At 39.0% G+C, this 120,250-nt stretch overlaps 3 protein-coding genes across 3 annotated transcripts; 1 reads left to right on the top strand and 2 right to left on the bottom strand.

The window, feature by feature from the left end:
- Positions 1-9,199: 9,199 nt before the first annotated feature.
- F8 (coagulation factor VIII) lies at positions 9,200-118,054 on the top strand. Its single transcript, XM_045538788.1, has 25 exons — positions 9,200-9,315; positions 12,097-12,219; positions 15,024-15,236; positions 17,014-17,082; positions 18,655-18,771; positions 28,439-28,660; positions 31,468-31,729; positions 32,012-32,183; positions 38,534-38,627; positions 42,873-43,087; positions 44,877-45,027; positions 56,584-56,793; positions 61,686-64,788; positions 77,118-77,271; positions 78,715-78,927; positions 79,217-79,439; positions 79,651-79,833; positions 81,224-81,340; positions 81,936-82,007; positions 83,422-83,507; positions 88,241-88,396; positions 101,649-101,793; positions 102,204-102,352; positions 103,140-103,316; positions 117,134-118,054. The coding sequence occupies exons 1-25, from the start codon at positions 9,240-9,242 to the stop codon at positions 117,287-117,289; spliced, it is 6,858 nt and encodes a 2,285-aa protein (XP_045394744.1). The 5' UTR covers positions 9,200-9,239; the 3' UTR covers positions 117,290-118,054.
- On the bottom strand, positions 92,838-95,093 carry F8A1 (coagulation factor VIII associated 1). The gene has a single exon (XM_045538789.1). The coding sequence runs from the start codon at positions 95,071-95,073 to the stop codon at positions 93,958-93,960; it is 1,116 nt and encodes a 371-aa protein (XP_045394745.1). The 5' UTR covers positions 95,074-95,093; the 3' UTR covers positions 92,838-93,957.
- On the bottom strand, positions 96,695-97,079 carry LOC123628802 (histone H2A-Bbd type 2/3). Its single transcript, XM_045538767.1, has one exon. It carries the CDS (start codon positions 97,077-97,079, stop codon positions 96,738-96,740), a length of 342 nt encoding a protein of 113 aa, XP_045394723.1. The 3' UTR covers positions 96,695-96,737.
- Positions 118,055-120,250: the final 2,196 nt, after the last annotated feature.

Raw genomic sequence — 120,250 nt, 5'->3', positions numbered from 1 at the left:
CTGCTCTTAACATTCATGTATAAGTCTTTGTGAGGACATATGTTTTTATTTCTCTTAGGTATATACCTAGGAGTAGAATAGCAAGGTCATGTGGTAAGTCTATGTTTAACTTTTAGAGGAACTGCCAAACTTTTTCAAAGCTGCTGCGCCATTTTACATTCCCACTGGCAGTGTATGAGGATTCCAATTTCTTCACATTCTCATCAACATTTGTTACTCTCTTTTTTATTATAGCCATCCTAGTGGTACGAAGTGGTATCTCATCACGGTTTGGATTTGCATTTCCCTGATGACTATTGATGTTGAATGTGTTTTCATGTGCTTATTGACCATTTGTATATCTTCTTTGGAGAAATGTCTATTCAAATCCTTTGCCTATTTTTAAATTGTGTCATTTGTCTTTTATTATTGAGTTGTAAAATTTCTTTATATATTCTCGATATTATAACCTTATCAGATCTATGATATGCAAATATTTTTCCATTCTGTGAGTAGTTATTTCACTTTCCTAATGGTATCCTTTGAAGCACAAAGTTTTTCATTTTGGTGTGGTCCAATCTATCTATTTTTTCCTCTTTGGTTGCTTATACTTTTGATGTCATATCTAAAAACCATTGCCAAATCCAAGATCACAAAGATTTATACATATTTTTTATGAGTTTTATAGATTTAGTTCTTAAATTGAGGACTTTGAGCAGTGTTAATGACCTTGAAGTAGAGGCCCAGATTGTCAGTTGCCTGGTACCTAATTGAACAGTTACTTCTCTGTTAATGTTGGCCTTGCTAACAATTAATATCGAGATAGTACTTAATACACTGTACTTTCTATTGTAATCTCCATCTAGCATGCAGCCTGAGGCACAGTGAATAACAGTTTGAGTGTAAAATTGAATTAAATAGAGTAAATCATTCATTTATTAGCTATCTTTATGTTGTTGTGTAGGCAGTCACATGTTATTTACCAGGAAAAAGGTTGATAGAATTTTTATTTTTATGATACCATTTTATAATCTAGATTATTTTGATACTGATTAACAGGATAAGCTGACTCTGGACACATCCTGAGAGCCTCTGCCAAGGATTGAAATAAACAGCTGGGAAAATTCAGTTTTATATTATCTGTTCCTGCAGCTGCTCAGCTTCTTCTAAGCAAAGGTCAGAGAATATAATAGGTTTTCCGATTGGTTTTAGATAAAATGTGAAAGAACAGTTCATGTCAAGGACAATCGTTGCCAAATGTATTTAGCAGGATTTATATATCCAATCCCAAAGGAAATACACAAACAAAAATCTTACAAAAGTTAGGAAGAAGCAAAATCCATGAACCTTGGAACATTTTGTCACTTACTGTGCAGATTACCCTGAAACTGACACAGGGAAATAAATCACATGTTTCTGCTGCAATGGAAAATATTCACTCGAATGGAGAAGGTCTCAGGCTGGGAAGATATATATTGTCCTGTATAGGCTCATCTCAGAACTGAACCACACACTTGGGTGGTGCTGATGCTCTTAGTTAGGAATGTCGTCTAGTAGGTCCCTTGAATAGCAAGTCCTGCCCTGAACCACATCCTGCTTGACATAGGACCTAGGCCTTCTGTTTTTCTGTCTCACAATTTTGTTTGCCTGTCTTCTCTTTTTTTCACTCTTCCCTCAGAAGGGGAAAAAGTGTTTCTGTGTGCTCTTGATCCAGTTCCCTCTCTGCACTTCCAATATCTTGCTCTAGAAGATATTTTCTGTGTCTTGCATCTTCATTTTAGTCAGAAATATTTAAAGTGAAAGCACTGTTCTAGCTTATGTCAAAATGCCTATTCCTGGACATGGATCTGAGTCTTATTAGAAACCAATATGGAAACTTTGGAGAAAGTGGGTAGGGTAGACTCAGCAGATCCAAGGATATAAAACAGAAAGATAACAAACTGGAGATGGGTTGATGAGGAAGAGAATAAGTCTCAGAGTGGCCAGGGGATGAGACAAATGGACTGAAGGAAGGAGCACACTCAGGCTCACACACAGGCATGAAATAACATTGTTAAATGAGTAGAAGCCACATAGGCCTATGCCAAGACTAGTGCTATGGGAATTTAGAGGTGGATGACATTAGAGTACATTCAAATATGAATTAATGTCACAGGTTGTGTTCCCTAGAAGCAGACTCTGAGATGGAGATTAATGTGCAGGAATTTTATTTGAAGTGTTCTTGGGATTAACATCTAGGGAAGCAGGGGTGGACAGAGGGAGAAGTGGGCTGCACGAAAAGCTGTGGGACAGCCTCTGCCAACCCTAGGGGACCTCTGGAGCTGCAATGACCAACATGGCCAGGCCTCTATATCCCTGCACTGATTAGTCATTACGTGCTGTCCATCCTAGGGGGCTGTGGTTTGCCCTGGGTGAGTGATGTGTCCTTCTGGGGCAGCTGAGGCAGACTCTTTACACTTCTGCTGTGGGGACCTCTTAAACTGCCTGGCCCAGCGTTCCAGGGACAGGACGCAGACTCCCTAGGTGGGTCACTAGGAGTGGTGGTAAGCAGAGTTTCCTTTGCTGCCACCCTTTGGTTCCTAAATCCATCTTCTTACCAGGGACACAGAATCATCTCTGAATTGATGCATATACAGCACCTTGGAGGCTGGCCCTCCATCTTCACAGAGACCTGCCTCCAAACTGGAGCTTCACCTGTGCGTTTAAAAGCTTCTGGGTGGGGTGGCATGTGATACCTGGTTTCTGTTGCTGGCAGACTGGACTTTGGTGGCAAAAGTATCAATAGCTAGATCAGCCTTAATCAGTGGGAACCCACACTTTTGGGTCCATGTATAAATTTTCTCACTGCCACCATCACCACTTAGCTCACATCTTGCCAGCAATGCAGAGGCTGGCTGATGTTAAATGCCAGTCATTTTATCTATGTTGCTGTTTTGTGCTTCTTTCATGGCAGATGCTTTCTGGTGGCATTAATTTGTGACACGGAGGTCCTTCTAGTTTGTGTCCTCTTACTAATATTCCTCTACCGTAGACATCCTTGTCCCTGATCTTCCAGTTGTTTTCCTTCTAGGCCCCTGACCAGACAGTCAAGCCATCTGCTGCCATTCGTTAGTCTGTATATATTTGAACTCTGGGCCATTTCCCTTTTTACACAAAGTGGAAAACCAGCAACACTGGCCAAAGTTTGGCCCATTTGGAGAGATTTTCTTTCACCACTGTCTATCAAAGACACCCCTGAGTCGGGCTGTGACATAGGAACAGTCAATTTTTTGGCTTGCACCTGCATATCAAGCTGACCCATCTGTAATTCAAGCTCAGGCTTTTTTCTCCAGCAACTGGTCATCAACTGGTCATCAAGGATCCCCCACATGGCCATGGGTGTGATCTAAGGTAGAAGTGGCAGTGTTGCAGGTATGGAAGAGATAGGCCTCCGGCAACCTGCTTACACAGCCTATTTGCGTTCCCTGTCCCATGCAGAGCCCCCTTGATTCCTCTGTAAATCAGCTCTTTTTACTGGAACAGCATCCTTATCAGTATGCCGGCCCCTGGCCCTCAGCCAGTACAGAAAGTCATTTGTCGTGGCCTTCACTTGGCAGAACTGCTCCCACAGCTACGTGCTTTCTTGGGTGTCCTGGAAATCCTGGAATGGAGTGAACTGCAGCACTATGTGGGAGAAGAGGGAGGTGGGAATCCAGTCGGCCCCACCTTCGCCCCACTCAGTCACTCAGTCTCCTTGAGAGAGGTCTGCTCAGCACAATGCAGAGTTGCAAGGACCCTTTGCAGCCACTCTGCTGCTACATCCCACAAAGGGGCATTAAGGTCTTCCTCTGTGACCACAGTTACCAGTTTCTCCTTGTGCTTGTGCTCCCAACAGTTTTTACTTGATGTGAATTGAGGCTAAACCGCTAGGTTTACACCGCTCACCATTTTGGCGCTCTCTTCTGGACTGTCCGTTTCTTAAGAGGAAATCTCCCTCATTTCCTCAGTTAATCCCCTCTGCCTTGACTGTAATGTCGTCTGGGACTCACAGAGCCTCCTGTGAGCAGCCCTCTTGTGTGTCTGTCTCTGTCTGTCCCTCCCCTTTCCACCATTGCCCGCAGTTCCTGTTGTGTGTGGCTCCCGTGCACACAAGTGGTGGAGTGCGCTGTGTCTGCAGGCTGGTGCATTTGCAGTTTTCACTAAAATGCATAGTTTAAACATAAAGTCTCTGGGCCACACTCCTGTCAGAGCTCCAGGGGCACAACTGCGGGGACCTGCTGAACGGTTCCACCCTGACCTGTGCCCACCTGTGTTTTCCCTCAGTTACCACAGCGTTTCTGTGGGGTTGGTGGCTGGAGAGGGACCGTGTCCCTTGCCAAGGAGGTCTTACAGCCTTGCGGCTACGCTTTTCATGCAGAGCACCTTGGTGCATTTTAAGTTGTATTTCTAAGCAGTTTCCTGCCAATCTTGAGTGCTAAGATCACGTGGCAGTGTTTCCACAATTTGTAGCTGGCAGTGAATTGTTTGAAGGCAAAGCAGACAAAAAAAAATGTTTTTGACCAATGTTATTCAAATGGTGCTTCCTTGGGCTTTTAAACACATAAATAAGAAAAATTATTGTCTGCTTTGTTCTTCTCTCTCTCTCTCTCCCTCTCTACGTATCTCCGTCTCCCTTTCCCTCTCCCTTGTTCTCTCTCTCTCTCTCTCCCCCTCCCTCTCTCTCTCCCTCTCTCTCTCTCTCTCTCCCTCTCTCTTTTTCACACAGGAAGTTTATTGGGGGACAATCCTCTGCATCAACACCTGTGGGAGAATGAAGGAAGCAGGACTGGAGAGAGGGAGAAGTTGAGCTGATGCAGTCTGAGCCATGCCAATCCCACACAGAGCTCAAGCTATATAACATGGCTCTGAACAGATGTGCCCTATTGCAGCAAGTTGGCCAGACATATATACCCCCACAGTGACCAGGAAAGGGGCATGACTTTGGGTGAGGTGGCTGACTTCAGCCTAAGTAAGTTCCCAGAATGGGACTTGCCAGCATTCCTAGCAGCTTGGGGAATTCATCTTTTAGTTCCAAAGGGGGTAATCTGGGCAGCACAGCACAGTTTCCACTATAGTCCAGCCCTTCTGCTGCTCAGATCCATTTGCTTCATAAGTTCTGGAACGGTTATTTCAGGACTTCTTTTCTCAGAAAAACAAGACGAAGGTCTGGGACACACTACACAACTCCTGCTGCCTTAGCTTGTCTTGAGTCTGCAGCTGGTACTCATCACCTCCCTCCTCTGCTACTCATTATGGACTCTTCCCCTCATCCTCTCAATTTGTACTTCTGCTTGTCCAAATGGGTTACTGAATGAAGTACCTGGTCATCATTCCCTTCTCAGGCCATAACTGCACTTGTCCATTTATCATCAAAATTGGGCAAGAGAGTACCAAGAGATACCCAAACAGATGATCTCAGTGCCAAATATATTCTTCTCTGTCCCTTTCCTCCTGATTATCAGAGTCAGTTACTCCTGCCAAGACACCTTTAAAGTGAGATTCTTGGTCTTATGCAATATTATGGAAGATCTCATGCCAATGGACCAAATATTCTGTAAGGCCTTGAATAGTGGTGCTTACGAGGCTCACCAAGTGGCTGGATAGTTTCCTTGAGGAATGATGACATATCAGTGGCTAAGCTTTGGTTTCTGTTGCTGACAGTTTGGAAATTCACACATTAGTAGTTAGATCAACCTTGGTGAGTTCATGATGTTGGGACTACACATGGCCTCTGCTGTGGCTCCTCCATTTTGCCAGAATTGGGGTGCCAAAAACAGAGGCTGGTGAGCCATCAAATGGTTAAGTCATCCAGTGTACTTTGTTGTAGTGCCTTTTCTATGGTCAATATTCTCTCTGCTTACTCATTCTCTGATACTGTCCTTTCTTTACGTAGATCTGAGTTTCTGACCTATATCAATTTCCTTCTCTCTGATGAACTTCTTTGAATATTTCTTACAAGGCAGGTCTACTGGCAACAAATACCTTCAATTTTTGTTTATCTGAGAAAGTCTTTATGTCTTCTTCATTTTTGAAAGATACTTTAATAGGGTACAGCATTCTAGCTGGTTGTTTTTTTCTCTCAACTCTAAATATTTCACTCCAGTCTCTTCTTCCTTGAATGGTTTCTGAGGCAAAGTTGGATTTAATTACTACCTTTGATCCTCTATAAGTAAAGTGTTTTCTCCCCTCTGGTTTGTTACAAGATTTTTTTCTGTATCTTTGATTTTCTGAAGTTTGAATACAATATGCCTAGTTTGCAATTATCATCCTTATTGGTACTCTTCTGAGCTTCCAGATCTGTGGTTTGGTGTCTGACATTAATTTAGGAAAATTCTCAGTCATTATTGGTTCAAAAATTTGCTTCTGTTCCTTTCTACATTCTTCTTTCTGGTATTTCAGTTACATATATGTTACACCTCTTGTAGTTGCCCCACAGTTCTTAGATATTCTGTTCTGGTTTTTTGTTTGTTGGTTGGTTGGTTTGTTTTGGTCATTTTTCTCTTTGCTTTTCAGTTTTGTCAGTTTCTATTGCTATTCAAACTCAGACATTCTTCGTTTCTGTTACAGTGTTTTTGATCTCTAGCATTTCCTTTTGATTCTTTCTTAGAATTCCCATCTCTCCTCTTATAGTATATATCTATTACCGAATGTTGTCTACTTTTTCTATTAAGTCCCTTAGCACTGTTGTCCCCAACCAGGCCACAGAGCTCCACCCCCAACCCCCATGGAAAAACTGACTTCCATGAAACTTAGGAAGGGAGGGTGGGGGGAGGCTGCACAGCAAAACTTCATCTGTATTTACAGCCAGTCCCCATGGCTGGCATCACTGCCTGAGCTCCGCACTCCTGCCCCCACCCAGCCTCCGTGGAAAACTTGTCTTCCGTGAAACTGATCCCTGGTGCCAAAAAAGTTGGGGACTCCTGCCTTAGCATATTAATCATAGCTTTAAAAAATTTCTGATCTGATAATTACAACATTCCTGCTATATCTAAATCTGGTTCTGATGCTTGTTCGATCTCTTCGAATTGTGTTTTTTGCCCTTTATTATGCCTTGTAATTTTTTTGTAGGAAGGTGGACATTTGAAATGGTAGACTGAGCAAAGAAGATCACCCTCATCAATGTGGGGGTGGGCATCATCCAATCCATTGAGGGCCTGAATAGAACAAAAAGGCAGAAGGGTAAATTCACTCTCCCTATTTGAAATGGGATAACCATCTTCTCTTGTCCTTGGACATCACAATTCATGGTTCCGGGGCCTTCTGAGTTGGACTTGAGCTTATACCATTGTTCCCCCCATGTATATATACCTAATTACAAGACTATAAAATGCTTCCCTTCCATCCACACCTACCACTACATTACTAAAGGCCTATTTTCCACAGTTCCTCATAACCAGCCATTTTCGCATCTACTTATATGTCTTTAAAAACCTCTCCTTTTCCATATTTATTTCTGATGTGTGTCTTGTGATGGTACAACTGGCATGTAGTATATAGTTTATAAGTGAACGAAAGTACATCTGTGGCAGGTGAATGCTCAATTTGTTTTTTTAGCTGATTGAGGTTTGGAGACCAGGATCTACACATGAAAGTTTCTGATTCAGTAGCTGATCCATTAATAAATGGATAATTGGGAGTATCTGACTGGAGATGAGAATGAGCATTAATTCCCAGGTTGCTCTTGTGAAAAAAAAAAAAACAATTCTTCTGTGATATTCCTGGTATCCCTAAGGAGGGAAGTATAATTTTAGGCACATACTGACAAAATCTGAATACAATATACTTAGGTGAAAGTTATAGTTTGTTTCAGAGATGAAACTGAAGGATACAGTAGCCATTGCTTTGACAGAATTTTTTGGCTAATGCAGTGTACAGGTATTGATTTTATGATTTATCTTATCATATGGCATCTAACATATCAGTTGACTTGTGAACACAGTGTTTTGGTTTGATGGATGTTAGAAATTCATATATTTAGGATGGTGCAAAAGTAATAGCAGTTTTGGACAGTAAAATTTAAATCATTATAACTAGGCTCAAACACATCTTTATTAATCAAAATAGGAACCATTACAATCAACACATTTTTGCCAACGAGAAATAAGTTTTTTTATTCCTGTAGTGTAAAAATATGTGCTTCAGGATTTGACGAACTCTTGGAAAGCATTTTCTCCATCCTGCTGGTTGTGGAAGTGTTTTCCCTTCAAAAAATTGTCGAGGTGCTTGAAGAAGTGGTAGTTTTTTGGCGAGAGGTCAGGTGAATGTGGCAGATGAGACAAAACTTTGTAGCCCAATTCGTCCAACTTTTGAAGCGTTGGTTGTGCCACGTGAGGTCGGACCTTGTCATGGAGGAGAACTGGGCCCTCTCTGTTGACCAATGCCAGCTGCAGGCATTGCAGTTTGAGGTGTATCTCATGGATCTGCTGAACATATTTCTCAGATGTAATGGTTTCACTGGGATTCAGAAAGCTATAATGGATCAGACTGGCAGCAGACCACCAAACAGTGACCATGACCTTTTTCTGATGCAATTTGACTTTGGGAAGTGCTTTGGAGCTTCTTCTTGGTCCAACCACTGAGCTGGTCATCGCCAGTTGTTGGTTGTCATAAAAAACCCACTTTTCTTCGCACCTCATAATCCGATTGAGAAATGGTTCATTGTTGTTGTGTACAATAAGAGAAGATGACACTTCATAAAGGACGATTTTTTGATTTTTGGTCAGCTCATGAGGCACCCACATATCAAGCTTTCTCACCTTTCCAATTTGCTTCAAATGCTGAACAACCATAGAATGGTCGACGTTGAGTTCTTCGGCAGCTTCTCGCGTAGTTGGAAGAGGATCAGCTTTCAAAATCGCTTGAATTTGCTTTTTGTCTAACATCATTTCCATAGTCTAAAATAAATATAAAATAAACATCAAGTAATAAGTCATTAGCAAAAAAACAGGAAGCAAGAAATGTGCATTAAAATGATGTATAACATAACCACATTTATTTAAGAATGTATTCCAATATCAAACGGCAAATTTCAACAATGCTAAAACTGCAATTACTTTTGCACCAACTTAACACAAATTCCAATTGCCTTTTTAACAGTAGAGGAGAGTGGGATGGAAGCATTACTTATAGCTGCTTTATGAAGTGGGTTCAAAGAAGAGTCTACCAAAATGAATGATTTTTTCCTTTCTTCACACAGATTTCCTCCTACAGGGCCAAGATCTTTTCCATTCAACACCTCAGTCATGTACAAAAAGACTGTGTTTGTAGAGTTCACGGATCACCTTTTCAACATTGCCAAGCCCAAGCCACCCTGGATGGGTAATGAAAACAATGTTAAATGCTAATTATGAAACTGAGTATCTTATTTCATAGCAAGGATTCCCCAGTCTTGAGGCTGAAATTAAAGAGGGCAGCTGCCAAAGAGAAATACACTGGATTTTCTCAGTCTTTTTGCTGGGCCCTCCTCCTTCTGCTTGGCCTCTAGATGTTAGAGAGCCCCAGGGCTTGGTCCTGGGTTCATTTTCTGTTCTCTCTATCTTTAATCCCTAGGTTATCTTATCCAGTCTCATAGCTTTAAAATACCATCTATATGCCAATAACTCTCAAATTTATATCTTCAGTTCAGACCTATCCCTGAATGCCAACTGTTTACTTCCACTTAGATGTGAAGTATGTAACAAGATGTTAACATAGTATATTTCCTGTCTTAGAATTGTTGCTGAGAATTATAGGCGACAAGTATCCCCCTATTCTAAAGAGAGGTATCAGCCCATTTATTCAGGACTTGTTCAGATAGTGGTCCCAAATTGATTCTGCAACCCTTAGCCCATGACTTCCCTCTACCCTGTACAAAAGAAGGCTAAGCGCTTAGGAAAGAGTTTAGATTTTTATATTTCTTTGGAGAGCATTTTTGGTGTTATATATGTCCCCTACACCACAAGGTGAGGGAGGCCTCTCACTCATGTTAAGATACGTTGAGAATCCCTCAGAAGACTAGATGTAGGACCTCTGTATATTGAGAGACACTGACTAGTACCTGGTTTTTATCTGGAAAAACTTTCAGGGCCAGAGGCTAGGGGGAAATTCTGCTGGCATAGCAAGGAAAGTGGGCTACAGTGGAAGCTAACCTCACTGCGGCTGTTAGGTAGGAGGCCAGGAAGGTCACATGACATGACTTGTCTTAAGAAGACTCTCTCTGAGAGGTCTTCCTGCTGGGGTTAGGTAATCCCCAAAGAAAATGTATATGTGGATTGTACTGCCAGAGGCAAAAACTGAGATGAGAGATACAAGTGATCAGCTGGAGAAGGCATATCCCTTGCCCAGGACAGGTGCTGTGGGGTGTCTCCATATCTGGAGGGAGATGGTCTCCAAAGAACTCATGTAAGTTCCTTAAGAAAGAAAGAGCCACAATTTTGGCATCTGACACAACCAGAGAGTACTAATGTCACGTTACCACTGCTTCTTCCAAGAAAGACTGTCATTGTGCCTCCTATTCCACCCTCACCTTCTTCCTACTTGCTCCTACTTTAGAGGGTGCAGAGGCAGTGAGTCAGGGAGGAAGATTAGGAGAAGCAGGTGGGAAAGCAGTGTTATAACTTAGCTGGAGGAGGGAGGGAACTTTAAATTTCAGAGGACATCAAACATTTGATATTAGATCGGACTGGGCTTGTTAGAATGTAAAAATGATACTATTTGTTAATACCTGAAGGTTATTGGAAAAGATTTGGGATTGGCCAAAGTACAAGAAAGGGAGATTTCACAAAATTCAATTAAAAACAGTGGTCTGGCCAGGCACAGTGGCTCAAACCTGTAATCCTAGCACTTTGGGAGGCTTAGGCAGGAGGATCACTTGAGGTCAGAAGTTCAAGACCAGCCTGAGCAACATAGTGAGACCTCGTCTCTACAAAAATAATAATTAAAAAAAATAGCTGGGCATGGTGGCATGCACCTGTAGTCCCAGCTACTGGGGAGGCTGAGGCAGGAGGATCACTTGAGCTCAGGAGTTTGAGGTTGCAGTGAGCTAATGATGACACCACTACACTTTAGTCCGGGCAACAGAGCAAGACCCTGACTCAAAAACAAACAAAGAAACAAAAACAGTAGTCTAAGAAAAATAAAGCTATTTCATGTTTTCATCCCACAGTATCCAGTTCATTCAATAAACTGTTTACAGTCATCTTATACTTAATATATCCACAAAACAGAGCTGTTAATTTTCCTCTTGTTTTCTGTGTCATGGCCCAACTAACAACCACCCACTTTCATAAGCCAAAATCATAGGAGACATGTTTGACTTCTTTCTCTTTTTTTTCCTGTCTCCAACATCCAATCTATCAGCAAGTCCTGTTGATTGTTCCTCCAAAACAAGTTCCAAATCTTCTTTCACTTCTTGTAAAATCCAAATTCATCCAAACTCCTGTGGCCTACATGGTCTTACATGTTATGCTCCCTGCCTAATAACAAAAAATAACTTTATTTTCCATTATTCTCCTTCTCATTCACTTTGCTTCAGCCACATTTTACTCAACTATGTCAAGCTTATTCATGCCTCAGGTCTTTTGCTTTTGTTTTATCTGCTCTGGATGCTCTTCCACTAAATCTTTGCAAATCTTGCTTCTTTTCCATTAGTCAGATCTCTGCTTAATCGGTACCTCCTCAGAGAGGGCTTTCCTGACCCCTATATTTAAAGTATCCCCTACCTCCTGCGTCATCATTTTCTAGCACAGCACCATCTTTTATAGCATTTATAGCAACTTGAAATTTTCTTATTTATTTCTTTATGTGCTTAATGTCTCTAGAATGTGATCTCCATGATCTGTTTTGCTTGCTATGGTATTTCCAGTGCATAGGAGAGTTCTTAGATTATAGTAAAAACTCAGATAGGAACTCAAATATTAGTTAATGAATGCATTCATTGAATGAATTGCCACAAATCTTTCCTTAGAACAACCATGAGGCTGAGCTGGTGTTGGCAGCAAGCATATACAACTTTTTATCAATACTCACAGGGGCATGCTTCTCTTTTACCTTCACTTTTGTAACAATAGGTTTTCTGGGGTACTATCCAAGTGACCTTTGGGGGACATCTCATTCTTGCAGGTCTACTGGGTCCTACCATCCAGGCTGAGGTTCATGACACAGTGGTCATAACACTTAAGAACATGGCTTCTCATCCTGTCAGTCTTCATGCTATTGGTGTATCCTACTGGAAAGCGTCTGAGGGTGAGTCAAGTTCCCTCCTGTTGTCCTGTTATCCTAGGGAATAGAACACTGAGATGTGTGTGCTTGGTGATGGTGGCACATCTGGTATTGGATCCATTATCTTAAATATAAACTTACTGAAAGATAATAATAATGATAACAATAATGATGACTAACATGTATAGAGTTCAAGGTCATACAACTAGTAAGTAGTGGGATAAGGACTCATACCTAGTCCCCTCTAACTCCAGAACTTGTGCTCTGAATCACTGTGCTACAGTGTGAGGATTCATATAAATAATGTTTAATTTCACTCATGTAACTGAAAAGTTTCATGGAGTTCATCAAAGTATGGCTGGATCCAAGGATTTAAATGATGCCCTCAGCATTGATAGAGTAGGTCAAATAAAATACATTATTAAAATTATTTCACCTGTTTCTTTTTGCTTTTATTACTGTGACTACTAGAAAATTTGAAATTATACATGAGGCTCACATTATATTTTTATTGGACAGCACTCATCTGTACACTTCCAGTGAAATGTTGTTTGGCATATATTGAGGCTGCTGCTTCTGATAGAGTGGCTCATCTCAGATTTGGCTAGCCAAGTTCTTCTGCCCGAGGAAAACCCAGCCCATTCCTGGAAAACCTCCAACAACCCACCCACCGCCTTAGTCTTAGGAAAAAGGGTGTTCTTTTCCTAATGAAATATTTCAAACAAAGAAAGGTACAGAATATAATATAGCAATCAAACATGGACCTATCACTTCACTTTGTCAAATCTTACCAATTTGTCAAATTGCTTAATTTATTTTAATAAATTAAACAATATACATACAGTTGAAGCTCCTTCTGTACCCCTCCACAATCACCTCCCTCCCTATCAAAAAGTATTCACTATCCAGAATTTGATACTAACCCACAGTCACACAGACACCCTAACCACATACTCCATCCTCAAGTTCCAATACTATTCCCCACTTAAAAGAACCAGGGCTTCTTGGAGAAATGGCTAATTCTAGTTCTGAGACAGGGAAATTATAAGATGATCTGGAAAAAAAAACTGTTGAGTTAGAAAATGAGAAAGTGTTCCAAGAGTGATTGGGGACAAGGCAGAAGGACACGGTAACTTGTACAAAAGGCTCTCATTGGCCAATTTCAGAGCAATTGAGCATTGAAAAAATAATGATCACATTTTTAAAGAATTGTTGTATTATAGAGATACATATTGAAATATTCACAAATAAAATGATTGGCGAATGGTTAATGTGAAATTGGACATTTGTAAAGTGCAAAAATAACATCCCAGAGATTTTTTTCTGATTGAAGGTGGAAAATTTTAACTTTACAATGGAGGTATCAGGCTAATCCAGGCATCAATTTTAGTGTCACTAACGATGGGATGGCCGAATATTACCTACCCCTGATATGGCACAATATGAGGTACTCAGCATCACCTTTGACATATTTTAGCCAAAAAATTGTTTAACTTGAATCTAATAAGGACTTAGGTCTAAATTCCAGTTTCTGGGATATATACAGGATAGAGGAACAAGCTAAATGACTCCACAAGGAAGCAATCATTCAAATAAATAATGTGGGATATTCTACAGGACTAAAAGCCAAATTTCTTTCAGCAATGAATGTCATAAAAAAGGGACTACTCCAGACTAAAAGAGATTGCGGGCCTAAACAACTAGATGTAATGTGCAGTCCCAGGTTGGACTCTGGTTTGGACGAATTAGCTATAAAGGATGCCTTTCAGACAATTAAGAAAATTTGAATATTGTACTGATATTAGGTGATATGAAGAAATTGTTAATTTTATTAGGTGTGCTAGTGTCATTTTGTTTATGTAGTAAAATATTTTTATTTTTGAAAGATGAGTTCTGAAGTATATAGGAGTACACTATCAGGAAGTTTGTAATGCACATTAAAACATATCATCAAAAAAATATCGAAAGAAAAAAGTGAAAGTACCAGTGCAATCCCAGGAATAATTTTCTAACATACATATAACAAAAAATGTTACATCCCTCAGACTAATTGGGGCTGGTAAAAAAAAAAAAAAGAGAAAAAATGTGAAATTCTTTATATTAAGCACACAAAAAAAGAATATACAAATATACCTATCTTTTAAGATTCATCCCAAATCCCACCTCCTTCATCAAGCATTACTGAAGAGTAGGAGGCTTGTTTACTATTTTTTTTACCTACTGGACTGTTTGCTCCATGAGCATAGGGACTTCTGCCTTCATCTTTATATTTATTTTCAGCTTGTAGCTGAACCTGGTAAAGAATAAGAATGCAGTAAATATTTGTTGAAAATGGGTGAATGTTTCTGCATTGTATTATAATTATACCTTTGCAAGTCTGTGTGCCCTATCAAATATAGTGTTGGTACTCCAGGGAAAAATCAAGTTTAAAAAAAGCTTTTTAAATCTCTGTATCATACCCCTCCTTGACCCTCACCAGTGCCTATCAAAGAGTCTGTGATGAAGTTCATACCCAATGCATATTTGTCATTGAATTGACTTGAATTAGGCAAAAAGATGCAATAATGGAGGCAATGTTATTGGTTAACAGAATCTGGAGATCTCAACAAGAACTTAGTTTTTATCACTCATACTAGGATAAGTGGTGTTGAGCTCCTCAGGAATATATGAGGCTTCTCCCCATTTATAGCTTCTGCTTGTTAGTCTTTCAAATTAAGATGCAGAGAATCTGTTTCTTATATAGAATCTATTGGTGACAATAAACTTGATATGTTTCTTTAAGTAGATGATGGGCATAGGAAGTACAATTTTATCCTTTCTCGCTTTAGGAGCTGAATATGATGACCACACCAGCCAAAGGGAGAAAGAAGATGACAAAGTCTTTCCTGGTGGGAGCCATACCTATGTCTGGCAGGTCCTGAAAGAGAATGGTCCAATGGCTTCTGACCCACCATGCCTCACTTACTCATATCTGTCTCATGTGGACCTGGTGAAAGACCTGAATTCAGGCCTCATTGGAGCCCTTCTGGTATGTAGAGAAGGTAAGTGTAAGAAAGAGTAGGATTGAGTTGAAATAAGCAGAGAAGTACAAACAACTGTATCTATCCATAACAGTTAGAATTTGTATTCTTTCATCTTAAAGAGGCTCCTTTCCCCTAGCAATATGCTCATGGAAAGGAGAATAATCCAGTTTCTGAAGCAAGCAGATATCCATTCTATATAACCACAACAAACTCTAAGCTGGGATCAAGAGCAGCTGAGTTCCAGAATTAGGACTCTCTTCTCAAAGCATTGCTATTTTCCACTTCAAATCCATAGGCTGTCTCAGTTGTGATTTCTACCATCCTCTGCCTTTTGCAAATTTTGAGCTAGGTTCCTTGAAAACTCCATGGGGGTGAACACATGCAAGTGTGTGATCAGTGGCACATAGATTGGTTCAGGTGGTTAGTTTGTCATCTGTAAGCCAAAAATATGTACAAATCTGAGAAAAGTAAGCATATATTTATATTATTTATAACTTATTCTAAAATATTCTTAATTTTAATCAAACCTGTTTTTAATTTATAGCTTACTAGCATAAACTAAATTAGGGAAGTAAATTTTGCATGATTTCTTTTTAACCCTATCTTTTATGGTGAAATTGGCTTCACTGGACCTTTTTCTCTTTCTATTTATCTATTACTCCATAACTCCACAATTTAGTGACTTAAAACAACAATCATTTATTATCTCTTCTGGGTTTTTGGGGTCTCATGGAATCTGGAAGTGTCTTGACTTGGCAGTCTGTTTCAGGATGTCTCATGAAGTTGTAGTCAAACAGTGGTCAGAGCTGAAATAATCCCAAAGGTGACTTTATTCACATGTCTGGCACCTGGGCTTGAAAGACTCAAATAGCTGGGGCTCTCAACCACATGGTCTCTCCAGCATGGGTGCTACAGGGTAGCCAGACATTTCATATGGTCGCAACAGAGAGCCCATTGGAAGCTGTATCACGTTTTCTAATTGAACCTCAGAAATCACACAGCATTCATTCTTTCTGTTAGAATGCATCACAGGGCCAGTCCTTAGAGGAGACTCCACATTTTGATGGGGAATAGGCAAAGAATGTTTGAACATGAACCATCATACCCTTTCTGAATGATGACAATGAATGTGATTTTTAAAAAAGGAGGGGGAGGTGGAAAAGACCAGAAGGGTTTGTAGTTTGGAATAGTTTCAGTTGGAAGTATTATCTCTCATATATTGAATACAGTTTCATAGCCACAATTAATGACAAAGGACATTTGTTCTTACCTTCAAGTAGTTGATGAAGAAATGTCTCCTCCTAGTGGCAATTTCCTATTATGGGCTTTTATTTTATTTTACCTTTATTTTTTATATTTTATTATTTTTATTTCAGAATATTATGGGGGTGCAAATGCTTTGGTTACCTATATTGCCTTTGCACCACTCGAGTCAGAGCTACAAGCGTGCCAAACCCCTAGACATCGTGCACCATACCCATTAGGTGTGAATTTACCCATCCCCACCACCCCACTCCCATCTGCCCGATACCCTGTGAATGTAACTTCCATATGTGCACATTAGTGTTGATCAATTAGTACCAATTTAATGGTGAGTACATGCGGTGCTTGTCTTTCCATTCTTGTGATACTTCACTTAGGTGAACGGGCTCCAGCTCCATCCAGGATAATACAAGAGGTGCTAGATCACCATTTTTCTTAATGGCTGAGTAGTATTCCATGGTATACATATACCACATTTTATTACTCCACTGGTATTTTAAATAAAAGATAAATGCTCTCACTTCTTTTTCAGGGAGTCTGGCCAAGGAAAGGACACAGACCTTGCCCGAATTTGTACTACTTTTTGCTGTATTTGATGAAGGTTAGTGAGTTTCAATCTGAATTTTGGACTCCTGAAAGGAATCCTCTGCTAATGTTCACAGGAGGTAATTATAGAAAGATCTAAACTATTCAGAAATGAAGGAGATGGGGTTGAAAATGAACTTCCTGCCCCCCAAAATGTAACCTAAGTTCCATTGGAAGCTATGAGGTAAGAAGACAGCGAAGTTGGTAGCAGGTTGGCCTCATTCCCCTCATCAAATCCATGAACAAAGACTTTTGGCTGTACTTTCTAAATACTTTCTCTTATCTTTATCTCTTACTAAGTATGCAACCTTTGGCAAGTTACTTAACCTCTCTGTGTCTCAGTTTCCTCAAATCTAAAATTGAAATAATAGTACTTTCTTCATAGGATTGTTGTGAGGATTAAGTGATTTCACTTAAGTAGCTTAGTACTTCTGCCTCCTAATCCTATATAACCATATATAATCAATAATGATAACATCATAACTGTCTTCTCTTCCGTCTTATCCATCTACATTGCCATCTTCTTAATTGAGGCCCCCATTATCTCTCTCCTGACTAGCCTCCTTTTCCTTTAAGTCTGACTGACTTCAGCTCTCCCTCTCCTTAATGCACACTACTTAATTTCTTCTCTCAGGATGACCTCCAGCCCATGTTAGATGCTTGCTTTATATATTTACACAGCACCTTGACCTTACTCCTTATCACACTATGTCATTTATCGTCTACTCTATTTATTTAATGTTTATCATCTTTGACTGCATGTCCTTTTCCCTTCAAGCAAAGTGAAGTTCCTTCTCCTCTCTGCTCCTATAGCATTCTGTTATTATCTTTATTCTATCACTCTTCACTCTTTATTATAATTGTCAGCTTATCTGCCTATTCAAGCTAGAGTGTAAGCACCTTGAAGACAGAGGCTGTTCTTCTTCTCCACAATTACTGTCTACACTCAGTAGTGCTCAGTAAATGTGTTTGAATGAATGAATGGGTAAATGAACTTCTAAGAATTTTCTAAATGCTGAGTTTCAGAAAGTTTTAGCATTAGCTGTCAGTCCATCACACAAAGGGGCAACTTCAACAAGCCACTGTCCATTAGTATCTCTTGTACTTTAGCTCTTATTAACTTCAGAGAGGAGGCTGGGAAGTTTTCAGGTTCCTGGAGTTTCATAACTACTAGCATAGATGAAGCAATCATGACAGAGACGGGCACTGACAAACAGCCCTATGGGTGATTTTCATATGTTTTCTTTTAAATAAATTACCTAACAAATAATTAAATCTTCATGGCTCAAAGTAACCAATATTCTCTCTTCTACTAGTTATCATTTGTCATTATCCCTTCTTATCTATTGTCATAGACAAATATTGGGAGAGATAATCGGTTTGAGCAAGAAATGTCTGCCTTTTAGTAATTGTCTTTTCTCTCCCTCTCACTGACTTTGAGAAGATAGGTCATCTGTGCCTACTTTGCTGACAAAAGTGCTTCCAGTTTGAGCAATCTTTGCCCTAAGGGAGGAAGGGAAGGAGAAAGGGAGGGTCATTCATGAGACAGATGATTAGCTGGCTCTATCTTTGCCTCCTCTCTCATCAGGGAAAAGTTGGCACTCAGAAACAAAGAATCCTTTGATGCAAGATACAGATACTGCATCCGCTGGGGCCTGGCCTAAAATTCACTCGGTCAATGGCTATATAAACAGATCTCTGCCAGGTATGTACACACCTGCTCAGCAATCCTCAGGGTTTTCTGAATTCAGCACCAGAACTCTCTTCTTTAGTTCTCAAGCAGATCTGCATCCCAGAGGAAAGTCCACTGAATTCTGGCTGCTGGAGATCTTAAAGTATAGTGGCTGATTTCTCTTTCATTCTCCTGAAAATGAAGGCCTGCCCATATACATAGAGCTCACAGTCAGATTTCTCTTTCCTTTTGCTTAAATATAAGCGGGCAACCAAGGATTAACTGACATTTAAGAAGAGCCTGATATATACAAGGGATAAGCAAAGATAAACAAAGAAAATAATAATCACAGAAGAAAATACATAATACTCAGAACAGAACTTGTCAAAAGCTTTAATTAGTATTTTCATAAACATTCAAGAAGATACTGCATTAATAAAGTAACAAAGGATTCCATGAAAAAGAAACAATCAGAGCAAGAACATCCTCATAAAAATTAGAAATATGGTTTTCGAAATACAAACTCAATAGGAGGTAGGAAGAATACAGAAAATCTCCTACAAAGCTAAAGCAAAAAGGGAAAAGAGATTGAGAATACAGTTGACCCTTGAACAGTTTGGAGGTTAGGAATGCTGAACCCCTGCACAGTAAAGAAATCTGTGTATAACTTTGACTGCCCCAAAACTCAACTACTGATAGCCTACTGTTGACTGGGAGCCTTATTGATAAAATAAATAGTTGAGTAATACGTATTTTATAGGTTATATGTATTATATATTGTATTCTTATAATAAATTAAGCTAGAGAAAAGAAAATGTTATTAAGAAAATCATAAGGAAGAGAAAATACATTTACAGTACTGTACTGTATTTGTCAATACTGTGAGTTTATGTCGTCTATTTATAAGATGAATCATCTGTCTAAAATTGAGGATACCTGCAACTGCAGACCTTAATCTATGGTAGATATCAATCAATTCAACTTTTTCTTGTAATGTCATGACTTTGCTTTACTTCTTGGGTGCAACTCCAGCATCACTAGTGGCACTTCATATGGGTTATTCAAGGCTCATGGTATTGCACAAAACACAATGAAAAATATGCAAGAATTGTGAGAGATCACTTTTTGCTGTGATACTCAATTTAATGGAGAGATGAAATGCTCATGCAGAGATGATTAGCATCACATGGCATTTTAAGTGGAGGCATGCAACACTTGAGCTCACTGCAATAGCAACAGCAGGTGGCTACAAAATTATTACAGTAGTATAGTATATACTACAGTATATGTTATGCACTTATAACTTGATACTGCATCTTTACATTTGTTTACATTTCTCTCAACTGGGAATGGCACCATCTACAGTCTGTAAAGGTTTTTGTGCTTGAGTTTTGATACATTTTAACCTTTATAATAGATTTGTGTATATTTTATGATACTATGTAATAAAATAGCCTAGTATCTACATATAGAGTTTGCATTCATGAAATACCTTTTTCTTAATTTTTTCAATATTTCTAGACTACAGAGTTTGTCTGAGTTTTTTCAAATTGTTGCAAATCTCCAAAATTTTTTCCAATATATTTATTGGAAAAAATATGAATATAAATGGACCAATGCAGTTCAAATCTGTGTTGTTCAAGGGTGAACTATATGTTTTAAGACAGATTTAAAAATCAAAGAAACGATAGAAGAAAATGTTAATAATTAAAAGATATAAGTATTCATATTAAAATTGCCCTTCTGGAGCTTGCAAATACCTGAACACATGGAGGTTCCTGGAGGGTGATGCACCCAGAGAGGTCATGGAAGCCCTGAACCCCTTCCCACATACTTCTCCCTATGCATCTTTTCCATTTAGTGTTCATCAAAAAAGGTTGCTGACCCCTAAATTATAGGGACACTGTGTTCTACTGGACAAAACTTGAGGAGAGGGGCTGTGGATTCTGTTGTCTTCTTTCTAGCCCTCCATTTCCAGATGTCTAATTTAAATAGTGTATGATGGGTGGACCAAGATGGCAGAATAGGACTCTTCAACAATCATCTCCCCTTAGAAACATCAAATTGAACTATCCATGCATGAAATTACCTTCACGAGAGCTAAGAAAACCTGAACACACTAGTGAGACTGTGAAGCCCTTTTGGACCATGAAGGTGAGTTAAAACTTGTATGGTAAGGGGATTGGTTCTTTGTGACTGAGGTCCTTCCCCTCAAGCCATTACAGTACCAAATGTGGAAAATCCCCCTGGATTCGTGATTTCTACACTGGAAAAACATGATCTGGAGGCAGACATTTGGCTTCACCACCATACCAGGTCCCTCCATAGGAAATACACTTCTGCATCAGTCCGTGGGGAGGACTACAAGTAGCAACTGGGTTGAACCACTCAAGGCCAGCTACGGACAAAGAGAGGGGGTGGGACTAGTGGCTGCCAACATGTGGAACTTGGTGGTGGCTCACCATTTCTGCCAGAGGAGATGCTGCACCAAGGAGGCTTTTTATGGGCACCATGATGTGGGAAGCATGGTTCACAGATCCTCCAGACTTGAGGGCCTGGCTGGCTCTCCCACATGGCCTGTGTGCCATCTGTGGATCTCCCACAGGCCCATCCAAGTTGGACACTGCATTAGCAGCAGAACCATCATGAGACTTGCATCTAACCTGGCCTTAGGGTGCCCTCTTGTGCTGAAATGGAATACAACAGCCAGTCCACTCAATTTCTAAAGAAGCCCTCTGAAATAGAGCAATCACAAACAAAGCCAGACTGCAAAGACTGGGAAAAATACCCAATTCTTCAATGTGTAGCCAGAGGTGCACATTTACAAAGAATAAGAATATCCTAGGATAGATGACCTCACCAAATGAACAAAACAAGGTACCAGTAACTAATCCTAAAGACATGCAGATGAATGATCTGGCAGACAAAGAATGCAAAATAGCTGTTTTAAGAAAACTCAGTGAACTTTGAGAAAACACAGAGAAACAATTCAGACATTTATCAGAGAAATTTAACAGAGAAATTGAAATATAAAAAATTAAACAGAAATCCTGGAACTGAAAAGGATAATAAACAAAATGAAAAATGCATCAGCAGCAGAGATGGTCAAGCAGAAGAAAGAATCAGCAAGCTTGAAGACAGTTTATACAAAAATATACAGTCAGAGAAGAAAAAAGAAACAATGAGAAATAATGAAGAAAACTTATGGGATATATGGGACACCATCTAAAGAGTAAATCTATATGTTGTTGACATTCAAGAGGGGCTAGAGAATGCTTATTCAGAGCTTTCTTTCTATAATAGCAGAAAGCTTTCCAAATCTGGAGAAGATACAAATATCCAGATACAGTAAGGTCAAAGATCACCAATCATATTCAACCCAAAAGACAACCTCAAAACATATAATCAAGCTCTCAAAGGTTAAAGACAAAGAAAGGATCCTGAAACAGGCAAGAGAAAAGAAGCAAATAATATATAAGGGAATTCTAACATGCTTGGCAACAGACTTCTCAGCAGAAACCCTACAGAGCAGGAGAGAGTAGGATAATATATTCAAAGTGTGGAAGGGGGAAAAAAATATCTTTCAATCAAGAATACTGTGCCCAGCAATGCTATTCTTAAAAAATGAAGGAGAGATAAAGACATTCCCAGACAAACAAAAGCTGAGGGAATTCATTACAACCAGACTTGTTTTACTGGAAACGCTAAAGGGAGTTCTTCAATTGAAAGAAAAGGATCCTATTGAGTAACACAAAAACATCCAAAGGTATAAAACCAACAGGTAAAAGTAAGTATCCAGACAAAGTCAGAATACTCTAACATGATAATTGTGGGACATAAACTTCTTATATCTTTAGTAGGAAGATTAAAAGACAAAAGTGAATAAAAACAATAAAAAGCTACAATAATTTGTAAAAGGATAAGCAATATAAAAAATATAAATCATGACATAAAACATAAAATGTGGAAGAGTAATGGAGTTAAAGTGGAACTTTTTTTTTCTTTTTCTTGTGATCAAAATTAAGTTGTTATTAGCTCAGAATAACCTGTTGTAACCATAAGATGTTTTGGGTAAGCCTCATGGTAACCACAAAGCAAAAACCTTTAATAGATACACTAAAAATAAAAAAAAAAACAAGGAATAAAAGCATACTGATAGAGAAAATCACTTAACCATAAAGCAAGACAGTAAGAGTGGAAGAAACAAAGGATCTATAAAAATAACTACAAAACAAGTAAAAATATAGCAGTACTAAGTTATTACCTATCAATAATTAACTTGAATATAAATGCATTAAATTCTCCAACTAAAAAATAGAGAGTAGCTGTATGGATAAAATAACAAATTCAAACTATATGTTTCCTAACAGATATTCTTTCACCTGTAAGGAAAAACATAGACTGAAAGTGAGTGGATGAAAAAAGATATTCTATATACAAATGGAACCCAAGAGAAAGCAGAAGTAGCTATACTTATATCGGATAAAATATACTTTAAGTCAAAAACTATAACAAGAGACAAATGAGGCCATTATATAATGATGAAGAAGTTGATACAAGAGGACATAACAATCATATATATTATATATATGTATATATACACACACACCCCAAACATTGAGACTCCTAAATATATAAAGCAAACATTAATATATCTAAAGGGAGAGATAGGCAGCAATAAAATATTAGTAGGGACTTCAATATCTCCCTTTCACCAACGGACAGATCATCCAGACAGAAAATAACAAAGAAACATCAGATATGAACTGCACTTCAGACATTTACAGAACATTCCACCCAAAAGCTGCAGAATTCACATTCTTCTCAACTGCGCATGGAACATTCTCTAGGATAAATCATATGTTAGGTGACAGAACAAGTCTTAAATAATTCAGAAAAACTGAAGTATCTTTTTTGACGACCATGGAATAAAACTAGAAATCAACAATAGGAGGAACTTTGGAAGCTGTACAAATACATGGAAATTAAACAACATACTCTTAAACAACCAATGGGTCGGTGAAGAAATTTAAAAATTTCTTGAGGCAAATGAAAATAGAAACACAACATACGAAAATTTATGGGATATAACAAAAGCAGTCCTTAGAGAAAAGTTTATACCAAAAAAAGCCTGTATCACAAAAAAGGAGAAAGAACTTAAATAAACAACCGAATGAGGGCGCCACGGTGGCTCACACCTGTAATCCCAGCACTATGGGAGGCCTAGGCGGGCAGATCGCTCGCGGTCAGGAGTTCAAGACCAGCCTGAGCAAGAGCGAGACCCTGTCTCTACTAAAAATAGAAAGAAATGATTTGGACAGCTAAAAATATATATAGAAAAAATTAGCCGGGCATGGTGGCTCATGCCTGTAGTCCCAGCTACTCAGGAGGCTGAGGCAGGAGGATTGCTTAAGCCCAGGAGTTTGAGGTCGCTGTGAGCAAGGCTGACGCCACGGCACTCACTCTAGCCTGGACAACAGAGTGAGACTCTGTCTCAAAAAAAAAAAAAAAAACAAAAAGGCCAGGCGCGGTGGCTCATGCCTGTAATCCTAGCACTCTGGGAGGCTGAGGCGGGTGGATCGCTCGAGGTCAGGAGTTCGAGACCAGCCTGAGCAAGACCCCATCTCTACTAAAAATAGAAATAAAAATTATCCTGACAACTAAAAATATATATAGAAAAAATTAGCCGGGCATGGTGGCACATGCCTGTAGTCCCAGCTACTTGGGAGTCTGAGGCAGTAGGATCGCTTAAGCTCAGGAGTTTGAGGTTGCTGTGAGCTAGGCTGATGCCAGGGCACTCACTCTAGCCCGGGCAACAAAGTGACACTCTGTCAAAAAAAAAAAAAAAAAACCTAATGATGCATCTCATAGAACTAGAAAAACAAGAACAAATGAAACCCAAAATTAGTATAAGGAAAGAAATAATAAAGATCAGAGGAAAAATAATTAAAATAGAGAATGAAAAAATACAAAAGACCAAATAATGAAGTTATTATTATATCAGATAAAAAGACTTTAAATCAACAACATTAAAAAGACAAAGATTGTCATTATATAATGATAATGGTATCAATTCAACAGGAAGATATAGTAATCACACACACACACACACACACACACGCACACACACACACACACACCCCTAACACTGGAGCCCTTAGATTTATAAAACAAACACTACTAGACCCAATAGAATAAATAAACAGCAACACAATAATTGTAGGAAACTTCAACACTCCTCATACAGTGTTGGTGGGAATGAAAATTAGTACATACACTATGGAAAAGAACATGAAGATTCCTCAAAAAACTACAAATAGAACTACCACATGATCCAGTAATCCCACTACTGGGTATATATATCCAAAGGAAATGAAATCAGTATGTCCAAGAGGTATCTGCACTCCTTTGTTTGTTGCAGCACTACTCACAATAGCCAAGATATAGAATCAACCTAAATGTCCATCAATGGATGAATGGATAAAAAAAATGGAATATTATTCATCCATAAAAAAGATGAAATCCTGTCATTTGAGACATGGATGAGCTTGAAAGACATTATATTAAGTGAAATAAGACAGACAAAGATAAATATTGCATGATTTCATTCATAAGTGGAATCTAAAAAATTTGACCTCATAGAAGTTGAGAATAGAATAGTGGTTACCAGAGACTGGGGAAAATGGGGGTGGGAGGTGATGGGGAGAGGGTGGTCAATGGGTACAATGTTACATTTAGATGGGAAGAATAAGTTCTGGTGCTCTATCGCACATCAGGGTGACTGTAGTAGACAATAATGCATAACATATCTCAAATAGCTAGAAGAGAGGATTTTGAATGTTCTCACAACAAAGAAATGATAAATGTTTAAGGTGATGGATATGCTAGTTACCCTGATTTGGTCATTAAACAGTATATACATGTATTGAAACATTGTATTTTACCCCATAACTATGTACAATTATTATGTGTCAATAAAAACGTTTTAAAAAATAAAATTGCCCATCAAGATAAACAAAGAAGACACCCATCCCCCATTTATCATAGTGGCATTGCAGAGCACATTGAGAAGATATTTAAAGCTTCTCCTTGGAGAAACAGGTCAGAATGCAAAAGAATTGGAATTAGAATTACAATATAATGGAGCAAAATATCTTAAAAGATCTAAGGGAAAAGTTATTTTGAACCTAGAATGTATAATCAGTTTTATAGGATGAAAAAAGACATTTTCAGAAATGGAAGGCCTTAGAAGCCACAGTAAAAGTAGAGAGTAATTTAAAGAAGAATTTGGGAGATTCTTCAACCCAAGAAAATAATGAAGGAAGAAGAGGGATATTTTCTGTCTTAATTCTTTTCTGTATTTTCCAATAATTCCATAATGAATATGCATAATTTTGGAATTACAAAAGAAATTAAATTTAAAAACATGCAAGTCCCTGCTCTCATGTAGCATATAGTAGAGAGAGACAGCAATCAAATAATCATAATAATAAATGCAAATTTACAAGCTGAGCATTGTTCTGAAGGAAAACTACATAATTCTAAGTGAAACATATAATAAAGCAGTCTGACCTAGACTGGGGAATCAGAGGAGGATTCCCTGAGGACATCCCAACTTGAACTGAACTTTGAAACAGGATCAAGAATAGGGAAATGGATGGAGGTATGACTACATGGTGAGTGCCAGGTGCACTGTCTGGGGAATAGACACGCTTGAGGCTCTGACTCAGGGGGATGGGCGGGACATGGGCAATGTATATAACCTGAGCTTTTGTACCCCCATGATGAACTGAAATAAAATTAAAAAAAAAAAAAACAGGCCGGGTGCGGTGGCTCACACCTGTAATCCTAGCCCTCTGGGAGGCCGAGGCGGGTGGATCACTCGAGGTCAGGAGTACGAGAACAGCCTCAGCAAGAGCGAGACCCTGTCTCTACTAAAAAAAATGGAAAGAAATTATCTGGCCAACTAAAATATATACAGAAAAAATTAGCTGGATATGGTGGCGCATGCCTGTAGTCCCAGCTACTCGGGAGGCTGAGGCAGGAGGATCGCTTAAGCCCAGGAGTTTGAGGTTGCTGTGAGCTAGGCTGATGCCACGGCACTCACTCGAGCCCGGGCAACAAAGTGACACTCTGTCTCAAAAATAATAATAATAATAATAAAATAAAATAAAAATAAAAATAAAAACTAAAAGAATAGGGAAATGAGACAATGTGAGATGAGATTGGAGAGATACCAGGAATTAAACCAATTAGGGCCTTCTAGTCCTTAGTAGAGAGTTTGGACTTTATTCTATGTGGAATGACAGCCACTGAAGGGTTTTAGGTTAGAGGATCTGAATTGTAAAAATATTACATCAGTTTCCTTATGGGTGAAAAGGTTAGAGGAGAATATGACCAAATGTGGAGAGACTTGTAAAGAAGTTATATCAGTGGTTCAGATAAGAGATAATGATATCTTGGATTAAGATTACAGTAGTAGTAATGATGGAGAAAAATAGATATATTTGAAAGCTTTAAGAACCAAACTAGGAGATAGCTGTGCCCTCATAGTTGACAGTGTGGGATCAGAATATATGGCTGCTTGGGTTCAAATCCTGAGCCAGTTAATTAACCTCTCTGGGCATCAGTTTCCTCTCCTATAAGAGAGGGATGATAATAGTAGTTTCTACACTCATAGAGCTGTTATGAAGAATGAATGAGTTAAAAATTGTAAAATCTTTGGACAGTGCTTGACATAAAACAAATGCTCAATAAATGTTAGCTGTTATTAATTATATTGCCATGGTTGAAGTCAGGTTGGCTATTGGAGGTGAGAATGGTGATAACGATAACTCTCACTTTCATGATTGAATGCAGGATGGTGCCATTCACTGAGATGAGGAACTCTGAAAGCGCATGAGGTGATGAAGATTGTAAATTTGGTTTGGGACATGTAGGTTTTATGAAATATCCATGTAGAGATATTGAGAAGGTGATGGGATGCATGAGTCTGGAGTTCCAGGAGAGGTCATGAAAGGAAACAGAAGAAGGAGCAATCTGAACAGTAGGGGAACAAAACAGAGAGGTGCTGGCACAGAAGCCAGGGGAGGAGAGAGTTTCAAAAAGGAATGAACAGGGCTGGGCGCAGTGACTCACGCCTGTAATCCTAGCACTCTGGGAGGCCAAGGTGGGTGGATCGCTCAAGGTCAGGAGTTTGAGACCAGCCTCAGCAAGAGCAAGACCCTGTCTCTACTAAAAATAGAAAGAAATTATTTGGACAGCTAAAAATATATATAGAAAAAAATTAGCCGGGCATGGTGGCACATGCCTGTAGTCCCAGCTACTTGGGAGGCTGAGGCAGAAGGATCGCTTAAGCCCAGGAGTCTGAGGTTGCTGTGAGCTAGGCTGATGCCACGGCACTCTAGCCCAGGCAAAAGAGTGAGACTCTCTCTCAAAAAAAAAAAAAAGAAGGAATGAATAGTCAACAGGTGCAGATGAAGACTGAAAAATGTCCATTGGATTTAGCAGCATGGTGGTGATTGGTGATCTCAGCAAGAGCTGTTAGTTTGATAGTACCCCAATGTCCTTGGTAAGTTTGTTTACAAGTCAAGGTAATGATAAAATGTTTAAGTCAATTTGTCCTTCCTGTCCTAGCAAGTGTTTTCCATTTCAAATTCTCTACTTCTTAGCCCATAGCTATCTTATTCCTGCTTTACAGGTCTGATTGGATGCCACAGGAAATCAGTCTATTGGCATGTGATTGGAATGGGCACCACTCCTGAAGTTCACTCAATATTCCTCGAGGGTCACACATTTCTTGTGAGGAACCATCGCCAGGCCTCCTTGGAAATCTCACCAATAACTTTCCTTACTGCTCAGACACTCCTGATGGACCTTGGACAGTTTCTACTATTTTGCCATATCTCTTCCCACAAACATGGTAATATCTTGGATCTTAAAAATGAGTATTACAAATATCAAGTTCTACTTTTAGTGGAATTTAGTGAACAGTGTATATGAATATGGTGGGTTGCAGAGGGTGGCATACAGTTACCATGTTAGACCTCAATTGAGAGCCCCTAGTTGCTACCTTCCAGAGTAAAGATTTTACCTTGAGTATAAGAGGGCTTGAGTATTAGTAGTACTGGTGGATTTTTAGTTAAATGCCTGTGATAGAAGGAGAAGAGGTGGTTCAGGGATGAATGAGGTAGGGAAAACGGGGAAGACAGAATGTCATTGATTTCCCAGCTTGATCTCATTAACTAGGCTTCAATACTATGGAGACGGGGACTGAAGGTTGTACCTGAAGAGGTGTTTTATGAAGAGAAATCTAGTGAAATGGAAAAAAGATCACTCCCTCAGTTGTAACCATAAGGACTCCAGTATATAAGTAGTGATGCCCAGAGCAGTAAATGCAAATATGAGAGGATACTGTAGTGCTAAACATGAGGTACCAGACAGCTGGAGGAGAGACACCTGGGAAACTTGGGGCACGTCAAGAGGTAGTAGACTTTAGGAGAAGCAACATGGGAGTGGAAGCTGGTTAGGATATGTGAGGCATCACATGAAGTTTTCAAGGACTACCTGATGGGGACTTTGCAAAGGGTCAAAAGTCCTGTGTAAGCAAGTAGGGACAATGATACCTAGTTTCAATTTATTGTTAATGTGACTTCATTTGTAACTACCAGTTGGGCAAATTCAGATTGCATCATTATTTTATCCCCATTTTTCTTCTTGTGTATTTACTCTGCAAACTCTTACTTATATTAAACTAATAACCCTCTTTACTCCTCTATTGTGGCCATTGAGGACTGTCTTAATCAGTTTGTGCTGCTATAACAGAATTCCACACACTGAGTAATTTTTTTTTTTTTTTGAGACAGAGTCTCGCTGTGTTGCCCAGGCTAGAGCGAGTGCCGTGGCGTCAGCCTAGCTCACAGCAACCGCAAACTCCTGGGCTCAAGTGATCCTACTGCCTCAGCTTCCCGAGTAGCTGGGGCTACAGGCATGCGCCACCATGCCCGGCTAATTTTTTCTAGATATATTTTTAGCTGTCCAAATCATTTCTTTCTATTTTTTTAGTAGAGATGAGGTCTCACTCTTGCTCAGGCTGCTGAGTAATTTTTAATGGACAGAAATTTATTGGCTCACAATTCTGGAGGCTGGGAAGTTCAATATCAAGGTGCCAGCATCTAAGGCCTTCTTGCTGCAGGCAGAAGGCATCACATGGCGAAAGGGCAAAGACAGGGTGAGAGAGAGAGCAGGAGGGGGCAAGCCCACTCCCACAGTAAAGAACCCACTCCCGTGAACCCACTGCCATGATAACAGCATTAGTCCATTCATGAGGGCGAAACCCTCATGACCTAAACATCTCCTAAATGTTCACCTCTCAATACTGTCACAATGGAAATTAAATTTCAGCATGACTTTTGGAGGGAACAAACAAACATTCAAACCATAGAAAGGTTGTTGGATAAAAATGTTAGGGAGACCCTAATCTGTCGTGTTTATCAGCACTTCTTTGTTCCTATTGCTCTCATATTAACCTTCTCTTCAGGTTTCTCATTTGCTTTAGAAAAAACATTTGATCTTGCATGGCAAGATCCACCATTTTTCCCCTTATGTTATATCAGTGACCTTGTTTATAGTCCTCTGTAGTGATTAAGAATAGAAACCTCTTTTTACAGTATGTTACATAATATTTATGGGATTTTGACAAGACATTAGGGGACAAGAGTCATATCGGGGGAGTAACAGGAAGTTGATGCACAAACAAAATTCTGCAGACACAGAGGAATAGGTCATTTCCTTGAATACAGATTGATCATTACCCAATTTGAGCCTGACTCATTTTAAGAGGAGTTTATTTTTTGTTTTGTTTTATTTTGTTCTGTCCTTTTGACAGGTTCTCACCACTGATTTTCATCCTCATTTTTCAGAAAAATCTTTTACCTTATTAGACCTCAAACAAAACCTTTTATCTTGAGATGTCCCGTTCCCCATAATCTAGTAAACAGGTCTCCCTTCTTAGAAGTATTTGATATTCAAAATAGCCCTATGGTGTAAATAGGTAGGGATTATTAATATCCATATTTTATAAAGCATAAAGATGAGACTAAGAATTTTAAACAGACTTGCCACAGGGTTTACAACTAGTCACAGGCAGATATGCTCCTAAAATACATATCTCCTTTAAGTTGTATCTTTTCATGTTTTCATAAACTTAGAATATATCTTAAAATTTACATCTATGCTGACATTTTTCCTGTTAAGCTATTGTTAAATAAATGATCTGTATTATAATCCGATTGAGTAAATATAGAAATTGTCAGGTCACTGTGGGAATGGGGAGCTGCTCTGGCTGAAACTACGCAGTTCCTCAAGTCCCCTTTTTTATAATTTGGGTGTGGGTGAGTGATAGGCTCAAAGCCAGTTCCATAAGGGAAATATTCATATGTATTATAAGAGCAAAAGAGTAAGTTTTGAAAAAGGAGTAAAACTTATGCGGAGGAGAGTCAGGAAGAAGGGTAATGGTGAGTGCAAAGACCAAAGGAAGAAACTAGCAAGTATCAGGTAATCCATAAAGGAATAAATACATAACGAAGAGTTCCAAGAAAGGATATTGGTGTGGAGTGGGGGTCGCTTAGGAGAGAGCACTGAAGGCCTAATAAAAGAGAAAAAAGTCATAGAAGTTAAGGCAGGAAATTCTTGTGAGAGTCTGATATTGTTTGGTTTGTCTGACCCCAGATGGCATGGAAGCTTATGTCAAAGTAGATAGCTGCCCAGAAGAACCCCAACTACGGATGAAAAACAATGAAGAAGACGAAGATTATGATAATGATCTTGCTGACTCTGAAATGGATGTGTTCAAGTTTGATGATGACAACTCTCCTTCCTTTATTCAAATTCGCTCAGTTGCCAAGAAGCATCCTAAAACCTGGGTACATTACATTTCTGCTGAAGAAGTGGATTGGGACTATGCTCCCTCAGTCCTCACCCCTGATGATAGGTAAGCACCTTTTGATTTTGGCAATATCTCTTCCCCATACTCAAAAGGTTCTTTCCAGTTATTCAAACCAACAAAGCTTTAAGCCATATTTAGGGTTAGGTACAGGTATGGAATCAAATGGCAAGGATGTTAACATATTTGGAGACTAACAGCTAACCATCAGAGATGCTTGTATTTTCCTTGCTCCTTACCTGGATTAATCATATCAGCTATTTTAGAGTTGGATTTGAGCCTATCAATAATTTTCCACTCCAACCTCTCATCTTTTTGTCTTTCATACAGAAGTTATAAAAGTCAATATTTGAACAATGGTCCTCAGCGGATTGGTAGGAAGTACAAAAAAGTTCGATTTATGGCATACACAGATGAAACCTTTAAGACTCGTGAAGCTATTCAGTATGAATCAGGAATTCTGGGACCTTTACTTTATGGGGAAGTTGGAGACACACTGTTGGTAAGTTGTGGAAAAGATTTAAGGTCAGGTAAGAAGAAGAAGTCTGGAGGGTTTTGAGTTTCCAAAATACTTCATAATTCAGCCTCGTCTCCAATGGATATGATCTTTTAAAAATGATAAATGTTATACAAATAAATCCTGAGTATATATTCTTTTTTTTAAATCCAATTCAGCAATCTTTGTCTTTTAATTTAGAGCATTTCAGAGATGCCAATTTTATGGGGCTTTTTGTTTGTTTGTTTGTTTTATGTCAGCTTATTATGGGGGTACAAAAGTTCAGGTTATATATATTGCCCATGTCCCACCCATCCCCCCAAGTCAGAGCTTCAAGCGTGTCCATTCCCCAGACGGTGCGCATTGCACTCATCATGTAGCTATACCCCCATCCCTTCCCCCCACCCTCATCCCCCCGAGTCAGCACATTCAAGCGTGACCATTCCCCAGACGGTGCGCAACGCACTCATCATGTAGGTATACACCCATCCCCTCTCCCCACCCCCCACCTCAGTCTGATATCCAATTGGTGTCATTCCCAAATGTGCATTTAGGTGATGATCAGGGAAACCAATTTGCTGGTGAGTACATGTGGTGCTTGTTTTTCCATTCTTGGGATACTTCACTTAATAGAATGGGTTCCAACTCTCTCCAGGAGAACAAAAGGGATTCTATATCACCGTTATTTCTTATAGTTGAGTAATACTCCATGGTATACATATTCTTAAAGTATGAGTATGTAGCATAAAAATTTGATGTCACTCATTAAACTTGCCACTCCTTTGAAATACTCACTGCTTAGACTTTGACACATATCCTTCCAGAATTTTTTCCACTAATTTTATAGTGTAGGAGTTACCAGAAAATGGCTTGTGACCCAAATTTGGCTTGTGGCCTGCTTTTGGACAGTCTGTGAGTTTAGAAGGGATTTTACATTTTTAAAAGGTTGCAAAGAAAAGAACAAAGAGGAGGAGGAGGAGGGAGACAGGGGAAGGGGAAGGAAAATATGTGACAGAGACTAGATAGGACTCACAGAGCTTATTTACTATCCAGCCCTTTCTTGAGCAGCTGAATTGATGCAACCAACTATCTCCAAAATTCTTGCAATGAAAATAAACCCCTATTTATTTAAACCATTGTTCATTGAGGATTCTATTACTTGCAGCTTCAGCATTACCCCTGATGTAGGATATTAAGAATGCTGAAGCTGCAAGTAACAGAATCTTCAACGAACAATGGTTTAAATAACTGACTTTCAGCAATTCTGAACCAATTTACACCCCTTACCAAAAGTATATGAGTATTCCTTTCCCCACACCATTGTCAACAGCATACATTATAAACCTTCAGAAAATTTTCCAATTTGATGAGCAAAATATTTATACGTTGTCTTCATTTGCATTTCCCTGGTGGTAGTGACATTGTATATTGTTTCATGTTTGTTGGTTATTTGTATGACTCTGTCTGTGAATTGCCTGATGGTAAATTTTGTCCAGTTTTCTATTTGGACAGCTGTATTTGCTTATGCATTTGTAAAGGGCCTTTACACATTATTGACACATTGCTATTTATCTTTCAAATATTTTTCTTGCTTTTCACTTGTATTTGAACTCCTTTATGATATCTTTTGTCCTACAAATATTTTTGATCTTTATATAGTCAAAATCTCTTATCTTTTTTTAAAAAAATAATCTTTTTTCTATTTTTTTTTTTTTTTAGAGACAGGGTCTTGCTGTGTTGCCCAGGCTAGTCTCAAACTCCTGGCCTCAAGCGATCTCCCTGCCCAAAATGTTGGGATTACAGGTGTGAGCCATCATGCCTAAAATCTCTTATCTTTTTTCAGTCTTTTCATTGATATTTCTCTGGGTTTTTTTGCATTCATGTTTTCTGCCTAGGAATGTCTTCACCACACCCAAGAGATTATAAAAACAGTCTTGTATATTTTTATTCTTTTACTTTTATAGTTTTATTTTTACAATAAGCATTTTAATTACTCTGGAAGTTACTTTTGGGTTTAGTGCATAGTGTCAAGTAAAAACTTTCCCGAATGGCAGCCAATTGGCCCAATCAATCCTTTGTTCACCAATGTGAAAATGCATTCTTTATCATATATGAAATTGCTAAAATCTGGGATTTTTAATTCTCTTTAATTAATCTATCACCACACTGTTTTAATGGCTGTAACCTTGTAATCAGTCTTCTCTCATTGTACTTATTCAAAATTTTAATTAGCTATTCTTATACAATTTTTCTTCATAAATTTTATTTTTTCTTTCTTTTTCCATTTTCTGAAGATTGTATGGTTTTATTTTTTATTAATTTAAAAAGTTCATAATTGTATAAATATGTATGTATTTATGGGGTACTTTTGTTTACCTATTTTTGAATTAGCTAGTAAAAATAATTCAAAATACAAGAAAGAGTATACAATAAAAAGCAAATTTTCTTCTCTCCCAGACTTTCAGTCCCATATTCTGACAGGCGATCATTGCTATAGGTTTGTATATCCCCTCCAAAAACAATGTATACATATACAAGTGTGTGGGGGGTGTATTTCAACACAAAAACTGAAGCACTATGTAAATTGTTTCATACTTTGATTTTTAAAAATGTAAAAACATAGCTTGGATACCATTTCATATCAACACATATAGATCTACTTCATTCTTTGATTTATGTAAGTTATGCTCTGGACACCTTGTTAAATCCTACACCATACATAAACATTAACTCAGAATGGATCAAAGGCATAAATTCAAGAGCTAAAACTATAGAACTCTTAGAAGAAAATATAGGAATAAATTTTTGTGACCTTGGGTTAGACAATGGTTTCTTAGATATAACACCAAGCAACAAAAGAAAAAAAACCAGATAATTGGACTTCATCACAATTACAAACTTTGTGTCTTAAGGGGCACTAACAAGAAGGTGAAAAGACAACCCATGGAATAGGATAAAATGTTTGCAAATCATATATCTGATAAGGATCTAGTATCCAAAATATATAAAAGGCACTTACAACTCAATAATAAAAAGGCAAATGACCCAACTGAAAAATGAGCAGAAGATTTGTATAGACATTTCTCAAAAGATGATATGCAAAGTGGCCAATAAATACTTGAAAAGATGCTGGACATCAGAGAAATGCAAATACAAACCACAGTGAGATACCACTTCACACCTACTAGAATGACTATAATGAAGAAGATAGATAATTAGTGTTGGTAAGGACATGAAGAAATTGTAACCCTCATAAATTTCTGGTGGGAATGCAAAATAGTGATGCCACTTTGGAAAACTGGACATTCCTCAAAATGTTCAAAATGGAGTTACCGTGTGACCCAGCAATTCTACTTTTAGATGTATATCCAGGAGAAATGGAAACATAGTTCCACACAAAGACTTGTTATGCAAATGTTCATAGCAGTACTAGTCATAATAGCCCCACACTGAAAACCCTTCACATGTTCACTGATTGGTGGATAAACAAAATGTGATATATTCATATAATTGGGACACTATTCAGCAATTAAAAGAAATGAACTACTCATACATGAGACAACATGGATGAAACTGAAAACATATAAGAAGTCAGACAATAAAAACTTACATATTATATGATTTAACTTATATGAAAAATCTAGAAAAGGCTGATTTATAGAGCAGACAGCTCTTTATTGATTGCCAGGGGATGGGGATGGGAGCAGGAATTGACTGCAACCCAATGTGAAGAATCTTTTTGGAGTGATAGAAATATTCTAATTCTGGATTATGGTGATGATTGCACAACTCTATAAATTTACTAAAAATCACTGAAATGTATACTTATAATGGGTGAATTTTGTGGTATATGAATTATATCTCAATAAACATATTTCTAAATGGACAAAGAAATCAGACAGAAAAAGATTATATTCAAAGGAATATAATTAAACTGCTATGGTTACTAATGCTGTGTACCTAATTACCTGCAAACTTAGTGGTTGAAACAACAGCTGTTTTATTATTCTCACAGATTGTGTGTGTCAGGAGTTCAGGCAGGGCTCAGTTGGGCAATTCTTAATTTCTTTGGCATTGACCAAGGTCAGTTGGTGTTGATTAGTTGATCTAGAAGGACCAAGACAGCTTCACTCACGTGTCTGGCACCTGAATGGTGATGACTTAAAGATTAAAACTGCCAACCAGAGCACCTACACATGGCCTGTCTATGTGGTTTGGCTTCTTCACACTACAATGGCCTCAGAGCAGTGGGACTTCTTAGATGATGGCTCAGGGCTCCAACTGTATGTGTTCTAGCAAGCAAGTCAGAAAGTGAGTCACCTTTTATGATCAGCATCAGAAGTCCACACAATACTTTATGCTATAATCTGTTAGTTAAAAGCAGCCAAAGCCCATCTTGAATCAAAGAGGGGGAAAATTTGGCCTCCTTCTTGATGGGAGAAGTGTCAAAGAACTGGGGAGCATGTTTTAAAACTGCCACATAGACTAACAGCTTATTCTTTAGAGCAACAAAGGAATCTAGAAGATAATGAAATCATATCTTTCCTGTGTTGAAATAGAATTGCTATCAACCTAGAAGAATCGCCATGTTATTAACAATTTATATAAAGAAATAAACAATTTTATATTAAAATTTAAAACGTAAAGTACAAGAAAAAAGGAAAGGCCCATCAATTCTTTTTTATTAGGCTAGCATAACATTGGTTGTAAACCTGACCAGCACAGTGTGAGAAAAGAAAATTTAAATTATAGGCCAATTGCATTACAAACATGAGTTCAAAAATCTTCAACAAAATTTTATGAACTCAATACAGCAATATATGAAAAATATAATGCATTTTGACCAAATTGATTTATCCCAGGAGTAGTAGGTTAGTTTAACATTAGAAAATCAAATGTGATAACCTACAATATTAACACATAAAAGGGAAAATGTCATTTGATAATTTCAATAGATTCTGAAAAAAACATTTGTCAAAATTTAACATCCATTCATAATACAAAGTCACAGAAAATTGGAATTAAAAGGGAATCATTGTCATTATCCTAATAAAGATCTGCAAAAAACTTATAGTAACTATCACATGTGGTGGTGAAACTCAGAAATCCTTCTGTTTAAGATCAGGACAAGACACAGTTGACAGGTATCATCACTTCTATTTAATATTATATTGGAAACCCTAGCCAGTGTTCTTAGGAGAAAAAAGAAAAATTTAATATTGGAAAGGAATAAACAAAACTGTTATTATTTGAAGCATCATTTTGCTGCTTAGGTATAGGTAAGGAATAGGCTATTTAGTGGTTTTACCAAATGACTGGGTTTTAGCAAAAGAACACAAGTGGAAGTTAGATTTTTATCCTCATACCACACAATCTCAGATACAGAGGTGGAATTGATGTCTCCAAGATTCTTCACTGCTTCCATGTTATTGCTCTTCCTTTCTTTTTTTCTTTTAAAGCTCATGAAGTCAGATGATACCACCTGCTACCCTTGCTTGATGCCATAATCAACTGTCCTCCTCTCCTGGTCATGCCTGCTCATTCAGTGAAAATTTTATCACCTGGAGCACTGTCTCCCTCTGCAGTGTTGGGGAATTTAGTGCCCAAATTATGGAGAAGGCTGAGGGGAACAGCGTCCTTGGCAGATATCCAAATGTCAATTAGTTTTAGGAGGTGAAGGGAATGCTTTCTGAAGCAACTGAAATAATTTTTAAAGACATGGAAAGGGGTTGGTCCAAGTGCAGTGGTATTTACAACTAATTGATCCCAACCAGTTACAGATTGCTTTCTTCCTTCTCCACTCCCACTGCTTCACTTGACCAGCCTTAAAAAAAAAAGACAGAAATGGAAAGGGACCTTTAGCAAGAAACCTAAGTACGCCCTCCATATCCATGGGTTCTGCATCTTCAGATTCAAACAAGTGCAAATGGAAAATACTCCAGGGAAAAAAAAACACACAACAATTAAAAAATACAACAATAAAGATTAAATAGAAAATACTACAACTATTTACATAGCATTACGTTGTGTTAGGTATTATAAGTAATCTAGATGATTTAAAGGAAAAAGGAGGATGTTTATGGGTTACATGCAAGTACTATGCCATTTTATATCAGGATTCAAACCTTGCAGATTTTGGGGGGGTCCTGTAATCAGTCCCCAGTGGGTACTGAGGGACAACCATAGCTGTCCGTGCAATTTCATGAGAAGACCAAATATTTTGAGCTCTACCATAGGCTTAAAATCCTATAATATGGATACAGGTTGCTTTTGTTTATCTGGAGTCAAGCCACAGTTTTCTTATTGCTCCTAATTGTTGTTTTAAGACTTATCTTACATCTCATTTATACTTTCAGATTATATTTAAGAATCAAGCAAGCCGACCATATAACATCTACCCTCATGGAATCACTGATGTCAGTCCTTTGCACTTAGGGAGATTGCCAAAAGGTAAGTGTTAGCTTCATTTATAGGTATTTCTTATCTGTAGATACAACTAAAATTATGCTGGTTGGTTCTTTCCCCAGCTGTTAACATAGGACCTCAAGCCCCAATCTAAAGTTATTCCAGATCAATTCTAGGAATCCTTAGGTGATATCTCATGTAAGTTAGTGAAGAGTCACCTGATGTGCTTTTGCTATTACTTACTGGTAATGTTGAACTATTGCACAGCCAATTACTGCAACCACTACTAGTGCCCTAAAATCTTGAAGCTGGTTCTTCTGGTTTTTAAGATGATATTTTTTTCTCTGAGTATAGTTTGGGGCTATATTCCATACTTTTTATAACTAGTAATCTCTTTACTTTTCATTTCTGAATAGTTTACAGCTCAAGTTTTTATTTACTATATTGTTTGTTGTTTAAAGATTCATGACATTGGCTGGGCGCGGTGGCTCACGCCTGTAATCCTAGCCCTCTGGGAGGCCGAGGCGGGTGGATCGCTGGAGGTCAGGAGTTCGAGACCAGCCTGAGTGAGACCCCGTCTCTACTAAAAATAGAAAGAAATTATCTGGACAACTAAAAATATATATAGAAAAAAAAATTAGCCGGGCATGGTGGTGCATGCCTGTAGTCCCAGCTACTCGGGAGGCTGAGGCAGGAGGATCACTTAAGCCCAGGAGTTTGAGGTTGCTGTGAGCTAGGCTGATGCCACGGCACTCACTCTAGCCCGGGCAACACAGCGAGACTCTGTCTCAAAAAAAAAAAAAAAAAAAAAAAGATTCATGACATTATCTATCTCATGAATTGTTGCTTTTATAAATAAAAATGTCCTTCTTGATTCTCCGTTTTGCTCCTTAACTTCAATTCTATTTCACTAATTTTAGTATTACCATGTATGCTTAGCTAATTTATCTTTTCCGCAATGTTAGTTTCCCATATTTTTGTTTATTTTATGTTTAGCCTAGTCACATTTATGTTACTACTGATTTGTTTGTGTTTATTCTGGTAATATTATATTTTAATTACAATTATTTAGCCTTTTGTTTCTTTTGTCAGTTTTATTATTTATTTTTCCTTTTAGTAGATTGGATGTTATACATATATTCTTTCTATTCTTTCATTTTTTATGAATATTCTACATGTCTAAAAAATTACTTACACTGCTAATTGTTTTTCAACTTTTACTTTATTTTGTGTTAAGTAAGGATTTAGCTCCACTCCAGTTTCACAGTTCCATCAGTGTTTTTATTTCCTCAATTGGCTGTCATTAGAACTATAAAAATATACTAAACATACACTTTTTAATCTTCATGATTAGATAATATCTCTGGACTCCCCTTTTCCTCTCCGCTACCCTTCCTTTTCTCAGTGGCTGCCAGCCATACCTTTACTTTTATAAAACTAAAGCTGATAACATTTACATTTTGTATTGAAATTTTAAATAAATCTATCTTCTTTGCTTTGTCTACATATTTATTACAAAATTTAACAATCCAAAAAAACAGCATTTATATTATTTTATTGTATAAGTTCCTTTCTATAAATGTTTACTGCAGAACTGAGTCATATGCTGTGATTGTTCCCTTGTCTGCAGTTCACATGATTTTACTGATTAAGATAAAATAATATGGGGAAGATAAAAAAGTTGATATCATAGAAGTAGAGAATAGAATAGTGACAACTGGAGGCTGGGAAGGGTGGAGAGGAGGAGGGAGTGGGAGAGGTTGCTTAACACTGCGGTCCCCAAGCCCTGGGCAGAGGCCCGGTACTGTCTGTGGCCTGTTAGGAACGAGGGGGGGCATCACCACCTGAGCTCCGCCTCCAGCCCCCGCCCCGAGCCCCCTCCCTCCCCGCCAGCTGTCCGTGAAAAAATTGTCTTCTATAAAACTGGTCCTGGTGCCAAAAAGGTTGGGGACCGCTGGAAATTATACTTAGATAGGAAGAATAAGTTCTAGTGTTCAATAGCACAGTAGGGTGACTACAGTTAATTATATAGTTAACAATAATTTATTATATATTTTCAAATAGCTAGAAGAGAGGTTTTAGAATGTTCCCAGCACAAAGAAATGATAAATGTTTGAAGTGATGGATATGTACTAATTACCCTGATTTGATCATTACACATTATATACATGTATGGAAATATCACACCATACCCCATAAATATATACGATTATTATGTCAGTTAAAAATAACAACAGTAAAAAAGGTCAAATAGATTCTCCTTTCTTATTCTCTATCAGTAGTTCAAAATCATGCAAAATTTTAATTTTCTTTCTATTAGGACCATGCTATCATAATTTTTGTGTTTGTATCCTGAAGTAAGACTTTCTCTTCTTTTGTTAGGAAAAAAAATGTATGCTTGTTTACCATACCTCTAAAGCCTTTCACCTTCTTAATCACTCCATTTATTGCTTGGTATCCAAATCTTTTTTCTTTTTTTTTTCTTTTATCTTTATTAAATCAGGAGAGAGGTACAACTTTCAAGGAGAGTGTGAGTCAATGCTAAGAAGTGAAGACTTTATTATTATTTATTTATTTATCTTTCTATCTTGGAGACAGGGTCTTGCTCTGTTGCCCAGGTAACCTCGAACTCTTGGGCTCAAGTGAGCCTCCTGCCTCAGCGTCCCAAGTAGCCAGAACTATAGGAATGTGCCACCACGCCCGGCTAATTTTTTAATTTAATTTAATTTAATTTTTTTTTTTTTTAACGGTTCTCAGCTAGAGACAGAATTTTTTTTTGGTAGGTTTCACTAATGTTGCTCAGGCTGGTCTCAAACTCCTGGCCTCAAGCAATCTTTCCACTTTGGCCTCCCAAAATGCTAGGATTACAGGTGTGAACCACTATGCCCAGCCTCTTTTTTCATCTTAAAGACATTCTTGTAGTTCACCAATTTATTGCTTTAATTTGGATTATATGCTTTCTAGGCCTGTTTCAAAGCTGGCATCTTTAGATTTTTTTCATTTGGACTTGTGGGTTTGTGACATTACCTCCCTTATCTTGTACATTTCTGTTTTTTCATTTCTTCTTTTGCTTTTCTGGAAGTATAACCTCAGGTAACTTCTAAATACACAGTACATAGAGAGTCAACTTTCTGAGTCCTTCTGCATCACATGATGTATAGACAGGATGGTTATAAATAATTTGCCATCCACTCTTTTCTAATATTCATTGTTGCTGATGAGAATTCTAACGCCAGTTTGATTTGCATTCCTTTATGGAAGAAGGGCATTGTGACAGAGTTCTGGGGAAATTTTGAATGTGTACCCTAAAATTTGGAAGCATACATAACACAGTTACTGGTAACCTGCTTTTTATGTGGAGAATTCTGAAAGCCCATATACTTCTAATCCCCACCCACCCATACTCCCAGCCCCTGTAAGAGGGAAGAGAAGAAAGCTGAGAAATACTGAAAAGACATACCATAAGTCAGACATAACTTAATGGGATGAAGGAGAGCTTAGAATGGAAATGAAATTAAAATTTTGATTTAGATTGGATCTTTAGTTATTAAACATACCGAAAAGTGAGGTTTAATTACTAAAATCAGACATTTCTTGTACCAAAGACCTATTAACCTGAGGGCAGGTCTCAGTTCTTGCTGAACTGTCCTAACAGGGGTCAGATATCACATTTCTTTTTTTTTGAGACAGAGTCTCGCTGTGTTGCCCGGCTAGAGTGAGTGCCGTGGCATCAGCCTAGCTCACAGCAACCTCAAACTCCTGGGTTTAAGCGATCCTCCTGCCTCAGCCTCCTGGGTAGCTGGGACTACAGGCATGCGCCACCATGCCCGGCTAATTTTTTCTATATATATTTTAGTTGGCCAGACAATTTCTTTCTGTTTTTTTAGTAGAGACAGGGTCTCGCTCTTGCTCAGGCTGGTCTCGAACTCCTGACCTCGAGCGATCCACCGGCCTCGGCCTCCCAGAGTGCTAGGATTACAGGTGTGAGCCACCGCGCCCAGCCTCACATTTCTTAATACCTTATGTGAGTTTAAACTTCAGTGCCCAGTCCTTTGGCATATATTCAGGCCTGAAATTCTCAGTCAGCTGAATAATCAACTATAGCTTTTGATTGTAAAAAAAAAAATTGTGTGAATCTTAAACTTCTAATAGAGGCAATTTTAGTTTCCATTTACTGAGAAACTTAATATGTGCATATAGATTTGTAGAACCCTTGGAATAACAACATGATTACCAGTATGTGACTTGCTATACTCTAATCAAGTTATTTCTGGGTTTGGGTGTGGGTAGGTATAAAACATTTGAAAGATTTGCCAATTCTGCCAGGAGAAATATTCAAGTATAAATGGACAGTGACTCTAGAAGATGGGCCAACGAAATCGGATCCTCGATGCTTGACCCGTTATTACTCTAGTTTCATTAATCGGGAGAAAGATCTAGCTTCAGGACTCATTGGCCCTCTCCTCATCTGCTACAAAGAATCTGTAGATCAAAGAGGAAACCAGGTGAGTTCTTCCCTTTCTAAGTACTGGATTTGAAACTAAAAACGGAATGAGATGCATATGAACTGTCTGTGTATGTCCCTCTATAGTTTGCAGAGACTATAGTAATCTGCAATATTGGCCAATGAAAGAAATGAGATGGGTTCTGCTTAGCTTTTACTGAGTTTGAGTTTCGTGTAATAACCTTGACTGCTGGATAGATAGGCCATAGAATCTGGGCCCTAGAGTCTTTCTGTAATACTCATTCCAAGTCTGGGATTTAACTCTCTCTAGGTGGTCTTACCTATTTTTACATGTCCAATTACCACCTATTTTCAGATGACCCACAAATTTATATCTACAGCCTAGACTTCTCTCCTGGACATCTCATTATGGGTGACTCGAAAGTACCTCAAAATTAACATATCTGCAGCATGTAGGAAACTGCATGGCATTTAGTAAGAGCTTGATAAATATTTGTTAAGCAAAATACAGGGGAAAATATAAAATATTTCAGATTACGGTTAGAATTTGAACCACTTCTCCTACTTTAAAAAATAAAGCTAACAGCCAGGTGCGGTGCCTCATGCCAGTAATCCTAGCATTTTGGCAGGCTGAGGCAGAGGGATCACTTGAGCTCAGGAGTTTGAGACCTGGGAAATAGTGAGACCTTGTCTCTACAAAAAAATTTTAAAAAATTAGCTGGGTGTGGTGGCATGCACCTGGTGGTCCCAGCTACTTGGGAGGCTGAGGAGGGAGGATCTCTTGAGCCCAGGAGTTTGAGGCTGCAGTGAGCTCTGATGGCACCACTGCACTCTAGCCTGGGTGACAGAGTAAGATCCTGTCTCAAAAAAGAAAAAAAGCTAAATTTTCAGAAAAAAGAAAGCTTAGTTCTTCACAATAACTCATTGCTTGGTTCCAGAATAACTCATTGCCATATTGCTGAGGCTTGACTACATGTTCATGTGGTTATTTATGATACATAAGATTCCTACTAGTCCCATAGAATCACAAATTTGGCTAAGTACCTGTCCTGACAAATTTCTCCTAATTGTAGTTTTTCTATCATTTTTTGGAAGAGGACTGAAATATACCTCTATATTTTCCAGTTTCCTCCCCTCAGCATTTTGGTTTCCATAGCTATTCGTTATGCAAAATGAAATTTATAGTATTAGTGAGGTTTACATATTAAATCTTAGCAGATTCAATTAGCAAGGGACCAACTCATAAATTTTATTCACATACAAACTGCTCTTCTGAAAAAAATTTTATTTTTTAAACAGAAAAGGTAAGGTATTAGTGTTCAACATTTTTGTGGTTTGCTTTATCTTTGCTATTTGATTTCTGTTTATCTATTTTTACTTTTTTATAGATGGGTAGCCATGTGGAAGGGCAGTTACTAGATGGCAGTTTAGGAAAGGTGTTACTCTTATTTGACTTAACTAACTTGTTTAAGAAAGACAATGAAAATCTTCTAATCTGAACATGGAAAGAATGAGACTACAGACTGTACCAAAAAAAAAAAAAAAACAGTCAGCATAGGGTCCTGGGTCCAGAAGAAACCAAGTTTAGTGGATCCAGTCATCCTCTTGCCCTGAGTACACATTTGCTCTAAGCAAATACTCACTGCTGGAAGCACCACCCTCATTCCCAGGCCTGGTATATGCCATAATAGTGACCCTAAGAGAAAATGGAATTGAATCGAAGGATTAGATATATCACATGCATGCCATTGCTTCCATCACTGACTGCTAGTCCTATCTGATGATATCAATAGCATTTCTTTACCTCTTTCAATACATGTAATTAACAGATGATGTCAGACAAAAGAAATGTTATCCTGTTTTCTGTATTTGATGAGAACCAGAGCTGGTACCTCACAGAGAATATGCAACGCTTCCTCCCCAATGCAGCTGGAGTACGGCCCCAGGATCCAGAATTCCAAGCCTCCAACATCATGCACAGTGAGTAAAGCAGAACTTGAGTCCAGTGGGTATAGGATAAAGGGAAATTGATGTGACCAAACTTATGTCCAGATAATGAATGGATTATATATGCAGATAAATTTAACAATTATTACCCATAAATATATAATTTTGCAGATACCATGCATAAATGGGATCATATTAATGTATATTTAAAATATCCAGTCACCACTTTTTCCTTTCAAAATTACTTGGTTGCCCTGTCCCTTTTATTTCCCCATCTCCTTCTATATTACACCTTTCCACCAACCATTCTATGCCCAGATAACCTATTTAAAACATATCTTCTCCATGATTATATGATCATATAGAAAACACACATATATTGTATTAATCTTCTGGGGCTGCTATAACAAAGTACCACAGACTGAGTGGCTTGATCAGTAGAGGTCTACTTTTCAGAGTTCTGGAGGATAGAAGTCTGAGATCAAGGTGTTGGCAGGGTTGCTTTCTTCTGAGGCTTCTCTCCTTGGCTTGCAGATGGTTGGCTTCTCCCTGTGTCCTCACATGGTTTCCTCTCTGTTTGTCTATCTGTGTCCTAATCTCTTCTTTTTATAAGGATACCAGTAATATTGGGATATGGTCCACCCTGGTGACCTCATTTTAACTTATTTCCTATTTAAAGTCATTATCTCTAAATACAGACACATTCTGAGGTACTGGAGGTTAGTATTTCAACTTATAAGTTTTGTGGGGAGGCACAATTCAGCCAATCACATACATACATGTGTGAGTGTTTATATATACACACAAATCTGAATAATCAAAAACATGAAAAAAATTTTAATTGCACTACCTCACAGGGAAATACAAAATAGAATACCAATGAGAGAGCACTTTATACCTATCAGACTGGCAAAAAAAAAAAAAAAAAGCCACCACCTCTCCTAACCCTGTGTGTGCCCCAAACCCAGAGATGGAGCCAACCAACGAGTACCCACACTCCAGACCTGGCTATGTGGCTGCATTGGGCCTGCCCAGGTCTCAGACTCCAAAACCATTGCTATAGTAAGCTAGTTCACTGCCCGGACCCAAGAGCCAAGCTCTCACTGAGTATGACCCTGCTCTGGGCAGTGGCTCAGCCACCATAGAGAGCTAAGCCCTGCCCCAACCCTGCAGCCACTGTGACTCTGTGCATACCTGTGCTTCCATTCTCAGCTTCTTGGCTACTTCACAAGCATCCACACCTCACAAACTGTTACCAACACAGCTGTGGGGGTGCCTGTGCCCTGGGCACCAGCTCAGCTGCCATAACGAGCTAGGCCCTGACCTGAACCCAAAGTTGCTGTAACTCTGTGAATGCCTGAGCTCCCATTATCGGATCCCCTGGCTGCTTCACAGGTATCTACACCTTGCATACTGTTACCAAAGCAGCAGCAGGGGTGACTACACATCAGGCACCAGTGCCCTTAATCACCCTAGATCCCAGAGCTGTAGTCCCTCCAAACATTTGTGCCTTAGGCCTCAGCTTCATGGCAACTCCATGGACACACTCATCAGAAATCAGTGCCACTGCCACTGTGAATGGAACCACAAGCTATACCCAGTGCCAAGAGGGATCCCCTCAGCCACAACTTCCCCAGTGGGAGAAAACAGAGATTGGGAAGACCTTAGCAGCCATCACCACTAAAGACACCAACAACCCTCACCACCACTCTGCACATACACAGCATTGGTGGCTGAGGATCCCTGCAATCTTCATCAACACTGACCTCAATTGACATAGATGTACAGAGACCACACACCTGCCCGATCACTGGTGCCAGAACCACTGCACCCCACCCAACAAGCACACTTACATCCCCCCACAGGGGAAAGTCTTTCCACAGTAAAACTAGCCCATAAAGTCTGGAAGAAATGACTGCTCAACCAAATATGCAGACATAGATATAAAGTGATAAGAAACATGAAAAACCAAAGAGATATAACACCACCAAAATAACACAGTAATTTCCCAGTAGCTGATCTCAAAGAGATGGAGATATACAAACTGATTGACAAAGAATTCAAAATAATTGGTTTAAGGAGGCTCAGTGAACTTCAATAAAATACAGAGAAACAGTTCAACAAAATCAGAGAAACAATAAATGACCAAAATTAGAAATTTAATAGAGACATTGAAACTATTTTTAAAAATTAAAGAGAAATTATGGGGCTGAAAAATACAATGAATGAAATTAAAAATACAACAGAGAGCACCAACAGCAAAACTGAACAAGCAGGAGAAAGAATCTGTGAACATGAAGACAGGTTATTTGAAAATGTACAGTAACATGAGAAAAAAAGAATGAAAAAGAATGAAAAAAGCTTTATGGGACTTATGGGACAGCATCAATGGAGCAAATATTCTAATTGTAGTAGTTCAAGAAGGAGAAGAGAGAGACAAAAGGGAATAAAGCTTATTTAAAGAAATAATAGCAGAAAACTTTCCAAGTCTGGGGAAAGATATAAATATCCAGGTATAGGAAACTCAAAGGTATCTAGTTAGATTTGATTCAAACAAGGCTACATCAAGACATATTATGGATATCCTATATCTGGATATTTATATCTTTCCCCAGACTTGGAAATTTTTCTGCTATTATTTAATATGTTGAAATAAAAAAGAAAAAAAAGACATATTATGGCCAGGTGTGGTGGTTCATGCCTATAATCCTAGCACTCTGGGAGGCTGAGGCGGGAGGATCGCTCGAGGTCAAGAGTTTGAGACCAGCCTGAGTAAGAGCGAGATCCCATCTCTACTAAAAATAGAAAGAAATTAGCCAGACAACTAAAAATATATTAAAAAAATTAGCCAGGCACGGTGGTGCATGCCTGTAGTCCCAGCTACTCAGGAAGCTGAGGCAGAAGGATCACTTGAGCCCAGGAGTTTGAGGTTGTTGTGAGTTAGACTAATGCCATGGAACTCTAGCCTGGGCAAAAGAGTGAGACTCTGTCTCAAAAAAACAAAAAACAAAAAAAACACAACAAAAAAAGACATATTATGATTAAACTGTCAAATATCAAAGACAATGAGAGAATCCTGAAAGCAACAAAAGAAAAGAAGCAAATCACACATAAGGAAGTTCCAGTAGGGCTAGTTGTAGATTTCTCAATAGAAACCTTATAAGCCAAAAGTGAGTGAGTTGATATATTCAAAGTGCTGAAAGAAAAAAAAAAAAAAAACCTGCCAACCAAGAATAAGCCTTACCCCAAAAATTTGTCCTTCCGAAATGAAAGAGAGATAAAGACTTTCTTGGACAAACAAAAGCTGAGGGAGTTCATCACCACTAGACCTGTCTTACAAAAAAATGCTAAAGGGAGTTTTTGATGATGAAATAAAAGGACACTAATTAGTAACATGAAAACACACGAAAATATAAAACTCACTAGTAAAGTAAATACATAGTCAAATTCAGAATATGCCGGTGCTGTAATAGAGATGTGTAAATTACTTATATTTTTATAATAAAGGTTAAAAAATACATCTTTCAAAAATAATAGCTGTACTAATTTGTTAAGAGATATACAGTATAAAAAGATGTAAATTGTAACATCAAGAACATACAGGCCGGGCGCAGTGGCTCACGCCTGTAATCCTAGCACTCTGGGAGGCCAAGGCGGGTGGATCGTTTGAGCTCAGGAGTTCAAGACCAGCCTGAGCAAGAGCGAGACCCCATCTCTACTAAAAATAGAAAGAAATTATATGGGCAGCTAAAAATATATACTGAAAAAAATAGCCAGGCATGGTGGTGCATGTCTGTAGTCCCAGCTACTCGGGAGGCTGAGGCAGGAGGATCACTTGAGCCCAGGAGTTTGAGGTTGCTGTGAGCTAGGCTGACGCCACGGCACTCTAGCCTGGGCAACAGAGTGAGACTCTGTCTCAAAAAAAAAAAAAAAAAAAAAAAAAAAAAGAACATACAATGTGTGGGGTATAAAAATATAGATTTTTTTATGCTATCAGAGTTAAGTTGTTATCAGCTTAAAATAGCCTGTTATAAGATAATGTGTGTAAGCCTCAAAGTAACCACAAAGCAAAAACCTATAGTAGATATACAAAAGATAAAAAGTAAGGAATCAAAGCATACCACTTGAAAGAATTATCTAACTACAAAAGATACAAAAGACAGCAAGAAGGAATTTCCCTCTTGCTGTCTTTTGTATCTTTTGTAGTTAGATAATTCTTTCAAGTGTCTTCCTTTGTAGTTAGATAATTCTTTCAAGTGGTATGCTTTGATTCCTTACTTTTTATCTTTTGTATATCTACTATAGGTTTTTGCTTTGTGGTTACTTTGAGGCTTACACACATTATCTTATAACAGGCTATTTTAAGCTGATAACAACTAAGTAACAGTAAACAAAATGGCAGTAGTAAGTTCTCAGTATCAGTAGTTATCTTGAATATAAATGGCTTAAATTCTCCAATCAAGATACATACAGTGACGGAATGGATAAGAAAAATAAGACCCAGCTATAAGCTACTTACAAGAAACTCACTTCACACTTAAGGACACACATAGATTGAAAGTGAAAGCATGGAAAAAAATATTCCATGCCAATGGAAATGGAAAGAGAACAGGGGTAGTTATACTTAGATAAAATAGACTTTAAGTCAAAAACTGTAAAACAAAACAAAGAAGGTCATTATATAATGATAAAAGGATTAATTCATCTATAAAACAATTATAAATATGTACATACAACATTGGAGAACCTAAATATATAAAGCAAATATTAATAGGTCTGAAGAAGGAGATAGATTGCAATAAAATAATATTTTAGTAGGGGACTGCAGTATGACACTTTCAACAATGCACAGATCATCCAGACAGAAAAGCAATAAGAAAGCATTAGACTTGAAGTATGCTATAGACCAAGTGAACCTAATAATCATAATACAGAACGTTCCATCCAACAGCAGCAGAATACACATTCTTCTCAAGCACACATGGGACAATCTCCAGGATAAATTATATATTAGGCCACAAAACAAGTCTTAACAAATTAAGGACATTGAAATCATGCCAAGTATCTTTGCCAACCACAATGGTATGAAACCAGAAATCAATATTAGGAGGAATTTTGGAAAAGTCACAAATATGTGGAAATTAAATAACATGTTCCTAAACAACCAATGAGTCAAAGAAGAAATTAAAAGGAAAATTTTTAAAAAATCTTGAGACAAACCAAAATGGAAACACAACATACCATACAACTTACAAGTTGTAGCAAAAGAACTTCTACTAGGGAACTTTATGGCAATAAACATGTACATTCAAAAAAGAAGAACGAACCCAAATAAACAACCTAATGTAATACCTAAAGGAACTAGAAAAAGAACAAACTAAGCCCAAAGTTAGTAGAAGAAAGGAAATAAAAATCAGAGCAAAACTAAATGAAATAGAGACTAGAAAAACAATATAAAGATCAATGAAACTAAGAGTTGGTGTTTTGAAAAGATAAACAAAATGAACTAACCTTTAGCTAGATTAAGAAAGAATGAGAGAAGACTCAAATAAATGAAATCAGAAATAAAAGTGTAACATTATAACTGATACCAGAGAAATACAAAGAATCATATGAGATTACTTTGAACAATTATATGGCAACAAATTGGATAGCCTAGAAGAAATGAACAAATTCCTAGACATATATAACTTAAATCATGAAGAAATCATGAATAGAGGCTGGACAGGCCAATAATGAGTAAGGAGATTGAATCAGTAATAAAGTCTTCCATTAAAAAAATGCTCAGGACCTGATGGCTTCATTGCTGAATTCTACCAAACATTTAAAGAACTAATACCAGACCTTTCCAAACTCGTCCAAAAAATTGAAGATGAGGGAATACTTACAAACTCTTTTTACAAGGCCAGCATTACCCTGATACTAAAGCCAGACAAGGACACTACAAGAAAGGAAAATTACAAGCCCATATTTCTAATGGACATAGATGCAAAACTCTTAAACAAATTCAACAGTACTTTAAAAGGATCATTCACATATCAAGTGGGATTTATCCCAGGATGCAAGGATGAAAATTATTAATTGTGATATACTACAGAATGTAGGACAAAATCCATATGATCATCTCAGTAGATGGAGAAAAGGCCTTTGACAAAATTCAATATCCTTTCATGATAAAAAGTCTCAAAAAATTAGGTATAGAAGGAGTGAACCTCAACACAATAAAGGTTATATGTGACAAGCCCATAGCTGACGTCATACTCAATGGAAAAAAGTTAGAAAAACTTTTCCTCTAAGATCATGAACAAGACAAGGATGCCCACTCTCACCACTTCTATTTAACATAGTACTGGAAATCCTAGCCAAAGCAATTAGTAAAAAGAAAGAAAGAAATGTCATCCAAATCAGAAAGGAAGAAGTTAAATTTTCTCTGTTGGCCAGGCACAGTGGCTCATGCCTGTAATCCTAACACTTTGGGAGTCCAAGGAAGGAAGATCACTTGAGGCCAGGAGTTCAAGACCAGCCTGGGCACCATAGCTAGACCCCATCTCTAAAAAAAATTTACATTAGCTAGGCATGGCAGCAGGCATCTGTAGTCCTAACTTCTTCGGAGGCTGAGGCAGGAAAATTACTTGAGCCCAGGAGTTTGAAGTTTCAATGAGTTATAATTGGGCCACTGAACTCCAGCCAGGTGACAAAGAAAAACCTTGTCTCTCAGAAAAAAAAAAGTTTCTGCTTTCAGATGACATGGTTCCCCATGTAGAAAATCCTAAAGACTCCACTAAAAATATGTTAGAATCAATAAATGAATTTAGTAAAGTTGTAAGATAGAAAATCAGTGCACAAAAATCAGTACCATTTCTATACACTAACAACAAACCACCCCCCTAAATCAAGAAAACAATCCCATTTAAAATGGCTACAAAAAATAAAATACTTAGGAATATACTTAACTAAGGAGCTAAAAGATTTATATACTGAGAAGTATGAAATATTGATGAAAGAAGTTGAAGACACAGATAAATGGAAATATATTCTGTGTTGATGGATTGAAAGAATTAATATTATAAAAATGGCCACACTACCCAAAGTGATCTACAAATTCAATGCAATCCCTATCAAAATTCCAATGTCATTCTTCAAAGAAATAGAAAAAATAATCCTAAAATTTGTATAAAATCAAAAAAGACTCCAAAATAGGCAAAGCAATCTTGAGCAAAAAGAACAAAGCTGGAGACATGACATTGCCTGACTTCAAAATCTACTACAAAGCTGTAGTAACAAAAACAGTATGGTACTGGCATAAAAACAAATAGACCAATGAAACAGAATAGAGAACTCAGAAATAAATCTATGCATTCATTTACAGTCAATTGATTTCCAACAAAAATGTAAAGAACACACAATGCGGAAAGGACAATCCCTCAATACATGGTGCTAGGAAAACTGGATATTCAAAAAAATGAAATTATACCCTCATCTCATACCATATACAAAAATCAACCCAAAATTAATTAAAGACTTAAACCTAAGACCCAAAACTGTAAAGCTACTAGAGTAAACCACAGGCAAAAAGCTCCATAACATTGGTCTGGGCAAAGATTTTTTGGATATGACATCAAAAGCAAAGGCAACAAAAGCAAAAATAGACAACTGGCATTACATCAAACTAAAAAGCTGTACAGCAAAGGAAATAATCAACAGAGTAAAGAGACAACCTGTATAATGGGAGAACATGTTTGCAAACCATACATCTAATAAGGGGTTAATATCTAAAATATATAAGAAACTCAACCCAATAGCAAAAAAATAAATATTCCAATTTAAAAATGAGCAAGGGCTCTAAATAGACATTTTTCAAAAGAATACATACAAACGGCCAATAGGTATATAAAAAACTGCTCAACATCACTAACCATCAGAGAAAATGCCAATTTAAACCACAATGAGATATCACCTCATATCTGTTAAAATGGCTATTATCAAAAAGACAAAAGGTAACAAGTGTTGGAGAGGATGGGGAGAAAAGGGAACCCTTGTATACTGTTGGTGAAAATATAAATTAGTATAGCCATATGGAAAACAGTATGGAGATGCCTCAAAAAATTAAAAATAGAACTACCGTATGATCCAGTAATCCCACTATTGTGGACATATCCAAAAGATATGAAATAAGTATGTCAAAGAGATATCTGTATTCCCATGTTCAATGCAGCACTATTCACAATAGCTAAGATGTGAAATCAACTTATGTGTCCATCAATGGATGAATAAATAAAGAAAATGTGGTATAGATACACAATGGAATACTATTCAGCCTTAAAAACAAAAAAGAAAATTCTGTCATTTGCAACAATATGGGTGAACCTGGATGACATTATGTTAAGTGAAATAAACCAGGTACAGAAAGACAAATACAACTTGATATCACTTATATGTGGAATCTTAAAAAGTAGAGTCCATAGAGAATAAAATGGTGGTTACCAGAGACTGGGGGAGGGGCATCGGGGAGATGTTAGTTAAAGGACACACAATTCCAGTTAGACAAGAGGAATTAATTCAAGAGGTCTGTTGTACACCATGGAGACTACAGTTAATAATAATCTACTGTATAGTTGAAAATTGTTATAAGAGTAGATTTCAAGTGTTCTCACCACAAAAAAATGCTAAGTATGTGAGGTAATGCATATGTTAAATAGCTTGATTTAGCCATTCCATATATGTATACACACATATCAAAACATCATTATGTATACCATAAATATATATTATTTTTCCTGTCAATTAAAAGATAAATTTAGGCACTCTGGGAGGCTGAGGCAGGAGGATCGCTCGAGGTCAGGAGCTCGAGACCAGTCTGAGCAAGAGCGAGACCCTATCTCTACTAAAAATAGAGAGAAATTAGCTGGACAACTAAAAATATATAGAAAAAATTAGCCGGGCATGGTGGCACATGTCTGTAGTCCCAGCTGCTCAGGAGGCTGAGGCAGGAGGATCGCTTGAGCCCAGGAATTTGAGGTTGCTGTGAGCTAGGCGGATGCCATGGCACTCCAGCCCGTGCAACAGAGCGAGACTCTGTCTCCAAAAAATAAAAGATAAAAATAAATAAATAAATAGATTTAAAGAAAGATTGGAGAAGAATCGGCCATTCTAGTAATTGAGTGTGATGGAGGTTACATTCCAGTGAATTAACTAATATGTAAGTTATTGAATAAACCAAATAGTATGAGATTTAAAAAAAAACAATGAGATACTACTATATACACTAGAATGGCTAAAATTAAAAATACTGACCATACCAAGTGTTGGTAAGATGTGGAAGAACCAGAACTCTCATACATTTCTACTCAGGATGGAAATTTATGAAAGTACTTTGGGAAAATATTTGGCAGTATCTAAGGCTGAAGATATGCATACCCTATTGTGACTCAGGAAATCCACCCCTAGTTATATACCAGTTATAGGTTGAATAATGTCCTCCACCTTCCATTCATATGTTGAAGCCCTAACCCTAGTACCTCAGAATGCGACTACATTTGGAGAATAGGATCTTTAAAGGAGTTATTAAGTTGAAATCAGGTTGTGAGAATGAGTCCTAATCTAATCTGACTAGTGGCCTTATAAGAGGAGGAAATTTGTATACAGTGACACACCAGGGATGCATGTTTAAAGAGTAAAGACCATGTGAAGACACAGAGAGAAGGCAGCCATTGTGAGACAAAGAGAGGCCTGAGAAGCAACCAAACCTGCCAACATCTTCAGAACTGTGAGAAAACATACTTCTGTCGTTTAAGCCACCCAGTCTGTGGTACTTTGTTATGACAGCCCTATCAGACTAATACAGTACCCAAAAGAAGTGTGTATATATTTTACAAAAAGCATATAATTATTTAATCCATGTGGAGTGTCAAAAGGCAAAATTACAACAAATTTAAAGATCTTAGTTGGCTTTTATTCACGGTTCTAGAATCAGGCAGCCCTCAGAACCAGAATAGGTTTAAAGAACACCGGCCAGCAATGTGGTCAGGCAGCATTTATGGAAAGAAAATGGAAGTGAGGTATAGAGACAACTTAATTGATTACAGCTTGGTGCTTTGCCTTATTTGAATCTGTTAGCCACCTGCGATAGACTGAAGCTCGGCTTCTATAATCAGCTGAAACTCAGCTGTTTGTTAAAAAAGTATACTACTAAGTTAAGCTTTCAGTTAATGAACTAAGGCTGCAGTTCATTATATAAGAACTCAAGTAAAAAGCCTCCTCAGGCTAAATTTAGATTAATTTAACAGGAGTGTACTTTTGTTAGTGATGTGAAAGGGAGTGGAATCTATTTTTCCAAATGGATAGTCATATTTTCCATCATCATTTACCAAATAGCTCATTCTTTCCCCTACTGATTTGAGATGCTGTCTTTATCATATATTAAATTTCCACTTATATCTGTATCAGTTTCTGTACTCTATATTGCTTAATATATTTGTCTATTCCTGTATTATGGTCACACTTTTAATTACAGTAGGTAAAAATGCTTTATAATATCTCTTAATACCCTGCAGAAAAAAAAAACTTTGATTCTTAATTAGTTGCACTAAACCAGTGTCTGATCATTGCTTAGTGGATTTGTGGGCCACGACCTTGCACAGTACCTAGTAACAGAGTCGACAAATGTTTATTGAATGGATAAATGGATGGATGGAAGAGGCTTTCAAAAACAATTCCCTTTATAGACAAAGGCTGGTGTTATTAATACTTTTGCTTAGCTCTTTAGTTTGAAATAATTTAAAATTTACACAAAATTTACAAGAATAGTACAGAGGACTTGCATGTATCCTTTACCCAGATTCACCAATTTTTAACATTTTGCTGTATTTGATTTGTCATTTTCTCTTTTCTTTATATACATACTTTTATTACTTGTTTTCTATTTGAAAATAGATTGCAGATATCATGCCACTTTACCTTTTAATACTTCATTGTGTATTTCTTACAAATAAAGACATTCTCTTACCTAACCAGAATGACTTTATAAAATTCTGGACATTTCACATTAATACAATACATTTTTGTAATTGGCAGCCAGTATTTCAATGGCATCAACCAATACTATCATTTACACCATTTCCTCCCTGCAGTACAGGGATCTAGTACAAGCATCTAATTCTTCTGCTTATTTCCGTTCCTTGAATCTGGGACACTACCATTTGTTAAGTTTAATCACCCTGTCAAGATTTTTTTCTGGTTTATCCTCTGTTTAGTTACTATTTTTTCCCTTGAAACTAATAAACAGTTTCAGGGTGTATACTTTGAGATCATGTAAACACCCTACTCCTTATCTAACTGCTTGCCCACCCCATGCAGCATCCAAATCTATCTTTACCATGATGGTCTATGAATCTCTCCTTACTTTGTTATTGGGGCCCAGCTGATTAAGTATTAACAATCTACTTTTTGGGAAAGAATAATTCTATCTCTTCTTAGAAGTAAGGTAATGGACATAACATATAATAATTCCTAATTATATAATGACAATCACAATTCAAAATAATAAATCCAAGATACTTCTAAACTTCTTGTTGCCCCATTGTTTTGCAGGCATCAATGGCTATGTTTTCGATAGTTTGCAGTTGTCAGTTTGTTTGCATGAGGTGGCATACTGGTATATTCTAAGCATTGGAGCACAGACTGACTTCCTTTCTGTCTTCTTCTCTGGATATACCTTCAAACACAAAATGGTTTATGAAGACACACTTACCCTCTTCCCATTCTCAGGAGAAACTGTCTTCATGTCAATGGAAAACCCAGGTTAGTTATTTATATTCTTTTACTAACAGTGGCAATTGCTTCACTAGCTAGTCATATATTCTTTTGCCCACTAGCTCATATTTGGGCAGATATTAAATAGTTCAAGTGATTTTGGTGAGAGATTTTGGTAACTGCAAGGTATCTGAATGACAGCACCAACTCAAGCATTTAACCTAAAAGTCTTTGCTCTAAAATGTGTCTTTACTTGCCAAGGGCCAATTTTTTTTCTTTTATTTTTTAGGTATTTTTAATTTCAAAATATTAAGGGGGTACAAATGTCTTTGTTACACGGATACCTTTTACAATGCTTAAGTCAGGGCTTTTAGTGTTCCTATCACCTGAATACTGTTCATTGTACCCAATACAATACTCCCCTCTTCTTGATTTCCAACAACCTTTATATCTCTTTGTGCCTGTGTGTGTGGTGTGTGTGTATATATATGTATATACATATACACATATATACATACATACCATGGAGTACTACTCAGCCATAAAAATGAATGAAATAATGTCTTTTGCAGCAATTTGGATGGGACTGGAGACCATTATCCTAAGCAAAGTATCTCAGGAATGGAAAAACAAACAATACATCTACTCTCTAATTAAAGAGCCAAATTTTTAAGTATGTTTGCTAAATTGTAGTGGTGAACATATATTTAGACATGCAGTGAATATGTGGGAGCCAAATATGTTTCTGTGTATCTTGTGAACATTTGTATTTCTGGATAAATACCACCTAGAAGCCTTTGGGAAATGCATGGTAATCTTCCTTTGCACACATACCTCTAAACCACTATGAGGCTCTCAGAACAAATATGGCTGTTAAAATCTCATCCTCCCTCTGTCTCAATAACCACTGCAAGGCTTTTGAGCCCTAAACAGAGCACAGACTGTTCTACATTCATACTAACAAGTGCTTGTTTCCTGGTCTGTCCTATCCCCATCATCTGCGGAGAGAAGAACATAAAACTACCCGCAGATTATAGTTGTTCTCTTGTTCTTATGGCTTTCCTGCAGATAAATCCTCATGGGGAAATTTCTGGGGAATAAAAACTAATGTCATCATACATGAACACACATTTACCTTCATATCTAGAAATTTATATTACTTCAAATGATGTATTTTTATGGGAAGTGAAAAAGAACCTAGCAGGACCACAATAACATCTCTGAAAGTATCTTGCTTATTTATTTTTATGTGCTTATGCCTCTGTCTCCCAACTAAGTTGTAAACTCTCTGAGGGCAGAGACCTTGCCTATCTTGTTAATCATTATATCCCCAATGTTTACAGTGCCTGGCATAAATCTTTAATAAATATTTTTAAATGAATGAATGAATATGTGCAAAAAGATTATATAGAAGGATGTATGTGGCAGCATTATTTATAAAGGTACTAGTAAATTTGGGGACAAAATATAAATGTCTAACAATCGAGGATAAGTGTGGCTCATTCATATTTTGGGAATCTTATGCAGCCATTAAAAATAATGGAATGGAAGAATATCTAATGACATTGAAAATATTCACAATTAGGTGGAAAAATATATAATGTTATATTATATATACTATAAAACAGTATGTATAATATGGTTATAATTGAATATATATGTGTGTACATGTGTAGGCACAGAAAAATATTAAAAATATCAATATTTTGAGAAAATTTTAAGCTACTTTGGTGATCACTTAAATTCTAAAGACAAATTAGATTTTGCTTTATATGGCTTGAGGGAAAAATTTTAATATAGTGTCGTTGATTACAAAGCTCAATCTAAACGAAGCTCTTAGAGAAGATTTCCCGTGTTCAATATGGTAAAGTCTGATCCCATTTATTTGTTCATTTGTTTGAGGCAAAATTCACATGACATAAAACTCACTGTTTTAATTATTTAAAAGAGTACAATTAAGTGACTTCCAGTACACTCACAATGTTGTTCAACCATCACTACTATTTAATTCCAGAGTATTTCATCACCCCAAAAAGAAATCCTATATCCATTAAGATGTCACTCCCTATTCCCTCCTTTCCCCAGCCCCTGGCAACCACTTATCTACTTTCTGTCTGTATAGAAATCATATAAGATTTGCCCTCCATATCTGGTTTATTTCACTCAGCATATTTTCCAGGTTCATCCATTTTGCAGCATGTTGGTCAGTACATCATTCTTTTTATGTTTGAATAATAGTCCATTGTATAGATAGATCACTATTTTGTTTATCCACTCATCTGTTGATGTATATTTGGGTGGTTTCTGTTTCCATCTTTTGGTTATTTTAAATAGTGCTCTTATGAAAAGTCATGTACAAATATTTGTCATAAGTAGGTATTTCCTCTGAGTTTCATGACTTCTGTTTCCTTCTCCTTGTTCTGCAGTATTTTTATAGATTATATGTTGTTGTTTTCTCTTGTCCTCAAACAAGGCATAAATATGTCCTGATCAAAGTTTGTTAACAGAGAGGATGAATGGTTTGCTTTAGTCTACCTTTCTGTCTACTTTCCCTTCTCCACTCAACAGCTGGAAGAATGGTTAAGGTAAACTAATCGCAATCCAATTTCTAGTTTCTACTGAGCTTTTGTCTCTCTTCTACTATGGTGGACTCTCTCCTCTTACTGCCTGTGCAGGCTTGTGATCAGCTGGGCTCTCTTTCTGTGTTACTTTGATAATAACTAGTTCCAAGGTTGGGTAATGGCTTACAGAAGTAATAAGTTCACTGAAAGTCCTGGTTAGATCACAGAAGCAGGAGGCCGATCTGTATATTTGCAGTGCTGACCAAGTCCAAAACTTAGCTAAGTAGTTTGTGCCTATGTCAGAAGTTAGGGAAGAGATTGGCAGCTGAGGCATCTCCAAGGGAATTACAATTCTTTTCATTTTCTTTGTAATCTGTAATTATATATCCTTTCTTATTTCAAAATTTATATATGAGAAATTTCTTAATTTTTATTTGGTTATCTATTTTATTGACTTTTTCATCAAAGAACCAACTCTTCTTTAAGCTCTTGGACTAAGATTTATGAATTAATTATAATGTTTTAAATTTATTTTTAGCCACATATGTAATACAAGAAGATGCTCTCATTACAAAAATTCAACCAATACAAATGTAACTAAAGTCCCTCTTGATCATCATTTCCAATCCCAGGCCCCTCTCAGAGTTAAGCCACGTTATTACTTTGGTGTATGTTATTCCAGACCTGTTTATTGAGGTATTTCCCTTTTTCTTACCCAATTACTGTCCTCCTCAGGAAGAAAAAAATGGATTTGTTTGGTCTCAGTTATAACAGTGGAATTTTAGGAATCTAAAACCTTATTTAAATTATTCATTTAGCTCCAATTCTGGTCTACCCTGACTCACCATGGTTTTACACCATCAAAAATATGCTTCAAATATCAGAAATTGGACTCCCAATCCCCAAATTTATCATATAGTTATGTCCCTGTTTTTAGTACAATCGCATTATTATGCCTATGTAAATGTTTACTGTGGAAGCAAAGAGTATTACATTTCCATTTTCATAACTAGTTTAACTGTAACTTCTAATTATTTTCCTGTTCTCATAACGTCTGCCCTTTAGTCTCCCCTTTTTTCAAGAGTTCTATCTGGTAACGTATCCTTTTTGCTCAGAAACTGATCTTCTGGAGCCATGCATTCTCTTGCTCCAGTCTGGGCTGGTTCTCTCTAGGCCTGAGGCTCAGTTGTCAGCTTGGGACTTTTCTTCACCCTCCCTCAGGATAGGTACCTGGTTTCTGGATCCCATGTCTTACTCTTTTTAGATATCCTCCTTTATTTTGGTGGTGAACATTCTATAATCACTTCCTGGAAATGGCTACTTTAGAGGTAAATTTTTGGAGTCCTTGCATATTAGAAAATGTTTTTATTTTCCTTTCCCATTTGATTGGTAATTTGGCTGGACATAGAATGCAATGTGAAGTGATTCCAAAATGTATTTGATCGTAGAAAGCTTTTTCGTGGACATCCCATTATCACACAGGGCTCTATGGAACATACTTTTGAGAAAAGGTTTCCCTTTGAGGGGAAGCTGGATGCAGTTAAGATCTTGCCTGCAAAGATGTGTGAGATGACAAAGCTGTTTAGGTACCTGCTGTGTAGATTGGTAAGGGTGGATTTTGTCCCTTATGCTTATGCATCTAATTTACCAGCATGGAATTGGCCTATTATAATTTATTGTATTCTTTCACTCAGCTAATCCTGTTCTTAGGTGAAATTAATATTGCTAGCACCATGGTAGGATTTTATATTAGGTGGATCCTAGACCAAAGTGCTACTCCCTTGTGCTTATTTATTTTGCAAATGGTAACAGTGGATGCTAGGAATTCTTGTGTGATTTCAGTGCATTACATGATGGGGTAGATACTATTAGACTCATTTGCAAATTAGAAAACAAGCTCAGAGAGCTTAAGTGACTTGCTCAAAGTAACACAGCTGGTAAATGGTAGAACTAGGATTTCAACCCAGGAAAGCTGACTCTAGAACCTGTGCCACTATGTTATACAGCAATAACACCTAGCTGTTATAAAAACTGTCCTGAATTAAGTCACTGTCATCATGAGAGTTCTGTGTGACTATTAAGACTCTCCACTATTGTATATATTAATCACATTTCTCAATTTTTATCCCAATATCTGTTCATTTTTAATTGCAGCCCTTTCATGTGATCACAAACAGGCATAGCACAACAGCAGCAATGCAAAAACCACTTTTACCGCCATCGTTGGACTGTTACATGTGGCAGGGATTTAACTCTGTGATATAATGGTACTGAGTAGTATTTTTTTCATTTATCTGAGAACAGGAGAGAACCTCTAAAAAAAACTTTCTTAAAACCTGGGTTATGAGTAACCAGAGTCTTATTCTTCATCATCTCCAGGTCTGTGGGTTCTGGGGTGCCACAACTCAGACTTTCGGAACAGAGGCATGACAGCCTTACTGAAGGTTTCTAGTTGTGACGGGAACACTGGTGATTATTATGAGGATACATATGAAGATATTTCAACATACTTGCTGAGTGAAAACAACGTTATTCAACCCAGAAGCTTCTCCGAGAATTCAAAGCACCCTAGCATTAGGCAAAAGCAATTCAAAGCCACCACAATTCCAGAAAATGACATACAGAAGATTGACCCTCGGTTTGGAGAGAGAAAACAGATGTTTAAAGTACAAAATGTCTCCTCTAGTGATTTGTTGATGATCTTAGGACAGAGTCCTACTCCACATGGGTTATCCTTATCTGATCTCCAAGAAGCCACAGATAAGGCTATTCCTGACGATCATTCACCTGCAGCAATAGACAATAAGGAGGGCCCATCTGAAGTGGCACAAGTCAGGCCAGAGCTCCATCACAGTGGGGACATAGTATTTACTCCTGAACCAGGCCTCCAATTAAGATTCAATGAGAATCTGGGGACAACTATAGCAGTAGAGTTGAAAAAACTTGATTTAGAAGTTTCTAGTTCATCAGATAATCTAATGACTTCACCAACAATTCCATCAGACAATTTAGCAGCAGGTAATGAAAAGATAGGTTCCTCAGGACCCCCAAATATGCCAGTTCACTTTGATAGTAAATTAGACACCACTGTATTTGGCAAAAATTTATTTCCCCTTATTGGATCTGGTGTTCCTCTGAGCTTGAGTGAAGGGAATAACGTTGATGAGTTGTTAGAAGCAGCTTTAAAAAACAGTCAAGAAAGTTCACTGGGAAAAAATTTATCATCAATGGAGAGTGACAGATTATTTAAAGAGAAAAGAGCTCACGGTACTGCTTCATTGATCAAAGATAATGCTTTATTCAAAGTTAATATCACCTTGGTAAAGACAAACAAGGCATCCAGTAATTCAACAACTAGCAGAAAGACTCACATTGATGGCCCAACATTATTAAATGAGAACACTACCTCAGTCTGGCAAGAAAGTGATCCTGAGTTTCAAGAAGTGGTATCTTTGATTCATGATAAAATGTTTACGGACAAAAATACTATGGCTTTGAGGCCAAATCGTGTATCAAATAAAACTACTTCATCAAAAAATGTGGAAATGGTCCACCAAACACAAGATGGCTCTGTGTCACCACATGCAGAAAATCCAGAAATGTCATTCTTCAAGATGCTGTTCTTTCCAGAATCAGCAAATTGGATAAAAAGAACCCATGGAAAGAATTCCCTGAACTCTGGGCAAGGCCCCAGTCCAAAGCAATTAATATCTTCAGGATCAGAAAAATCCATGAAAGATCAGAATTTCTTGTCAGAGAAGAATAAAGTGGTAGTAGGAGAGGATGAATTTGCAAAGGACACAGGACTCAAAGAGATGGCTTTTCCAAGCAGCAGGAGCGTATTTCTTACTAAGTTGGCTAATGTACATGAAAATGATACAAGCAATCAAGAAAAAAAATTTCAGGAAGAAATAGAAAAGAAGGAAAAATTAATCCAAGAGAATGTAGTTTTGCCTCAGGGATATACAGTGACTAGCATTAAGAATTTCATGAAGAACCTTTTCTTACAGAGCACTAGACAAAATGTACAAGGTTTAGATGAGGGGGCATATGCTTTAGTACTTCAAGACAACAGGTCATCAAATGATTTACCAAATAGAACAGAGATTCACATGGCCAATTTCTCAAAAACAAGGGAGGAAGAAAACTTAGAAGGCTTGAGAAATCAAACCAAGCAAATGGTAGAGAAGTATCCAGGCACCAAAAGGATGTCTCCTAATCCAAGCCAGCAGAATGTTATCACTCAACGTGGTAAGCGGGCTTTGAAACAATTCAGACTCCCACTAGAAGAAATAGAGCTTAAAAAGGAGATAATTGTGGATGACACCTCAATCCAGTGGTCCAAAACCAGCAAATATTTAACCCAGGGTACCCTCACACACATAGACTATGATAACAAGGAGAAAAAGGTCATTACTCAGTCTCCTTTATTAGATTGTCTTATTAGGAGTCATGGCATCACTCAAAAGAATAGCTCTGCATTACCCATTGCAAAGGTATCGGTATTTCAATCTATTGGACTTACAGATCTGACCAGGATACCATCCCAAGACAACTCTTCTCATCTTCTAGCATCAGCCTGTAGGAAGAAAAGTTCTGGAGTCCAAGAAAGCAGTCATTTTTTACAAGGAGCCAAAAGAAATAACCTTTCTTTATCCATGCTAACCTTGGAGACGATTAGTGATCAAGGAAAAGTTGGCTCCATGGAGACAAGTGCCACAAATTCAGTTACATACAAGAAACTTGAGAATACTGTTCCCTTGCAACTAGGCTTGCCTGAAGCATCTGGGAAAGTTGAATTGCTTCTAAAAGTTCGCATTCATCAGGAGGACCTTTTCCCTATAGAAACTAGTAATGGGTCTTCTGGCTATGTGGATCTCATGAAAAATATTTTTCCTCGGAAAACACAGAGAGCTATTAAATGGAATAAAGCAAATAGACCTGGAAAAGTCCCCTTTTTGAAAGGGACAACAGAAAGCTCTGAAAAGACTCCCTCCAAGCTGCTGGGTCCTTTTGCTTGGAATAACCAATATGCTGCTCAGATGCCAAAAAAAGAGTGGAAATCCCAAGAGAAGTCACCAAAAAACATAGCTTTAAAGACAAAGGACACCATTTTGCCCCTGAACCTATGTGAAAGCAATCATGTAATAGCAGCAATAAATGAGGGACAAGATGGACCCCAAAGAGAAGCCACTTGGGCAAAACAAGGAAAGACTGGAAGGTTATGCTCTCAAAACCCACTTGTCTTAAAACGCCATCAAAGGGAAATAACCCTTACTACTCTTCAGTCAGATCAAGAAGAAATTGACTATGATGATACCATCTCAACTGAAATGAAAAGGGAAGATTTTGACATCTATGATGAGGATGAAAATCAGAACCCCCGCAGCTTTCAAAAGAAAACACGACACTATTTTATTGCTGCAGTGGAGCGGCTCTGGGATTATGGGATGAGTGGATCCCCCTATGCTCTAAGAAACAGGTATGAATTTACTGGTTATTCCTTTGTCCTTCTATTGTGACTTTTTACTTTCCCAGGTGCTGAAATGGTAGGAAAGGCACACCTTATCTGCAGCAGTGAAACTCCAGATATTGCTTTATAGAGGAACCCTGAGAACCATCTGGCAAAGTCTAGATGAAGCTTAAGAGTAAATGGAAGGTTAGATGATGACACCAATAATGAGAATTAGAGGATGATGTAGGGAGGCAAAAAGCAGGTCTTTTGTGTAGGTCCAAACTGCAGGAAATGCCAATTATATGGGATTGTGTAACATAGCATCCATGAGCAAGAATAGAGGAAGGGAAACCAGTTAAGAGGCAGCTGCAGTCGTACAGATAAGAAGAAACAGTTATTTAGACCTGTGTGGTGGTGATGGAAATGGAAATAAATGCAAGGATATGGGGCGTAATTTGAAGAGAAGCATACATGGCTGGCTGTTGATTATGAAGAGAATGAGGGGATTATATTCAAAGCAGATTTTTAATTTTTGTCCTGAACAAGTAGGTGAATGATGGTGTAATTTACTGAGATGTGGAAGGCTTAAGGTAGAACAGATTTATTTGAGGAAATACTCAAGGGTCTGTTTTTTACATATTAAACTTGAGATTCCCAATAGACATCCAAATTGAGGTGTTGAATAGGCAGTTTGATATATGAAATCTAGAGTCGAAGGAAGAGGTCTATGCTAAAGATATAAAGTTGGGAGTCATAAGCATGTAGATAGCACTTAAATAACACTTGATGAGATAACCAAGGAAACAAAAGTAGATATAAACCATCCCACTTTAAGCTGGGCCCCCAAAGAGCAACATCCTCAAGGTAATAGTGAATCAGTTAACTTTCACTCTGTTAAGTTATAGCCCAGTTTTCTGTCATCTGTGTTGTCCATGAAACCTCTATTCCTGATCATAATTTAAGCCAGTTTCGGATTGGCAGTGCTCCCAGGCATCTGGCAGAAGAAAATGTAAAACCTCTCCAGAGAAGAAACCAACATCCTGGGCCTCAAATTATTTTCACAAATATTTCAGATACAATACCCAGAATGCAAAGATACTGGGTATAAAAGGAAACAAAAAAAAATAAGCAAGATGCAACAGAAACAATAGAGAACCTAAACAAACTCATAGGCCTAAGATCTTAGAATAATTAGATATAATTATTAAAATAATTAAGCATCATGTAAAAAGAATTGGTGAACTTGTAGGTAAGTAAAAAAGAAATACTATGTAATGCAGCATGTAGAGTTTTTTAAAAATGGAAAATACAAAAGAAATAATGAGAGACTCTGGCCAACTATATTTTCGCAGAATAGACGTGCTACATACTCTTGTGTAATGTGACCTTGCTATTCTTTAATTCCTCTCTCCTTGATCTGGACTGGCATTATCTCATTTGTGACAAATTCTATTGGATCTAGTTTCATTTTTCTGCATGTGGCTCTCCAATTTTTTCAGCACCATTTATTGAATAGGGCATCCTTTCCAATAGATGTGGTGGAAGTGATATTGTGTGATCCTAAGGCTAGGCCGGGGATCATCTGTATATATACAGCTTACATCTGATTCTCCTGGGATTTTTTCTCTGGAACAATGGATCCACCATGTAAGAAGTTTGACTACCCTGGTGTCACCATTCTGGAAAGGTCACATGTAGATCCTATAGTCAATAATCCTAGCTGAGTCCAGCTTTGCAGCATTCTCTACCAAGTCACTAGACATGTGAATGAAGCCATTTTGGGCCCTCCATACTGGTCCAGATGCCAACAGTATAATAAAATGGTTGCTGTTTTAAGCCACTGAAGTTTTGAGGTAGTTTGTGATAAAACAATAGATAACCAGAAGAGAGACAAAGGATAGAAGGAGTAGTACTAACCAATGTTTAATTGAAATCCCAGAAGGAAAGGAACTAGGGATTAGAGGAGAAGCAATATTTGAAGAGGCAATGGCTAAATATTTTCCAGAATTTAAAAAAGACATCAATGCACAAATTCAGGGGGCTCAACAAATCCCAACCAGGATAAATAAAAAAATAAACACCAATGCACATTTCATCAGAATGAAACTGCAGAAAACCCAAGAGAAAACTCTTAAAATCAGCCAAAGAAAAAATACAATACACTTTCAAATGAGATACAGAGAGGTGACTTTTCAATAGTACTAATTAAAGATAGACCATGGAAGAATAGAGGCTCCTGACTCCCCCTCCACCCGTGGATGCACCAAATAAACATCTATTCACAGATCATTTTCCTCTGAGAGAAAGTCAGAAACCAGTTGAGAGACCTACTCACTAGATAATTGAGTAAACATCCACATCAAATATTTAAGAAAAGCTGAGGCATGCTGAGGCATGGACACTGTCCAAGGCACTGTGCCATACAATTGGGAAAGCACCCAGCTTCTGTCTGTGGATAGGAGAGCTTGGACATCACATACAGTGTCCTAACTCTAAAGCTCCCCATGGTTTGGCTTTTAATTCTCTAACTCTGGGAGCAGAGGGGATTAGGCATATGCAAGTCTCTCTATACCACAGTACCACAGGAAAAATTGGGGGGCTTCATACCCAGGGAGAAGTGTGGAGAAGGGGCTTAAAAAGCAAACACAGATTCCTGTTTCTCCCTGGGAGGGGTTTATGACACACTCTTCCAGTAGCTACTTGGCTGCCTGGCTTCTAAATAACTTGAATCTGAGAGTTAATGGGACAAACGGTAGCCTGCTGGCAGCCTGAGAAACAGATAAGCACTTCCTGAGCCTTCTCCCAAGGCTTGCTCCATTGATAACTCCAGGTCTATTAATTACAACTAAAAAGAGTTTGTCCATATATCCAGTGCCCCAAATTTTACAGCTTCCACCTGAGGGACTGCATCCTAAGCCTCCTAGCTCTGACAGCAGAAGAGACTAGGCAAACACAAATCTCTCAAGACACAAAAAAGCATCAGTTATATATGGGTACACAAGCATTTACAGGGGGTTCATCTCCCAGGATCAGTGCAGAAAAGGGGCTTTAAAAATGCAGCATATTTACATTGAGCATCCCAGCTTCACTGTGAGGGTAGAAAAAACTGGAACGCATACCCAACACACCAGCCTTTCCAACTATACCTAAACAGCCTGGCTTCTAGGGGTACTAGTCTTGGGTACTGATAGGGTCTCGGTATTGGTCTTGGGGTACTGATAAGACATGGCACATTATGATCTCCAGGGGACCACCAAAACCAGAGACAGCACTTTGGATGAACACAAAGATTTAAGGGATACCTTAAAATATCTGACTGAACTGATTGATGAGATCCTTCCCCTATACAAGGCAAGTCTAGCAAGACTGGGAGAGGCAGTTATCTTATCTAACGTGCAGAAACCAACACAGAAAGTCAAGGAAAATGAAGAAACAAGGACATACATTCCAAACAAAAGAACAAGATAAATCTCCAGAAACCTACCCAAAAATGAAGTGGAAATATGTAATTTATCCAAAATAAAATTTTAAATAATGGTCATAAAGATGCTCACTAAGGTCAGGAGAGTAATGCAAGAACAAACTGAGAATTTCAACAAAGAGTACAAAAAAGTACCAAACAGAAATCATTGAAACAATATTATAATTGAACTGAAAAATTCAGTAGAGGAGTTGAAAGCAAACTAGATCAAGTAGAAGAAAGGTTCACTGAACCCAAAGACAGGTCACTGGAAATCATCCAATCTGATGAGCAAAAGAAAAAAGAATTTAAAAGAGTGAAGATGAGTTAAGAAACAAATGGGACACCATCAAGCAAAACAAGATATCCATTATCAGTATATAAGATGAAAGGATATCTTTATCTTATAAAGATAAAGGGACAGAGAACATATTCAAAGAAAAAAGAACAACCTGGTCAATCCATTACAGCAGATGTCTACTGAAGCCAATTGGACAAAACGATGAGGATGCTTGCAATTAAGCAGTCAAGATTTGTCAATAGAGACAGGCCAATCCTCTTGCAAGACAACGCTCGACCACATGTTGCAAAAACAACATCATTCAAACTACAGAGGCTGGACTTGGAAACTCTTTGTCATCCACCATATTCATCAGACCTTACACCAACTGACTACCACTTCTTCCAGGCTTTGTACCACTTCTTACAAGGAAAAATATTCAATTCTGAACAAACTGTGGAAAATTCCTTTGGTGATTTCATGGCCACTCACTCTCCAGGCTTCTTTGCTGCTGGCATAAGTAAGCTACTGTTAAGATGGCAAACCTGTGTCAATAGTTTAGGTACATACTTTGATTAATTATACTACATCTTGTTTGAGATATAATAAGCTACACTTTTGACTCAAAATCGGACATTTCATATTTAATTACTTAATATATATGCACCCAACATCAGAACACCTAAATATATAAAACAAACATTAAGAGATCTGAAGGGAGCCATAGACTCCAAGCATAGTAATAGTATTGAATTTCAGTATCCCACTTCCAACAATAGACAGATCAGACATTAAATCAATAAAGAAACATTGGACATGAACTACACTTTAGACCAAAAGGAACTAAGAAATACATACAGAGCATTCCACTCAACAGCAACAGAATGCACATTCTTTTCAAGTGCTCATGGAACACCCTCTAGGATAGATCATATATTAGGCCACAAACAAGCCTTAATGCATTTAAGAAGATCAAAATAATATCAAGTGTCTTTTTGACCACAATAGTATAAAACTAGAAATCAATAACAGGAGTAATTATGGAAAATTTACAAATATATGTAAATTAAACAATATGATTCTGAGCAATTACTGGGTCAAAGAAGAAATTAAAAGAGAAATTTAAAAATATCTTGAAACAAATGAAAATGGAAACACAACATACCAAAACTTATGGGGGCCGGGCGCGGTGGCTCACGCCTGTAATCCTAGCTCTGGGAGGCCGAGGCGGGTGGATCGCTCGAGGTCAGGAGTTCGAGACCAGCCTGAGCAAGAGTGAGACCCCGTCTCTACTAAAAAATAGAAAGAAATTATCTGGCCAACTAAAAATATATATACAAAAAAAAAAAAAAAATTAGCCGGGCATGGTGGCTCATGCCTGTAGTCCCAGCTACTCGGGAGGCTGAGGCAGTAGGATCGCTTAAGCCCAGGAGTCTGAGGTTGCTGTGAGCTAGGCTGATGCCACGGCACTCACTCTAGCCCAGGCAACAAAGTGAGACTCTGTCTCAAAAAAATAAAATAAAAAAAAAAAAAAAAAAAAAAAAAAACAAAAACAAAACTTATGGGATGCAGCAAAAGCAGTTTTAAAAGGGAAATTTATAGTGATAAATTCCTACACAAAAAAGAAAGATCTCAAATAAACAAACTAATGTTACACCTTATGGAATTAGAAAAACAAGAAGAAACTAAACCCAAAGTTAGCAGAAGGAAGCAAATAATAAAGATTAGAATAGAAATAAATGAAATAGAAACTAGAAAAACAATAGAAAAGATCAATGAAACTAAGAGTTGGTTTTTTGAAAAGCTGAACAAAACTAATAAAGATAGAATATGGGGAAATGATATCTAAAAGGCATTGAAATAAATAACTGCAAACCTAGGATTCCATAGCCGTTAAATATATGATTCAGAAATGAAGGTGAAATAAGTATATTTTCAGACAAGCATAAACAGGAAACTTCACCACTAGCAAAAACTCACTAAAAATATTCCTATGTTATACTTAAGACAATGTAAAAGTGATACCAAATGACAGGTGTGAGAAGCAAGAAAGAATAAAGAGCAAAAAAGCATAAATATGTGGATAACTATAAATATTATTTGTATAAACAATGATAAAGTGTTTTATGAGCTTTAAGATATATAGAGTTGCTTTTTTTCACAATGAGTTTGCTGTCAGAACACAGGTGTCATGAAAACCACTGCTAAATCTAAGCCAAAATTGGGAAAGGAAAAGATTCACATCAACATCATTGTCATTGGACATGTATATTCCTGGCCAACGCTCCTGGCCATCTGATGTATAAATGTGTGTTCAACAAAAGAACCATCGAAAAATTTGAGAAAGAGGCTGCTGAGATGGGAAAAGGCTCATTCAAGTATGCCTGGGTTTTGGATAAACTGAAAGCTGAACATGAATATGGTATTATCATTGATATATCCCTAAAGAAACTTGAGACCAGCAAGTATCATGTGACCATCATTGATGTTCCAGTACACATGGGCTCTGTCAAAAACATGGTTAGAGTGATGTCACTAAAATGGCAGAATAGAAGCAATCTGAAAGTGAAGAGATGGAAAAAGATATTCCATGCAAGTGGAAATCAAAAAAGAACAGGAGTAAGTAGTTATACTTATATCAGATAAAACAGGTTTCAATTCAAAAACTATTAAAAGAGACAAAGAAGGTCATCATATAATGATAAAGTTATCAACTCAGCAAGAAGATATAACAATCATAATATATATTTACCTAACACTGGAATGCCTATATAAAGCAAATATTAATAGACCTAAATAAAGAGATAGTGAGTTATCTCACTTGATTGTTCACGGTCAGTTACAGATTGAACTCCTTGTTCTACTACTTTCCCCTCCCCTTTGTTGTAGGATAGAAAATCAACATAAAAAATCAGTAGCATTTCTATACATGAACAAGAAACAATCTTAAAGATCAAGAAAGTAATTCCATCTACGATAGCTACAATAAAAATAAATGAAATATATAGGACTAAACTTATGCAAAGAAGTGAAAGATCTTTACAATGAAAACTATAAAATGCTGATGAAAGAAATTGAAGAGAACACAAATAGAATGACCTCCCATGCTCATGGATCAGAATAATTAATATTGTTAAAATAACACTACTCAAAGTAATCTACAGATTCAATGCAATCCCTATCAAAATACTAATGATATTCTTCACAGAAGTAGAAAAAAATAATCCTAAAATATGTATAGAACCACAAAGACCTTGAATAGCCAAAGCAATCCTGAGCAAAAAGTACAAATCTGGAGGCAGCACACTACCTGACTTCAAAATATACTACAAAGCTATAATAGCCAAAACATCATGTTGCTGGCATAAAAATAGACACATAGACCAATGGAACAGAATAGAGAAACCATAAATAAATCCACTCATTTACAGCCAACTCATTTTCAAAAAAGTCACCAAGAACATAATTTGGGGAAAGAACAATTTCTTTAATAAATAGTGCTGGGGAAACTGGATATCCACATGCAGAAGAATGAAACTTAATCTCTCACCGTATACAAAAATTAAATCAAAATGTATTATAGACTTAAATGTAAGACCCGAAACTATGAAAGTGTTAGAAGAAAATATTGAGGAAATGCTTCAGGACATTGGTCTGGGCAAAGGTTTTTTGGATAATACCTCAATAGTACAGGCAACAAAAACAAAAAATAGACAAATGGGATTTTATCAAGCTAAAAAACCTTCTGCACAGCAAAGAAAACAGTCAGTGGGAGTGGAGAGACAACCTACAGAATAGGAGAAAATATTTGCAAACTGTCTATCCAACACGGGATTAATAACCAGAATATATACATCAGACAACTCAGTAGGAAAAAACCCCAAATAATCCAATTTAAAAATGGACAAAAGATCTTAATACATATTTCTCAAAAGAAGACATACAAACAGCCAACAGGTATATGAAAATATGCTCAACAGCACTAGTGATCAGGGAAATGCAAATCAAAACATTAATGATATATCACCTCACCCTTGTTAAAATGGTTATTATAAAAAAAAAAACAAATGCTGGTGAGGATGCAGAGAAAAAGTAACTCTTGTCCACTCTTTTTGGGAACATAAATTAGGACAGACATTATGGAAAACGGTATGGAGATTCCTCAGAAAACTATTAACAAAAATAGAACTACCATATGATCCAGCGATCCCACTACTGGTTATGTATCCAAAAGAAAGGAAATCAGTGTGCTGAAGAGTTATCTGCACCCCCATGTTTAACACAGCACTATTCACAATAGCCAAGATATGGAATCAACCTAAGTTTCCATCAACAGATTAACAGAAAAAGAAATTGTGGTACATGTATACAGTGGAATATTATTTAGCCATAAAATAATGAAATCCTGTCATTTTCAACAACAGAGATGAGCCTGGAGGTCATTATGTTAAGTGAAATAATCCAGGGGCAGAAAGACAAATATCACATATTCTCACTCATATATGGGAGCTAAAAAGTGGATTTCATGGAGGTAGAGATTAGAATGGTAGTTACCAGAGGTAGTGAAGGGTAGGGGGTTAAGGAGAATGAAGAAAGTTTGGTTAATGGGCACAAAAATACAGTGAAATAGAAAGAATAACTTCTAGTGTTCGATAGCACAGTAGGATGAGTATAGTTCATGATAATTTATTGTTTTTTCCAAAATAGCTAGAAGATTGGGAATGTTCCAAATACAAATAGATGACAAATGGTTAAGGTGATGGATATCCCAATTACCTTGATTTGATCATTACACATTGTATGTGTGTATCAAAATATCACATGTACTCTATACATATGTCCAATTATTATGTATCAATTTTAAAAACGTGAATACAGACACCTCTCAGGCTAACTGTGCTGCCCTGATTTTTGCTGGTGGTATTAATAAATTTGAAAGTGGTATCTTCAAGAGTGGACAGATCTATAAGCATTATAGTGAGTGGGAAACAACTAACTTTGATGTTAACAAAATAAATTCCACCGAGCCACACTATAGCCAGCAGAGATATGAAGAAATAGTTAAGGAATACAGCCTTACATTAAGAAAATTGGCTAGGCCGGGTGCGGTGGCTCATGCCTGTAATCCTAGCACTCTGGGAGGCCGAGGCGGGAGGATTGCTCGAGGTCAGGAGTTCAAGACCAGCCTGAGCAAGAGCGAGACCCCCGTCTCTACTAAAAATAGAAAGAAATGATTTGGACAGCTAAAAATATATATAGAAAAAAAATTAGCCGGGCATGGTGGCACATGCCTGTAGTCCCAGCTACTCGGGAGGCTGAGGCAGAAGGATTGCTTAAGCCTAGGAGTTTGAGGTTGCTGTGAGCTAGGCTGATGCCACGGCACTCTAGCCTGGGCAACAGAGCGAGACTCTGTCTCAAAAAAAAAAAAAAAAAAAGAAAGAAAGAAAGAAAGAAAAGAAAATTGGCTACAACCCAGACACAGTAGCATTCATGCCAATTTCTGGTTGGAATGGTGACAACATGCTGGAGTGAAGTGCTAAACATGCCTTGGTTCAAGGAATGGAAAGTCACCCATAAAGACAGCAATGCCAGTGGAACCATGCTGCTTGGAGCTCTGGATTGTATCCTGCCACCAATTTGTCCAACTGACAAGCCCTTGAATCTGCCCCTCCAGGATGTCTACAAAATTGGTACTGTTGGTACTGTCCATGAGGGCTGAATAGAGACTGGTATTGTCAAACCCAGCATGGTGGTCCCCTTTGTTCCAGGTAACATTACAACTGAATTGCACCATGAAGCTTTGAGTGAAGCTCTTCCTGGGAACGACACAGCCTTCAATGTTAAGAATGTGCCTGTCAAAGATGTTCATAGTGGCAACATGGCCTGTGATAGCAAAAATAACTCACCAGTGGGAGCAGCTGGCTTCATTGCTCAGGTGATTATCTTCAACCATCCAGGACAAGCCAGTGCTGGTTATGCCCCTGTACTGGATTGACACACACCTCACAGTGCTTGCAAGTTTGCTGAGCTGAAGAATACTGATTCTAGTAAGAAGCTGGATTGTGATTTTTATTTTTATGGTTTCTTTCTAATTTGGTCTTGAGGTTTCTCTCTTGAGAGTGGTCATAAGTCAAGATGGCCACTTTCTAGGAGAGCCATGACCAGAGAAAAGTTAGTTTGAGTGTGTTGGTTACGTGAGACACAAAGAGGAGTGAAAGTAAATGCATAATAGAATAAAATAGTAACAAGTATCTAGAAATAAGTATAACTAATTTTTTCAAGATCTCTATGAGAAAAAAACTATGAAAATATGATGTACATAGATTAGAAAACACAATATTTGAAAATGTAGATTATTCTCACACTGATCTGTAGATTCAGTATAACATAAATGAAAATCCCCAAAAGTCTTTTCTTATGTAGAACTTAACAAGCTGGTTCTGAAATTAATATGAAAATGCAAAGGTCCAAGAGTAGCCAAGACCCTCTTGAAGAAGAAGAACAAGATGAGATGAATTTCTGTATAACATATTGAGACTTATTTTAAAGCTATAGTAATTAAAAGTGTGATAATTGGTATAGGGATAAATAGGTAAATGAAACAGAGTAGAAAATCTAAAGCTAGATTCATACATATATAAACACTTGATTTATGACAAAGGTATCACAGAAAGGCAGACTTCAATTGGGAAATTTTTGTATCCATATGTACAAAGCATTAAATTGGATCTCTAACTCACACCATACACACAAATCCACTCACATTGGGCTACAAGTCTAAATGTGAAAGATAAAACCACAAATATCTTAGAAAAATGGAAGAATATTTTAAGATCTGCAGGGTAGGGAAAGAAAGAGATTTGACATCAAGACACAAAAATCACTAGCCATGAAATATTTTGGGACAAATTCCACTACATTAAAATTATGAAATTTTATGCTCATCAAAGATAACATAAAGAGCATGAAAAGATTAGCCACAAAATGGGAGATGTCCATATACATAGCACAAAGGACCTATATCAGGACATTGCAGAGTAATCCTTTGAATCAATAAGAAAAAAGCAGATTCTTCAGTAGAAAAATTGGCAAAAATAACTTGGACAGGTGCTCCACAAAAGAGGAAATCCAAATGGCTACTACTCACAAGAAAAAAATGCTCAACCGTATTAATCAGGGAAATGCAAAATATGACCACAGTGAGACACTGCTATGCAACCACCAGAATGTCCAAAAATGTAAAAATACAGTCAGTACCACGTTTGTGAGGATTTGGGGAAAATGAATTTCATACGTTGTTGATGAAAATGGAAAATGGTGCAGCTACTTTGGAAAACAGTGTAGCAGTACCCACCAAAGCTGAATATATGTATACCCAGCAATTCCACTCCTAGATATGTGCTCAACAGAAATGCATGTATGTGTTCACCAAAAGATATGCAGACTAGAAGGTTCTATCAGGCCTATTTGTGAGTACCAAAAATTAGAACTAAAATGTTCATGATTGGGGTATATTCATATAATGGAATACTATATACAACAATGGGAATGAACAAGCTATAGCCACACAAAACAATGTAGATGAATCTCACAACCATAATGTTGAGTGAAAGAAGAAACAAAAGAAGTATACAATATGTTTCCAATTACATAGTTCAAAACCAGGCAAAACTAGACTATATTTTTAAGGATGTGTACATAAGTGGTAAAATTATGAAGAAAAGCCAAGAAATGATTATCATAAACATCAGAATCATGGTTACCTTTAGTGGAGAGGGAGAGAGTGTGATTGAAAAGGGACATACAGTGAATCTTGTGAGTTGCTGGCAATGTTCTTGATCTGGGTGATGGTTGCATTTTTGTACCAAAGGCATTTATGTTTTATGCACTTCATTATATATGTTTTAGTTCACAATTTTAAAAGGTTTTTAGAAAGTAAAGAAAAGAGCTCCAAGGACTGGACCCTGGGGCTATCTTATATTTGGAGTATGTTTACACATTCTACATTGATTCAACATTCAACAGATATTTTTTGAGCACCTACTTTGTGGTCAGGCACCATTCCAGCTGCTTAGAAATACAGCACTGGACGAAACAGACAAAACCCCTGCTTTCATGGAACTTACATAGTAGTGAAGCCTGGGACAGAGTATTTCAAGGAGGATGGAGTGGTTAACTATCCAAAATGCTTCTTAGGATGTCCAGTAAAATGAGAACATAAGAAATTGACTTTGGTAAGTGACTCACATGACTTGGATACCATCTAAATATAGATTATCTTCCTCTAGACCTCTTTTGTGAACTCCTGACCTCTGTGTATTTGCCAATTTAATTCACATAGATGTCCCATATGTCTATAAGCATATACCCCAACCTACTCCTTCTCTAGGGTTCTCCATTTCAGTGAATTGCATCATCATCCACCCATTTGCCCAAAACAGAAACCTGAAAGTTATCTTTAATCCCTCTTTCTCTCCTCCCTGCCCCATTACACTTACAATCCATCATTAATTCTACTAAATTTTTCTCAAATACAGGGAAGGCAAGGATGTGAGGCATTTCTACCCAGTTGGTCCAACAGGATACTGCTTTTCTTCTGCTTTTTTTTTTCTCCAGGGCTCAAAGTGGCAGGGTCCCTCAGTTCAAGAAGGTGGTTTTCCAGGAATTTACTGATGGCTCCTTTACTAAGCCCTTGTACCGTGGAGAACTAAATGAACACTTAGGACTCTTGGGGCCATATATAAGAGCAGAAGTTGAAGACAATATCATGGTGAGTTAAGGACAGTGGAATTACAAGTAAATTACTCTTATATATTTATTTTGTTTCTGATTATAAAATAATGTATGCTCACCTTTGGAAATTTTTAAAGTATAGAAAAATAAAGAAGTTGAAAGATAATCCCATAATTATCATTTTAGTATGTATTCTTAACTTTCTCCTACGTGTTTTTCTCTTTATATATTCAAAATTATGCCATATATCATTCTGCTTCTTGTTTTCTAACTCAATATCATGTCATAAACATTTCTTATATCATTAAAAACACTTCCTAAGTATCTTTTTAAATGACTGCATAATAGTCTATTTATATGAACTTATTTATGGAACCACAGTTTACTTAACCATTTACACTAAACAACATTTTAGACAGTTTCTTTTTTTCACTATATAAATAATGCTGTAATCACAACTCTTTTCCTGTGATAAAATTTTAGAAGTGCAATGTACATGAACATTTTAAGACTTTCTCTTATGCATTATCTGTTAATGTCCTTTGCACATTTGTCTTTTTGTGAGGGGGTGCTTTTCTTATTAATTATATCACCTTGTAGATTAGATATTAACCATTGACCATTTTAGTGAAAGGCATTTTTTCAAATTTGTTGTCTCTTAATTTTATATATGATGGTTTGTGAAATAAAACAGGTTTGAATTTTTAGGTAGCAACCCATCAGTCTTTCCTTTTTGACACTTTTATTGCTTTTATGTTTATAAAATTCCCTCTATATCCAGAGATTATTTTTAAATCACCTATACTTTATTCAACTTTCTTTTACAGTTTAATTTTTTACATTTGACTTTTTAATCCATCAGTAATTCTTACAGACTAAAAGTTAGTTATTTTGATGCATTGTGTGAGCCAAAGATCGAAGTAATTTTATTTTTTCCAAAAATACCTATCTATTGTCCCAATTGTTTATATAAAGAATATAGAAAGATCTAAAATTATGAAATTGTGGGTGAATTTTTCCACCTTGAATTTTATTTTACTTTCAATATGTTCGTTGATAAATGTGTACTCTTTTAAATCTGAAAAACAAGTATTTTTTAAAGATAATATGTATTCATCCTGGAATTTGTCACGAAAACCATTAAGTATCAACTCCTGGGGTTGTGTATGGTCTCTTATAAACTCTGCGGTGACATTTTCTCTTTTATTTTGGAATTGTTTTTAAGTGTTTAGGAATTTCCTCCTTTGCAACCTTGAGTTCATGCCTTAAATTTAGAATAGAAAAATTCCTCACAATATCCTCCATATGTCTTAAGCGTGGGTTCTAACATCCATCCTCTGTAACACTTACTCCTGAGTAGTAAAAACTTGGATAAAGACCAAAAGATGAGCACCCCTGTTAGGGATGTAAACCCTAAGCTAAGGACTTTCAGATCCTAAAAGATGATTCTTGTTTTGTTTTTTATTTTTTTCCTCTGCAGGTAACTTTCAAAAATCAGGCCTCCCGTGCCTATTCCTTCTATTCTAGCCTTATTTCCTATGAGGAAGATCAGAGACAAGGACCAGAACCTCGAAAAAACTTTGCCAAGCCTAATGAAACCAAAACTTACTTTTGGAAAGTGCAACATCATATGGCACCCACTGATGATGAGTTTGACTGCAAAGCCTGGGCTTATTTTTCTGATGTTGATCTGGTAAGCAGGTCTCTATTGTGCTGGCTACTTTCTGGTTTAAAATACATGATCTTTGTGTTGTTTGCTACACTTTTGGTAGTTATCCTATGCACAATGAGAATCTTTAAATAAGGGAGGTGACATCATATTTGTATTTTAGAAATATTACTCTGGAATCTACTGAAAAGGATACACTGTACCATGGGAAGATGGGGGACAGGTTGGAATGGCATAAAAATTCATAAGAAATCCACTCTCGTTCATAGATGAGAGAGCTTATACTCATAGGATTCATGTCTTCTCTCCATAGGAAAAAGATATGCACTCAGGCTTGATTGGACCCCTTCTGATCTGCCGCACTAACACATTGAACCCTGCCCACGGGAGACAAGTGACAGTACAGGAATTTGCTCTGTTTTTCACTATCTTTGATGAGACCAAGAGCTGGTACTTCACTGAAAACATTGAAAGGAACTGCAGGGCTCCTTGCAATATGGAAGACCCCATTTTTAAAGAGAATTATCGCTTCCATGGTAATATATCCCACACTCAAATATCACTCACTGTGAAATGCAGCATGCACTCTGACAAATGAGCCTTGAACCAGAGACTTGAACATTGTATTAATTTAGTTTATATGTGTGGGAGTAGAATCTTCGTAAGTATCAGTATTTTTGGTGGAATGAAGGGAAAGAAACTTGTACATTAGATTTTAACAGCCTTCTCTGTGTTCTCCTTCTCTAGCAATCAATGGCTATGTGATGGATACACTACCAGGCTTAGTAATGGCTCAGGATCAAAGGATCCGATGGTATCTGCTCAGCATGGGTAGCAATGAAAACATCCATTCCATTCATTTTAGTGGACATGTGTTTACTGTACGGAAAAAAGAGGAGTATAAAATGGCAGCATACAACCTCTATCCAGGTATGAGCTAGTTTGTGCTCTTTCTTCTACCTATTGTAATTATTGAGCACTTACTTTAAATGATCTAGACACCAGGGATACGGTGAACAAAGCAGACAAGCTCCTTGCTCTCACATAACTTACTTTTTCAAACCTACAGATAGATAAATAAATTAGCAAATGAACAAGATCATTTCAGATACAGAAAAATTGCTATAAAGGAAATAGAACAGAATAGATAATGTCACAGCAATTTCCTAGGAAAAAGGAATTTATTCCTTTTTCATTTACCATCTCAACTCCGACAGGGAACCAATAGTTATCCAAAGAGTAATTTGTTTATGTATGCAACCAGTATATTGATTAAGTACTACTGACAACATTGATCAAAGCACAATTTTATTTTGGTTCTCCACTGTCCCTTTAAACCAGGTTTCATAGTGGGGGTAAACTTCCCCTATTTCTTCCTAAAAATTCTGATAAGCCCTAAAATTTTTCGCTCACTCTTAAGGAATAAACAGACCTCCAGTCACTTTGTATCACAAATACCGTTCAAGTCAAATTACAATGTCCATTCCAAGATATTAATCAAAATTTTGGACTTGATTTAATGTCAATCTTCCCTCCCCCAATTTGAGCCTGCATCACGCTGAAAGTCTGTGTGGGGAAAGGGAGGCATGGTTGAATTTCTGTCCCTCGTACTTATCATGCCTCCCCACAAGCCCTTGCGAGCTGCTGTTTTAAACTCAAGCATAGATAGGTTAAAGGGAAGGGGATAGGACAGTTCTTATCTACTTACAACCGGGACCATTATTGTAAGCTAGCCTCACACTGTCAGCGCTTGGCAGATACTTAACGCTGACTCTTTCTCTTGCAGGGCACTTACAAGGGACACTTTAAAGACTCCCTTATGGGACCCTCTATCATGAAATCCCCTTGACTTGGTTGGTTCCACCTTTATTCTGGGTGGTCACTTGTGACACATTTCTCAGCCCCTTGGCATCCACATCCAGCTTCTTGCTGCTGGGGAAACTTTACTCCTCTCGACAGCCCTAGTTGACTCGATCCAATAGGACCTAACCCTGACTTCTGCTCTCCCACAGACCTCACATATGGTCAATGAGAAATACACTTTTTGCTCTGAAAAACCCTGGGAGTGCAGGCCAATCCTAACACAGTAGCTTTCTCCTGTCCACACCAACAAAGCATTCACTCTGTCTCTCATTTCCTGGGGGAGTGATCAGTGCCTCCAGCTGTAGGGGCCACACAGCAAGAACTTTGGGTCTGAGGAGTCCAAGAGTGGTAGAACTGAATTTGGTAGATCTCCTTTGATAGTGTGCATAGGCCAATATAGCTCATGCTCATTTTTTTAGTGAAAAGAAATAACTTTTTTCCTTTTGGTTTTGATAAGGTGTTTTTGAGACAGTGGAAATGCTACCATCCAAAGCTGGTATTTGGCGGGTACAATGCCTTATTGGCGAGCACCTAAATGCTGGGATGAGCACCCTTTTTCTGGTGTACAGCAAGCGTGAGTAGCACTGTGGGCAGAGGCTCCCTGCCTACCCAGCCTACCTCTATAGAGCTTTCCTTCTTCCTGTAATGGTTGCCTGTGTCAGGAAATAAATATAAGCTCACATTATTATCAAATTTAAAATTAATGTTGCTGGTAGAAATCATTAGAGTTCTCAGAGAAGAGCAGATATGCTTGAAGCTTTGAAAAAAAAATCTCCTCATTTTCACAACTTGATGAAGTGCCAAGATTTCCAATAGCAGATTTTGGAACTTAATTTTCATTTGATTACCAGAGATAACTTACATATATCACTTAGAAGAGTTTGGGAATTTAACTATAAACAAATAAGAGAACCACTGGCATATTTCGAAACTGAGGAAACTGGGTATGGACCCTAGTTTCCTCAGCTGCAAAATATGAATCATTCTAGCACTTGTTAGGATGAATTAAATGAGATAATACAATAAAACATTTAGGACAGTTCTTGGCACATAATAAATACTATAAAATATTAGCATTTGTTGATGTTCTCCCATTTTCATTGACTTACATTTGAGAAGCTGAAATTTGTGCACTTCTAGCTACTGTGTTTCCCCCTGTTTGATTTCAGAGTGTCAGACTCCACTGGGAATGGCTTCTGGACACATTAGAGATTTTCAGATTACAGCTTCAGGACAATATGGTAAATACTATTATTTTTTTCTCCAAGAATCTGAGCTGGTTATATCTTTTTTTATTTCTGCTGGAGAGTTTCAGATAACCAACCCATCTCCATGCTTCTATTAGTGCTATTCCATAGATGTCTCCTGAATCCATCTCCTCTTCTCCGTTTCCTACTGTGACCATTTTAATTCAGGCCACTATCATTTCTCACCTGGGCAATGACACTGCCTCCTTAAATATTCTTCCTACCTTTTGTATTGCTCCCCTTGAGTCTGATCTAGAGAGTTCTCAAATGTTGTTTTAGAGCAAGGGTTGACAAACTACTGCCCACAGGCCAAATCCAGCCCACCATCTGTTTTTGTATGACATGCAAGCTAAGAATAGATTTTCCACTTTTAAATAATTGAAAAAATAAGAATAAAAATTCATGACATGTGAGAATTACAAAATTCAAATTTCTGCATCCCTAATAGTCTTATATTGGAACACAGCCATGCCTATTCATTTACATATCATCTATGGCTACAGCAGCAGTTGTGTAGTTACAACAGAGAACATATAATCTGCAAAGCCTAAATTATTTTTTTTTTTTTTTTTTTTTTTTTTTTGAGACAGAGTCTCTCTCTGTTGCCTGGGGTAGAGTGAGTGCCATGGCGTCAGCCTAGCTCACAGCAACCTCAAACTCCTGGGCTTCAGCGATCCTCCTGCCTCAGCCTCCCAAGTAGCTGGGACTACAGACATGCGCCACCATGCCCGGCTAATTTTTTCTATATATATATTTTAGTTGGCCAGATAATTTCTTTCTATTTTTTTTTTAGTAGAGACGGTGTCTCGCTCTTGCTCAGGCTTGTCTCGAACTCCTGACCTTGAGCGATCCACCCGCCTCGGCCTCCCAGAGTGCTAGGATTACAGGCGTGAGCCACCGCGCCCGGCCCAAAGCCTAAATTATTAAGTATCTGGCCCTTTATAGAAAAAAGTTTGCCAACCCTTATTTTCAAGAGAAAAAAATCCCCTTGAAAAAGAAGCTGGACAGTTATATAGCAAAATAGTAATATTTTTCCCAGAGTGGAAGGATTATGCTTTTAAATTTCTTTAATATTTACTTTTACTTACTTTTATTTTCCTTTACCATATTCTGATTTTCTACAATGAGCATACATTGTATAATAAGGAAAGAATATTATTTGGTAATTCTGGTAACAAATTAACTAGAGGTGCTAACAATCAATAAAATTATTAAATTTTTTTAGAAAATAGAATGGACAAGGACAAGCACAATCTCTACATAGCAATCAATACTGCTATCAAGTCTTTATGCTTCTCTCTGTCTTCTCCACAGCTAGGATTAACCTTTCTCAAGAGAATAATTTTATTCCCAAGTGTCTAGGACCAACCCAGCTGAATTTAATCTCTCTTCCCTTTCTTGGGCAAAGGACAGTGGGCCCCAAAGCTGGCCAGACTTCATTATTCTGGATCAATCAATGCCTGGAGCACCAAGGAGCCCTTTTCCTGGATCAAGGTTAGCAAATTTCATCAATTAGAACATCTGAATACTTCCTATAATATTGAACTCATCATCTCTCAAGACTGTGTGTGCTATCATTAGATGCTTCCAACTGCCTAGGTGTCTTTGAGTCCTCCGGTGCCCTTTATGTTAATATAAAAACAAATGGTTCAATCCCCCATCCCACAAGCAAAGAAAATAACTTCTAAAACTGAATCTGTCTTTCTTCTTGAATTCGACACCTCTGAGTTATAGGAAACATCTACTTAGTTCAGTCTGGTAAACGAAGTTGGAATCAATAACCAAAATAGTGTTTTTAAGTTGGTTAACTCAATTTCTTTTAAAGGACTGAGTCTTTCAGATTTTTCTCCCCTTCCCGTTTCCCCTAGAGCAGTGCTGTCCAATAGAAATATGCGAGCCACAAATGCAAACCACATGTGCAATTTTACATTTCCTAGTAGATAATTCTTTTGTTTTTTTTTGAGACAGAGTCTCAGTCTGTTGCCCTCGCTAGAGTGCTGTGGTGTCACCCTCGCTCACAGCAACCTCAAACTCCTGGGCTTAAGCTATCCTCCTGCCTCAGCCTCCCGAGTAGCTGGGACTACAGGCATGTGCCACCATGCCCGGCTCATTTTTTTCTATATAGTTTTGGCTGTGCAGATAATTTCTTTCTATTTTTAGTAGAGACAAGGTCTCACTCTTGCTCAGGCCAGTCTCAAACTCCTGAGCTCAAACGATCCACCTGCCTCAGCCTCCCAGAGTGCTAGGATTACAGGTGTGAGCCACCGCATCGGCCTAGTAGCCAATTTTTAAGACATGTGAAATTCATTTTAATAATACATTTTATTTAACTCAACATATCTGAAAATATGGAAAAATGGAGGAAACTCTTTTGCTTCCAGCTTTGCTCTCAACCTACCTAACAGGCCTCCCAACCCTGGTACTCGAAGCCTGGAGAGGGACTAATGTACACACGTTTGACCACCTTCTTCCCCCACCTCCATCCTCTTCTTGTAGTGTACCAGTCTTCTTCCTCTTCCTAGTTGGCAGAGGACATTCCCTATATGTTTTCCTTTTTTGCAAGACCGCATCTGCTCTTATATATTTTTTGAGGTTAAAATAGTAAATAGGGGCCAGAGAAAAATAAACTGGCTTACCAGTAAGCAGACACCAAGAGCATGTCTGTTAATGCCACAGCAACTCATCTTTTTGTTATGTTTTGTAGACACTGCCAATTTTGACTCAATTCGAGCTGCCATTAACTAATCTTTAAGTATTTTTCTTTGTTTGTGCTTCTATCAAACCACATGTTCTTCATCTTGAATGTCTATGGTTAGCATTTTCAACCTTCCACATATCCCTATATAGTGGACATTTTTTATCTAGTTGGATGCTTTGCATCTGTTATATTCTTATTTCTGTTTGTGGAATTATATCTTCCTCACTGGATACAATCTGATGAGACTAGTAAACAGAGTGTCTTATCCATGCCTAGCCAAAGAACCCTGAGTGACACAGCCTGTTAAGTTTCACCTTATTAGATTTGCCCCATTGTCTCAGCTTGCCAAGCTTCAGTCTCCCAAAGTATTTCCTAGTCTTCCAAGTTTCACATCATTTACTGATTTGATCAGTAAACTTGCTAATATTCCAGCAAAGTCGTGATCAAAATATTGAAGTAGACAGGGTTTCCTTAGTATGTACTCAACACAAATCAACCTACTAAATCCTTATCACAACCTTATGAGGCAGATGTTACTATCATTCTCATTTCAGATAAGGAAACTTAAAAATACAGAAGTTAGGCCGGGCGCGGTGGCTCACGCCTGTAATCCTAGCACTCTGGGAGGCCGAGGCGGGTGGATCGCTCAAGGTCAGGAGTTCGAGACCAGCCTGAGCGAGACCCCGTCTCTACTAAAAATAGAAATAAACTATCTGGACAACTAAAAATATATATAGAAAAAATTAGCCGGGCATGGTGGCACATGCCTGTAGTCCCAGCTACTTGGGAGGCTGAGGCAGTAGGATCGCTTAAGCCCAGGAGTTTGAGGTTGCTGTGAGCGAGGCTGACGCCACGGCACTCACTCTAGCCCGGGCAACAAAGTGACACTCTGTCTCAAAAAAAAAAAAAAAAAATACAGAAGTTAGATATTGTGCCCCAAGTCACACAGCCAATAAGCGGCTGATTGTTGGATAGTTGGGCTCCAGAGGCCTAATTCATAACGGTTATACTATCCTGTTTCTAGAATGCTCCCTTTAAGTTGATAATCATCTATTAACTATTACTGTTTGTTTATGGTAATTAAACCAGTTACAAATACACCTAATTGTATTATCATCCAACCCCTATTAAATCACCTCATCCTCAAGGTGGTTTTTGCCATCTTTCCTACTTAGGTCCAGCTAGACATGTTCTTGATCTAGTAACTTTATTTTTTATTTTATTTTATTTTTATTTTTTTTGAGAGAGTCTTGCTTTGTTACCTGGGCTAGAGTGCCATGGCATTAGCCTAGCTCACTGCAGTCTCCAACTCCTGGGCTCAAGCAATCCTTCTGCCTCAGCCTCCCGAGTAGCTGGGGCTATAGGCACATGCCACCATGCCTCACTAATTTTTCTATTTTTAGTAGGGACAGAGTATCGCTCTTACTCAGGCTGGTCTCGAACCCCTGACCTCGAGCGATCCTCCTGCCTCAGCTTCCCAGAGGGCTAGGATTACAGGCATGAGCCACCATGCCCAGCCTTGATATGGTAACTTTATAAAATAAAGAAATGGTTTCAGGGAGCCAGCAGGCATGGAGATGGAGTTGATAGGGGTGCTAACAAGGAAGGGAGTTGGGGTAGGCATCTATTCTGGCGAGAAGACCTGAAGAGTGTACAACAGCCTGGCCCCCAGGCACAAGAGCCCTGAGCTGGTTGAGGGGCACTGGGTGACCAAGACCAGGCACATACGGCAGCGGGAAGTTGGTAGGCCCCATGGAGATATGCAGCTGCAATGTTTATACTTTCATACCACGAAACTCATTACTACCTTGCTCACTTCCTAGTAGAGAGATGTGTCTTGCAGTTACGTTGAAATACCTGGCTGGATACATAAGTGAAGCTATTGAATCTGTAATTTCCAAACTGCTCCCAGGTGCCAATTAGAATGTAGAAGAGGCACAAGAAGATGAAGTAGATAAGCTTGGCACTTTGCCAAGCATTCCTCAGTTACAAAATGTAAATTGGCCTGGCAAGTCTTTATTAAAACTGCTAGAAGACACAATAATCAGTGGTACAATAAAGAACTCTTATACTCTAGCTACATAAAGAAACAATACAAGTCAATTAAATAAAAATCATGATTTTTGCAACTGGTGCTTTCAGTTCTTTATGCCACAACACCCAGATGAAAAATAAACTGCCTTCAATTGGGAATAACATCTAATCTGGGAAAAGACAATGCTGTAGCTTCTGAAGACCTTGACACACTCTGTCCTGTTACACGGCTTCTTTTCTCCTGCACCTATCACTACTTGATGCTGTAAACAAATAAAAACATATAAATGATATAGAGTCTGTTTCTCCTACTCAAATGTAAGTTCCATGAGGGCAGGGTTCTATTTCTTGTTTACTACTCTATTCCCAGTACCTAAAACAGTGCTTGGCACAAACCAAGTGCTAAAAAACATTCTTTGAATGAGTGTATGTGTGGAACTTACAGTCAACTGAAGGACACTGTTATTAAGCACAAGAGTCATGACTAGTCCAATCTGGACATGCCAGGCTTCTGTAAGAACACGTTAAGTTTGTCTTGCTTGTTAGGGCAGAAACTGATACCTCTTATAATGCTGCATGGTCCATGATCTCTTCTTTAAGAACCAACCATTCCTTACCACTGTGCCATATTCACTCACTCATTCCAAAGCATTTGCTATGCATCAGTATTATACCAGATACCATGTTAGGTGCTGGGGCTAGAGAGAATATAAAAACTAACATTTATGGAGTGTTTGGTATGTGCTAGGCACTGAACTCACCACATTACATGTATTAACTCTTTGATCCTTATGGTAACCCTTTGAGACAAACACTAATATTATCTCCACTTTACAGATAAACAAATTGAGACACAGAAATGTTAGGTAACTCAAACAGGTTTACTGCCCTAAGGATCTTGGTCTAATAAGGAAGGCAGAAAAGCAAAGAAGCCTTTATAATATGGTGCAACAATTTGCTATAATGAAGTCATGTATAAAGTGAAGTGGAAGCATAGAAGAAGCAGCACTAAATCTGTCTGGGTGAATCAGAGAAGGCTAATCAGGAGAAATACTTTCTGAATAACGCTTCAAGGAGGCGTAGCAGTTTATCATTGATAGTGATGTTGGGATGGGGCTGGTCTGGGGAGTGGGAAGGAAATTGGCTTTGGCTAGGCTGAGGCTGAGTGTGGGCAAAGCATTAGATTATGTGGGTCCACATAGGCAGCATAAAGGATGTGTATGCAGAGGCACTGGGGACTCAATGATTTGGAAATAGTCTAGTTTGCCAGAAAGCAGGCTGAGAACTCAATAGGCACTTTCCTACTCATTCCCACTGTTTATCCCACAGTTTCACACACGTGTCCAAATTTCAACATTGGTGTCTGCTTCACCTGCACATCTAAGGTAATGCTGGGCACATCCGTACCAATGTAGATTCTTCCTCAGCCAATAATTAATTTCAGGAGGTAGTACACACATTTAAAAACAAGTTAAAGTGTTGTTTTAATTGGTAGGTGGATCTGTTGGAACCAATGATTATTCACGGCATCAAGACCCAGGGTGCCCGTCAGAAGCTCTCCAGCCTCTACATCTCTCAGTTTATCATCATGTATAGTCTTGATGGGAAGAAGTGGCAGACTTATCGAGGAAATTCCACTGGGACCTTAATGGTATGTAATTAGTCCTTTCAATAGATTGCATGAATTCTTCTTTAAAGAGTTCTTGACAGATTTCAGATATTGGACAGACGCTCCTAGCTTCTGCAAACTTAACTCCAAAAAAGAATTTTTCACCTTCGGGCATTAGGAGTGATTGTGGAAATATAAACAAAAATGTAGTAGTGTCAAGGTTCTCACAGATGCTAGAAATGAAAAGATGCTCTATTGACAGAAATATGTGCTTCAGGACTGAGTGCATTGATAAGATTGTGAGTTTGCTTATGGATGTCCTAGCTTTGAGGTGATGATAGGGCAATCAGGTTGAAATGTCCAGTGGGGAGTACGTGAAATACTTGAGTTTACAGGGTAAAACCATGAATGGAGAAAAAAATTTGTGTCTTCCACATGAATGGATGGGTGAAACCTTGAAAATCGATGAATTTTTAAGGATGGGCTCAAGACCTTTATTTAAAAAGGTTTAAAGCCTTAGCATTTTTGCCTACTCTTCCCTCATTTTTATCCCCCCTGATGAATTGATCCATGAATCTGGTCAATTCTCCCTTTGCCTCTCACATCACTTCCTTATTTCCACTCATACTGCTCTTACCAAGGCCCCATCACCTCACACTTGATCTATTATGTTACGCTTCTAACTAGTCTTCCCTTGTTTCTCGTCTCCAGTAAAAGCTGCACATCATTTTCAGAATAATCATCTTATCAATCTCCTGCCTAAAAGCTCTCAATGTCTTCTTCTTGTCTTCAGAATAAAGTTCAAAGTCCACAGATGGCCCTGCACAAGATAACTTTTGTTTGCCCCTTTACATCCATTTTCCTGCTTCTCTGCCCTGCTTCTTGTTCTGTGATGCAAGCCTGTATAGAATACAACAGGCTACCTCGTCCTCTAACTTTTCGTTGGGTTTCACCAACAGGGAGCACTGGCAAAAGATTAGAGGAAAGAAGGAGAGTAAGGTTGGCACGTTTATTATCCTGACTTCCTCCTTGTGACTGTATCTGTCCACTGAAGGTCACTGCTCCCCTCAGAGGGGCTTTCTCTACCTGTACCAGTTACTATTGCTGTGCACCAAACCACTCCAAAATTTGATGTCATAAGAACAAACATTTTGTTTTGTTCATGGATTCTGTAGGTCAGGACGCTGGACAGGGCACAGTGGGGATGGGCAGTGTCTGCTCCACATCTGGGACCTCAGCCAAGGATATTTAACAGCTTGGTACTGGAATCATGTGGAAGTATCTTTATTTGCATTTCTGGTGGCTGGTAATGGCTTTCAGCTAGGACAGAATCTGCAGTTGTTGACTGAAGTAACTTTACGTGGCTTTACCCTGAGGCCTGGGCTTTCTCACAGCATGTCAGTATCAAGGTAGTCGGACTTCTTACATGTCATCTTAGGGCCTCCAAGTTAAGTTTTCCAGCTAACAAGGTGGAGACTACATCAGCTTTTCTGACCTAGTCTTCTATGTTACGCAGCATCACTTTCAATACATCCTGTTGGTTATAATCAAATCACACATCCACCCAGATTCAAGGGGAAGGGAAACAGACCCTAATTCTCAACGGGAGGAATGTCAAAGAATTTGTGGTCATTCTTTAAGCCACTAAAACAATCTACCCAATTCTCTCCTTATCCTTTCAGGTCTAGAGATGGTAATACCCTGTCCCCCCACCTTCTGAACTAGTACCTTTATTAAATCTTCCTCAAATTATCCTCATTTGTGTGTTCCATGTTCTTTGTTGGAACCCTATTTCATACAGTAATTGGTGCTGACAGTACCTGGGAAACAGGAAATAGCAATCACCCTAAATGTTTTTGTGATTGAGATACATACATACACACAGACACACAACTGCACCAACCAATAAGCCTATCTCGTTCCTGACTTTAATGGGAATGTATCCCATGTTTACTATTTAATGTATTGTTCACCCAGTTTCAAACAAATACTTTAAAATCATGTTTAAAAAGTTTCCTTCTATTCCTACTTTATTTGGAATGGCAGCTGAATTTTGTCAAATGTTTTTCTGGCATCTTTGACATGATCACATTCCCTCTCTTTCCTGTTATCAAGTTACTCTTAACATTCAATAGTGTGCTGGCAAGTGATAAACAACCAACTCAGGGGCAAAGTGACGAGAGGTTAGGGAGAAAAGCCCTTGGTTTGTAGAATTTGCTGATTTCCATGATATAAATACTACTCCCATCATGCCTGACTTCAAGCTACAGATGTGATATCATTGAATGCAGAGTTGGGAAGAGATGTACACAATTGGCTTTCACAAGCCAGTGCAAGAGGGCTTCAGTACACAACTGTGCTAACTCCTAGGAAAACTTTGCTCAGTCATAGTGTATAATCACTTAAAATTTAGCTGGATCCAATTTGCCAACATTTTATTTTTAGAACTTCTCTATATTCACGAATAAAATTGGTTTACCTTTGCCAGGGGCTCTACTTATCAGGATTTGGCATGAGAGTTACATCAAACTTGAAAATAAATTGGAAAAGCTTCCATTTTTTCCCATGAAACTATTGTTCTAGAATAGTTTAATTAATGTAGGCATTTTGTAGATGAAAAAGCCACTTGAGCATTGTTCCTTATTTAGAGACAGATACTTGACTGCCTTTTCCAATCCTTTCATGGTTATTGGTACTCTCATTTGTGTTGCCTTGAGTAAACTGCTGTAAATATGTATGGTAGAGTCTTATCTCCCTTCCCGTGCCACGTATCTGTATCTGTAAACACACATATATGTCTTTCTCCCTCTTTATCAGAGTTGGCAAATGGTTCTCTATTGTATTGGTTTCTCAAAGAATCAACTCTTGGTTTTAAAATCAAACATGATTTTGAAAGAGCTGTTTCTAATTGATTAATTTCTGTTCAAACCTTTAAAAATTCTCCTTTACTTTCCTTTGGTTGGTTGGTTTGTTTCCTAGACTCTAGAGTTGAATGCCTAGTTCATTTATTTTCGAACTTTGTCTTTCAGTGATAAGGATAACTTACTTATCATTTATCAACCACTCTCATGAGGTTTATTCCTTTAGCAAACAGTCATTGAGTTCTAACACAGGAAGGGGCAAAATATAGCCCACGAATTTGGCCTGCAGTCTGCTTTTATGTGGACTGAGTTATGAATGGTTGTTACACGTTTAAAGGATTACAAAAACAAACTAAGAAGAGTTGGCGACAGAAACCACCTGTGGCCTGTAAAGACTGACATATTTCTACCTCTCTGGCCCTTTATACAAAAACTGTGGACTGCACTGCTGGTCTACTCTAATAACAGTAGAGATGCCTAGACAGTTAACATTAACCCTTAGTACCAGAACCCTCTGGATCCCAGAGCTTGCCTAAACTTACTAATTTCAGTCTTGATCATCTTCCTCCAACGTCATGGTTCTCGAATGCCTTTGTACCATCGACATATAAAACACTCTTTCATAAGCAATATTTCTCATTGTAGGAGCACCTCATAATGGGGAGAAGGGGAACCCCAACACCCTTCAAGGATCACTGCCACCATGTTCAATAGTTTAAAATATTTTGAATGTGAATTTGGAATCATCCATGAACATTTCAATGATAAGGACCTTTCCCCTCAGTTTTCAAGTTAAAAAGCAAACTAATCATGTCCTTGAAAGATATTTGTCTTTGGCATGTTAGAAATCAGCGTTAATGTTGGTATTAGAGGGACAAATTACAAGAGAACTCTGTGAGAAATGGTGAAATCTGGCCTTGGCGCGGTTATGCCTGCTGTTAAGTTTCTGAGTGAGATACATGAATGAGCCAATAGCAAATGGAAAACAAGGAGTTTTAGTGTTTCCTAGAATTATGCCTATATACCCAATACCTGACTCTCTGGTTATCCCTCCCCTCACCTACCTGACCCAGAGGCCTAAGGAGGCTTCTCCTTAAGCCCGAACCCAACAAATTATTGCCAGTCATGCTCCATAACACCTCAACATTATTGGGCCATAAGAGAATAAGGCAGCTGGCCAGGCCTGCAGCCCGGGTTGAGAGGAGTGTACCAGGAAAGGAAAAAAAAAAAGCCAAAGACTAAAGGAGCATACGCCCTTACCACTTTTGCAGTAAGTTGGCCTAGGCTTTTAGGACTCCGTAGGACTCTTCCTGGCAGCCAAGTGGGAGCAGATGAATGGTGGCTGGATCTGTCACAAATGGGCCGCTCCTGTATTTCCCATCACTTCCATCTCATTGCAGTAGAACTAGAAGCAGAAAAGAATACCCTAAAAGTCCCACCCATTTTGAGGCACTTAACTCACAGTGACCACCCTCCACACCTCTCCCCCACCCTCCAAACAACACCAACAAAAACACAAGACAAAAACATCACCTCCCCCGCCCCCAACTGTGTCCTCAGTAGCCCCAAAGATTACTTATTGTGTACAATTTCAGTCTAAAGGATGCACTTTCCCAAAGTTGAATGTTTGAGAAAGACTTTATTTTCAGAAGGTTCATATCATCACTGTCTAAAGTGTAAAAATAACTCAATCGATAAGAAAACACCTAATTTGGTTTGCATGTAACATCTGGACCAAAAAGCCTTGGAAACTTAGTGTTTTAAAATAGAACGGCCTCCTGCTGTTGGGGAACAAGGAGGACACTGCCTTGCATTCGCGGGATCACACAATACCAAAGAGCCATGCTCTGATTTAAATATTTGAGTTAAATAAAAGCCGCAATGTAGATTCCAGATACCTCCTGGAATAGAGCCAGAACTGTGAATTCCAATGCAAACAGATACACTGGCACTGGCGCTGTTGCACTGGACACAGTTGCATTGCAGGGATCTGAGTAAGGACTGCCTCACAGATGGCCGCTGTAGATTCATTGCTCCCCACACTAGGCCCACGTACTAGGCCTACTGTAAATTTCAAATGAACGAAGACATCCTGGACCTGAAAGAGAACTATCTGGTGCTGCCTTTTGCCCCCTGACAAGTAGATGAGATAGTCACATTGTACAGATGGAGTCCATCTAAACCACAGGTGAAGGGTACTAGAAGAGCGTTATCCTGGATTTAGGGCTGCAGCAACAACAAAGTTGGAGGGAATAAAATGACTCCCGCGCGTCGGGATAGTGCGGGTGAGTCAAGGGAGCGATCTGGTGATCACAAAGACACAGAGATGCTAGTGTCTAAGCAGTGAGGGTCACGATGAAATCACATAGCTCAGGAAATTAGACGGAGCCCTGCAAAATGAAATCGTCACTATGAAACAAAGATGGGGGTGGGAGGCGGCGCTGGGTGGGGGAAGAGGAGGAAGGAGATTAAAGGGATTCTCATTTTTACGTTGCAGTTTTTTGGAAGAGAGCCATATCCTCTACTCTGATTCTATCGAAATGTGTTTTTCTCCCACTATTATGAAAATAAGCGTTTGGGATACAGGTAACTTTCAGTCCACTACATTCCTACGGTGGCAACAGGGGTAACATAAAACGTAGAACCAGGAACGATGTCTCTTCTTTCTCCCCAAATGCAAAGGCGGATGTGTGAGGTTTGATAGCAGCAGGCACAAAGTCATTTGGTTACCGTGATTTATCATCAGATCCCCTGTCCCGAGGGGGAGATGGCTTCTTGCAGAACGAGGTGAAGCAGGTGGTTCTGCTCAGCAGTCAACAGTGGCCACATGTCCACCTGCAGCGACTTGATGGCTTCCGTGTCCTTTTCGTGGGTGGCCATGACCAGGGACTGGAGCAGCAGAAAGAGCTCCTCGGGAAGCTGGCCACCGCTTTCCTGCCCGTGGCTGTCAAAAGCCTCCCAGGAGTACTTCTCCAGGGTCTGGGCGTGCTCCGGCAGCAGCTTGCCGGGCGGTGGTTGCAGGAGCAGCAGCAGGAGCACGCGAGACACCTCGCAGCGGACCAGCACGTCGGAGAAGGCGCCCAGGGCTGCGGGAGGAGGAGCCGTGGAGCCGGCGTTCGGAGGGAGCAGCGCGGCCGGCAGGGCGGGTGTCGCGCCGGGGCCCGGCTGGGGCCCCGGCGGCGGCGGCGGCGGCGGCAGTGGCTGCACGGGATGGCCGCCGTGCTCCCGCGCCAGGCGCTGCATGCGCGTGAAGACCGCCAAGGCGCCGTCGTGGTCGCGCGCCAGCAGCTGGCAGGAGGCAGCCTCGCCGAGCGCCTGCAGCGCGGCCAGCGGCAGCTGGGGCAGCTGGAGCTGGGCGGCGCGCTGGAAGTGGCCCGCGGCGGCGGCCGGCTGGCCCAGGTCGCGCAGGGCGGCGGCCAGCTCGAGGCAGAGGGCGGCGGCGGCGGCCGGCTGGCCCAGCTCGAGGTGCAGGCGCACGGCGGCGCCCAGGGCGCTGGCGGCGGCCTGCAGCGGCTCCCCGTAGGCGGCGGGGCAGACCAGGCGCTGGCGCGCGTCGCGCTCCTGCCGCAGGAAGAGGCGCGCGGCCTCGGTGAGGGCCAGCGCCTCCCCGGGCCCGTGGAAAAGCGCCTGCTGGCAGCGCGCCACCGCCAGCTGGCACCAGGCCGCGTACGGCAGGCACTCCTGGGCGCGCAGCTCGCGGCCCAGCTGCCCGAACTGCTCGCCGGCCTCCGCCACGTTTGGCTTCCGCAGGAACCGCTTCTTCAGCTTGTTCGACACCAGCCGGTACCGGGCCAGGAAGTCCCCGGCATCCTGGCCGTGACCCGTGCCGCCGCCCAGGCCGGTCGCCGCCGCCGCCATGGTCGCCGTCCCAAGGGCTTCTGGGCGCGCTGACGCAGCCAGCGGACGCGGCGGCACCACCGGTTGCGGGGCCGCGACGTGCCCTGCGTCTCCCAGAGGCTGGCCGGCGAAACCGCGCCCGCTCGGGAGCCCGAGCCCGCTCGGGAGGCCTAGGCAGAGCCGTTGCCCTGGTGATATGCAAAGAGCGGGATCGGAGGCGAGGCCTGGCCCAGGTGCCAGCGGCATATGCAAATCAAGGGATTTGGGGCGGAGGCTGCCCGGACGCCTGCTCTGTACGCAAATCAAATCCAGGATCCTGAGCGGCAGGCGGGGCCAGGCCTGGCGCCAAACGTTGCTAGGTTCCGCTCGTCTCTCTGTTGCTAAGGGCGTCCCATAGCGTCTCCATTTGGACACCAACAAAGCTACACTCGTGACCCTGCGTGACCCTCATTCCGTGTTTCTGTATTTCTGGGCTGTTCCCCTCATCACTCCTCTGTTCCCGCCCAAAGTCCCTGCCCCATTGGAGCCCATGCGGACCGCTTCTTTCACCTCTGCACCCCAACACTGGCTGCCTTTAGAAGACACCGCAGTCATGATCTTGAGCTACACCCCAGCGAACCCCATGACTGGGGAATTCACCAGGCAGGCCTTGACTTGCTGAGGGCCTATGGGGGAGTCTCTGTGCCCCCACCCTAGCCAGCACTTCCCACCCAGGGCCAACCTCTGCACTGTCCCAGGGAGAGACTGCTCCTCTGTGCCGTCCCTGACTCCCACCCCACCACAACACCCTGAGACCCCCACCGCCTGCCCTTCCCTCACTGCACTATGCATGTCTCTGCCCCTCTGTGCCATCCTTGACTCCCACCCTACCCCACTCCACCCCGAGACCCCCACCGCCTGTCTTTCCCTCCCTGCATTATGGATATCTGTGCTCCACCTTGTCATCCCTGTCTCCCTCTCCACACGGTCGCATCCTGATACCCCCAAACCTTGCCCTTCCCTCCCTCCGGTTATAGATGTCTCTGCTCCTCAGTCGCATCCCTGACTCCCGCCCAACCCCAGGGCACCCCGAGACCCCCACCCCATGCCCTTCCCTCCCTCCCTCTATGGATGTCTCTGCTCCTATGTGCCATCCCTGACTCCCACCCCACCCCACCTTACCCCGAGACCCCCACGTCCTGCCCTTCCGTCACTGCGCTGTGGATGTCTCTGCTCTTATGTGCCATCCCTGAATCCCACCCCACCACACCCCACTCCACTCCGAGACCCAAACCCCCTGCCTTTGCCTCCTTTCCACTATGGATGTCCCTGCTCCACTGTGCCATCCCCAACTGCCACCCCACCTCACCCTGGGACCCCCACCCCCTGCCCTTCCCTCCCTCCAGTTATAGATGTCTCTGTTCCTCCGTGGCATCCGTGACTCCCTCCACACCCCAGACCCCGAGTCCCCCAGCGCCTGCCCTTCCCTCCCTCCGGCTATGGATGTCTCACCACCCCCTCCGACGCCAAGTGACTCAAGCAGGCCCCTCGGTTTCTTTAAAGGCTTTATTGACAGAACTTGCTCAATGCGCAGGGCAAGCGGGGTTGCCCTGGCTGGCCAGAGAGAGGGGCGAGTTTGGCTCCTGGTGGGCAGATAAACGGTTGGGGGGAAGGACGGCCGAGGCCCGGGAGCCAGGTGTCAGCAGCTACTCCTGGCCCGGGGCCACCCGGGACACGATGGTCGTCCTGAAGAGGCCACTTAGCAGCGGGTTGTTGTGGATGACCATGTCCACCATCTCCGGGGTGATGCGCCTCCTGTCGCTGTCCTGGGCCTCGTTGCCTGCCAGCTCCAGGACCTTGGCCGTCAGGTACTGGATGACGGCCGCGAGGAAAACGGGGGCACTGCCGCTCAGCCGCGGGCCATAGCGGCCCTCCCGCAGAAGGCGCTCCATGTGGCTCACCGAGAACACCAGCTCAGCTCTGGCTGTGCGACGGCAGGTCCGGCTCTGACGATGGGACGACCCTCCACGGCTCTGCCTGCCCGACATGCTGGACAATGCGTGAGATATCTCCGCCCGGCCTAGCTCGACGCGATGCCTCTCAAGGTGCCAGTCCTCAGTCCAGTACTCTGTACCCTAACGACCTCAGTCCAGTGCTCTGTTCCCTAACGACCTCAGTCCAGTGCTCTGTACCCTAACGACGACGGACCGGTCCCTCATTGGTCGGGGAGCCGGCTGCGTGACACGCACGTCCGGTGACGTCATTGCCTCCCAGGTGGCCCGTGTGCAGCAGGCCTGGGCTTAGAACTGGCAGGCCGTGGGGTGGGAGGATGCTGCTCACCCTCGCCCCTGGACCCTCTCCTTGCGGGAACTGCGGCTTCCTACTGGATGGGAACATGGTGCCAAAGATGGAGGGGTGGGGAAGGGTGGGTGCGACTCAGTGCCATTAAGTACATTCACAGTGTTGTGCAGCCATCACGACCATCTAGCTGCAAAACATTATCACCACCCCTAGAAGAAACCCCTGTACCCATCAAGCAGTCACTCCCCATACCCCGCACCACGTCCCAGGTACACACGCACCCGCACACATGCCACCGCCACCCCACCCCCACTAGCCCCACACTCCCCATAGTCCCTGGCAACTGATAACCTGCTTTCCGTCTGTGGAGGTTTGCATATTGTGGAGATTTGCTATAGATGGGGTCTTTGTGTTGCTATAAATGGATACCTGAAACTCCACAATTTATATAGAAAAGAGATATTAGGTTGGTGCAAAAGTAATTGCTGTCTTGGACAGTGAATTTTAAATCATTATAACTAGGCTCAAACACATCTTTATTCATTAAAATAGGAACCATTACAATCTACACATTTTTGTCAATGATAAATAAGTTTGTTTATTCCTATAGCATAAAAATCCATGCTTTGGGATTCAGCGACATCTTAGAAAGCATTTTCTGCATCCTCCTGGTTGTGGAAGCGTTTTCCCTGCAAGAAATTGACGGGATGCTTGAAGAAGTGGTAGTCCCTTGACGAGGTGTCAGGTGAATGTGGTAGGTGAGGCAAAATTTCGTGGCCCAATTCTTTCAACTTTTGAAGCATTGGTTGTACGATGTGCCGTTGGGTGTTGTCGGGGAGAAGAATTGGGCCCTTTCTGTTGACCAATACCAGCTGCAGGTGTTTCAGTGCATCTCATGGATCTGCTAAGCATACTTCTCAGATGTAATGGTTCCGCCAGGATTCAGAAAGCTGTAGTGGACCAGACTGGCAGCAGACCACCAAACAGTGACCATGACCTTTTTGTGTTGTAAGTTTGGCTTTGGGAAGTGCTTTGGAGATTCTTCTTGGTCCAACCACTGAGCTATTGTCACCAGTTGTTATATAAAATACACTTTTTGTCACACGTCACAATCAAATTGAGAACTGGTTCATTGTTGTTGCATACAAGAAGAGAGGACAACACTTCAAAATGACGATTTTTTTTTTTATTTTCGGTCAACTCATGAGGCATGCACTTATGGAGCTTTCTCACGTTTCTAATTTGCTTCAAATGCCGAATGACCGTAGAATGGTCGACAATGTTGAGTTCTTGGGCAACTTCTTGTGTAGCTGTAAGAGGATCAGTTTCAATGGTTGCTCTCAATTGGTCATTGTCAACTTCTGATGGCTGGCCACTGTGCTCCTCACCGTCAAGCCTTTTGTTTCTTTTCCAAAACTTCTTGAACCACCACTGCACTGTATGTTCATTAGCAGTTCCTGGGCCAAATGCGTTGTTGACGGTGCAACTTGTTTCCATTGCTTTACAACCCATCTTGAACTTGAATAAGAGAATCGCTCAAATTTACTTTTTGTCTAACATCATTTCCATAGTCTAAAAGAAATATAAAATAAACAGCAAGTAATAAGTTATTAGCAAAAATACATCAAGCAAGAAATGCATATTGAAATGATGTATGACATAACCATATTTATTTAAGAATGTATTCTAACATCAAACGGCAAATTTCAGCAATGCTAATACCACAATTACTTTTGCACCAACTAATATATTTGAGTCACAGTTCTGCAGGCTGTACAAGAAGCATGGCTCCAGCACCTGCATCTAGTGAAAGCCTCAGACCGCTTCCACTAACAGCAGAAGTGTAAGGGAAACTGGTATGTGCAGAGATCACATGGTGATAGAGGAAGCAAAAGAGTGAGGAGGTTCCAGGCTCCATTCAACAATCAGCTCTCATGGAAACTAACAGAGCAAGAACTCACTCATTACTGCAAGGAGACCACCAAGCTTTTCATGAGGGAGCCACCTAAATGACACAAACACCTCCCATTAGGCCCTGCCTCCAACATTGGAGATCAAATTTCAACATGAGTTTTTGTAAGGCCAAACAAAACATAGCCAAACCATAGCATTCTACCTCTGGTCCCCCAAATCTCATGTCCTTCTCACATACAAAATACAATCATCCCTTCCCGATAGTCCCCAAAAGTCTTAACTTGTTCCAGCACTGACTTCAAAGTCTAAAGTCCAAAGTCTCATCTGAGACTCAAGACAAGTTCCTTCCAGCTGTGAGCCTGTAAAATCAAAAACAAATTATTTACTTCCAAGATACAATGGTATTACAGACATTGGTAAACATTCTCATTCCAAAAGGGAGAAATTGGCCAAAAGAAAGGGGTAACAGGCCCCACGCAAGTGTAAAATCCAACAGGGCAAACATTAAACCTTAAAGCTCCGAAATAATCTTTGACTCCATGTCTTGCGTCCAGGGCACACTGGTTTGAGGGGTGGACCCCCAAGGTCTTGGGCAGCCTCATCCCCACAGCTTTGCTGGGCAAAGCCCACATGGCTGCTCTCCGGAGTTTGCATCCAATGCCTGTGGCTTTTCCAGGGTGAGATTGCACATAGCTAGTGGCTCTATAATTCTTGGGTCTGGAGGATGATGGCTCTGCTCCCACAGCTCCACTAGGCAGTGCCCTGTTGAGGACTCTCTGTGGGGACTCCAACCCCACATTTCCAGCTGGCATTGCCTTAGTAGAGTCTCTCTGTGGGGGCTCTGCCCGTTTGGCAGGCTTCTTCCTGGGCACCCAGGCTTTCCAATACCTCCTCTGAAATCTAGGTGGAAGCTGCCAAGCCTCCACTACTCTTGCACTCGGAATGCCTGCAGAGTTAGCACCACATGGGCACCACCAAGGCTTACTGCTTGCACTTTCTGGAGCAGTGGTCCAAGCAGTATCTGAGGCTCTTTGAGCTGCAGCTGGTGGTGGAGCAGCAGGGATGCCAAGAGAAATATCCAGAGGTGGTGCAGGGCAGCCCCTGAAACCATTTTAGGCCTCTGGGCCTGTGATGGGAGGGCCTGCCTGAAAGATATCTGAAGTGCTTTTGGGGCCTTTTTCTCATTGTCTTGGCTATTAACACCTGGCTCCCTTTCATCTATGCTAATCTCTCTAGCAAATGGTTGCTGTGCAGCCTGCTTGGTTTACACTCCTGAAAATGCTCTTTCCTTCTCTAACACATGGCCAGGCTGAGAATTTTCCAAATTTTTATGCTCTGCTTCCCTTTTAATTATAAATTCCAACTTTAAGTCATTCCTTTGTTGCCATATCTGATTGTAAGCTGTTAAAAGCAGCCCTGCCACTTCTTGAAGTCTTTGCTGCTTAGAAATTTCTTTCACTGGATACCCTAGTCCTGTGGTCCCCAACCCCTGGGCTGTGGCCCATTACCAGTCCATGGCCTGTTAGGAAATGGGCCACTCATCACCGCCTGAGCTCCATACCACCCCTGCCACGATACCCTTACCCATCCCCCGTCCATGGCTCCCATCAGTTTCCTGGGCAGGAAGAACTGCCCCCAGACCATGGTGGTGCAGTACTAAAGCTGAGTACAGGGCCACTTCAGGGTTCATAGTTAACAGGCCTGTTACTGGTGGTGCCAATGGGAGTTGTTCCTCCAGATCCTTTGACACATAGGGCTGGTGGCAGGACCCTATACAAGCAGGGCTGGAGCCAAGTCCACAGGGTGGTAGGCTGCTTCTGGGTCCACAGCCAGAACCATGCTTGGCAGGCCCACCACCAGGATGTAAGCCTGCCTTATCAAAGCAGCCATCCTCAGTCTTGGGCTACTCTAGGGTTTATCAACTTCCTACTTGGATTCCAAGGCTCCCACAAAGGCACTTTTGTCCATAGACAGCTGCCAAATTATTGTTCCTGTAAGAGGATAAGAGCTGGGGACCTCCTATTCAACCAACTCACTGATATCACTCCCCTGGTACTATGTAATTTCTTCCAGATGCTGCTGCTGCTGGTGGTTTGTGAACCATGCTGGCGTATCAAAGTCCTAAATGGCTTCCTCAACTTTTATGAGCCTTTTACAGGAACCCAAAGTAGAAAACTACTTCATTTGCCCCAGACCTAATCTCTCTTGTTCCACTCTCCTTCCTGGTGCTTTCCTCTTTTGGTATACTGTCCTAACATCTTTCTAGCCGTAATTGTTTTATTTGGATGTCGTATGCTCTTGACAAATGCATAAAGCAAAACCAGAAGGAAGATGTGATTGGGGGAAATTGCTTTACACTCTGTATTCACTTTCCATGTACTTGTGCTAACCCCTCCCTACAGGTATTCTTTGGCAATGTGGATTCATCTGGGATAAAACACAATATTTTTAACCCTCCAATTATTGCTCGGTACATCCGTTTGCACCCAACTCATTATAGCATCCGCAGCACTCTTCGTATGGAGTTGATGGGCTGTGATTTAAACAGTAAGTGCCAAGTCATCCCATATCCATTCCTCGTCCAACCACGGGTAAGGTGACTCACTTGCCTAGTTATCCTGAAGCTGTGGCGAAGGGAGTCCCAGTCTCAGGACACAGAACTATCAGAGCTAAAAAGAGCACAGTCTTAGATAAAGCCAGGACTTTTTTACCCTAACCATGGCATTCCCCAGAGGCAGCCACCTCCTATGCTACTATTAACAAGGAAAATCAAACAGAGCTGAGCAGAGCTGTACAGAAAACAGGGACATGTTAACAGTAATAGAATCTCTGCAAAAGTTAATGCCTGAAAAATGATGTCATGATGACAGTAGCCCTAGAGTATAGGTGGAGACAGCCCAGTATAACGTAGGACACAGGCTGCCCTTGTGATAACATTCTCCATTCATTTCTTTGAGGTTGTAGCATGCCATTGGGAATGGAGAGTAAAGAAATATCAGATGCACAGATTACTGCCTCATCCTGCCTCACCAACATGTTTGCCACCTGGTCTCCTTCAAAAGCCCGACTTCACCTCCAGGGAAGGACTAATGCCTGGAGACCACAGGTAAGAGGCAACAGACTTACCATTTAACTGGTCCAGAGAAGGGAGTAGTGGTTGGGGAAAAACAGGGGAATCCCTTGATTATTTCTTCAGAGGTATTTCTGTCAACTGTTATTCCTACAAAGAGTGTCAGGGAAGGCTGACTATGGGCAGACAACCCACAGGCATTTAGTGGATGTGCCATGTGATTTCTCATAGCATCCTTCGGGGAAAATGATCCCTAATGGAACCTCGTGGAAGAAGAATCTCTATATCCACTACTGGGCTAATATCTGTCAAAGAATTGTAGTAGCTAACGTATATTTTACAGATAAATGTCAACACTTAGCTTTCTTTCCTGGTTTCTCATTACTTCAAAGGAAAGGGTTACAGTAATGCACAAATATTTTCCAGAGCCACCCAGTGATTTTTCAATCACTGAATAGCTTTTTTAGTGGGAAATGAATGGAATTAATTTTCTCTGCTCCTCTAGGGGCTTATTTTAAACAAAACAGATTGCATACCACATTGCCAAACTTTTTATACTCTACTCAGTCTATATGTGGTTCATGTATTCATTCAGCAAACATTGACTAGGCACCTATTAAATGGCTGACCCTAGGGATGCAGAGATGAATTATGAAATATTTTGGCCCTCAAGTTGCTTAGAGTCTAATAAGGGAAACTGACAAATCCTTGGAATACAGAGTAATAAGTGCTGTGATAAAATGTACTGGTTAAGAAGGGATTTGGGGATTGCTGGGAGCAAATGGTGATCAAGAGGATCTTAGTCCAACACTGACTTCCCCAGGTGAATAATCCAAAAGAATGGCTGCAAGTGGACTTCCAGAAGACAATTAAAGTCACAGGAATTACCACCCAGGGAGTAAAATCTCTCCTTACCAGCATGTATGTGAAGGAGTTCCTCATCTCCAGCAGTCAAGATGGCCAGCACTGGACTCTCTTTTTTCAGAACGGCAAAGTAAAGGTATGCTGCTCTCATATGAAAGACAACAAAAACTCTCCTAGAGCTTGACATTTAGAAAAATAACAAGGTTGGTATATGACCAAACTTTCAGGGTACAATTGACTGAGTACCTATGGTAACAGGACACTGTGAAAGGCATTCTGAGAGAACAGAGTGACTCTAAAAACAAGGAAACATCCCAAGAAAGGGGTAGAATAGAGCCAAGAGTTGATTCTCCTCACAGATGTTACTGTCATTCAGGATAATGGCAAGAATCAGAGGGATGAAGAAGAATGAGAGTTATTTGCCAAATGCTTAATGATGTTTGTATCCTCATCAGCAAGATCCCCAAACCTTGCTGACCTTTAACTGTAATGGAATGGACAGTCTTCATTCTTGATTTGAGTTTTCTGGATAATTCAACAAATGTGCTGATTAGAAGACATGACATAAAGTCTTATCATCCCATGAGTAATGGAGGAAGAACCAGTTCATACCTATGGTATTGTTCATATTCTTTTTCACCAAGAATTCACCATGATGTGGCCCTTACCAATCTCTCTAGTACAGTCTCTTGCCACTTTCCCTCTTGCTCTCTAAGCTCCATCCTTACTAAGAAATTCTCAGGTCCCTGATTACAGCACATTATGTCTCACACCAGGCTTTTATATACATACTGTTTCTTCTACCAGGAATATTTTTCTAGCAACCTCCTACTACACCTTTCATCTGACTCATTCTTTAAGTCTCAGATAAACATCATCTCCTCCAAGAATAATTCCCTAGTCCCTCAAGATTGTATTAAATGCTTCTGCTTCTAGCAGTTTGGTGAACTAAAGTCTAGACAATTGATAGAATATAGAGGAAGTCCCCCTTTAAAAAAGGTTATATCTCTGATTCATGCTACAACATGGACAAACTTTGAAAACATTCTAAGTGAATAGGCCAGACATAAAAGGATAAATATTGTATGATTCTGCTTATATGAGTGCATTAATTAGGGATATCCAAAGAAAAAGACCAATAGGAGATTATATTGTATATCATCTCATATATGGAATTGGACTAATATGGAGGCTGACAAGTCCCAAGATCTGCAGGGTGAATCAGCAAGCTGGAGATGACCCAGAGGAGCCTTGAGACCCAGAAAGAGCTAAGATGTTTTAGTTCAAGTCTGAAGGCAGGACAAAGCTTACTCTTCTCCTTGATATCTCAAGACATAAATACTATGAAGTAAAGTTAATGATACTTAAATAGTATTATATAGTCAATACATCATATGTTATATGATGAGGGGATAAGAAAAGGAATAAAACAAAAATATTATACATACATACAAATAAACATTCATAACAAAATAATCAGGAAATCCTTATGACAATGACAGTCCTCATTTTTGTAATTGGTCCCATGGTTATAGCTGGTATTTATAACTACCTTCTCCCACTACCCATTCTCTTTGCCTTCAACAAGTACCTCAACTGGCTGTGGTTCTTTACTTGGTGGGGTGACTTAAACCTTCATTCATGAAAGGCCTGGGCCACTGTTAGTCCTGCCTGAATTGGGTTGCTGCCGTTTTCCATCAACCCTAATCACAGGGCATGGTAATACTAAGATATACCCTAAGGAACCCTGAGATCCAATTATTCCCATTGCATGTAGGTGTCCCAATTTAGTGGCAGCAGTTCCCACTATAAGGTCCAGCCTACATAGAAGAGCAATCACAGAGCTCTTCAGGGATGCTGGGGCTCCCCTCACAGATCTATGTCTCACAGTTGTGGTGAAAGATATATCTTCTGGACCATCCCAGGATGGGTGAGTAGATTTTAAAGTACAAATACACTCTAATGTCCCAATCTCCCTAAGCCTTGGAATGTCTTTCTCTATATTAACCCAAGACAAATCCATCATTTTTATCTCACTCACTGTGGGCCACCTTTTGGTCCATGTTTCAGCCAACCTACCAAACAAACTATTAGAGTCTTTTCTAATTCCACAAGCTGCAACATTAAATACAGAATCTTTTCTCAGTGAGCCTATATCAATAAATTCAGACCGATACAACTTTATGTTTCTTCCACCATTATCCCACATTCTTAGCATCCATTCCCACACATCGTTCCAGGATATATTAGTATAAATTAGAAAACTCAAGTAGTTCTTTTTCAATGTAGTGCCCTTTCTCATGGGTCATCCTTTGTACCTCACCTTCAAGGATTTGCTGTGTCTTGAGCATAGTTTTAGGTCTAAAAACAAAGAGAGGTGGTGTAGGTGGGTCCTGAGGAGAATCAACATTATCTTGCATGGCAACTGCCTCAGAAGAAGCCATTACATTTTCCTCAAGTGATAGAAAAATAATCCCTTCAAATGGGGATAGAGAGGCCACTGGAGATGGGAAGGCTGCTTCCCCTGGAAGTGGAGGCACCTCTTTCATTGAGGATGGAGAATTTGCTTCCATTGCCAAAGAAGACGCATCAGAACTTAAGGCTTCAATGTCCTCAGCTTAATCTTTCCACATGCCCCTGTTACAACTTTCAGGATTCCATTCCTTTCCAATCAATGCCCTCAATTTAACAATAGACATCCTGTGAGGCTGGAAATTCAACTTGCATTGTAATTCAGCCACACAGGAATCTCAGACCTGTAGGTACAAGAGATAAAGCTCTCCTTCAGGGCTTACATAGAAGCTTTCAGGTAATTTATGCAGCTCTTGAGCTGGGAATTTAAATCCATGAGCTCATCTGTTCCTTTCCTCACTTTGTCCAGCAACAATAGGAGCCAACATCATTATATTCATTAGTTTGACAAATATGTTCATAAGTATCATATACATAGTCATTCAGATCCTTGCTTCTTATAAGTGGTTGATTAAGAGTATTCAATGGAGATATTTTGCATATCTCTATTGCCAGATCATACAATGGACTCTTTTTACTGCTGGAAGTAGAGTCATTAGCGTCTTTAAATTTAATCAGATTAGAGAAGCAATTCAAACAAGCCAAAAGCCAATCCAGAAAACTCATCCTTAAAATTCTGTTCCTCTAAAACCACTCTCAGTACCAAAATCTGCATTAGTCAGTGTTCTCCAGAGAAACAGAACCAATAGAAGAAACACACACACACACACACACACACACATTTATTATAAGGAATTAGCTCTTGTGATTACAAAATCTGACAAATCCCAGGATATGCAGGATGAGTTGGCAACCTGGAGACCCAGGAGAGCCGATGGTGCAGTTGTACTCCAAGTCTGAGGGACCTGAGAATCAGGAGAACATATAATGGAGCTCCAATTTCAAGATCAGCAGGCTCAAGACAAAGGAAGATGTTTTAGTTTGAGCCCAAAGGAAGGAAAAAGCTGAAATCCCAGTTCAAAATTAGTCAGGTAGAAAGAATTCTCACTTATTAAGGGAGACTTAGCCTTTTTAGTATATTCAGGCCTTCAACTGATTATATAAAGTATACCCACATTAGGGAGGGCAACCTGCTTTACTCAGTCTACCAATTCGAATGTTAATCTCACCAAAATACACTCTCACAGACACATGCAGAATTAAATCTGACCTCATATATGGGCACCCCATGGCCCAGTCAAGTTGACATATAAAATTAACCATCATAATGTGGTACTTAGAATAGGAAAATTCACAGGGACAGAAATTATAACAGAAGTTACCAGGGGCTGGCAGGGGGATAATGGAGAGTTATTGTTTAATGAGTACAGAGTTTCTGTTTGGGTTGATGAAAAATTTCTGGAGATGGGTGGTGATAGTTGCATAACATTATAAATGTACTTAATGTCACTGAATTGTACATTTAAATGGTTAGAATGATAAATTTTATATTATGCGTTTCATAACAATAAAAAAGGCTATATCACTGACAATACATACTTCTTAATGCATTGCTATACAGACTGAAGGGGAATCTCCAGTCTCCTCACCACCACCACCAATAAAACCCCCATGAGCTTTCATTTAAAATAATGAGAACAGAGAGAGGTGAAAAATGAGCAAGTATAAAAGGGAACACTTCCCCACGGGGAAAATGCCCATATATTTAGTGTTGTTATTGGGAGACTAAACCTTGAGCAAAATACAAGGAGAACTGAATGTGAGACTTCTGCATTAAGTCACAAACCCCAAAAGAAAGCTAATAGAGTTGCAGATAAGTAGTGTCCTCTGGCACCTGAAAGAAATATTCTCAAATATACTCTAGGAAAAAGCATCCCAACTTTAGGCTTCTAGGATTCTCACATATTAAAATTATAAAATTATAGACATAGGTCAGCAAACACGCAAGACAAGACATCTTGAGTACAAGTGAGCAGAAACAATCAATGCAGATTTAGAATTTGAAGAACATCAGATATTGACATTATCAGATACATAAAATGAAATAATTATGCATAAAATCTTTAAAGCAATGAAATGTGGAAACATAAAAATAAAAGACAAATTATCCAGAATTATTAGGCAGTTTTTTTAAAAAAACATTGCAGGACACAAAATCAGCATGCAAACATCAGTTGTATTTCTATACACTAATAATGAAGAATCTGAAAAGGAAATTAGGACGACAATTTTATTTACAATAACATTAAAGATAATAAAATACTTAGCAATAAATTTAACCAAGAAGGTGCAAGGCTTCTACAATAAAAACCAAAAAAATCCTGTTGAAAGAAATTAAAGAAGACCTAAATAAATGGAAAGATATCCTGGATTCATGGATTGGAAGACTTAATATTAAAATGAAAATATTACCCAAAACAATTTGCAGATTCAAAGCATTCCCTACCAGAATCTCAATGGCATTTTTTGTAGAAATAGAAAAACTTATCCTAAAATTCACAGGGAATCTCAGGAGACCCTGAATAACCAAAACAATCCTGAAAACAGCAACATTAAAGGAGTCATATGTCCCAACTTCAAAACTTACTACAAAGTTACAGGAATCAAAACAGTGACGTAATGACATAAATATAGACATATAGATCAATGGAATTTAATTCAGAGACCAGAAATAAATCTGCTATAGTCAACTGATTTTCAGTAAGGGTGCCAAGACCAGTCAGTGGGAAAAGAATAGTCTCTTCAACAAATAGTGCTGGGACAACTAGATATCCACATGCAAAATAATGAAATTGGATCCTTACCATATACAAAAATTAACTCAAAATAGTAAAAGAACTAAAACTATAAAACTCTAGGGAAAAAAAAACATAGGGGTAAATTGTCACAATATTGGATTTGGCAATGGTTTCTTTGATGTAACACCACAATCACAAGCAATGACTACAGAAATTGATATGTTAGACTTCTTTAAAATGAAAAGCTTTTGGGCTGGGCCCGGTGGCTCACGCCTGTAATCCTAGCACTGTGGGAGGCTGAGGGTGGGTGGATTGCTTGAGGTAAGCAGCTCGAGACCAGCCTGAGCAGGAGTGAGACCCCGTCTTTAATACAAATAGAAAATTTAGCTGGGCATGGCGGTGTGTGCCTGTGGTGCCAGCTACTAGGGAGGTTGAGGCAGGAGGATCCCTTGAGCCCAGGAGTTTGAGGTTGCTGTGAGCTATGATGACGCCACTATGTTTCAGCCTGGGTGACAGAGTAAGACCCTGTCTCAAAAAAAAAAAAAAAGGAAACTGAACCCCACTCCTCAGTCCACCCCCTTCAAAAAAATAAAAGTAAATAATGTAAACCAAAATTAAAGCTTTTGAACATCAAGGGACAATAGCAAGAAAATGAAAAGATGACCCATAGTATGGGAGAAAAACTGGCAAATTACATATCTGATAAAGGGTCTAGTATCTAAGATATAGAAAGAACTGTTATAACTCAACAACAAAAAGACACCTAAATTTTAAAATGAGTGAAAGACTTCAATAGAAACTTCGCTAAAGAAGATATATAAGTGGCCAACAAGCTCATGAAAAGGTACACAACATCACTAGTTATTAGGGAAATGCAAATCAAAGCCACAATGAAATACCACTTCACATCCACTAGGATGGCTAAAATTTTTTAAAAAACAAAAAATATCAAGTGGGAAAATAGCAAATGTTAGCAAGGATGTAAAGAAATTGTAACCCATGTCCATGATTAAAAATGTGAAATGGGGCAGCCACTGTAGAGAACATTTTAACAGTTAATAAGGTAAGCACAGAATTGACATATAACCCAGAAATTCCACTCCTGGTTATGTACCCAAAAGAATTGAAAACAGGCATTCGAACAAAAACTCACACACCAGTGCTCATAGCAACACTATTCACAATAGCCAACAGGTGGAAATTGCCCAAACGTCCATCAACTGAGGAATGGATAAGCAAGATGTGGTGTATCCATACATGGAATATTATTCAGCCATAAAAATTCGTACATGTATTCATGAGTAAATTTCTACTGTTTAAGCCAATTTGCAACATATGACAAAAACAACATACAAGTCAAGATAGCGAAAATATATATAATATACATGTAATATAATTCTTGTATTATCTAGCAGGTAAAGATATTGATTAACATTAAACCTTGATAATTTGATGCACGTTATAATTTCTAGAATAACTAGTAAGTAATAGAATATAAAATAGGGTGTAAGAGGCCGGGCGCTGTGGCTCACACCTATAATCCTAGCACTCTGGGAGGCCAAGGCGGGTGGATTGCTCGAGGTCAGGTGTTCGAGACCAGCCTGAGCAAGAGCGAGACCCCGTCTCTACTAAAAATAGAAAGAAATTATCTGGTCAACTAAAAAATATATCTATAGAAAAAATTAGCCGGGCATAGTGGCATATGCCTGTAGTCCCAGCTACTCGGGAGGCTGAGGCAGGAGGATTGCTTGAGCTCAGGAGTTTGAGGTTGCTGTGAGCTAGGCTGACACCATGGCAGTCACTCTAGCCCAGGCAACAAAGCGAGACTCTGTCTAAATAAATAAATAAATAATAAATAAATAAATAAATAAAATAGGGTGTAAGACTTCCAAAACGGTAGAAGAAAAAATATGAAAGGATAAAATATAGTCAATTAATCTAAATGAAAACAAGCAAAGAGAGGTAAAGAACATAAAACAGATAGAAAAATCGCAAGACAAGATGGTAGGTTTAAATCCAAATAAATAATATGAATAAACCAAATGTACCAGTTATAAGACAAAAATTGTCAGATCAATCAAAAAGCAAAAGCAAATTCTATGCATTTTACAAGACACATATATATCTAAAGCATTAGATACAGAAAAGTAGCAAGTCAAAAATGGAAAATGTAATTATGCAAATATCTAAAGGATATCTGTTGCAGTTTTGTTGATATCAGACAAAATAGACTTTAAGGCAAGAATGTATTATTGGAGGTTGAGAATGTAATCTCATAATAACAAAAAGTCTCTGGGAAAATGACATTTGAATTTATATTACTTAATGACATAGCCTCAAAATATTCAAAGCAAAAACTGACAGAAAAAAAGGAAAATAGACAAATTCAAAATTTAGAGTGGTAAATTTTAATACATCTCTTTCATCAATTGACAAAACAGACAAGATAAAGTATAGAAACAGAAAAATTAACAACACAATTCACAAATTTAACCTTATGGATATATTTAGAAAATTGCACCTTGAAACTGCAGGATTACACATTCTTTCTAAGTACAAAGGAAATACTTACTAAAATTTTCCATTTTAAACTATAAATAAGCTACAAATACAGTAGTCTCAAATTTAAGCTAATATAGACCATGTTTTCTGGTCACAATATAATTAAAACAAACATAAATAAGAAAGAGATAACTATAAAATCTTCCTATGTTAGAAATCAAGAAATACATCTTTAATACCCCATATGTCAAAGAAGAAATCATAAACTAGAAAGTATTTTGAACTGAATGATAACAAAGCATTACTTATCAAAATGTGGGAATCAGCTAAAGCAATATTTAGAAGGAAATGTATAGCCTTAAGCACATATATTGGAATAGACGAAAGGCTGAAAATTTATAAGATAAGGCAGCTGTCCCCAACCTTTTTGGCACCAGGGACAGGTTTCATGGAAGACAATTTTTGCACACACGGGGGAGTGGGGGGAGATGGTGAGCGATGGGGAGTGGCTGTAAATATAGATGAAGCTTCGCCTGCTTGCCCTCTGCTCACCTTCTGCTGTGCCACCCAGTGCATAACAGGCTGGGGACCAGTATCAGTCCCCAGCCTGGGGGGTGGGGACTGCAGAGCTAAGGCACATCTCGAGAAGCTAGGAAAATAGCAAAACAAATCAAGGCGAAGTAGAAGCAAGAAAATAATAAAGATTTAAAGTAAATGCAGTAAAAAAGAAACATATAGTATAAAGAACAAACCAACCAAAAGTTCATTCCTTGAAAATTGACAAACTTCTGGCAAGACTGATCAAGATAAAAAGAAAGAAGGCACAAATAATCAATATCAGAAATGAAAAACAGGACATCAGTAAAGATCTTGCAAAAAATTCTGCCAACATAAAAAATAAGAGGATGTTTATTAATCTTATAACAGTAAGTTTGGAAAATTGGGTAAAATGAATTAATTTCTAGTAAATATAACTTACTTAAGAAGGAGTGGAAAACCTTGAAACTCCTATAACCTTTGAGGAATTGAATTGGTATTCAGACATCTTCCCACAAAGAAAACTCCAGATCCAGATGGCTACAATAAACATTCTACCAAATTTTCAAGGGAATCTTAAAAAGATTCTTCCCGAAAATAGAAAAAGACTGTACATTATTCAACTCTCTTATGATAATAGCATAACCTTGACAACAAAACCTAACAAGGACAATATGAGAAAGAAAAATAATATGCCTATTTTATTCATGAACATAGATCCCAAATAATATATTAGCAATATGGATCCAAGTTGAATTTATCCTAGGAATGCAAGGTTGGCTTAAACATTAGAAAACTAATATAACTCACCATCACATTCACATACTGAAGGATTATGTGACCAATGAATGTTGAAAAGGCATTTCATAAAGTTCAACATCTGCCTTTAATTTTTAAAAAATAGCAAACTAAGACTAGAAGGGAAATTATTTAATCTGAAAAAGGATATTCACGGCCTGAATTCTTTTACACTCCTTGTTTTGCTCTGATCCATGTGGTATTGGTGGGGATGAATGGATGGATGGATTCCCTTCCTAGCTGGCTTCTTCACTCACATGTCTGGTGCCTTGGTTTTCCTTGAGTTTCCTAGCCACATGTCTCCATCCATCAGAGCCTCTTCACATGTCTTGTGCTTCTCATAGTGTGGTGGTCTTAGGATAGTATCTCTTCTTACGTAAGAACTAGATTCTGATAAATCAAGGTAGAAGCTGCCAGTCTTCTTAAAGGCCAGGCTCAGAACTGACATAGCATCATTTCTGTCATACTCTATTGGTCCAAAGAGTCAACAGCCAACCAAGATTTAGAATGAAGCACAATAGACCTACCTCTCTATGGGAGGAGTATAAAAGAACTCATAGTCATCTTGAATCTGCCATATGTTAGTTTAAAACTGTATCAGATTCCCTAAGCAATGCAGTTAGGTGAGAAAAAGAAAGTATGTAATGATTAGAAAAGATGAAACAAACTCTTGTCATGTGTGGAAGGTACAATGGCATAGATAGAAAATCCAAAAGAATCTATATATAAATGAGTAGAATTAATTTAAATTTTTACAACTCTGCTGAAAACAAAATAAATACCAAAATTAATTTTATTTCTATATGCTACAAACAAATAGTTGGAAAAAGAGTTTAAAATACCATTTAAAAATTCCAAGTACAGGCCAGGTATGGTGGCTCACACCTGTAATCCTACCACTCCGGGAGACCAAGGTGGGCAGATTGCTTGAGGTCAGGAGTTCAAGACCAGTCCGAGTAAGAGATCCCCATCTGTACAAAAAAATAGAAAAATTAGCCAGTGTGGTGGTGCACGCCTGTAGTCCCAGCTACTCAGGAAGCTGAGGCAGGAGAATCTCTTGAGCCTAGGAGTTTGAGGTTGCTGTGAGCTATGAGGATACCACTGAACTCCAGACTGGGCAACAGAGACTGTGTCTCAGAAAAAAAAAATTCCAAGTCCTAAATTGCACATTCCTGTCAGATAATGGCAGCTACCTAAATCTCTCCACAATCTTCAAAAACCGCACACACACACACACACACACATATAAAATTTAAAATTGTGAATAAAATAACCCACCTATAAAATAACTAGAAGACAAAGAATACTATAAGTTTCTAGTTACAAGTAGGAAATAAACATCCAAAGCAAAGCTAGCCAATCCAGCTTCAGAGCTCACTCTGGAGAGAGTCTAGGAGAGACTGTGCAAAAAATAAGAAAGTCAGTGTGAGACCTAGTGGTGGTAGAACACAGATAAAATCACTTCTGGAAAGAGAAAGTCCCCCCTCAAGTGATTAAACACTAATTTCTGAGACCTGCAGTGCCTTCTGGGGAGCTGAAAGGAAAGGGATTGAAAGTCTATAGAACTAGAGATAATGCTGTCTCAACTTCTTTGCAATAAGTATTACTTTCATAATCATAAAAAAAGCTATTTTGATTTTGGAAAAAAATAGATGGTAAAAAAAGAACTAGCGGTGATGAATGAAAGAAGAAAGCAAATGTTGGAAATTAGTATCTTATAAAAAAAAGAAGCATGAAATCACAAGACACACAAACTTCTTCTAGTGCCATCTATTAAATAAATTGCACTTCACTTTGTCAGTAGTAGAGGGCGCGCCTGAACCAACAAATTTAGTAAGCCGCCCAGACCTCTCACCTCTGCCTACACAAAATCGCCTCTTATTGCTGTAACAAGAGAATATATGGACTTTGGAAATGAACAGAAAATGGCATATGAGGCAGATGGTATTACTTTTCTTGATTTTTTATTCCCTCTTTCCTTGAAAACCTCATTGACTTTGGGCGTGGCCATATGACTCATTTTGACCAATAGAATGTGAGTGGACATGACATACACCAAATAGCTTCAAATGTGATAGTGTGTTTGACTCAGTATCTTGTTCTCGTGCTCCAGGCTCCAGACTTTGAGCCTCTAGAACTATGAGAGAATAAATTTCTTTTGTTTTTAAGCCACCGGTTTGTGTAATCTGTTACGGCAGCCCTAGAAAACTAACACAAATACAAGTAATGTTAGAGTTTAATTAAAAGTGTCAGTAAGAACTGAGGAATTTTGAAAAATATATTTCCTAACACCGTCCACTGAGAGGATCTAGAAATAATTGCATTGCAGTAGCAATGAGCACACCCCATGCCCATTTAGAGACCTTGGTCTCTAAATTCCATTCCCCAGTAAAAGGAATCTGGGTTCCTTAACGAAATGGCTCATTCCAAGGCTAGAGCAAGGAAACTGCCAGGTGATCTTGGAACATCCTGATGTGTCAGAATGCAAGGAAGCATTCAAACACTAATGGGGTCACGTGAACAGAACACAGAAGCTGGCTTGAAGGGCTTCCTATTGGCCAAATTTGAGACAATTTGAGCATCAAAAAGAATAACAATGGTAATGAATTATAATACACATACTAAATAAATAATCCAGGAGTCCATAAAATAATAAAGGGAGAGGGGAAGCATTTCATCACAGAAGAATTCCAGCTAATAAATGTAGGAGAAATGACAAAACAGGAAAATCAATTTGCAACCACCAATATACTAATGAGTACTTGTAGAGATCTTTAATGGATGCTAAACTCACTGGATGAAAGCTTGTTGGGAAACAGAATATTCACACAGTCTCAAAGTGTCACACCACAGACTGTTAGGAAAGGGAAATGGTTACCCTTATAATAGATTGGGTGAACCCCAGCTTAATCATGTGATCAGACTTAAATATCATCAATAATGGGACAATTTGGCATCATGTAACCCCCTGAAGTAATGCAATGAGAAGAACATTATCTCCTACTTTGTATTCTTAGTAAAAATGTCTCACCAAAATATAACAATGAGAAAACAGTCATTTAAATTTAGAATGTGGAACATTCTACAAGTGTACTGGACTTCTGAAAAAGGTCACTATCATGAAGGACAAAAAGAGACTAGAGACTAGATGTCTACTCTAGATTACAGGACACTCAAAAGAAACATGAAAAGTAAATGCAATGTGTGATCTTTTATTAGATTCTGGATTGGAGAAACTACATAGGATATCATTATGATGACTTAAAAAATTGAATATTAGATATTGTGTTTACAATTTCCTTTCCAATAGTTCAGAAAAAAAGTATATGGGGAAGGAGAGAAAGAGAGGTAAAGGGAATATCTCAATATGTTAACAACTGGTGAATCTAGATAAAGGATTTAAAGGTGTTCGTTATATTATTCTTTCTATTTCTCTGGGTTGGTAACTTTTCAAAATAAAAGCTTGAGGGGAAATAATAAGGATTAAGTCTAAGAAAAGTTGTACAAGCCTCCAAATATACCATAAACATTTGTAAATGAATCTCAGAATAAGGAGCTTAATGTTCCTCAAAAGTTTTATCAAATGTACAAACATTTTCCTTCTACAAATGTTTATGGTATGTTTCCCATGATATACATTATGCTATATATTCTATGTCTGAAGATAAAATAATGACCAAGGTCTCTGCCCTCATGGAACTGACATTCAGTAGTGAAGACAGAGGAAACAGCCAATAAACATGGAAACAGATAAATCAGAAGATATTGAATGCTACAAAGGAAAACATCAAGTTGAGATTTACAATAAACAGGAGTCCTATTTTAGATGAGGAAGGAATCTCTAAAGATGTAACATTTAAACTAGGACCCAAAGGTTAAAAAAGACGGACTAAAGAAGAAGAAACAGAAAGGTTAAGAGCCTTTCAAGCAGAGGGAATCACATATACAAAGGCTGTCACTGTAAAAAGAGCTGGCATTATCCAGGACCTGAAAGACCAGTCTACCTGCAATGCAGTGAAATAGGGGGAATGTAGTGGGAGCTGACATCAGAGACCTGGCCAGGGCTGTATCAGGCAGAGCTTGGAGACCAGAATAAGGAATTCAGGTTTTAATCTAAGTGACGGGGAAGGTTTTCATTGAGAGTGTGGCATCACCAGGTTTATATATTGAGATCTTTCTGGCTGCCGTGTAAGGGGGCCAGGTGGGAGCAGACCAATTAAATCAACATCTCTGGGGGAAGAGCTAGTCCAGGCATCATTATTTCTTAAAAGCTCCCTAGGTGATTCCAGTAAGCAGCCAGGGTTGGGAACCTAAGGGGAAAATGTAGCTAAAGTAATGAAAATAAAGTTATTTCACAGTGCATTTGCCAGGAAAAGTCTCTTCCCACTTGGACTCTGAAGTGAAACCAACACCATCCTTTGCAGAGATATAGATGCCAGGATTATTGCTGGGAAATGTCACCCAATAGCCCCAGGAAGCAGGAGCCCTTTTGTTGCTGTTTAACCACTTCTTTCACATTATGGTGACAAGTTGCCTCTTTTCACACAAACTACCTCAGGAGATCTTCATGTCTGTCCTCGTAGGCCTCCAAAGTCCCAGAGTGGCAAGCGCCTTGAGTCTTAGACCCTCGTCCCTCTTTCTTCTCCCCTCTTCACCCTCTCCTGCCAAAGCCACTGGGCTACACTGAATTCCACACCTGACTCCAGCCTCCAGATGGTCCAACACAGAGATGCTATGTATGTCCTAAATCAAAGCACTCCATTTATCTGACATTTGTGAAGTGGATGAGAACATTCCAGATATAAGGCCTAGCTAGAGCAAAGGCCTCCAAAGCAGGCAAGCAGGGTGCTGTTAATTCTCATTTTTCCTGTCAGATAACTAATAAATGCTATCTTTCCTCTTTCAGGTTTTTCAGGGAAATCAAGACTCCTTCACACCTGTGGTGAACTCTCTAGACCCACCACTACTGACTCGCTACATTAGAATTCACCCTCAGAGCTGGGAGAACCAGATTGCTCTGAGGCTGGAGGTTCTGGGCTGTGAGGCGCAGCAGCTGTACTGAGGGTCCCCTAGCCCCTCTCTCCTCAGCTTCAGTCTAGTCCCTAACTCGAGGCCAGTGTCCTCCTCCGGCTTGCCTTCTACTTTTGTGCCTGAACTTCAGGTTACTTCCTGCCGCATGCTGTCCATGGTGCCATCATTTTTCTATATATTTAAATTATACACTGCCCCCAAATTAATTGGAAGCCTCCCAAATTAATTGTCATCAATTTTGCATTTCCTGGGGCTGTTGCATCCAATTTAATTTAACTCCTACCCATTGTCTGCAGCTGCTTCCCATGTAACTAGGCAAAAAGAAGTGAGAGAGACCTGTATGAGGGCACACGTGCATTTCTCTGACAAAAGTACCCATAGATTTAATCATATTTTAAAGGGGTAAATGGTCATAAAATAGTTCGATTTAATCTCAGAAGGATGTAGAAATAAAGCCATTTGGTCTTCATTGTGACCAATGAAATATAGGTTAGAGTTATGGCATTATTGGGAATCTTGAAATAATATGACAATGTCCTCTTGAAATTTGCAATATCCAAGAAAGGTAATGATGACAATATGCTTCTAAACAACATATATTTAATATTTCAGTGCAAAACTGAGGAAAATGCATGGCTGTCTGGAATAGGAGATACAAACTTTGTAATTCTAATCATGCACTCATTTTACTCTCTCCCTCACCTAATTTCCTGCTGAAACAACAAAACAAAAATGTAACATGGGAAATTTTATACCATGAATGAAAACTAGAGTCCTACTTATATACATCAAGGAGTCAAAAAAAATTGAACAGGTGAAAATAGAGAGAAAACACTCCATATCCACTGCATAAGAGAAATGCCTACCTTGCCCACCCCCACAAGGTTGAGAAGGGTTTACTGCTCCTTCCATCTGCCTGCCCCCTCGACTACCACTACACGAAAAGGCAAGAGAATGGCTGCTTTTTTTTCTATGCTAGAGCATTTCCTAATAATCCTCCTTGACCCTAATCTGACCTCTTTGGGGACTGTAGCATAGCTGTCACAGTATAGTCACAATCCACAACTGATGAAGGTGCAAATGACTTACAGTCCTGTAAAATCCTGTAAGGTTAGAAGTTAACCTACAGAAATCAATACATTGTTTTGTTTTATAGCCTGGTAGAGAAGTTAACCCCAAAGGTGATATGGTTTTATTTCCTGTAAAAGATTAACCACTCTTATGTTTAACTTAATCCTTTTATTTTGGCATTATTTTCGCATTGACTGTATACATCTGTACTTCTCAAATGCTCATGGGACCAGCTCTTTTGTCCTCCTGCTGGTTTTCTCAGTGATGAGTTAAATAAAACATTGACACATACAAACAAATGCCTCTGAGAATTGTGTTTTTACACTGGAACAAAAAATGTGAACAATGATATTTTAAAAACAAATAGAGGCACTGAATAGCAGAATAGACACTTTAGAAAACTAAATTAGTGCGTTAGAAAACCAGATTAAATTGAACTCAGAATAAAAAGATAATACAATTCATAAGAGGGAAAATAAAATAAAAGAAATAAGAAATGGGTCTTAATCTGGGAGAACTTATATATATATAGACAGAGAAAGACTGAGAAGAAATAGGGAGTTGCTGTCCAATGGGCATAAAGTTTCAGTTATGCAAGATGGATAAATTCTACAGATCTAATGTACAACATTGTGCCTATAGTTATTAATAACAATACTATATTATGCACTTATAATTTTGCCAAGAGAGTAGATCTCATTTTAAGGGTTCTTACCACAATTTTTTTAAAATGGGAAGTTCCTGAAGGAAAGGTCAGAGTGGGTGTGATAAAATAAAACAATAGGAGAAAACTTATTTGAAATGAAATAAGAATAGTAAGAAAAACAAATTTCAATCTTCAGATCAAACAGAGTCCCTTAGTACAAGGCAAAATTAAAGAAATACCAAAACAAAACGTAGCCTGGCAGGTATAACGTAGAAGAATGAGATTGTGCATTGTTTACTGGCATAAACTTAGTCAAGCAGGAAAACATACCATTGCTAACTCCAGGAATTCTACAGCATTTTATAATGCTGATTGAGTTATTTACAAGATCACTGAGATCACAACAAATTATTTATTGGAAGATTGGTAAGCAAATCCAACCTCCAATGACAAATATACTTTGCAACTTTAAGTGAACAAATAAAATTTTCTGTCACAAACATTTTATCAAATATAATCTCAAAATTACAAGTCAATGATCTTGTGGAACATATATACTAAAACAACTCTATCCCTCAATGTTATATAAAAGCTTTGTACTTTTTTAGTAACATACTATATAAAAACCCAACTTTATAATGACAAGATACGGACTATTATAAATTCAACTTTAATGTTTACTAACTGGCTATAAATGTTTTCTAACCTCTTCCTTAGCTCTTTAATCAAAGGGTAATGACTAACATAACACTCCCAGAAACATATGTCAACAACTTCTTTTTCTCAATATTTCTCTAATGTCTTGTGGTGATAAAAATAAAGCCTGAGTATATACAAAAACAACATAAAAGCCAGGAGGTGATGATCAGCATCAAAGTGTTAAGGTCCTTGTGATTTGGAAGAGAAGGTAAAGATATTTAATTGCTTTAGACATTTTTCCATTTTAACAATTTTAAAGTGTGTATGTAATTCAGTGGCTTTTAGTGCATTCACAATGTTGTGCAGTCATGACCTCTATCTAGTTCCATAATATTTCCATCACCTTTAAAAGAAACCCCATACCAATTAAGCAGTCACTCCCTGTTTTCCCTCCCCTCAACCCCTGGCAACTATTACTATGCTTTCCAGTCTCTATGGATTTGCCTATTCTGGACGTTTCCTATAAATAGAATCATACGACTTCCTTCACTTAGCATAATGTTTTCAAGTTTCAGCACTGTTGTAGTATTTGTCAATACTTCCTTTTTTTTGTTTGTTTGTTTGGTTAGTTTTTTT

This window comes from Lemur catta, chromosome X (assembly GCF_020740605.2).
Source record: "Lemur catta isolate mLemCat1 chromosome X, mLemCat1.pri, whole genome shotgun sequence".
Classification (NCBI taxonomy): Eukaryota; Metazoa; Chordata; class Mammalia; order Primates; family Lemuridae; genus Lemur; species Lemur catta.
This window is presented reverse-complemented; position numbering and strand designations above follow the sequence as displayed.

Excerpts from the sequence above, each read along its gene's own strand:
- F8 (XM_045538788.1), top strand. The coding sequence starts at position 9,240 with ATGTACAAAAAGACTGTGTTTGTAGAGTTCACGGATCACCTTTTCAAC. Across the intron at positions 43,088-44,876 it reads TAGATCAAAGAGGAAACCAG|ATGATGTCAGACAAAAGAAA; the intron begins GTGAGTTCTTCC and ends TGTAATTAACAG. Across the intron at positions 45,028-56,583 it reads AGCCTCCAACATCATGCACA|GCATCAATGGCTATGTTTTC; the intron begins GTGAGTAAAGCA and ends ATTGTTTTGCAG.
- F8A1 (XM_045538789.1), bottom strand. The coding sequence starts at position 95,073 with ATGGCGGCGGCGGCGACCGGCCTGGGCGGCGGCACGGGTCACGGCCAG.
- LOC123628802 (XM_045538767.1), bottom strand. The coding sequence starts at position 97,079 with ATGTCGGGCAGGCAGAGCCGTGGAGGGTCGTCCCATCGTCAGAGCCGG.